General features: G+C 40.2%; 2 long non-coding RNA genes across 2 annotated transcripts; one reads left to right on the forward strand and one right to left on the reverse strand.

Annotated features, from left to right (window-relative positions):
- Window positions 1-19,911: 19,911 nt before the first annotated feature.
- LOC129510554 (uncharacterized) lies at window positions 19,912-46,880 on the forward strand. The gene is made up of 4 exons (XR_008664614.1): window positions 19,912-19,994; window positions 21,446-21,562; window positions 24,477-24,590; window positions 45,844-46,880. It is a non-coding gene; the product is annotated as an uncharacterized LOC129510554 (long non-coding RNA).
- Window positions 46,881-46,921: 41 nt separating this feature from the next.
- LOC129510553 (uncharacterized) lies at window positions 46,922-106,755 on the reverse strand. The gene is made up of 5 exons (XR_008664613.1): window positions 106,698-106,755; window positions 99,916-100,000; window positions 82,101-82,222; window positions 71,839-71,915; window positions 46,922-47,116 (listed from the first exon to the last, which is right to left on the reverse strand). It is a non-coding gene; the product is annotated as an uncharacterized LOC129510553 (long non-coding RNA).
- Window positions 106,756-144,179: the final 37,424 nt, after the last annotated feature.

The raw sequence follows: 144,179 nt of genomic DNA on the forward strand, positions 1-144,179 counted from the left end.
GCTTCCTGCAGGGAGCCTGATGTGGGACTCAACCCTTGGACCAGGATCACACCCTGAGCCAAAGGCAGACTCACCACTGAGCCATCCAGGCATCCCCATTATTAAGGTTTAAAAAAAAAATTCCTAAAATGTTCTTTTGGATACAGTGGTAAGTCATTTTCCAACAACTGTGCTCCTCTGAGTTTTGAGTGTTCTTTAGTTTACAGTAACTTTCATAAGCCCTATGTTGTTTTCACATTACACTTTTTTCCCCACCCAAATTTAATGGACTTTCTGGAATTGATGCTTTTGGATTTCCTGATGGAGCACAGTTAATAGTATAGAGCTTCTAAGCTATTCCCAGCATCTATTAGGCCTTCCTAAACATAGATACATAGATTAATTATTAGACTTGGGAGGTGAGGGCTCTACCAGTTAAAGTGCTTTGGTTGCAAATAATACAAAGCCTAACTTCAATTAACTTAAACAATAATTGGAAATTTCAAAGATAGGGCAGGTTTTGGATGTAGTAAGATCATAGCTTTAGACCTATTTTCTGTCTTTCTTTCCAGCACTTCCCACTCTTCTGTAACCACTTTATCTTCAGTTGGATTTTGTTTGTGACTTTGTTTTATACACTTCACATACCAAAAAGCTCCGAATTTTTTTTCTCAAAACTATAAAACTGAAGTCCCAGGCTGCACTTATTTTGAATAAGTTGTATATTCATGCCCTTTGCTACAGGGGCTGTCAAATTTCATCCTTTACATGGTGTTGAGTGGGCTCTGTATCCCCCAAATCTGTGTACATAATGAGAAATATCCCTAAAGAGGAAGAGAGGCTGGATATTGAATATCACCTCCCTTCTCTCCCACAATGCTCACTACAAGGAAGTTATTTACACCTGAACCTCTACTACTCTGAGCCAATGAAATACATGTTCTTCCAGCCACTGTTTCTATATTCAGCATCTTATTTGGGGAAACTATTCTCTAAGAATGCAATGGTGAATTATAATTCATCAGGCAGGCAGAGACCCCTGGTTTCATGTAATATATCATGGATATGACTCTAATTGTTTTCCTTAATCCAACTCAATCAATCTTACAGCTAGAGAAAAAATTCATCCCATATTCTAACAAGAAAATATCTGTTAGGGTCCATTTCAATTTTGTTCTGAACTTTACAGAAGCTGAGTTAAGTACTAGCCATTTCAATAGCAGATGCTTAAATTTCACAAAATGTTATTTTATATCCAACTCTTCTATTTATCTATAGTTAATTATTCCATAAGTAATTTGAGAAACACATTTAATAATATAGTTTTAAAATATTCACCATGAATGTGAATCAGCTCCTGGATAGATAAAAGTGTATGTTAAAAAAATCAAGACTATGTAATACAAACCAAAAAGAATGACCGGATTAGTTGCCTTTACTGTTAGTGGTGGTAATTTAATTTCCTCTAATTTAGTCTCAAATTTTGCTCTGAGCTTCCCAAAACCAAAGGGAATATGGTAGCATAGTCAGTTACATCATTCTCAAATGTCAAAATATACTAGTTCTTTAAAAGAATTAAATCTCTTCATGGCATTAGTTAAATGAGCATATAGGGAGTTCTGAGCACTGTAGTAAAATGTCTTCCTTGTAAATATTTCATAGGAAATACAACTATAAGATTCTTATAACTGTTTCTTATGGTATATTTATACACACTGAAATAATTGAAAAACTATAATTAAAAGAAATTTGATGGAGACTCTGTGAGGGGCCAAATAAAATGTTTCAAGTATATGGCAGTCTTATGATTTAATTTGACCCTAAGACAAAGTTTTAAGTATCTTGATAAATGCTTAGACTGTAAATCCTTCAAATAATCTGTTTATTTCTTCACTTATGCTTTTGATAGTGTTTCATAGTCTTTCATTCAATTCTTTCAACAACCTGAGATAATGTTCTTATTCTCTCTAAATTACATTTGAGGAAGTGGAAGCTCAGAGGAGGGAAATGCTTTGTTGAAGGTCAGCCAGTAAATGACTTGGAAGGAACTCAAACACAGGTGTTCTGATTCCAGATTAACAAAATGCATTTGTTAAGTACCTGTTGTGTGCTAGGCAGTGCTCTTGGGGCTGAGGATAGATAGTTGAATAAAATGTAATCCCTGTTCTCAAAGAGCTGGTAGGAAAAACAGATAAAGACGTAATTTTCTATAACTTGGCCAACACTATGCTTTCACTCTACTGGTGTAATACCAGTAGTTGTGAAGTAGTTTGGGAATATAAGATTATTGGATAAGAATAAATATTTCTGATGTCTCTTCCAGATCATGTTCTATATTATATGACAAACTTTTAGATAAAAATGCTGCAAGTGTTGAGAGAAACATAGATAAAAAAGACTGGAGAAATAATCACTTCATGGGGTTGCTGAGCCTCTTTTGGAAAAATCCGAAGGAGGAGGGAAAGATATTCCATTTATTCCCAGGATTATAATAACTATTCTTGGCCATACTGTGGAACAGCACTTGGTGACAAAATGTGATTCTGATGAAGAAAAACTTCAAAAGTAGGTGGGAATATCTTGGCCCAAATACTTCAAATCCATATTGGTGCTGGTGGCAATTTTACATAAAATATCAAAGTCATGGGTGCCCTACCCTGGAAATGGTTCAGTGGAGACTAGATGACTATCTGCAAGAAAATCCAGCCAGTTTGACCTAGCATCAGTTGTTTTCACTCATGGTTTGTAACAAAATCATTTTTCAAATCAAATTTCACATGAAATTGAATATAGATACACCTTGAGGATATTGCAGGTTTGGTTCCAGACCACCACAATAAAGCAAGTCAAATGAATTTTTTTTGGTTTCCCAGTGCATATAAAGGTTATGTTTACACTATATGGTAGTTTATTAGTGAGCAACAGCATTATGTCTAAAGAAACAATGTATATACCTTAATTTAAAAAGACTATTGCTAAAAAATGCTAGCCATCATTTAAACTTTCAGCAACTCATGATCTTTTTGCTGGTGGAGGGTCTTGCCTTGATGTTGATGGCTCCTGACTGATCAGGATGATGGTGGTTGAAGTTGAGGGGGTTATGGCAATTTCTTAATATAAGACAACAATGAAGTTTGCCACACCAATGGACTCCCTTTCATGAGCAATTTTTCTATAGCATGAGATGCTATTTGATAACATTTTGTCCACAGTAGAACTTCTTTCAAAATTGGAGTCAATCCTCCCAAGTCCTGTCATCGCTTTATCAACTAAGTTTATGTGATATTCCACATTCTTTGTTGTCATTTCAACAATCTTCCCAGCACCTTCACCAGGAATAGATTCCGTGTCAAGAAACCACTGCCTTTGCTCAATCACAAGAAGCAACTCCTCCTCTGTTAAAACTCTATCAAATATAATAATAACAGAAGAGTTTGAAATATTGAGAGAATTACCAAAATGTGACAAAGAGACATGAAGTGAGCAAATGAATTTGGGAAAAAAAATGGACCTGCTTGATGCAGGGTTGCCATAAAATTTTAATTTGTAAAAACTGCAGTATCTGCAAAGCACAATAAAGCAAAGCACAATGAAATGAGGTATGCTTGTATATAAAACAGATCAAAGTGGAACAACTGTGGTTGACTAAATCCAGGGTGGGGTACAGGAGGCCCACCCACCCTGGCCCCAGGACCTCCTCACTGACTATGTCTCCAGGTGATCACTGAAACACCATTTGAAAACCCGTCCTGTCAATTCAAAGGGTCACTGCTCCCAGGACTCTACAGAATAAGAGACACTGGTTGTTTTAGCTCACATGGCTACTGAAGAGCATGCTGTTAGCAGCCTTTTGGGAAGTACTAATAATCTACATTTTTTGTTCTTTTCTAGTTGGTCACCTCAGTGGTCCAAGTGTAGACAAAGCAGGCAGACTCTGAGAGCTAGGATTAAAAAGAAAATAAAAAACAGCTCACAGAAATGACCCCTCCCAAGAAAAGACCCAGCAATCTTCCAGCTACAGTAGCAGTAATCCCAAACCCACTACAGCATCTAATTGAAATATTGATTCTTCGGTTAGGTCTCTAACTTAAAATTCCAGAGCAGAGAGCTCCCCACCACACAGACACCCCCTTCACCGAATCACATCACAGAGCACATAGTGTTTCCTTAACATTAAGCTTCCCCAGGCTTTCATTTCAATTAGTCATAAAAAAAGATCAAGAAGGAAAGTATTGTCGGAAAGATTCCAGTCAGTGTTTTATTGCCTGAAACAGTTCTGAGGATTAACCATTTCATATCAGGAAGAGAATTCTGCAGAAAGAGCAGTGCTTTCTCCTTACAGAGAGGAAGCTATGGATAAAGCAAAGAATACAAAATCTACTTTCTTCTAAGTGTCTTATTCAACATGTTTTCATTAAACAGTCCCATTTATGGCACTAAAATTTTTCTGAACAAGCATGCAATATATGCCAAAAAATTATCGCAAATCCAACTTTTGCTATCCTTGTATTTCCATTTAGGTTCTAAGAGCAACAAAATCCCTTGACATTATTATCTCCCCTGAATACTAATTATGTCACTACAACTGTGTGTCTGCTAATCTTCCAGAAATAATGTGAGAATTACAGGGATGCAACAGGAATAGAATGGAATTAGAAACATATTTTGTGAATTTGTCAAAACTACTAGCTTTCTAAGATTGGTAAAGTGCGCATTCAAAAAATTTTTTTCAAAAAAGGACAAATTCCCACAATGAAGGTAAATGATGATTCTTAATACTACACTTGGAGCACAGACCACTAGCTAGAGCAAGGCCAGCAGTCTGTGGGTTCTTTTATTCTCACAAGAAACTTAGTTCACGGTACCTAGGATTTTCATCCCAGAGCACCAGCTTCAACTCTAGATAAAGACCTGTTTTTAATCACGCGTAATGGGTCAGGTTCCCAGGAGAATAACAATGAAGGTGAAACCTCTCCAGCAGGGAGGAGAATAAACTTGCTCTGGGGATGGGGACCTAATCCTTCCCTCTGAAGGAAGGAATATGTTTATTATAGCACACTGTCTGCCACCTCTTCAGTCTCAAGTAGTTCTTGAATGTATGAATGACGCTCAGCTCATCCTGGGCTAAAAACAAGAGAATCATAAGCTGTTGTGCGTAAGTTACCTTTACCATTAGCTCCTGCAGCCCTATTGTGCAGATCTACAAACCAAGGCCCCCAAAAAGTGATGGGTTTACCAAGGGTACATTCATGGTCACATAAGGCATATATATATTTTCAAATCTCTGATCAAGGCCCTTTCCTCTACTGTAGATGACAAAGGTCTAGTTTTAGAGATGTCTCAGGGCATCTCCTTCCCCCAGCTTGGGCCACTGTGGGGTCCAGACACACATCACCTCTCTCTGGACACCAGCTGCAGACTCTGCTGGTCTTGGGGATTCCAGTGTAGTCCACTCAGATGTCTCCACAAGTACTCTGAGATTTTTTAGCCATGCTCAAGAAGCCTTCTTCTCTATCCCATCTGTGAAACCCACTTGGCCTCTTTGCTGTACAGCACCACTGAAACCACCCATAGGTGAGAGTACGCTTGTGCATACATACACACACTCACACTTAGGCATGCACACATGAACCCGGCTGGTTCACTCATGTGTGACCTTAGTTTTGTGGTCTGCCTCGGCTGGATTCTTCTTCCCATCCCTCTGACTGGTTCTGTTCCATGCCATTGCTGCCTCCCACTTCTGCTCCCGTTCCTTCCACATTCCACACCCAGGCTTGGGTTAGGAACCCTACTCTCAGATCTCATGTTCCCCAGGTATCTGTGATGTCTGCACTAAACTCAGACATGTTACCTAAAACCCTTACATGGGTTTCCGAGATTCAGCTGTACCCGGTTTCTCCCAGTCATTTAACCAATGAACATGCAGGCATCATGTGAAAACTATGTGTGTTAACTTATAAATGTTAACACAAATAAGTGGAGTGTTTAAGACAACCTATGTGCATTTCTAGATATCAATAACTGTATTTCTTTTTTAACTTAGTGAATTATTTTGAATACAGTAGTCCTGTGCTCTTTCTGATCTTCTCCTAGCAGAACAGAAATTTCATAATTCTGCTTCTACCTTTTAAAACCCACTGTTAGTTATGGACAACTATGTGTTTTTCCTTAAGGAGTTCTATCACTGAACTCACAAAACATTGTATCTGACAAGAATGAAATTCCTAATTTTGTTTGCAATGAAATATATGAATAAATAAATAGAACACATTAATATTGTATTAATAGCTACGAGTGTCTTCTAGAATGGCATGTGCCAAGTGCAGCTGGTTGTATTGTAAGTATCTTTTTATATGTCTGTTTCCCACACTTGATTCCAGGCTAATTGTCTGATTCAGATTGTGTGGCCAGAGCCCAGCATTGTATCTGGCACATGATAAAACTCAAAACTTTTGGAATGGAACATTTTTGTTGTCCTAAGCTCTCTGTGAAAGCTTGGCTAAGTGGATATTTCCCCATGAATTACTTTTCCTTATATTCCTATCAAAAGTCAGTCTACACTTAAATCCAATACACAGTATGTTGCCAAAAAAGTTTGTCCCCTATAATTTTGCCTCATTGCCTACATCTGCCCTCTAATACCAAAACAGAATAACCCTGATCTCTCTTCCAGATATTTGAAGATTGCGATTACTTCGCTGAATCTGTATGTCTCCAGGCTAATATTTCCCTGTTCTTCAATCATTTTCAGACACTATCATTAGGGCTTAACTCTTATAAGCACACTCTGCAGGTGGTCAATCTCCCACTTAAGTTTGCCTCCCAGGACTGCACACAGCATTGCCTGGAATGTCTGGCCAGACCACAGTTTAGGGAGGTTGTCACCTCCTATGATTTTCATGGCCTACCTCTGTTAATGAGGCCCAAATGGATCAGCTTTTCTTTTTTTTTTTTTAAGATTTTTATTTATTTATTCATGAGAGACACAGTGAGAGAGACAGCGACCTAGGCAGAGGGAGAAGCAGGCTTCCCCTAGGGAGCCTGATGCAGGACTCCATCCCAGGACCCTGGGATCACTACTAGAGCTGAAGGCAGACACTCAACCACTGAGCCACCCAAGTATCCCTGAATCAGCTTTTCTAATGGCAACTAAACTGTAATCATGATACCTCCACAGCCACTCTTTTCCAATATCCTATCTGAAGAAGAAACATTCCTCCTACTAATAAAAGCAATCCCTCTCCCTTGAACTTTTAACCCTATCTCATTCTGCCTTTCCAAAGATTTTATACCATCACCTACAAGCCCTGTTACTTTCTATGCAATCTCTTTCTGCCTAAATTCCCTTCCTACTAGCTTTAAATATTCTCGGTCTCTCATCACACACACACACACACACACACACACACACACACACTTTTCAATATTGTGTTTCCATCCTCATCATTTCTCCCAAATTCCCCTACCAAGGTCACATATGACTTTCATTTTGCCAAATCCAAAGGACAGTATTAGCCTTCCCTTTTTAATTCTTTACTTCATTTGACTTTGACTACTTGACAACTCTTTCTTAAAATACTCTGCTTAGCCTCCATGAGTTTGTCTTTCTGGTTTTCCTTCCATTTCCCTTTGTGGCTCCTGTTTCTTGGCTCATCCTTCAAGTGTCTGTGTTCCCTAAGCTTTATCTTTAGCCTCTTCTCTTACCACCTCTCCCTAGAAAATGGCATCACCTTCCATTTCAACCACCATCTAAAATCTGATGTCTCCCAAATTCTGTCTCTATTCCAGATCTTTCTCCTAACTATGGACTTAAAGAAAAAAAAAAAGAAAGAAAAAGAAAGGGTATGCCCCCTACTTAACGTTTGTGCACGGACATTTCTTGAGTCCCTTCAACCCAATACCAGCAAACTCAACTGTCTCTGGTATTGTCTCCTCCTCTTGTCCTTCTTTGTTCTGTAAAAGTCAAGATCAACCACCCTGTGTTCTCCAAGGGGCCTACAGGTGAGATGGGGTATAGACAAGTATAATTTGGTGAACAGGCCTAAGTCAGGTACAACAAGGCAATGATTTTACTTGTGCGTCACTGAAATCAACCGCTGCTACTTAGACCTTCCGTCTTTGCCCTTCCTCAGAGCACATTTTGAGCACCCTGAGCATCTTTTGCATCATTTTCAATTACAAGAGCAATCACACTGAGCTGTGACTCACTTTCAAGTTCAGTCTTTTTGAAATTGAAATCACAACTTCCATATCTTACCCAATTTAAACCTTTTACCCCACTCCCCTTCTCTTCTCCCTAACTGGCTGAAGGTCAGGCCTGACCCATGGACCAGGGATCTATGTCAAGGCAGGGAGACAGTATGGTCTCTGTCTCTAATGGTCCCTCCTCTGTGACTTCTGTGTTTCACCCCCTTCATCTGGGAGAAGTGCCCTTAAACCAGAGTATCTATGGCCATTAACAAAACTCACTGGGCCTCACTTTTCATCACAGAAAGTGAGACTGTTGCAGGAAATGACCTTGAGGAGCCCGTTCATATTTAATATTGCAAGATTCTCAGATTTCCTTTCTCTGAGACAAATATCAATTCATTAGTCCACAGGGCCCTGATTATTCTGGAATTCCTAAATGTCTTGTTTATCTACAAACTCATAAGAGAACCGTGGATCCTTTAGGCATATTTTTAAGTAAGACCAAAACATGAAGAGACTGTGGCTCCAGCCCTGGATTTCCAAACAGTAACATCAGTGAACTGTCTTGTTAACATTCTCATCTCTTACACCATTGCTGAGGCTAGTGCAGCATTTTTCATTCCATGTCACAAGTGGATCACATATATTTCTCTGAAATCATGATCATACTTCAGGAAGGTAGGTTTGCAGCTTTACAATGTCCTTGGCAGTAATTGCTTCATTTACCCCTGAAATGGTGACCCATAGTCTCATCGAAACATTTTTTTTTTCAAATTGCTTGACTGTCATGTAATAGTTTGGCTGTTTTGAAACCATCCTTAATCTTATAATATATTTATGCTGTGGGATTTCAAATATGAGAGTGATGTCATTGATCAAGCTTTTGTCGGCAGTGGTAGGGTTTCAAATAAGACTCTTGATAACTAAGTGTTTTCTCTAATACCTTAAATTTCAATCTCCTGTGTGAAAAACATATTTCATTCAAGGTGACAGCAATCACAAATTATAAATTTTTGTGTGTGTGTGAGAAAGACTTATCTTAAGGTAATTTTACCAGAAATAATGCATGGCCATAACTTAAAAGGGTAAATACTGGTCCCCTACACCACCCCCTTGATAAAATCAAGACTCCCAGTGGTAACATTTTTCAAGTCTTTTAGATATTTCTTCTGGTATCTGATTCAATATTTCTAAATAACATCCTTATGGCAGTCATTCTTGGTATTCAACTTCAGACATTATCTTTTGGTTTCTGAGTTAGAATATAGGTTTGGATACTGTGACAGAAACTAAGATGGCATTGCCTTAAAATAGAAGCTTATTTTTCTCCTCTAAATGGCAGACCATCAAGTCAGAAAGACCCTTATTCACCTGATCCAAGACGGCTTGTCACCATGACCACATTTCATCCAATAGTACCAGGGAGAAGGGAGTGGAAAGAACGTGATCCTTCCCCTTAAGGGCACAACCCAGAAAATGTACATATCAATCCCATTTATATCCCGCTGTCCAGAATTTGATATCATGGCTCTCACACAGGAGGTTGGAAACTCTGGGCGTTAGGCAGCCACACTATCAGCTTAAATTTTCTTACTATGGAAGAAAAAACTTATATTGATAGGCAACTATCAGTTTCTCCCACTGTTTCCTATTTTGCAAGAAGGGTATTTTATCCTTGTAAATAATGCACACATCCACATCAACACATGTGTTCCATCCTCATCCTCCCAACATAACTGTTATATCATAATTTTGGTTAAGTCAGTATGTGCTGTTTATGAAATATTATTTACAACTGAATCATATAATAATTTCCTCTCTTGTACGTCAGAGAATGAGATATCTTAGCAATATCTCTTCTTGTATTGGTTAACTGTTTCCTCAATACGACTCAATTGCCTTAAAGATAATAATGAATTCCATGGATCTGGAGGTTCAATTCATAGTGTCACTGTTTATAATAGAAAAAACTGGGAAAATACCATTCAGCAAAGAAATGAACAACTGTGTTATTCTCACTCAATTGAATAGTATAGAGCAGTAAATAGGGATGGAATGCAGCTACATACAACAACAATGTGTTTTCTTGGAAATAATAAGGTTGAATTTGTTTTCAAAATGCAATGTCAGAAGAAAGTTTAATATTCTTAAATAGCCCTAACAAATTTGTTTAACAAAATGTGTTTAACAAATTTAGCTTATTTTAAAATTTTTCTATAGTTATTGCAAGTACAGACTTTTTAAAAGTTACATAATAAACACAAAATTCAGAATAGAGATTCCCTCTTAGGAGGAAATGAGGGAGGATGAAATAAAGGAGAAGCACAGATTTATGGTTAATGCTTAAACCAAATGTTTGGTCACAGGGATGTGGTCTTCATTATATTATTCTGTTTTATAGCTTGCATATGTTATATGTATCAAATATTGTAAATAGATTACAAAAAGACACAATAAAGATAGAAATAAAGTACTAAAAAATAACAGCAAGTAAGGTCAGAGGCAGGTTACCAGAATTAAGATATTTCTAGGATCCTCGAAATGTTCAGGACAAGTTGGATTCACTTTGGGCTCTAAATTAGATAAACACGTTAAAATAGTGTGGGTAACAAGAATAGAAGAAACAAAGGGAGGGACTTTTTAAAAAGATTTTATTTATTTATTCATGAGAGACATAGAGAGAGAGGGAGGCAGAGATACAGGCAGAGAGAGAAGCAGGCTCCATGCAGGGAGCCCGATGCGGGACTAGATCCCAGGACTCCAGGATCATGCCCTAGGCTGAAGGCAGACGCTCAACGCTGAGCCACCCAGGCATCCCAGTGAGGGATTTTCAAACCAAGAGTCAGGAAAGAAAAAAAACATAAAAGTAGCAGAACAGATTAAAAAATATCAAATAAGGTAGAAATTCAATCAAATACATCAGCATTCACAATGAATATAAGTGACTATATTAATCAATAAAAGATACAGACCACTAGGTAAAAATAAAAACAAACAAAAAATTAGCTGAATGCTGGGTATGAGCACACTAAAATAGAACACAAGTTCAAAGTAAATGGGTAGAAAACTATACACTGGGAATATATTAAATGAAAAAAGTTGTTTCCATGATGTCAGAGGAAAAAAATAGACTTTACGGCCAAAAACATTACAGTTAAAGAAGTTATATAATAACTATAAATGACTATGATCTAATAATATGGCCTCAAAATATACCAACAAAAAACAATCTATGATACAGGGTGAATCTGCCTCCACCTAACCTCCAGGAAGATATACGTTCAATCCTAGACCTATTTACCTGAGCTCCACCTCCGCCCCTGCTTCACGGACCACAGGCCCCCTTGTTCTGCTCTTTCTTGCACCCTCAGGCTCCAGGTTTCCACACAGCCAGCTTCCAGCTTCCGGCAGATTGGCCAATGGGAATGCATTTCTCTCTACCAAATGTCATTTCCATGGCAACAGCAGCATCTGCACCCTGGTCCAGATCCCACTTGCTTATCCTGCCCAGGGTTCCAGTCATCTAGCCTCCCTTTTTGTTCCTGCTATTGCCAGCCTCTAAATTTTTCCTCACTGCCTCTTCTTTGGCTTTCAGCTCTTACATGAAGATAACTGAGTATATGCCTACAATTTCTCTTGTTTCAAATACTGAGTGTTCCCTGTTTTCATGGTTGGCCCTGTCATTAGTATTCTATTATTCCCAGAGCAAATTGCCACAAATTAAGTGGCTTAAAACAACACATTTATTATCTCATGGTTGTATGGGTCAAAAGTCCAGCGGGCTTGGCTGGTTTCTCTGCTCTGAGTTGCACAAGACTGAAATCCAGGTGTCAGTGGGGTTCCATTCCTTTTTCTTTTTCTCCAGCCTTATTGAGACATAATTAACATATACACTGTGTAAGTTTGAGGTGTACAAGGTGATGATCTGATATATAAATGATTACCACAAAAAAGGTTAGTTAACACACCCGTCACTTCATGTAATTACAGTTTTTCTGTAGTGAAAAATATACAATTTCCTCTCCTAGCAACTTTCAAGTATACAATACAGTATTGTTAATTATAGTCATCAAGATGTATATTAGATCCCCAGAACTTATTCATCTTATAAGTGGAAGTTCATGCCCTTTGACCAATATCTTCCCATTTCCCCCGCCCACCCATCCTCCATCCCCAGACCCTGGTAAACCACCACTCCACTTGCTGTTTCTATGGGTTTAGCTTGTTTTTTTTCCCTTAAGATTCCACAAATAAGTGAGAGCATGGAGTAATTATCTTTCTCTATCAGACTTATTTCATTTAGCACAATGCTTTCAAGGTCCATACATGTTGTTGTGTAATATCCCATTGTATGTGTGTGTGTGTGTGTGTGTGTATATACACACAATATATATATACAATATATGTATATATTATATACATATATACAATATATATAATATATGTATATATTATATACACATCCACATATATACACACACATATATGTATACACACATATATCACATTTTCTTTTTTTTTTTTTTTACATTTTCTTTATCTCTTCACCTGTTAATGGACTCTTAGGTTGTTTCCATGTATTGGCTATTGCAAATATTGTTGAAATAAACATTGGAGTACAGATACCTCTTTAAGGTAGTGATTTCATCTCTTTCAAATATATACCCAGAAGTGGGATTGCTGGATTATACGGTAGCTCTATTTTCAATTTTTTGAGGAATCTCCATATTGTTTTCCACAGTGGTTATACCAATATACATTCCCACTAACAGTGTATGAGGGTTCCCTTTCCTCCACATCCTTGAGAACACTTATCTCTTATCCTCTTTTTTAAAAAATATTTTTATTTATTTATTCATAGAGACACACACACACACAGAGAGAGAGAGAGAGAGAGAGAGAGAGAGAGGCAGAGACACAGGCAGAGGGATAAGCAGGCTCCAATGCAGGGAACCCGATGTGGGACTTGATCCCAGGTCTCCAGGATCACACCCCAGGCTGCAGGTGGCACTAAACCGCTGCACCACCAGGGCTGCCTCTTATCCTTTTTATAATACTTATTCTAACAGGTGTGAGGGGATATTTAGTTGTGGTTTCGATTTGCATTTCCCTAATGATTAGTGATGTTGAGCATCTTTTCATGTACCTGTTGGTCATTTGCAGATCTTCTTTGGGAAAATGTCTAGTCAGGTCCTCTGCCCATAAATTGGATTATTTGTTTTACTTCAGATTATTTGGTTTTTGCCATTGAATGGGCCTACCTTGGATTTCCAGTCTTATGTTGAACAGGAATGGTGAGAGTGAAGACTCTTGTCTTATTCTTGATTCTAAAGGAAAAGCTTTTATCTTTCTACCATTGAAAACGATGTTAGCTGTGGGTTGTTCACATAAGGCTTTACTATGTTGAGGTATGTTGCTTTTATACCAAATTTGTTGAGAGTTTTTATCATAAAATGGTGTTGAATTTTGCCAAATCCTTCGTCTGAACCCATTGAGAGAATCTCATGATTTTTATCCTTCATCCTATAAGTGTGTGTGTCACATCAATTGATTTGCATATGTTGAACCATCCCTGCAAATGATACAAGGGATGAATCCCATTGTCATGGTGTATGGTCCTTTTAATGTATTCTTGAACTCAGTTTGCTGGTATTATGCTGAGAATTTTTGCATCTGCATTCATCAGGAACATTGGCTTGTTGTTTTCTTTTCTTGTAGTGTCCTTATCTGACTTTGGGATTCGAGTGAGCTGGCCTTGTAAAATGAGTTTGGAAGTATTCCTTCCTCTTCAATTTTTTGGAAGAGTTTGAGAAGGGTTGGCATTATTTCTTCTTTAAATAGTTGGTGGAATTCACCAGTGAAACCATCTGGTCCTGGGCTTTTCTTTGTTGGAAGGGTTTTGATTACTACTTTAATCTCCTCTGAAAGCATGGATAACCATGTCTCCTGCCAGGTCCCCTGAGAAGATTGGACTAGTCTCTGACCATGGCAGGAGGGACTAGAGTCAAGTTTAGGGTCTTTTCAGGCCCTTTGGGCGGCACAGATAAGTGCTAGCAGGCCTGCCCATGGACTGCAGCTGTAAGAGGGATGGAGTCAAGTATAGGCCTCCTTCAGAATCTCTGCGGGTACAGATAAGAGTGATCCCTGCTTGTACCACTAGGGCTGGGATTTGTGGAAGCCCAGTTATAGGTCCCTTTCAGAAATTCACCTGACTGAGTTTAATAGCTTTACCTCCAGGGGTTTCTGCACTATGACAAAGAGGGGCTGGAAGTGGTTTATGGGTCACTTCAGAGATCACAGCCGGGATGAAGGTTTGTATGTCTATCACCCAGCACATGGGTAGGCATGGTCTCTCCCTTGGCAAATGGTACTGGTGACAAAACCAAAGCCAAACCAAATGGGGCTTGCAGCCGAGTCCTCAGGGGTATGGAGCTATTTCTGGGTTTATAGCCCAGACCACAGTCAGTGAATTAGTCACCTGGGTAAAGCCTACCTTCCCAAACTGGCTTTTCTTAGTCTTGGACTGCATTGGGGTTTTACAGTCTCTTATATGCATCCCAAAGCTCCCACAAAGGCACTTTTGTCCATGGACAGAGGCCAAATTACTCTTGTTAAGGGGAGATACCTATAAGGAATGTCTCACATGGTCATCTTGCTGACCTACATTCCCTTCTGGAGGTAAAGAGGGAATCTGTGTCTGATGACATTCAGCTTCTTGGCAGAATTTAATTTTGTACACTTGTACAACTGAGGTTTCCATTTCCTGGCTGGCTGTCATCCAGGGTCTGCTCTCAACTTCTGCAGGCTACCTGCATTCCTTGGCCCATGGCCTCCTCTTCCATCTTTAAGGCCAACAACAGTGGGTCTGGTCCTCATCAAGTCGTATCTTTCCTATCTCTCCTGTCTCCTGATGTTTTGCCAGTTCTCTCTCACTGACTGTTTTGCCTTGTTCCTCTAATCATAAAGGCCTGTGTGACTATATTTCGGCCGCCTGAATAATTCAGAACAATCTTTTGATTTCAGGGTCAGCTGATTAGCAACCTTCATTTCAACTACAAAGTTCCTTTGCCATGTACCATCATAACATTCACAGACCAATTACCAGGGAATAAGAATCACGGTTCCTACCTGGGTAAGACCAGCTTGACTCCTAAGAGATGATTCCTGACATGACCGGGTACAAAGGGGAAAGTTACTCTGAAGGAGTGGGCTCAGGTCTTGCACTGTTTCCTGAGCCTTCTGGAAGCCCCAGGGTGGTGGTTCAAGGCCCTCCAAAAATTCAGCACAGAGGTTAACCTAACTGGTTAGGACTTCATGCCTCTTTCTTTCTCTCCACTACATTTTACAGATAGGAAATAAACGCTCAGAGAACCCAAGTCATTGCTCAAGGTCACAAACTCAGTTCATGGCAGCGCAATGGAAATATCTGTTATTCACTCATTTGTCCACTCAATAACTCTTGCTAGCCTTTACCCAGCTAAGTGGATCAGGGAAGCTCATATGAAATAAACTTTGTCCATCTACCTCTCAGAGATTTTTGTTTGTTTTCTAGAATATAAACACAGTAAACATGTTTGCCTGCTTGATGCTGGTTCAGTAAAGTTTCCTACACATTTTTACATAGAAATTTGATATTCTCTGTGAACATCTGCTTCAGCTCAAAGGCAGCTGTCAGAGTGATAGGACCCGATTCAAGCCTAAGCTGTGTGTCCTTAGGGAATTCCCTTAGTGAGAGTATTTACCTGATTGAGCTGTTGTGAGCAGGGTTGAGTTGTACCTGCAAGCAACTGGGAACTAGCATATAGCAAGTGCTTAGCAAGTGATAGCTGTGATCAGCATCATTATCATTCAGCCTCCTTGATCCTTGGTTTTACTGGTTATGAAGTTGGTACAATAATAAGCAACTCATGGGGTAATAAAATGAGGAAGTATCAATATAACACATGTGACACAAAATTTGTACAAACTATGTCCCATTCCTCCTTCCCTAAGAACCTCACTAAATGGGCTGATTAATTTTGTGGCTTACACCTTCAATAAAACACTTTAGAGAGGGTCTGTGTTGGAGAGGAGATGCAGCAGGTGCTAGGATTTCGGGGTTTCTTAGAGGATATGAAATTACCCTCCTGTGTGACTTTAGGCAAGGGGGTTGGCTTTTATGATCCTATTTCCTCATCCATGAAGAACAGAACTCTAGAAAATAGTCTTCACCCTTTACTTTAGTTTTAAATTAACCAGAGAGTTAAGCCAATCTCTGGGAACGTAATCTTCCAAAATGCACTAGGCTTGCAAATCTCTTCAAGATGCAGTTTAAGGGGTCAGTCTCACTGCTCACTTCATTTTCTTTTTGCTGATGTGGCTGGTCTCTCTGGGGAGATCTTGGACAAAGCAAAGGATGACACAAGAAACCTGAAGCCAGGTGAGACCCAATGAGACACCTAAATAAATAAGAGGAAGCCAGACCTGAGATAGCTAGGTAACGTCTTATCCAGAACAGCAGCCTTGAAGGAAGCAGCAAACTCAGGCTGCTGAAAGAAGCAGTGTGAAGAGAAAACCATGACAGATGGAGAAGGTAGTAAAAAGTGGTTCTTATGAGCATTCTCCACTGCCCAGTGATGCAGCACCCACCCCTGGGGCTTGGTATCCCTATGTGAGGCCCTGGCAGTCCTCCATGTTGAGAGAGGCCATGGAGCTATCTGCCCCATGGGAAGAGGCCAAGAACAGTACAAGGGGATCTGGGAAGAAAAGACTCCAACCTGACCCAGAACCAAGTACAGAGCCAAGGCCAGGCCTGGGCAGTGGTAGTAAATTATTGATCAATGAAAAGCCTGCACCCCCAAAACAGGGCTGTATCCTTACCCACCTCAGAGAGGGTTCTTTTGGTTTTGCTACAAACAGAGACCCTGTTAAGCTACCTCAAAAATATAAAACATTTGTTGTCAGGACATACATTCAACAAAAGAAACTAGATCACAAAAGAGGCCAATTTTTTATCTCAAATTCAAGGCACCACCAATGCTGGGACTTTGCTGTTTATTCTTTCCTTCTATTTATGTCTTCTTGTTCATCTTTGATAAACTCGTCTGCTTTCTGTATTTTCCAAGTGACATTCCAAAAGCAGAAAATTTGGCTAGGGTCACTGATTACCATTGCCCTGACGTTTCAGGCCGATCTTCATTATGACTCAATGGTCAACCTATGAGTTGGCTGCCCTCAAGTCACATATTTACTACCAATCTAGTAAGTAGCAACTCTTTATTCAAGAAACTATGTAGGGGTCATTTGTCATGGGTGGGACTGACATCCTTCAAAGGTGGTGGTAAATAACAGGCACCATGGTGAACATGTATAGTGAACATCCATGTGACAAACAGTAATTAAGAGACTATAGTGGGCTAGTACCTACTCAGTCCTGGACTCCCAGGAAGTCCTCATTTCTCTCCCTCAGGGTCCAATCCATGGCAGCATCTACAAAGACAGAGATGCCACCCAGCATTCCACAAGGACTTGATATCTTGGCCTGATGCATGACAAGAAGGGAACTGAAAGAGGAAGTAAAGAGCAGGACCTAGAGAGATAGAAGGTTCTAAGGAAATGCAGTTCCATGAATTGCTCTGGATGGATTTTTGCCAGAGTTCTGGGTTGTCCTTGATGTACTCACTGCTATCACAACCTGTGCACCCAAATGCATTCTTTCCTGTTCTTGTTCTAGCTGATGTTACCCAAAACCACGCTCATATCTATAGATTCATTAGCTGGGAATCATACAGACCTGGAGTCTATCTCTGGCTGTGTGTCCTTGAGCCAGTCATTGAGCCTTTCTGGGCCTCAATGTCCTCATCTACAAAATTACACTAAGAAAATCTTCTGTATACATTCATTCTACATGGACCACTGTGTTTGGGAACAGTCTTTCTATTGCTATTGGCATGTGATTGACAGTGTCGACTCTTAAAAGCAGTTATCATTCCTTCTGAGATAGGAAATGGATGGGGACTTGGAAAGAAAGGAGGGACTTCTGAGGCATTGATTCCAGAGCAGAAGTATGAAGGTAGAAGGGGAATAGCATCAGGGTCCCTGAGGTCACAGGCTCCAGAGCCAGTTTCTTACACAGCCATCCTGGGGATTGGCTGATGCCCGGAGGGGAAACAACCAAGAGTTATGAGAGTCCAGGCCAGCGTTGACTCAGGGAATCCTTGGCTGATGCAGCTTTGAGGGGGGCAGAAAGGTCCTTTTTCATACACTATGGGAGGACCTTGTCCAGCATTCTGTTACATTGCTGGGAACTCAGGAACCCAGACACAACACTCTGGGGAAAGATTCCCCTTTCCTCTTAGATACCCTATCACCAGATGGAATCACCTGATGCCCAGAGCAGCATAGGTAATTCAGGATGAGAGGCATGACACCTACAGGGCACACATTTGAGCATAAATCTGTTTTCAAGAACAAGGCCATGTGACAGCTACAAAAGCAATGACAGGAAAAAACAGAGGCCAAGAATGGGTTTACATGATTGCCAAGTTTCCACTCCAAGAACCATTTTGGAGCAGGATGGAATCTTTTGGATTACATAAACCCTAAAGTTCTTTGATAATTCAGGATAGGAAAGGAGAGGGTATTGGCCATTCTGCTAATCTGGATAGACGGGTGCTGTAGAGAGTTTTATTTTATTTTATTTTATTATTTTTTAAAGATTTATTTTTTTAATTTTATATATTCATGAGAGAGAGAGAGAGAGAAAGAAAGACAGAGACACAGGCAGAGGGAGAAGCAGGCCCCATGCAGGAACCCTGGCGTGGACTTGATCCTGGGTCTCCAGGATCACGCCTTGGGCTGAAGGCGGCGCTAAACCACTGAGCCACCTGGGTCTGCCCTGTAGAGAGTTTTAATCTGAAAAATCAAAGTGATATAACCCTTATGCAGCACCCCCACCCCATTGGGAAAGAAGGTCATTGTCTTATAATTCTGAGGAAGCTATAAGGACATAGGGCTGGAAGGGATGGATGGTCCTATGGGCTTTGTACACAGTTCTCCAGGGGTTGGCAGTCTACTTGGGGACTTTTACCATATCAGGTCCCCTTAGGGAGTGCCTGATTATCCTGTTTCACTTGGGCTGGGCTGTGATCACTCTAATGTGGACTAACCCAGGTGTCTTCATACTGCCAAAGAATCTAGAGACCGCATGGTTCTATGGCTGCCTGTGGGAATTTGAAGTTCATCTGCAGCTTTGCCAATCACAAGATGCAATAGAGCATTCTTGGAGCAGTGGGGCTGAGTAGAGCTGTGAAGGAAAGATGGTTTCCATTCAGTCTGGATGCTAGTAATTTTTCCTACCTGTGCTAGTCTTACCTTGGTACCTACTCCCTCACTTGTTAGATATCTGAAGGTTCATCTTCCTCAAATCCTTTGCCCAAACTTAAGATATATGTGACAATATTTATCTATAAGAAGGAAAATCATAATGAAATTAGAGCTCAAGTTTTGCTATGCATGCAGCTGTGCTATTAATTTTGGCATTTCAGCTTTATTCGTGAACCACTTAACACCCCACACAGCAGGATGTTTTGGGTGCCTATAATAACATTCATATAAGGAAAACAATTTAAATATCAGCCTAATTCATATAGATTAACTTAGTTCAAGTATAATTTAGTTTTTTTTTTTAAATTTGTGTTACAGAGTTATTATTTTCTTGGTAAAATAAATGTTTCTTCTTACTCTTCCCTAGCTGCGGAGGGAAATAGACAAGATATGGTCATCTGGAGCTTCCATTGCCATCAATGAAAAATTCTAGAAGCTATTATTTAATGAACTAGTTTCAAGTGAGTGGGTTATTGACTAAAGGAGGAATTGCCTTTGGGGAGAGATTTTAGAATGTAAAGAGTTTAAATCTGAACTGGGAACATGAGTGAGAAAAACATGACTCTAGCTTGTTGAACACGTTAGTGTTAGGTTGAGGTCAGTATGTCATTTGTGACCCTACTGAACAAAGGATATGAGGAAAAAAGAACTAGCATTCATTTTTATCTATTATGTGCCAGGTATTGCACATGGTATTTTGAATACATTATTTTTCTGAGATTATGTTTAAAGCTAAACTCTATGTTGCCTCACTTATTCTATTAAGCATAATAATAGGATTGGCATTATAGAATGGTAAGGTAACATATGTGGCCAACCTTTGGTGAGATGTTCATCTTCAGTCTAATCGATTATGGATCAGAATACATAACTATGGCAGAAGCCCATTGGTAGAGACACCACTGTGGGCAGAGGGACTGGAATGAAGGCATTTCTAGAAGAAAGAAAATTGTGGTGAGCTCACAAAGGCTCCAAAAGGTGCCTTCTAGAGTAAATCTGGACATGGCTCTCTCTAGTCCTTAGTTTCTTCCTCTGTAAAATTGGGGTAATAATAGGATCTTCTTAGGATCACTGTGAGGATGAAGTGAGAAATATAAAATATTTTAGATAATGATTATGTATAACCGACTCTTTCCAGTCACACTTAAACCAGCTAACTTTTGCACTTTCTTCAGTTTCTACCTGAGCCATCACTTCTTTTAAAAAATCTCTCTTAACTCCCAGATTCTAGATTAGTTTCCCCAATAGGTGCATTCCCATTTGGGCCTTGTCATTACACAACATGATGCTTATCACACTCTACTATAATTGTTTGTTCAATTATCCACCTTATGATGAGTATCTGAGCACTGTAAGGGGAAGGAATAAGTCTTACCCACTATTTTATCCCCATCACCCAGAACAGTGCTTAGTTGACACTATGAACTTGATGAATAATTGTTTAATAAGTTGAACTCTTTTTTTTAATATATTTTATTTATTCATGAGAGACACAGACTGAGAGAGAGACAGAGGCAGAGACACAGGCAGAGGGAGAAGCAGGCTCCATGCAGGGAGCCCGATGTGGGACTTGATCCAGGGACTCCAGGATCACACCCTGGACCGAAGGCAGGCGCTAAACTGCTGAGCCACCCAGGGATCCCCCAATAAGTTGAACTCTTAGCATCATTATCTTACCAACTTGTTATCATCATTTTATAAATAAGGAAAATGAATCTTGAAAAAGTTAAGTAACTTACTATAGTTTACATCTTGAGTAAATGGGAGGGAGAAGGATTTGCACCCAGGGGTCATGAATCCAAAGAACGTGCTTTCTCTACTGTGTCATGAGCATTTCTTTCTATGTGCTGAGTGTAACACTATATATTTCCATATTATCTCATTTGGACTCTACAACAATCTTTTGATGCAGATGTATCAGTTTGCCATATGAAGAAACTATCTTGAAAAGTTACGTGCCCAAGGTTGTGTTTCACAACTGAGATCCAGTCTTCCCTACCCTGAGAAATCATCTGTGATCATGAGTTAGGTAGGTATCCGACAATCCCCAACAGCCAGATCGGTAAACCCCAATAGTCAGATCCAACATGAAAGATCACCAGGCCTAAATGTATCAAACTTCTCCTCCTGAAATGTTCTGACAGGCTTTGTTGAGCTCTGGATTTTGCCTTGCTTTCCTGTCTCCCAGCAGCAGCACTGTGCTATTCCAGTGAGCTATTTATAGACCACCTGAACTATGTTTCAGTATAGTTCACATGTGTCTGTTGCAAAGTATTGTGGGAGTAATTCCTGTTTCAGTGGCCAGAGAAAATGCAGGGGGCAAAGGAAAATAAAATAGCTGGAAAAAAAAATACACTGCTTAGGGTGTGTGAAATCTTCATAGATGCATTTTTCTCTTTCCTCTTTTTAACATTTCTACCTAGTAACTGAATGTTTATTAAAACACTTGGCAAAGAGAATACCCTATTTAAATAACGCTCTTTAGATGATATGCTATTTTATAAGTATTGCACAAGCTTCTTTCCAAACTGCTTCTTTTCATGGTTAAAGGAAGGAAGATGCAGCACCATAGTTTGAAAAACAATAAAGAGCTAGGAAGCATTTCCTTAGCAGTCGGTTCCTATTATGCCAGCTGTCTTCTCTTCAGCTAGTAAGAAGCAATTGGAAGTTGTAAAATAATTATCCGTAAACAATAATAACCATACTATTGTACATCAAAAACATCATTGGTTAAGAATGAAATAGTGGGATGCCTGGGTGGCTCAGTCAGTTAAGTATCCAACTCTTGGTTTTGGCTTAGGTCATGATCTTGCAGTTGTGGGATCCAGCCCTACACCAGGGTTGGTGCTCAGGGTAAAGTCCGCTTCAGGTTCTGTCTCCATCTCCATCTGCCCCTCCTCCTGCTCTTTTTCTCTCCCTCTCAAATAAATAAAATCTTTTAAAAAAAGTAATGAAATAATGACTCCAGCTCATCAATGCTGATCTAGTATAAAAGGCTAAACTAAAATCTAAACCATCATTTCTCTAGCATCATAAAGAAAAAAATAAAAAAGAAACCACAAAATCCTGCTTTCAAATTGTCCCTTAAGAAGAAAACAGCCAAAAAAAAAAAAAAAAGAAGAAAACAGCCAAGACACACACCAAGCTCTCCGAATGACATTGCTCACTGACATCAATGCAGAGGAAAAGATTCCAAAACAGGGTCACGGAGACCTGGGGTCTTGGTCAGTTCAGGCTACTATGACAAATACCACTGACTGGGGGCTTAAACAGCAGGCATGGCTTTCTCGAAGTTCTGGAGGCTGGCTGGAAGCGTGAGATCAGGGTGCCAGCATGAGCGGGTTCTGGTGAAGGCTCTCTTCCTGGTTTGCCATCCTACTCACAAGGCACAGAGAGTAATCCTGTTTCTTCTGTCTCTCCTTATAAGAGCATTAATCCCATTCATAAGGGCTCCATCCTCACCACCTAATTAACTCCAAAAAGCCCTGCTTCCAAATATCATCCCACTGGAGACTAGGCTTCATTGTGTGAATTGTGGAGGGACACAAAAACTCAGTCCATAGCAGCTGAGATCTAGAACCATCTTGGACACCAACTTGTTCTGTCACATCTGTCTCTGGGCTGCATCCTCACCCATAGATGACTTTTTCCTTCTCTTAGAGAGTGCTGAAGTTCTGAAAGTAGAAACAGAACTATAAACACTGAGGAATAAAGGACAAGGGGGAGTCTCCAGGGCAAATGGGACTTAAGGTGAGTGGAAAGTCATGCCCCTGGGAAGAAGGACCAGCACGTTAGGACTGCACCTACAAAGAGATCTCCTTCTAGAGCACCAAAAAGTAGTAACAGAAGTGTCAAAAGAGATTCAAAGAGACCAAAAGGGTCAGGAGGAGAGTTCGGAGAAAATCAAAGAACCCCTTGGCTTCCTCTCCTAATTTACCCTCTACAAAGGCTGCACATACATTTTTCTATCACCCAATAAGATTATGTCACTTCCCTGTGCAGAATCTTTCAGTGGCCACCTATTGGCCTCAATATTAAAACAAAACAAAACAAGAAAACCTACTACATTTCTTACGTGTAATTCCCTTTTTTAAAAAGATTTTAATTATTTATTTATGAGAGAGAGAGAGAGGCAGAGGAAGAAGCAGGCTCCATGCAGGGAGCCTGACGTGGGACTCGATCCCAGGTCTCCAGGATCATGCCCTGGGCTGAAGGCAGTGCTAAACCACTGAGCCACCCAGGTTGCCCTCTTACATATAATTCCTTACCTTTGATTTTAAAATCCAATAATCTCTGAAATCCAGAGTCTCCTCCTACATATTTGGGAGCGAAAGTTGGTCTAAACTAACATAAGATTCTTTATCTTCTTTCTTTCTTAAGTGTGACTATTCAGCATCAGAAATACTAATGGGATTATCACAGGGCACTACCTCAGGCTCTGCTGGGAGATATATGATACACACAGTACAATTACTGTATTATATCCTAAAATCTGAAAAATATAATTCTAGAAGTACAGCTTCTAGGTTTCTGGATCACAGATGTGGATACCTATTTTCTGATCAAGATAAACATAGTCCCCAATGGCTAAGGTCTTGCCAACTCACCCTCTACAACCTCACCCATCTATCTCCCCCAGGATGTATTCCAGACATTTTGAGTCTTCATCATTGCCCTGTGCTACAGTTTTGCACCTCACTATGGCTTTATATAAACCTTCCCCATGGCACAGAGGATCTTTAACTCACCTCTCATCTAGAAAAATACTCTGCACCTTGCAAAGCTCATTCCAAAGGCTCCTTCTGTAAAGCCATCCCCAGCCTGCCCTAGTCCCTGACTCTTCTGTGTCCTGGATAGACTGAACAACCAACTAGCTCTTCTGTGTACTTAACTATATGCACATTATAGAATGGACCATGTTGATTGTGACCATCTGTTTACAGGTCCAATGTTCCTCCTCTGGGCTGTAGACCCTTGAAGGGTAGGAGATCCCTTACTGATCTCTCACCTAACACCTGGAAGAGCTCCTGGAACTAGGAAATGCCTGGCAATTTGAGGTAAGCACTCAGTAAAAAGCAATCCACCAGTCTAACACACTATGGAAAGATGCATCAAGGTCATTCTGATACAGGACAAATAAAGAGGCTGAGAAGCAAAGGCAGAGCTCTCTAACTTCCTTCCCAGAGCACAGGACTCCTCATTCTCCTGGCATGTATGCAAATTAGATCATTCCTCAGGAGCTGGGATAGAAAATATTCAACTACTTTTGTGGCCACAGTTCTGAAATACAAATATAGCCAGGGTAAGCAATAATCACCAGAACAACGATATTGGCCTAGGGTGTCAAGGCTTGCAAAGGACTTTTATTTACATTTTCTCATTTGAGTAAATGCTCACAATAACTCTACTGTATAGTAGATGCCATTATTGTACCCAATTAATAGATGAGGAAATGAAGACTCAGGAAGAATAAGCACTAGCAGTAAAGGCACAAAAGTTAATTGAAAATAAGTTGGGGTTAAAAGTAGATTTATGGGGAAAACAATCAAATTTGAAGGAGAGAGTATTGGTCAAGGCCATAGGCAAAAAAAAGGGGGGGGGGACTTAAATGTCAGAAAATAGTGCCATACTGATGGCAGGAAAGGGGGGTATGGTTCTATGCATAGAAGGGTCTAGAGCTTTGATACTAAGAAAGAGAAAATAAGACCACCTGGCTGGCTCAGTTGGTACAGCATGTGACTCTTGATCTTAGGGTCATGAGTTTAAGCCCCAGGGTTGGTATGGGGCCTTCTTTAAAAATTAAAAAAGAAGAAGATGAAGAAGAAAGAGAAAATGGTATAATTGCATTAGAAGTGGCATTAGAAAAAAAAAAAAAAACCTGGTTGAGGGCTCCATGGCACCACAAAGCTAAAGTTGATGAGACTTATGATTTCCTTTAGATTAAAAGCAATATTATCACTATCATAGAAAATATAGAAAAACCAGAAAAAATGGAAAAAGAGGGACATTCTTTAAAACCAGTCTAAAGTTTCATCATACAAAGTTGTCTTTCCAGTTATTTATAATACAAATTTTTATTTTAAGGGATTTTTAAGAAGACGGATGTTATCTGTTAACTTTCCCCTCATCAATGAATGAGAATAATTATTTTCCTGCACTCTTGTCAACATTGGATATTTTTATTTCATTTAAAATACCAGATAATTTAGTGGGGAATCTCTGAAAGGGGAAAATAAGCCTTCCCTATTATTTTCATTTGCATTTATTTGGTTAGTTGGGAAAGGTAAAAAAAAGTTTCTAGTCATTTATCAATATACTTCATATTTGTATTTTGCCTATTTATATCTTTTCTCCATGTATTTACTGGGATTCTGGTATTTGTGTAATTGAATCTATATGAGTTTTATATTTATTAAAAGAAGTTACTCTTTGTCAAACTTCCTACAATACCATCTCTAGTTTTGTTGATTGCTTTTTAATCTTGGTTATTTTTTTTGATGTATAAAAGTTTTAAATTTTGATGTAGTCATATCTATCAATCACATCCTTAGTGATTTATTCCATCAATTCTAAGCTTGGGAAACTCTCCCCCTCAGGAGGTTTGATAAATATTCGCATCTATTTTCTTCCAGATTTTCTAACAGTTAAGGTTTTAAAATATTTAACTCTTTAATCCATCTGGAATTTATTTTGATGTTCCTAGTGAGGTAAGAAATGTTCAAAATTCTTCTAAAAAATAATAAAACACTTAACGCCTCACATGTTCAGCTGATATTAGCATAAACCTTGAAGGCCAAGTAGTACCAGCTTCAAAGGCTGCAAATTTCTTAATAGAGTTTAGGATTTTCCCCCCTTAATAGCACAGTGTACAAAATACACACACTTGCCAGTCATTGCTCCAAGTGAGTTTATCAGCAAGCTGCACACCCAACATATGGTCTCTTTTTCATTATTAAGAAAAGTAAGTAATAAATAGGAACTGGGGCTCCCACCAATCATTAGCAAATCCTCCAAAGAAAATTAAGCACATATTGGAGTCTTGTCCCCAATGGACTTGTGCAATCTCTCCGACTGAATCATTTCACCAAAGAAAACTTTCCTTCCTTCCAATCACAGCCTCTAGTTAAAGTACATGGTGACTCATTCCAAAGAGCACATGCAGAAGAAACCAGAATACACGCGTTTGATTTCTCTCCATACTGGGGAAACATTCCTGTCTCTCCCTGCCTTCCAGCCCAAAGGCAGCCACGTCTGGAGCTGCACTGAAAAAGATTTGTGGCTTATTGTCCTGATGGATGCCAGAGTAATGGAATGGCTCTGTACTTTGTCCTGGAAAGGCAGGCCAACAAGGCATTGTGCTATTGACGGCTTGCATTATAATGGAGAAATATTAAGGGGATATTTCAATAGTCACCCAGAGAAGAAGCAATGATTATAAGCATGCCACAGTCTGCTTCCAAGGAGAGTAGAAGGGACATAACAAAAAGGGCAGGACAGGGGTGGAAATGTTCAGGGAGATTAAAAAAAAAAAAAAGTCCACTCAGAGAATACAGGTTAATGCAAACCCAGTTTGCTAGCTTGGTTCTCTAGAGAAGGGCAGTAACGATTCCTGGTATGTGAACTCCACAATTACAGCATTATTAATTTATGCAGCTCTGTAGACCACACATGGGACTTCATGGTAATTAAGTTACAGATAAAGTCAGGTTAGTTTCCTTCTGAATATAAACAGTTGTGTTCTGTTTTACACACACACAAGGAAAAACTGGTGGATTTTTAACCAAAGAATAGTGTCTAGTAAACATATATTGATCCTGAAACTGTCAGTAATTCAATGTCTTTAAAACCAAACCAAACAAAAAGGCCACCTAGCAATAGATTTAGCAGAGCAGTAGAATAGTGGAGAATTTGCCAGTAAACCACTCAATGATAGTGAGTAGGGAGATTGGAGGCAAGTGACTTGATGAGTCCCTCCTATGAGACCTACATTAGCAATGTGCAAAGGCTGGAGCAGACACTGGAGACAAGGATAAAATCCATTATCATGGTCACCTGGAATGATCAGAAATGGATTAAACCAAGACATAACCCTTAAAAAGTGGCATACACTGAACCTAGCAATTTTACTTCTAGGAATTCATTCTTAGTATATAATCATTGTGATGACTAAATTTTGGGATGTCAACTTGACTGGACACAGGGTGCCCAGATATTTGGTAAAACATTATTTCTGGGTGTGCCTGTGAGGGTGCTTCTGGATGAGATTAACATTTGAATTTGTAGACTTAAGTAAAGTAGACTGTTTTCCTCAGTGTGGGTGGGCCTTTCCCAATCAGTCGAAGGCCTGGATAGAATTAAAGCCTAAGTAAGAAAGAATTCTTTCTCTCTGTCTGTCTTTGAGATGGGACATCAGTCTCCACCTACCTTCAGACTCAGACTCAGACTAGAACAACTTCGGGTCTCCTGGTTCTCAGGCCTTTAGACTTAGATTGGAACTATATCATTTGCTCTCTTAGGTCTTCAACTTCTATAATTACATTAGGAAATTTCTAATTTTCTAAATTTCTCCTGCTCATTCTGTTTCTTTAGAGAATCAAGACTAATGCAATCATGGATGTGTGCAGAGATCTTGCTATGAAGATGTTCATCATAGTACTGTTTATAATAGCAAAAAAATTTTTTTAAATTTACAATTGACCCATCTTTTCATTAGACATTTTACTGTGAACAAGTCTCCATTCTATAGATATATATCTGTGGACCTTTATCTTGAATGACTACAGAGTCTTCCATTGACTAATACATCATAGTGAGTTTAATCAATATATGCAAGAATTTTAAAATGATGTTACAGGGCAGCCCAGGTGGCTCAGTGGTTTAGCGCTGCCTTCAGCCTAGGGCCTGATCCTGGAGACTCGGGATTGAGTCCCACGTTGGGCTCTCTGCAGGGAGCCTGCTTCTCCTTCTGCCTGCGTCTCTGGGTCTCTCTCTCTCTCTCTCTCGAATTGATAAAATCTTTTAAAAAATTTTTAAAAAAATTAAAATGCTGTTACATAAGCCCTTTATTAGGTTCCCTAAATTGAAAAGAGTGTATAATTGAAAAGACTCCATAAATATTGTCTGTTTCATTTTTATTTTCTGCTTACTGAATCTCTTAGGAGTACCCTCTTCAGCAGTTCCAACAAAACTCTTACTCTTATTTGTTTTATTATCAATAAAATGCTTACTCATATGATATTTTTATTGTATCTAGACTGTCACTTAAATGATCTACTTTTATGTCAGATTCTCAAATTCATATCCCTGAGTAACTCATATATCACATATATGTGCCAGGTACATTTCTCAAGGTTGTAAAAAATATATACAAAAGAAAAGCATGTAGATGAAATTGGTACACCTCAAGAAAATGTTAAGACACTGTGTCAGTTAGTTACCTACTGCCTCATAACAAATTACCCTAAAATGTAGTGACTTAATGCAACAAACTTTTATTATCTCATAATTTCTTGTGGGTCAGGAATCAGCCATGGCTCAGCAAGGTCCTCTGGCCCTGATCTCTTACAAGGCTGCAATCAAGGTGTGGACCAGGTCTATACTCGTCTTAAAAACTCAAATGAGATGTCAATCCATTTTTAAACTCATTCATATGGTTGTTGACAAGATTTAGGTCCTCATTAGTTCTGGCTCTGAGTCCTCCTCTCATCCTTGTTTGACTGGAGGGGCAGTTCAGAGCAAGGCAGCTCGATTTACCATACTGAGAAAGTGGGCGTGAGAGGAAGCACACATAAGACAGAAGTCATAGTTCTTCATAGGTAGTGTTGCCGTATTAGCAAATAAAAATATGTGACACTCAAAGCATTTATGGCTTTAAATGTGCACATTAGGTTACAGGAATGATCTCAGAACTAGAAAAAGAAGAACAAACTAAATCCAAAGCTAGGAGAAGGAAAAAAATAATAAGGATTAGAGCAGAAATCAGTGGAATAGAGAATAGAAAAACAAAAAAGAAAGTCAACAGAACCAATAGTTGGTTCTTTAAAAAGATTAGCAAAATTGTCAAAACTTTAGCTAGATTAACTAAGAAAAATAGAGAGGAGACTCAAACCAGAAGTGAAAGAGGGGACCTTCCAACAAATTTTATAGAAATAAAAAATTTTAAGACAATATCATGAACAATTGTGTACCAACAATTTTGATAATCCAGATGAAATTGACAAAGTCCTAGAAACACACAACATACCAGGCTGAATCGTGAAGAAATAGAAAATCTGAACAGACTTATAACTAGTAAGGAAATTGAATTAGTAACCAAATACCTTCCAATAAAGAAAAGCCCAGGACCAGATGGCTTCACTGGTGAATTCTAGCCAAACATTTGAAGAAAAATTAACACCAATCCTCCTCAAACTCTCCAAAAAAAATTGAAGAGGAGGAACACCTCCAGACTCACTCTATAAGGCCAACATTACCCTGATACCAAAGCCAAAAATAATATAAGAAGAAAAAAAACTATAGACCAATATCCCTTATGAATATTAATGCAAAATTGCTCAACAAAATACTAGCAAATATAATTCAACAGGCGTTCAAAGGATTATACACCATGGCCAAATGGGATTTATTCCTGGAATGCAAGAATGGTTCAATGTATAAAAATCAATAAATGTAATACACCACATTAACAGTAAAAGGGGGAGGAAAAGAACCACACCATCATCTCAATTGAAAAACATACAGAGAAAACATTTAAGAAAATTCAACACTCTTTCATGATAAAAAAGAAAAACACTCAATTAACTAGGTACAGAAGGAAACTACCTCAACATTATAAAAGCCATATATGAAAACCCATGGCTAATATCACATTCAGTGGTAAAAACTTGTCCTCCAAAATCAGGAACAAGATAGGGAAGACTATTTTTTTTAATGATTTTATTTATTTATTCATGAGAGAGAGAGAGAGAGAGGGAGAGAGAGAGGCAGAGACATAGGCAGAGAGAGAAGCAGGCTCCTTCTGGGGAGCCTGATGTGGGACTTGATCCCAGGACCTCAGGATCACAACCTGAGCCAAAGGTAGACATTCAGCCATTGAGCCACCCAGGTGCCCCAGGGAAGACTATTTTGCCACTTCTATTCAACATAGTACTGGAAGTCCTGTTAGGCAAGAAAAAGAAATAAAAGACATTCATATTGGAAAGGAAAAAGTAAAATAGCCTCTGTTTGCAGATGACACAATCATTAACATAGAGAACCCTAGAGATGTCACAAAAAATTGCTGAACACGAAGTCAACACACACAAATTAGTTTTGTTTCTATCCACTAACAATGGACAACCTGGAAAGGAAATTAGAAAAACAATTTCATTTACAATAGCATCAAAAAGAATAAAATTCCTAGGAATAAAATTAACCAATAGATCATCCAGTTAAAATTAAATTTTGGATAAACATTGAATAATTTTTAGCTCAAGCGTATCCCAAATATTGCATGGGAAATACTTACACTAAAAAATTGGTCAGTGTTTATCTGAAATTCAAATTTCTTCTATAAAAGGCAAAATGTATAAAACCCTATTTTCATGTATAATTAAGAATGAATTATTAGTAACTATAAGTTATTTAAGGGTTACAAAGACTTGTTTTTTATGAACTAGAAATGGCAACAGTTTTAATGTACTGAAAACTTGAATTTATTACTCTACCATGCCATCTGGGTACAAAACTTAAAAGTTCTTTTAGAGAATTTTCTTTCTCTGAAAGAACTTATGTAAATAATTGAAATTCCTGTAATTTAAAAGGACCAACTGTCTTCATCCATGGCGTATCAGCATTGTCTTAAATTGGTTATGGCTTTCAGTTCCTACTATCACTGACAGTTAAAATGATAAATTACTGTAAGTTTAGGAATTCTAATATAGTTTGTTATGGACTCTGGTAAACCCCAGATTGTATAGCAATACACATATCTCAAATATATTTGAGGACAGATGGGGATAGAGGAATTGAATGAAGGTGACCAAAAAGTACAAACTTCCATTACAAGATAAGTAAGTACTGGGAATATAATGTACAACACTATGACTATAGTTAACACTGCCGTATGGCATATTTGAAGGTTGCTAAGAGAGCAAATCCTTAAAGTTCTCATCACAAGAAAAAATACATGTTTTCCTTTTTTAAAAAAATCTATATGGGGTGATGGACGTTAACTAAGCTTATCATGGTAATTAATTCATGATATATGTAAGTTAAATCATTATCTATATGGTTTAAACTTATAAAAGGCCATATGTCAATTATATCTCAATGAAACTGAAAGGGGGATAAAACATCCTAAGATTCTCGCTTCCAGGAACTAAATGTTGGCACATAGTAATGCTCAGATATTTGTTGATGTGTTGAATAAATGTACTAAGTGCTTTATGCATATTTTCACATTTAGTCAAATAACATTTATAAGTAAGCACACTGAGGTTACAAGGGTCAAGTTATTTTCCCACAGTTACATACTAGGACTGCAGCCTCCAAGTCTCCAATGCCAGAGACCCAACTAGCTCTTCACCACATACTACACGGCCTTGTTTTCATGAGAGCAAATGCTAAAGGCAATGGCTATGTAATCTAACACTCACCCTTCTGTTGGTATGTATTCCTAGAGTGTAATCTCTGTTGTCATAGATTTTTTTTAAATTAAAAGGTAGGATTAAATGGAGTAGAGGGTTTCTTAGCCTTCCTAAGAAGACTATGCTGCATAAGAACCATACATTTAGTGGCCCAGGTGCCTTTGTGTATCTTGGAATCATTTCATCATTCCATAAGCAGGTATGTATTAAATATTTAATATTTGTTAATGTTAACATTAACATGTTGTAAATTAATATTTGTTAATTAACAAATATTAATATTTGTTATATGTTGGCATTATGCTAGTGATTGAGGAATAGGACCAGAAATGTTACCTTCAACTGACCATACATCTGGTTTTTGGGGACAGTCTGTGTTATAGTTATTACCCCCAGGATAGTTGTTTATAGCACCATTCATTTCATTATCTCAAAAAGTTTGGATGATAAGTTATATGGTCACCTCACCTGTGATAGAACATCAAGAAGCTTTCAAACTTGCTAGTAAGAGAAGAAAAATAAACATGGAAAAAAATTCACTAATCCCTTTTTGTCTAGAAGAAGGCATCTTCTAGAGTGGCTCCCAATGGTCCCTGTCTCTTGGCACTGAGGTTCTTGGTAATCTCCTCCCTTTGAGTGTGGCTGGACCTAGTGACTTTCTTAAAAAAAAAAAAAAAAAAAAAAAAAAAGAATGGAATTCAGAATGAGTTATGAAAATTGTAGAAAATGTGGTTTTTAGGGATCAGTTTACAGCCAATTAGGCCAATCATTTCTCCTCACCATAGAGACATCAATGCAAACAATATAATTAAGAATAAACAATTTCCGGGATCCCTGGGTGGCGCAGCGGTTTGGCGCCTGCCTTTGGCCCAGGGCGCGATCCTGGAGACCCGGGATCGAATCCCACGTCAGGCTCCCGGTGCATGGAGCCTGCTTCTCCCTCTGCCTGTGTCTCTGCCTCTCTCTGTCTCTCTCTCTCTCTCTGTGACTATAATAAATAAATAAGTAAAAATTATTAAAAAAAAGAATAAACAATTTCCAGGCTTATGTAGAAGCACAACAAATATGCAGTTTGTGACAACAACAAAAATATATTAATTTTCTATTGCTGCTATAACAAATCACCACAAACTTCGTGGTTTGAAAGAACACAAATTTATCACTTTAAGGTCAGAAGTCTAGAATAGTTTATTTACTCTACTACAGTCAAGGTGCTGGCAAACCTACATTTTCTTTCTGGAGATTCTAGGAGTTAATCCATTTCTGTGCTTTCCAGCTTCTAAAGGCCACCTGCATTCCTTGGTTCATGGCCCCTTTCTCCACCTTCAAAGCCAACAATGGCCAATTCAGTCCTTCCCATCATGTATCACTCTGAGCTCTTCTGTCTCCCTCTTCTACTTTTAAGGATCTGATTACATTGAATCCACTCAGATAACCCAGGATAATCTTAAGGTCAGCTCATTAGCAAATTTAATTGCATCCAACACCTTAATTCCCTTCTGTCTTATAACCTAGCATATCTTCAGGTTCTAAGGATTATAACTTGAACATTTGGGAGGCGGGGCATTATTTAGCCTACCACAACTGTGTTTCTGAAGTACTTTTTGGGGAACATCAGTACAGTGAGATAGTACATGACAAAAGAGTTCATGGGGAAATAAATATATTTGGGAAATGCAACATACTATAGCTTGGTCTAGAAACAACACAAAGAAATTTTACAGTGAAGAGACCTGGCCAGTGAACTGGAATACACAACCCACTTTTTTTTTTTTCATGGTAATAGATAACACTCAAGTGTTATACCTCTGAACTGGTACAAGATTTTTGAATTCTGGCCTCTGCTTGCCACTAGCTCACTGTGTGATCCTGACCCAGCCCCATACTCCCTCTGCTAAAGGCGGAGAGGGCATGGTTCAGATGTTCTGCTTTGATATTCTATGTTTTCTTTATAAAATGACCAAAAAGTTTCCTTCCAAACCTGAGATTCTATGAACCACTTCAGCAAATATTTATTGAACGTTACTCTGCAGGTAGGAACTGAGTTCCATTCTGGGGACAAAAAGGTAGAAAAATGAGGCCCTCTTCTCAAGGAGATAACTCTTTAGTAAGGAACACAGGCATAAAACCAAAAATCTATATGGATCTTATTTAATTTACAATGGGATTATATCCTGATAAACCTATTGTAAGTTGAAAATATCGTTAGTTGAAATGCATTTACTACACTTACCTTACTGAACATTATAATTTAGCCTAGCCTACCCTAAGCATGCTCAGATCACTTACATTACCTATAGGTGGACAAAGTTATTTAACACAAAGCCTCTTTGATAACAAAATGTTGAATATCTCATGTAATTTATTTTTTATTTTTTTTAATGATTTTATTTATTTATTCATAGAGACATAGAGAGAAAGAGAGAGAGAGAGAGAGAGAGAGAGAGAGAGGCAGAGACACAGGTAGAGGGAGAAGCAGGCCCCATGCAGGGAACCCAATGTGGGACTCAATCCCGGGTCTCCAGGATCACACCCCGGGCTGCAGGCAGCGCTAAACCGCTGTGCCACCAGGGCTGTCCTATCTCATGTAATTTATTAAATACTGTACTGAAAGTGAAAACCAGAGTGGTTGTATGGATACAGAATGGCTGTCAGTGTATTTGTTGTTGGCTCTCATGATCGTGTGGCTGACTGAGAACTGAGGCTTGCTACTACTGTCTAGCATCACAAGAGAGTATGTACTGCACGTCATAGCCCAGAAAACCAAAATTCAAAACCTGAAGTATGGTTTCTACTGTATATTGCTTTCACACCATAAGTTTAAAAATTATAAGTCAGATCATGATAAGTTGGGAACATCTGCAAAATGCATGATGGGTGCCCCAACAGAAGTAAATACAGAACACAGAGGCATCATGGAAAATGGATGCTAAATTATTATATTGGAGATGGTGGGAGGTGATGGAATTTGCATTTAAAGGACAGCAAGTGTTCACTTGGGATGGGAAGAAGTCATGAGAGATTCTAAATAAGAGAGTTATTACTAAAATTCAGAAAGTATATTTGCAATATGTTTTCAGTTGATTCAGTTGGATCATTCAAGCCAAATGACTGGACTCAGATCCATAAGAAATGATCCTTTTCCATAATTAACAGTTACTGGTCAATTTTTGCCTGACCATATCACAGAGGGCACTACTTCCTGACATCATCAAGGCCCTTTGGGAAACAAATGTAGAAAGAATTGTCCCATTCCAGGAAGAGCCTAGCCTTTCTTTGGCACTAAGGAAATAACAGATGTGATTTATTCAGGCTAAAAAATTTGCTCTAAATTATAGACCTTCCTTTGAATGTCTTAAGGGCTTTCTCATGTTTATTTTCAACAAGGGTGTATTATGTTCTCTCTGAGTCTTTTTGTCAATAGCGTGACAAAGAGAGTATGAGTGTTTGTAAATTACCTTTGCCTCTTGCACGACTGAAAAAAAAAGTCATGCAGGTTGGATATCTGTGCCATTAACAAGGATATGGGAGCACATTCATCGCTTTAATTTGGACACATTCTTTTTTACCAGCTCCATTTACAGTTGTGGGATTTTAATGGAAGGCCACCCATGTTTGGTTGTTATTGCCATTGTTTCTAAGAACAGTGGAAAGGAATCAAAAGGGCAATAAGAAAATGTGTTCTTGTATAGAAAACTCAGCAAAATAAATAAACCAATGAACATTACAATGGGAACACTTACCCAAAGAGTTAGACCTCAAAAGAAGACCTCATATATCTCCATGGAGATGGGGATAAAAATAAAACATGAGGGAGCTAACGATTCTCAAACTGCTGCTTTGCGCCAAGTGTTGTGTTAGACACTTTCTTTATTTCATCCCCAAGGCAATTCTTTGCAGTAGGACTAACTCCTGTAAATCTATCCCTAGCAAGATTATCACACAAGTCTGTAAATGCAAATAGGTTCAAACCACCATTAACGCTCTCAATGTAAACCTCGCAGACCACCTGCATCCCTTCTACAGGATCTCTAGGATGCTGGAGTGCTCCACCTAAGCTCACAGTCACCCTTCTAAAGCTCTGGACACTCCCTCCATGAGGCCTGTTGCCTATGAAAACCCTTGAAGTTGGCACCTCACCTCAGCTCCCTTCTACTGGCTCTCTCTGGAAGAAAACTGATATTCCTAACAAGCATCTCTCTCTGTGGGGCTTCCAAAATCATCAGCTCTTAACATTGCAAAGAAAAAGGGGGCCTTGTTTTCTGTTATCCTCACTACACCGTGGCCATACTGAGTTCCATGCAGAGTGTGGGAAAGATCTATGGAGGTCCACCCCCTCGCTTTGACTCCTGGGCATGTAGGTGAACCTTCAGAGCCACAATCCAAAGACTCCCTTCAAATTCTGACCGCTTCTACCTCCAGATTATACATAGCCTTGAGGCTAAGTTTAAAAACAGTCATCTGACACAGACTCCTTATAAATCTCACATCTCCCTCTCCACCCTCAGGCATCTGTAAAACCCTCTGCTCTCATTCCCCTTGGGCCAAAATCCTTCCTGCCAAATGATTCTTAGCATGACAGAACCATGAATTCATCAGATACCTCTGATGATAGATATCAAAGATATCTCTGAGTTCCAACTTTTGCTCCCATGGGATTCTAGCTATAGACAAATGAAGCAACTGAGCTTTAAAAAGGCTAATAAATTGACCCAGTGATAAAGGTTGGAACTGGAACCCCAGGTTTGCCTAACTCCAAGCCACATCATTTCAGACAATGCACTAACACAGTTTATGTGACACTCCTGCAAAAACTCTTTGGTTTCATCAAAGTTTTATTTTACTTCTAATGGTCAGGATACATCTCAGGTTTAATCTAGGCTCTCTATTTAAGATTTGGAGGTTTAAAGCCCAGATACTTCAGGAATAAGTGTTCTCACTGATTTCTTGCTTGCACGTCATCAATTAAGTGGAGGCATCCACCAAATTGATGTCCTATATATGTGCCATTTTAGAGAGGTTTTTGTTTTACCCTCTGGTTGTTTCATGGAAACTCTGAAAGGTTGGATTTCACATCATCATGGACCACAGACCCAAGCCCTGGTAGTCTATAAATATTCACATCTTTTGGAGCTTTGGGTCAGAGCAAGATGCTTGTAACTCACAAAGAAAAGACAAAAAGCCCCCAGCTCACAGCAAAGATGGCAGAAACAAGCTGATTTAGTCTGTGTCTCCTAAGAATGTGTCTCCTAAGAATCAATTTGTAATTGATATGTCAGAAGTTAACAGTTCAACTTGAAGAAGAAAGTTGTTCTGGGGAGGACAATTCTTTATCATCTACATGAGCCTTGCTGATAATATATACTTTCAAGATATTCTAGAGGCACTGCGTTGCCTGTTTCCAAGTGAGTTTCTTTGGTTTTCAAGAGAAAAGGAAATTTTTCTGATTTTATGAACTAGGCTTCCCTTTGTTTCCTTGGAAGCCACAGCTTATTGGAAAGGGAATCCTGAATCCAGCAATCCTGAGAAATACTCTTCAAATCCAAGTTAAAGCCAATTAAGTTAAATCCTGGTATAAGACTTAATGCAAGAAGCCAAAGATCCCAACCTTGGGGATCCAGACCACGCTTTGTTAAAATGAGCTCTCAGAAAACACCTTTTTTTTTTTTTTTGAAAACACCTTTTTATAGAAGAATGTTAACTAATAGTTAAAAAAGGAAATACTATTTGTCAGCTGCCAATGAAATCATTGATAAGGGCAAGGATTATCAATGATACTAAGACACATAGGTGAAAGATTGATGGGGAATTATATATTGACCTGATAACAAAGTTTTATTCACAGCCTACATGGTTGTCACAAAGGCAATGTAACTTGACAGGGGTGAAGCCAACCTTCCACCACCTCACTTGTCTCCCAAGGTTATTAAGTGTACAAGACATGGTATCATCCATGACACATTCTTACCAAAATGTTTACCTTGGATCTACTCAATATTCAGATCTAATGTTCAGTCTATTCAAGAGGTATAGCAGAACAAGAAAGCTAACACCGTGAGGAAGCAATCAGACAATTCAGAAAGAGAAACTTTCAACATGACAATGAGCCCCAGTTTCTTGAAACTCTTCCACAAGTCAATGTCATGAGAGAAAAAAATAGAGGGGGACCTTACTAGATTAAAAAATATTTTAAAAACATAAAAAACAAATGTGATATAGGGATGTTGATGGGATCCTCCTTTAAACAAGTCAGCTGTAATAGGCAATTATGGAAATCTGAGCATGAACTAGCTATTTAATGATTTGAGGAAATTATTATTAATTGTATTAGGTGTGAAAATTGCATGACTTTTATGTAGAAAAATGACCTTTACTTTTTAGAGATGTATGCTAAAGTATTTGTGGCTGAAATGAAATTATATCTATAATTTTCTTTAAATTTCAGCACAACCATATACATATGACCAATGTTGTGGGTATATGTGGAAAAGGTAAACAATTCTTAAATCTACATAATGGGGTCAGCCCCAGTGGCTTAGTGGTTTAGCGCTTCCTTCAGCCCAGGGCGTGATTCTGGGGACCTGGGATAGAGTCCCACGTTGGGCTCTCTGCATGGAGCCTGCTTCTGTCTCTGCTAGTGTCTCTGCCTCTCTCTCTCTCTCTGTCTCTAATAATAATAATTTAAAAAATCTACATAATGGGTTTATGAGAGTTCATTATATTTCTCTCTACTGTTTGACTTGTCAAAAGTTGTTTTTTGTTTTTTGTTTGTTTGATTTTAAAGTAAGATCTAGACCCCAGGTGGGGCTTGAACTCAGGAGCACTTAGAAGGGCTTTGGGCTCTGGAAGAGAGGCATTGGAGTTCCAATGAGACTCTCCACCTGTGGTCACTTTGAAAGTTCAATGGACACATATTAGAAGGTAGAGGAGAAACAGTAGAGTGTCCTTCAAACTGAAAAGGCACTGTGAGACCCAGAAAAATGAAACAGATGATACCATACTACTTACACAGTTTCATTTAAGGTAAGTTACTGTCTGAGAAATGGGGCAGGTGATGATCCAGTCATTCTCCACAAAGTCAGGAACTTAGTCCACAGATTCCATAGAGCAAGGGGACATACAGAGGTCATTTTGGTGAGGTCAAATGGTTTAAAATGTAACAGATCTCATGGCACCATCTGTATGCCACAGCAAGGGAGGGAAGAAATTATGTTATCTCTATTATCTAAACAAGTTTAGGGAAGATCAGAATGAACCTTCCTGCATTCAGGTCAAGGCATACATTACTTCCAATGGGCCTGGAACATGTAGCCCCAAGGGAGGTCATTGCTCCGGCATGAAGAAGATAGAAAGCCAAAGATAGAGTCAGTGTTGCCTGCATTCCTACATCAAGGAATCCTGGAATCCTGCTGCTCTGAGAGCCTCCAGTACCAAGCAAGCCCATATCCCATTCATTTTAAAAAGGAAGAAATGAGCACCAAAGAGATAAAGTGACTTTCCCAAATCACACAGCTAACAGATGGGTGATCTAGGAACAAAAATCAGATTTCCCAACATCTCCTCAAGTGCATTTCCACTGTACCCAGCACTCAACGGCCCTGTAGCCTCTGAGGCTTTGGGTCAAGGTAGGGAGTGGGGCCAGACCTCTAGAAGCACTGCCCTCAGACTCACCTAGACTCACTCAACGTAGGGTCGGAGTGCAAGCACTTGCTAAGATAGTGTATAACAGTGTAAAAGGAAGCACACAGCACATGAGAATGCTCACCCACCAGATAAGGAAGAGCAACTCTGAAAGCCCGCCTGGGATTTCTTCCTCCTAATGAGAGAGTGAAACACAGGCTCTGAGGTCAGACACAGCAAAATTCAGCCCTCCTTCCAGGACACTCACTTGAGTTCCCCACTGCCAGCTTCTTCATCTATAAAATGGAAACAGTAATACAAAGGGGGACCTGGAAAAAAAAGGGGGGGGGACCTGGACAATAGCCAAATTGTGGAAGGAGCCATGATGTCCTTCAACAGATGAATGGATAAAGAAGATGTGATACACACACACAATGGACTATTACTCAGCCATCAGAAAGGACTAATACCCACCATTTGCTTCGATGTGGATGGAACTGAAGGGTATTTATGCTGGCTGAAGTAAGTCAATTGGAGGACAATCATCATATGGTTTCACTCATATGGGGAATATAAGAAATAGTGAAAGGGATTATAAGGAAAATGAGGGGAACTGAGTGCGAAAAATTAGAGAGGGAGACAAACCATGAGAGACTCCAAACTCTGGGAAACAAACAAAGGGTTGCGGAAGGGGAGGTGGGCAGGGGGTGGGGGTAACTGGGTGATGGACACTAAGGAGGGCACTTGATGGGATGAGCACTGAGTGTTATACTATATGTTGGCAAATCGAACTTCAATAAAAACAAATTAAAAATAAAAAAAGTGGGACCTGGGAAAAGAAACTGCCTATTACAGAGGATGGCACGTAGTAGATGTTAAATAAATGCCATTTCCATCTCCTTGCCTTTCCCTTAACCAAACAAAGATGATCAGTGTAATGAAAAAAAGATGCAGCATTGTGTACCTTACTCCTAGGGTGATCATTTCAAAATTTCTGCTGTCCTGCTGTGGAAATTTTCTCACATTTTCTTTGCCTAGAGAAACATTTGGATATCAAAATATAGACCTATATTATTATTATTAGCTCAGGAAACAAAAAAAAAAAAAGAAGATCTTCATTCTGTGGCTGCAATAAAGGTTTCCTTCTCTAGCGATAATCAACTCTGCATAATTAAAATCGCTCAGACTGCTGAACTAATTTTCAGACGGAGGTTTCTTCCTGTAGCAACACTTACAAGCAAAGTTTCTACTGTGAATGAATTTAATCGTGAGTCTAATTACAATTTTAATGAATATCTCCAGCCCTGCATGTAAACTTGCTCTCCAAGGCTTTGCTATCTCTGAGAGTATTTTAAGGTCTTTTCATTTTTAATATAAAGGAATGTGTTGGCAAAACGAACATGTAGAAAAGAAATATTCTTTATGGTTTAGTTTGGTTTTGTTTTGATGATCAAGTGAGAAAATGTAAAATGTCTACTGTTTTAAAGAGACTTTTCAGCATGGGTATTTCACCTTTAGTCTTTGTGTGAAGTGTTCTCTTTACTTAAGGATGGAGAGAGCAGTTTGCAACACTTGCCTTCTGTTTGCGATTTGGCATGTATTATCTCATTTTGTGAATGTCCAGAAAATTAGAGTTCCAGCTTACCTTGGAGCTTCATCTATTCTGGAAATTCAGGACATTTTATAAAGAAGTAGAAAAGAGGAGGGAACGTAAAAAAAAAAAAAAAGGAATTTCTTTCCTTAAAAATACATTGTAAAGGGGGCACCTGGGTATGTCAGTCGATTAAGTGGCTGCCTTTGGCTCAGGTCATGATCCTGGGGTCCTTGGATCAAGCCCCATGTCAGGCTCCATGCTCAACAAGGAGCCTGCTTCTCCCTCTGCTTGCTGCTCCCCCTGCTTATGTGCTCTTTCTCTCTCTTTCTTTCTCTCTCTCTCTGTCAAATGGAAGAATAAAGTCTTTAAAATACATATATTGAAAAAGATATAAAACAGCTAAACTAAGTCACTCAAGTAATCAAAAATACCTTTCTAAGAAAAAAATGAATAAACAAACAAAACTCTACTTGATTAAAGCCAGCATTTTTTATAATAGGGACAAACTGGAAACCACATAATATCCAACAACAGACCATCAGTGAAATAAATCATGTGTTTGAAGACTATTTAGGAACATGATTTTTTTTCTCTTTTTTAACTTTTTATTACACAAACAATGCATATTCATTTAAGAAAAATCATCAACTATAGGTAATTTAAAATACTTTTTTTAAATGGCACCTACAATATCACAACCTAAAATTAAATATTGTTAAAACAGATATTTATATGAGTATATACTGTAGTAATATATATATATATACTCTATAAAATACATACACATATGTACGCATAGGTACATCTACACTACACAAAAATGGTCTCATAGTGCATTTACTGCTCTGTAACCTGCTTTTATCATTTAACAGCATATTGTAAACAACTTTCCATGTCAATAATTATGTTTATGCAGCATCAAACAAACTGCAAGAGCAGAACCGCAAGCCCCCCCAAGCCCTCCAGACCACCAGATTATATTCCTGTTTCTATCCCTTCTTGAGGCCAAGTGGTTTGGAGCCTATCCTTTGCTTTCTTGTCCCCTCTGCCTAGAAGCCCCATCCCCTGCCCTTTTGTCTTCATCCCTTAGGCTGGTGGAATGCCTCTTCTTTGCGTTGCCATAGAACTGGGGACTTAGGGACACCTGGGTGTCTCAGGGGTTGAGCATCTGCTTTTGGCTCAGGGAGTGATCCCATGGTCCCAGGATCGAGTCCCACATTGGGCTCCCTGCATTTTAAAAAGTAAAGGAGTCAAGAAATGTAGCACTGTGTACACTAAGCTTTCCATAGCAATTGGTATTAATCATCATATCATATGTAAATAGAGACATAAAAGTACTTGCTCAGGACTTGGAAGTGGAACAGTCTACTACTGCTGATGTACATCAGGCTCCTGTAGTACATTTATGTAGTTTCTTTATTATATAGACAAATTTAACCTCATGAGTAGTCTGTTATGTATGTATTTTTTATTCCCAATTGATGAAGAAAATGCTCACCCAAAAATTCACACAGCCTTTACATAGTGCAATAAGAATTAGAATCTAGGTTTTTCTGGCTCCAAATTTGACATCAGAAGACTTCAGTTCAAGTTCAGACTCTATCAGTTACTAGTTTTATAGCAATAATATCTGACACTTCTACTGCACTTTCTGCATGCCAAGACCTGTCCCAGGAATAGTTAAAACTCATTTAGTTATCATCATAAGGCTTTGAGAAAGGTACTATCATATCCATCACCCCATTCTATAGATGAGGAAACTGAGAGACAGAGTTCAGTCACTTGAACAAAGTCACCCAATAAATAGGAAGTAGAGAGACTTGAATCTACTATGTAGTTCCAAAGTCCATTAATTGTATTATTATTTATTAATCTGTGCCCTAGAACTTGTGTAAGATCCTTGTTCTATCTATCTGAACTTTAGGTTCCTCATCTCCAATATGAAAATTATATAATGTACTATTAGGGATTTTTATGAAGATTAAATAACATTATACAGATGAAAGGTATTTGTTTGTTTGTTAAACATGCAGTACCTTAAAATGAAGGTTTCTATATGGAAACATTTTTGTATTTTGAGCAACAACTTAAGCTCATAAAATGAATAAAGGATCACTCCCTGAGACTCCCTCTGTCTACGTCTCTGCCTTTTTCTCTGTTTCTCTCATGAATAAATAAAATCTTTTTAAAAAAATAAAAATAAATTTAAAAAAAGAACTGGGGACTTACATCTAGTAGACTCTTGTTCAGTCAGCTCAGGACTCTTGAGTTCATGAGAAAACTAGCCCAGGACCCTGGAGAGAGAAATAGAACAGAGACTATGGGGAAAGAAAGGAAGGAACCGACCTTCATGGTAACTAGAAAGTCCAAGTGCTGATGTTTTCACCTGCGTTATCTTTTCATCTTCCCACCAATTCTATGAGTTTCTATGAGCAGCTCTGTCCTTATCACTGTGGAAACCAAATAAAGGTTTAAAGGGTAAAGGAATAAACCCAAATCACTTTGTAACCTCACTGTAACCTCTCTGCCACCCGCAGAGAGAGCACTGTAATTTGCAACACTGAACCCCCACCTCTGATACCACCAGGAGCTCTGCCCTGCAGCCACTGGATTCTGGATACAGCTGTGCCATCCTCACAGCATGGATTCTCTGGGACCCCACCTTTGGGTATCACTAGCTTCTAGACTGACTGGCAGTCTGCAGATAGATTTTTGTTCATGTGAATAAACCAAAGCTATAAAGGAGTCTGGGGAAGAGACTTTGGGTTTCTACCTTAGGAGGAATGGACTCTACAGAGTGGAATTCCTCACCAGATGAAGAGTGAGTGTTCAAGGGTGTTATATGTACAAAAAGAGTAGGTAATGTTTACCGTTGTAGGAAAATTCCTAAATAACTCATCTTCCAGAAAAGACTCCTTTGTGGGGAAGCCTGAGTGGCTCAGTGGTTGAGCATCTGCCTTTGCTTCAGGGCGTCATCTTGGGGTCCAGGGATCGAGTCCCACATAAGGCTCTCTGCAGGGAGGCCTACTTCTCCCTCTGCCTATGTCTCTGCCTCTCTCTGTGTTGCTCATGAATAAATAAATAAAATCTTTAAAAAAAATAAAAATAATTTAAAATAGGACTGTTTTGTGTATTTTCAAGACAAGTGTTAATTCTATGTTACAAGTGAAGATGGCTGAACCTCGAAAGGTTTATGATCTCTGAACTGCCTACATCCTTAAATTTGGGAAGTTTTATTCTAGAAAATCAAGGCTTTTAATTTTAAGCTCTAACCACCTCTCTTGTGGACTTGAAGCATATCTAAATCCCGCCCACTAGCTTCTCTGTTTAACATGATTGTGTGCTGTTGAGAGAAACAGTCTTTTCCAAATCCTCCCACTCCTTCCTCCTAGTGTTTATCTTCATCCTGACTTTCCCTCGCCACGCCCCAAATAGCCACATGCGAGGGATCATTCTAGAATACACGTGAGGAGTGCAGACCGCACTAAAGTATGGCAAGGACATGGGAAGTTCCTTCTTTTATTTTTTTTTAAAAGATTTTATTTATTTATTCATGAGAGGCACACACACACACACACACAGAGAGAGAGAGACAGAGACACAGGCAGAGGGAGAAGCAGGCTCCATGCAGGGAACCCGATGTGGGACTCGATCCTGGGACTCCAGGATCACGCCCTGAGCCGAAGGCAGGCACTAAACCACTGAGCCACCCAGGGATCCTCAGGAAATTCCTTCTTAGACATATCTGTCCTTCCAGGACCCTAAAAATTCACAAGAATGGAAAAATAGCTGGGGATTCAAACCAGGTCTAGCTGGGTACGTGCTATAGTATGAGGGGGAAAAAACAGAACAGAAATGAACATGCACAATGGCAAAAACACTTTCAAAAAGAACTTCCATTTTATTAAATCAGTTTGCTGCTCTCTTAAAATCATAAATTCTAGGAAGAAGCCAGTAAGTTGTTTCTGGATGAGATTTTGATTCTTTTAAGGGTGAATGTGAGCATAATAAAATAGAGAAAAGAATAAATTAAGCTTTCCAAATCTAGTAAAGCTGGGGAAAGCGAAAAACACAGCAAAAATGCAGAATGATTTGACCCCAGTCAATAATGTAGAAAATTTAGATGGGATTAAAAAGTATATACAAGATAAAAAGTACCAAACATCACTAATGTCACAATTTTCCAAGTGACCAAGATCCTATTTTATGTATAATTTTTAAAAGTCCACAACTGTCATGTATATGGACAATGAGAGAAGCCCAGCCATGGCTAAAAAGAGGTGAGGGGTTTCATGGAGAAACTGAACAGAGACCAATCATAAGGTCCAGATGGCATAAATCCTTAGGTCTTAAAAAAAAATTAGATAATAAACCTATTGAACTGTTGCCATTTTCTTTATAAGTCAAATAGCAGTACAATCCCTAAATGCCTTTCATATGAAGGATTTTTGTTTTGTTTTTCTTTTCCAGTCTTTTAATACAGGTTGAAGAAAATTTTTCCCGAATGAGATACAGTACTTGCCAATAACCAGCATCCATCCGAGATCCAAATCCAGAAAAATTATACAACTTAACATGCAGTCAGGGTAAAGCTTCGAAAAGTGATAATGAGATTCCTCCAAGTTGGACCCGTTTCCAGGTTCTCAGGGAAGGCTGCTTTACCATGCGGTGCATCGTTGGCTCACACGGAAGAGTGTACACAGGACAACATTGGCTGGAAAGAACCGGGCTTGGTATCAGGAGATGTGGGGTCAGTCCACTCTCCCCATCCACGAGCAGGGCGAGATTAACCTCTCTGTATTTGTCATCCTGAACTAGCCCGGAAAATGAGGCCTATTGCGCCACTCACATGGAATCTGAAAGTTATAAAATGCCATCAAAACACAAGCTAATGTTATCATTTTTTGTCTGTTACTATTCTGAGAAAAATCCTAAGATTCTGGGAGTAATGAAAATGATTTTTCCCCATGCCAGGCAATCTAAAACTTATGCTGGAAAAAATATGTTTTGAAAGTATAAAAGATAATACCGATTACATTAATGGTAAATTTAAGACATCATAGTGGAGAAAACTATCATTGATTATTTGCTGTGTGCCTGACCCTATGCTTAGAGCTTTATGTACATTACCTGCGTTTTCATCCAATGAAGTGGAGTGATAGCCCAGCCCCATCCTTGCAAAGGGAGTCTCTCTGAGACTGAGTTGCATATCTAAGATCGCATCAGGGGGTGGGTGGAACAGGTAGGGCCCCCCCCCAGGGTGTCTGCATCCAGAAACTGCCCATTTCAGTGATTCCAGGCCCTGGCACAAAAGACAGAAAGATAAACAATGCCAACAGAAGGCAGTGACAACAGGAGAAGCCCTTATACTGATCATGGAAGTGGAAAGTCAGTTAAAACAGAGAATCAGAAAAATGATCCCATATAAACTTTAAATACTTTAATTTAAAATACATAAATATGAATTGTTTAATAAAGTCAATGTTTGAAAGTTGCTTAGAAAAGGAAACACAGCTTTTGGAACATATCTTTGAAGCACTTACATTTTTTACACGTCATATTGTAGTTGACTACGGATTCAGTTCAACCAAGTCCTCCCGGGGGCCCTTTGCCTTCTGAAGGATGAGAAGATCAGGCCTCTAGATTTGATATCACACATCCTTTTCCATCTTCTTCGTTCATTTTTTGATTTGTCTGTGTTTGTCATAGCCTGAAGGCCTTCTTCCCTGATGCTAAGTTTCAACTGCAATAAATAGGAATCATTAGTTCATTGTTACATATCATCTCTCTGTAAATCACTGGAACCGCCAATTTGTCTGGGATCGGTTACTAAACCACGTTCTTAATTATTCTCTTGTAGTTCAGAATTTTTCCAATATTGTCAACCTCAGGCAACATTTTTCTCTTCTCTGAGATTTAGTAAATGTTGAACTGGGAATTTCACTCCCCATTAAATGCAACATTGAAAAAAAAAGAAAAAATCTCCTTTAATGTTAGCAATTTTTAATGATTATATGTAACCTCCAGTCTTGTCTCTTATTTCTTCTAAAATGAAACTCCAATATTATTTTTTAAAATATTTTATAGCCCCTTGATCCCTAACTTGGAACAAAGAAATGTATTCTGTTATAATAACCTGGCATTTATTTAAATCTCTTTCTTTACTGTATTCATAACCAAAACATTAAGAAGCAGTATTTTATACCATAGACCTCCAAAGTTTTTGCCAGTAATACAAGGCAAGAGAAATTTGACCATAGTTAGAAAATTTATATTCCATATACGCACATGCCACACTCATACACACATAGAGGAAAACAAATGTTCATGAAATACCTTTACAACATATAATGCACACTGATATTTTCTATTCTACTTTATTCTATCTCATTTTATTTTTCTAAATCTTTTTTCCAGTAAATTTTATGACCCCTCCCCCAAGAATCAGGACCTACAATTTAGAAAACATTGCTAAAGAATTGGCTTTCCAGATGTCTGTTTTTTTCAAGTGTTTCCTCACAGAATGTATAAATAAATTTATGGGGAAAAAATCAATTTATAGAATAATTCTGGGTCTGTCTACACTGATTTTTGTGAAGAGTATCCATCTCAAAAAGCAAATAATTTATATGTCTTAAATATTGGAGATTTTTACTTTTTGACAATAAAAAAATCAGAATTTGGAATTTCAGCAGTATTGCCACAGGCAGCTGCTGAGAATCTTTACTTGGATTTTGTATATACTGGTAGCACTTGCTTCACCTTTTCCATCATGGTTTCTCGAAAATATCTTATCAGTTAGAACTGTTTCAATTCTATTGGACAATTATTCCCTAAGAAAACTTTCCCCATTGATAAGTGACTTTAGCTCCTCTCTAAATTTTCAAGCAGCAGATTGATCCGTAGGTAATTTGTGTCCCCCAGGGCTCAATGCTGGGTAGCATGGCTTTTTCCTATGTATAAGTCATCCATCAATTGCTGTAAAGCTTTCAGTGCAGCCAATCTTTTGGTATGGGTCCAAGGCCTTTTCTGTAACTATTGGTCCATGAATTGGCATTCTGTGTATTCTTTCTTGCATATATCAACTATGATTAGTTTTGTTTTTTTCAAAGTAGAACAAAAATTTAAACACACTTGGAGAGCCTTATGATTACAGAACATTTCTAAATGCTACAGTGCTCCCTTGAACATTTTTTAAGATTTAAAAAAACTTCTTAGTAATCTCCACACCCAACATGGGACTCAAATCCACAATCCCGAGATCAAGAGTCACATGCTCTACTGACTGAGCCAGCCAGGCACCACTGCTCCCCCCTAAACTTTAACAGTTAATTTACCACATCTCATTTGACTCTATAGTTCCTTTTTTTTTTTAAGATTTTATTTATTTATTCATGAGAGACACAGAGAGAGAGAGACAGACAGAGGCAGAGACACAGGCAGAGGGAGAAGAAGGCTCCATTCAGGGAGCCTGACGTGGGACTCGATCCTGGGTCTCCAGGATCAGGCCCTGGGCTGAAGGCAGCGCTAAACTATTGAGCCACCCGGGCTGCCCATAACCAATTCTTGATAAGCATACAATTCATGTAGAAGCATTAGTACACATAGACTACAGCAAGAGGTCTACTAGCAATGAGCATTCAGAGTGCAGTTTACAGAAGAAATGGAAAGCATTGAGAAATCCAAGAGTAGGTAAAGGGGATGTGGGTTAAGAGGGCTCCTCTGCCCCACAGTAGAGATAGGAACAAAGCCCTATGGGAAGAGGTCACAAAGGTCCCAGGACAAAAATTAAAGTGTTGCAACTTAACTTAGGAGGTGCAAGCCCAGGGTGGTAAGGGCTAGGGGAGAAGGGGGGATGAAATAAGGAAAGATACTGGGCAGCACAATGCAATAGAGCAGCTACCACTAAGCAATATGCCAGAGACATAGCTGGCAACTCAAGAGGCATGTTTACTCACCAAGCAAGACTTCTCTGGAAATTTTGCAGAGAAACTACACCTCTGAACAACCCAAGAAAGGGCAAAAGGAGTTGAAATTTATTGACCCTGCTCCTTTCTCTAATTGTTGGCTTTCTTTACTGTAGGTCACCCCACAGTGAGTTGTTTCCTCTGTACATCAGGTGCATCTCCCAGGCCCTCAGCATCTAATCAAGCACCTGGATCCCATACCCAAACAGTAGGACTTTATAGTCTCAGTCGCAAAAGTCTGAAAGGGGAGGGGTACAGCATGTGATGCATGAAGGTGATGCAAGTTCAGAGCTTCAGCTCAGACTCCAACCACTCAGGGATCTCAAGGATACCAGGGAAGGAGGAGATGACATTACCCAGAAAGTGTGCAGCTGCAAGAGAAAGATGGAGGTGCTTGAGAGAATTTGAGAAAGCACACAAGGTTCATGAGCAACACAGAAAGCTTGAGAGAAAACTTTACATTTTAAAGGACAGAGAATCAGAGTAAGGACATTCCTGGAAGAAGGAATGGTACATTTTAAAGGATCCAATGGGAGGAAATAGTGTGACTTTTTTAATGGAGTGCAAAGAGTAACATGTGGCTGGCATATGGGGGCATACCAGAGTATGAGAGCAGAGAAAACTCAGCATGTTGGATGATGGCAGCCCCACTACACTACTGATTTACAGACAATTTACAGTCAACTGAAACCCCCTACATCGTTATCTTTTTCCCACATCCGGGCCCAATGAGCACCCAGGCATCCTGATTCCTAGTTCTCATCCACTACACTACATGCCCACTAGCGAATATCCTCCCCATGAGAGCAGCGCTCAGGGAGAAGATGGAATACAGATAAGGCTTAGAGAAAATAAAACTGTTCATTTCTCCCAAATAATGCAGCCTACATATTTCACAGAATTAATGTTGACAGAATCCACAGAGTTTAGGGAAAAGCAAGAGCCAGAGCTCACATGATTTCTTCCAGCCATTTCAGAGCTCGCAATTTCTCTGCCATTGGTAACCTACCGTGGAGAATTCATTTCATGCCTGTCTACTCTGGTAAAACTTTGGAATGAATTGAATTGTTACAAAAAGGTGAAAATTAGGAATGCCAAGAGTCATTTGATGCAGCTAATTAGCAGTCATCATCTCTACAGTTTTGCATGTGCTCCTGACTTTCTTTACCTGTAAACTTAGTTTCTGAAGTTGTGTCTGATCAAAGAATTGTGAGAAACCCCTTTGCCTGTTGTCAAGGAAAGGTCTTATCTCTCTACACTGGAGCATTAGAGAAAAATATTCACTTTCAAGTGATCTTTCTGTTATTAGAATTATTTTGATCAAAATAAAAACCTGTAAGCTAGATTTTAGTTCAACTACACATGCTGGGTGTGAGGGATGGAGAAATGAAAGAAATGGACCTGCTCTTCCAGTGGTTTCCACTGCATTAATGTTCCTCTATTTTACTACAATAAAAAAAGTTGGGGGGAAAAAAGTCCAAGTTCCTCATGTAAGTTGGCAATGTCCTACCTCTCTGACCTTGTCTCTACATATATTGCTATCACTCAACACACCACCTTAGTGGTCAGCTCTCATTTCTTTGAAACCATCATGCCTGGTTCCACCTCTGGGCCTCTGCATTTGTGGTCCCCACTGCCTAGAATGCTCTTTTCCTTGCCCCTCTCCACCCCCCAGCTCTTTCCAAAACTTGGCTCCTTCATGACAGTCATATATTAGCTTGAAAGTCACCTTCTCAACAAGTCTTCCTCTGACTCACATATATCAGTTGGGATATTTTCAGTAACAAAGAAGACCTAGGAGAAATAGTGAAAACAAAGCTTGGTAACTCACACACACAATATATAGCACGAAGGAAGGACTGTTCTGAGGTTGGATAAATCAGTGGCTTTGAGACTCCATCAAAGACCGAGGTCCTTTCCAACTTTCCACTCTGCACCTTCAGCAGGCCAGCAATGTTTCCTTTGGGGTCACAGATTCCATATATCATGAAGACAGGATGGTGTTTAGTGAACAAAATACAATTTCTTTCCATGCAGTTCTTATCAGCAAGAAAAACCTCTGTCAGGGGCCCCCCAACAGCCAACTCTCTGACCCCACTGGCCAAGGCCTAGCTTTACTCACACTAATCACCGGCAGGAAGGAAGAGACAATCACAATTGACATTGGAAGGGATCATACTGCTAAGAAGACCAGAGGTTAAGCGCCCAGAAAAAAATCAAAGTTGTGCCAGCAAGTACAAGGAGGGAGGCAGGTTGGAGCAGAAATAGCTCCAATTAAAAGACAACCAGCAAAAAAATAAAAAATAAAAACAAATAAAAGACAATCAGCAGTGACTACAATATCCAATCTCACATGGTCCCAGGCACACATTCTCTAACACAACTGACCTTTTCATCTCCGTATAGAACTGAGTTTAACCTCATATTACTCTTGTTCACTTGTTTGTTTATTGTCTGATGCACCCATGCAAATGTAAGCTCCAGGAGGGCAAGAGCCTTGACCATTGATTGCCTCACCAGTCTACTCCTGGCACCAGAACAGTGCCCAACAGGTAGTGTCACACAGAGAATATTTTTGAATTAATGTATGCATGAATGTCCACATACATGTCCATTTGCCTTTATACCCTTTGTGGTAGTTTGATATTCTATTTCACAAGCAGAAACATCCACCAAGACTAAAGCACTTCAATACCTATAACTTCAGGAGGCAGACACTGAACTCATATAAATTGTATTTCCTGATTTCAACAAACTTTCACAGAACTCAAAACAGAATGCAATACTTTTCTCTTAAGTTTTGCCCCTTCTCCAGGATTCTCTGATTCCATGATACCACATCCCATCCAGAAGCCCAAGGAAGAATCTAGGGTGTCTTACGCATTCCTCCTTCTCCCTTACTCACCCCTACATCCAATAGTCAAGTCCTGAGGAACTTGAAAATCCATCCCCTCCTCTCAATTCTCACTGTCACTGTTTTAGTTAGGTCATGTTAAATAAACTCTAATATCCTTGCCAACTTAACTTTCTATGATACTTTGACTCATTTCCTTATTTTCCAAGGCTCAGCATTAAATAAACACAACTATCAGAAAAGGATTGAGTTCATTATTATTTTGAATTACCATAATATCAAGAACATACATTTCTGTTTTTTCCATCTTCACTAAGATTACATTTGAGAGGACAGGGAGGAAGAAAAGACAATTTAAGCTATTATTTTAAATGGCCATTTCTTAGCAGTGGAAGAAAAACTAGAACATAACTCAGAGGTTTTAGCTTGATACTCAGCCAATTGTGCAGAGTCCAATCCTGTAAAAAATCCATCAATATATAAAATAAATGAAACAAAGATAGTCCAACATCTTTTATGATTTTGGGATGTTAGCCATGAAGAATTTTTTGCTTTCAAACACATATCATAATTATTGAGATGATGTTAAAGAAAATTTATGGACAACATGTGATAACTCCTTTGGTCTTCCAATCAGAAAATTCCATCTATCCTCTGAATTCCCAGAACACTTGATATGGTACATTCATTCTCATCCTCTCTAGTATGTGTTAAATTATTTCTGACTTTATTATATCGCCTTTACTCACCTGTGAGCTCATTGAAAGCAAAGCCTAAGTGTATTAGGGAGTCTTAACTCATTGGGGTCACATACATGAAATAATCAGTCTCTTTTCCAATCACTGCTTTCAGCCATACTCTGTTGAAACCCTCTCTTCCATCCCTTGATGACACTTGGGTATAATACATAACTTCGTGGTTACTTTTAGTAATTAAAAGTCCTCTCTATTTTAAAACTTCAATTTCATCTTAGATACAAAGATACTCTCTTCTGTCTTGTGGGCTGGACATGTGGTTTGAGAGAATTTGACGGTGAGGGTGTTCCATCTAATTTTTCACTTCCTTTTCTCCCTCAAGATAGACTTTTAGCTCTTCCATTATTGAAAATAGGGAAGAAATGGGGGGAACAGGGAAAGAACAAATTATTCCTTACTCAACTAAATTTGTTGAATTATCTCATTATATTTGTTGCTTTCAACCATAGATGCCCGTTATATGGTGGGCATCTATGTGCTGACTCTCCTGAGTGCCTCCCTCCTGGGCCCCATGAAGTCTTCCCTTTTGCAAAGCACAGATCTCTTCTGTGGGAAACCTGGATTGCCTCTCGAGTCTCCCACTCAGCTCCCACTGTTGTTGCAGTCTCCCTACTGGTAAATGGCCTGCGTTGGTCAATCCCAGCTTATTGTGCAACATTCTCTCAACCTCCAGGAAAATCACAACTTGGGGCACGCAAAATGATGAGAGCACTGATTACCTGGTTGCCAGCCTCTCTTGAACTTTGCCAACTCATTCCCATTCCTTTTTCTTCTGCTCAAGAGTCAAACCCATAACCCAAGAATAGGGATAACTAAGGACCAAGATTACCATCACCACTTCTTGTGGCTGGCCCCAATCTTACAAGCCTATCACTTGACTTTGAGGGGTGAGGGGTGGAGTAGTCACTTCTCACTTGAACACTCTCCATCAGCAAAACTTATAGGCTCTCTCCCTTCTTCCTCCCCATCCTTTCCTCTGTAATCTGAGTGAGGAAACAAGGAGTGATTTTGGTAAGATCTGTCTTGCCGACCATGAGGAATGCTAGCAGCTCTCTTTAGGTAAAGAGAACCACTGTATCTTTGCCTTCTATTCTGGACTCTAGGTGGTTCTTCTGTAGCCACAGGAAGAAGTCCTGCTCAACATCCTCTCCCACATATAATTCTTTTACTGCTGCATAACAGATTGCCATAAACTCTGCAGCTTAAAACAGCATACATCCACCATTTCACGGTTGCCATGTGTCAGGAGTCCAGGCATTTTATCTTGGACCTCCACTCAGATTCTCAGAAGGGTATAATCAAGGCATCAGCTGAGATCCATTTGTATCTGGAGGCTTGACTGGTGAAGAATCTCTTTACAAACCTACTCGGGTTGTTACCAAAATTCATTTCCTTGCAAGTGTATGCCTCGGGTTCATGTTTTCTCACTTTCTATCATCCAGAGGCCAGTCTCAGCTTCTGGAGGCCACCCTCAGTTCCTTGCTATACAAACTCTCTACAGATCCTCCCACAAACTGCAGATTACTTCTTCAAAGCTAGCAGAAGTATCTTCCACTCCAGTCTGCTCAGAGTCTTACATAACATAACACAATGATGGGAGAGACTACAACATCACCTTTACCATATTCTGTTGTCTGATGAAGTCACAGGTGCCACCGACGCTCTGGGGGAGGGGATATACAAGGGTATGACTCACTGAGGGCCACCTTAAGGCATATCCACTGCACACAGATTTCTCTCCTTCCTTCAGTATGTAGACAGCCTGATATGTGCAAATCACACCATGATGAGTGAGACGAAAATGATTAAGGCAAACTTCTGTCCTCAAGAAGGTCATATACAAGTGGAAGACAGTTCCATGAATGGCTAAATTGTAGCTTGTAATAAGTGCCTGCGTATAGTTATATATAAAGCACCTGCTGGAGCCAGGAGCCCTACTTTTACAGCATGAAGAGGGGAAAAGTTCATGGAGGAGGTACTGTTTGCATAGGCTTTTGAAAGAGGAGGGGGAGGAGGTGGAGGAGGACCCACAACATTTAGCACAGTACTTTACTTGTATTGGGCATTCATCAAATATGTGTTGAATAAAAAGCTAACAAATGTGAACAAAGAACTAATTTTCCAAATGAACAGAGTAAAGACTTAGGGAAACACCTGACATCACAGCAATTCCAACATAAAAATTTGTGTGAGGTTGATGTCAAAGGTCCAACTGGCCACATACTGCACAGGCCTTAAGAACTTGAAAGCCTTCAAAAGTCATTCTCCTCATTCTGTGCCTGTGAAGCAGCCTAGGTGGCCAGAGGGTACAGAGCAGAGGGCCATGGACAGGTGAGTGGAAGGGTAGGGCTCAGGGCAAGGGGCTAGCAGAACACTCATCAGAGAAGGGAAGAGGACAGAGCTATCCAGGACTGCACCTAGACAGGTGATTCGAGACCAGTGAAATGTAGATAGTCATCCACTTTCAAAAGTTGTGTTTTCAGACAACCTGTTATGTTCATATAGCACATGCTGATACCCAAGTTACTTGATTCACCCAAAAAAGACTTCCCTCCATAAGCTGACAAATGAACACTTTGAACTATTTAATAGTAGTATTTGCCAAACTCCTTTCTGACAATGTCACCATCTTGGGCTATACAGTAGTGTTTAATGCATAAATATGAATACAATATTGCAAAGATCTTTAAACAGGTTCTGGGGAGCCCACAGAGGAGCTTCTGAGATCCTGTGTACCTTTCCCATTTTCAGTTGGGATTGTTCCATTTCTGTATGCTTTATAGACTGAGATCCTGGGAAGACTTTATTTGAAGAGAATAAAGTTTAATAATGAGAGAATAAAGTTTAAATAAATGTTTGTTTGCTTGTTTTTTTTCCAAAACCACTGTTTTGTTATACTTTGTCCCGTTTTTTTTTAAAAAAATAAAAATGGGCAATTGGAAAAATGTCTTGAGCCAAGTGATAGAAAACATAAGCCTCATAAACACATTACAATCAAAATTAAGATGGAAATCTTTAAGCATATCCAAAGCAGCAGAGCTTCATTTCAATTCAATGTTTAATGAACGTAGCATTGGCCAACCAGACATGTGATTAATTGTGAAGGGAAAGAAGTGAAAGATTAACGTACAAAATATCATTAATAATGTATTGTTGAAGATTGTGACTAAAACTGAAGATATAATTAGGGATTTTATGGTATTTCAAGCTCTCTGGAATGAGGCTCTCACTATGACATGAGTGTCTGCATCTTTCGCACATTTGAGGTTAGCACATACATGTTTTTAACAATGTGTATGTGTGTACAAACCAGAAGACTATCTGCAAAACCAAAAGTGTTTTCATTAAATAAACTCAGGAGTTAATGGCTGCCTCCAAGCAATCCATCTTGAATATATTATTCTCAGCATCTACAACATACAACATATTCTTTCCTTTGGTTTTAGGTTTACTTTCAATCCATCTCATAAGTTTAAGTTTCAATCCAAATCTGCTTTCTTTTATTCTTAATTCTGGCCTTTGCTTTCACTAAGAATTCTAATCATTTTAACAAACCAAGAAAAAAAGCTTGAAAAAATTATGGCAAATATTTCTAACATTGGTCTTTCTTTCCTTTCCTTCCTGCTTCATTTCAAATTATTCAAAGTTTAGAGAACTTCTGATCACCACAATAAGAAGCCAGTAACAATGCAGGTTCTTGTTATAAGGAAATAAATCTAATGGACATCCACTTTGCCTTGGCAGTGACAAAAACAAATATTGAGACAAATAGAATCACAGTACAAAGGAATGATTTCCCCCTTCAAATATTACAAGAAGGAAAAATTTAAGAAACCTTAATGGGCAAATATTTTGATGGGCAGCATCTTAAAACCTACTTTTCCAGATTTCCACTGTCTTCCTAGTTACTGTCTTGCATTTCTTTGCTTTTTGAGTCCTTTCAACAAATAACCTGTCTCTCTGCAAATACTCAATACAAGAAACAAATATAAAATACCTATTATGGGCATTACACCATCCTAGGTGCTATGGAAGATCCAGAGTTGAGCCTATCTGAGAGTTTATATTGTAGCAGGGGAGCTAATTCATGGAATCTAAAAATATATAAAAATACACAAATGCTTAACAGAGAAAAAGATGAGGTTTTTTGGAGAAGGTAGCATTTGAGCTGGTTTTGAAATATTGGTAAGATTTAGACTTGCAAAGATGAAGGCATCCCTAGAAAGGGAACTCATGAATAAACATGCCAAAATGATAAAGCACAAAATAGTTCAGAAAATGAAACCCAGAACTTGGGCTTTGCAAACTAAAAGACTCAGTTTCAAATCCTAGCTGATTAAGCCAGTTCAAACATCTTCTTGGAAGGCACAAAGGACCCTCTTCTCTGGGATGTGGAAACTTGATGTTGAGATGCAGACATTACTTGGGTACATTGAGGTACATTATCTCCCACACTGCCCCATTCTTTCCTTCCTATCTTGTGCTATGTTTATACTTTGTTACTCAGACACATAAAGCCACCTGCCCAAAGGCATCCATGTTTCAGAGCCTGGGTTAAAATTTAAATCTCTATCATTTCAAAGCCTCTGCTCAGCTAAGATCAAGCTGCCCACATCCCCTTGCCTCCCCCACTAGAATCTGTCTCCTCTAGTTTTAACCATCCTGGGAGCCCAGCATACACGCATCCCACCCACACCTTGCTAGGCAACCAGCAGCACTGGGGAAAAAAAAGAGAAGCACAAGCTTGATTCCACCAGTTGACCTTTGTTCTTATTACCTCTTGGCACCATTTTCAGCTACAAACAAATAAGTAGCCGCTACATGCATTGCCTGAGTCTAAACTTGTCACATGTGTCAATTTATAATAACATGGAAAATGCCAACTGAACAGATCATTCAACATCCTGGGCCCAGTAAAATAAGAAAAGGAAAAAAAATTAAATATCATGATAACCCACTTTACTATGATACATCAAGATATAGTCAATGTCCAATTGGGAAATATCTTCCCAGCCATGATGGGGAAGAGAACGTGAACACTCCCTTGTCAGAGAGTAAGGAGCTACTCCATAGTGAGAGAAGTCACCTTCTAAGAATATGTGTGAAGCCACAAAGGCAACCTTTCCTAGGCATCATTAACATGGCATCTTAGCTCGGGCTGCTGTAACAAATTACCAGACTGTCTGGCTTAAACAACAAACATTTATTTCTCACAGCTGTTGAGATGGAGAAGTCCAAGATCAGGCTGTTGGCAGATCCAGTGTCTGATGACAGGCCACTCCCTGGTTTGCAGATGGCCATATTCTCAAGCAGCCTCACACAGCAGAGACAGTGAGACCATGAAGACACCACTCTCATGATCTAGTACCTTCCAAAGATCTCACCTCTTAATACTTCTCATTGAGAGTTAGGATTTGAACATGTGAATTTGGAGGGGACGCACACATTTAGTCTATAACACGTGGTCTTTACAATCACTCTATAAAGAAGGCTATTTTTATCTTGCTTACTTGTGAGGACTCTCAGCTCAAAGATGTTAAGTAATGTGTCTAAAGTGGTATCACAAATTAGTCACCAAACAAGAAGCAGAAATTCAAACTTGGCTCTGTTGGCTCTAATTCCTAACCTCTTGTCCCTGTATGGACATATGTCCCAGTGCCAAGTCCTTCAGAATGCATCCCACAGTTTCTCCCCATCAGACTTCTCCTTTCCAAACTCTGCTCTTGTTCTACCCTAAACTCTCTCTAATTCACCAAGATTTGAGTGCTCATAATGTGCTAAGTACCATTCCAAATGACTTACAAGCACAGTGCTACTTAAATTTCACAACAGCCTGATCTGAAGTGGGTAGAGGCAGTCCTCATAATGGCCATTCTGACTGGTTATAAGTTGCATCCATCCTGACTGGTCAATGCCATGCCAACCAGTGGCTAAATGCTTATAACACTCCTGGAATACACACTATAATTATGCTTGCCTATGAGATAGGAAAAGTGAAGCTGAGAGAGGTAAGTTGACACAGCCAAGGTCACATGGTTGGGAAGGGGTATCAGTAAGATTCAAATCCAGGACATTTTGGTGGCAAAGCCTATACCCACACCTCGCTCCACACTTCTCTGAGGCCTCTGCCTATTCCAAAGGGGCGTGGATTCAATAGCTCATCTACCTGTCATTTACCAACCCTGTGACCTCAGATGAACAGGTAAGCTTATATTTCCTTAATCTACAAAATGGGGCTACAACACCACACTCAAATATTTGTCATGAGGTCTACATCTAAACAACTATGGTCGTGAGCATGGCTGGCTTGTGGCAGTCACCGAATTATTATTAATATTGTTGTTCTTATTACTTGTTAATGTTATTTTTAAGAAGACCCCTTCAAAATGAATTAAAGATTCTTTACAACATATTTACATCACTGTTCCTCTAAATTTCTCATCCTGGGCCCCCATCAACAATCACATAAATAGGAAATGTGTTTCCATTCTCCATGCTCCTGATCATGCTAGTCTCAGTCTGCCTTTCCCATTTCTCCATCTATTTAAAAAATTTCTGATAAATGTCCAGCTCAGCATCAATGCCACCTTTCAAAAGAAGCCTTCTCTAATTCCTTCACCAGAATTAATCATCTTAAATCACCAGTGCACATTGCTTTTACCTCTAATGAACAATTTCTTCTGTCTTTTTTTTTCCTCATTTACTCTTCATTCATTCATCTTCCTAAGGGTCAGAACCTCTTTCATTCAATGTCTGCATCTCCCATAGTATCTAATTAAATATGTAGAGAGAGGAAAGGAAGAGAAGTGGTGAGCAGAGATGGTCCAGAGATGAGCCCAATGGAGGGTAAGATGGGACAGACACTGGGTGGAGCCCAGGGAAGATCTCTAGTTGCCCAGAGCAATTGTGTCACCAACATCTTGGGTGTCATACATCAGAAAAAACCTTCTGGGTTCTAGTCGGACCCTTATTAGGTAGGTGATTTTAATCAAGTCAGTTTATCTCTCTGGGCCTCTGTATCCTTGTTTGTAAAATGGACTAAGTCTCAAGGGGCTCTTCCAACACTGAATTCCATGCATCCGTGCCTCACCTCCAGATACTCTACCATTACCCCTAAGCTTGTGATGATCACACTGTGGTGTCACTGCCTGACTCCTCATGAAACTCTGAGCTCCTGCAAGAGATGTACCATGCAATGGATCTTGTTAGCTACTGTTTCCCTTGCACTCAGTGCTGGACCCAGCATTATTTTGCTGAATGAATGAATTAATGAATGACCTAAAAGACTGAAGAGTTCCAACAACCCCAGAGCAGAATTGTGTAGCAATGACTTTATGGCTTCTGGTGACAGAGTTGGGTGTGAACAGGCTGCCCCATGTGTCCCAGTTTGCTGGAACAGTCCAGTGTTTGCCTATTGTCCCAGTGAAATGATTATAGCATCCCCTTTCTCCTTACAAGAGTCCCCACTGGATGGTAAATGCAATGGTCACCCAGGAATGAGGGAACCCAGTGCTCTCTGTACTGACCATGCACCAGATGCCTTAATCAATCATTCTCCATGTATGTTCTTTGTTATTCTATCTCAGAATGCTTAATATGGATGTAATTATCCCCACTGTCCAGATAAAAAAAATTGAGGCTTAGTAAATCAATATAAATGGCTAAAAACTTCAACACCACTAATAAATAGAAGCTGGATTCACATCCTAGACTGTCTGGATCCAAAGTCTTGCACTTTCTACACCACCATATGGTTGAATCATGGGGAAGAGCAGAAAATGGGAAAGGTCATGGTTCTCTAGACTCAGGATGAGGTTTCTCCCACTCTTGCCTCTTTTGTTACAATCCCTCCATTCTTTTCTTTAATATTTTTATTTATTTATTCATGAGAGACACCGAGAGGGAGGCGGAGACCTAGGCAGAGGGAGAAATTGGCTTCCTGCGGAGAGCCTGATGCGGGACTCAATCCCAGGACCCCAGGATCACACCCTGAGCCAAAGGCAGACGCTCAACTCTTGAGCCACCCAGGCATCCCATTCCCTCTATTCTTAATTTTTTTGCTGGATCCTGTCCACTCCCAAATCCCAGGATGGCTGCAGGTTTCAATTTTGGTGGGGTGGGCACATCTCTTACCTTTCCATCACTCTTTTCCTGCTGCCTCCTGAGACTAAAGTTGTAAAAGAGAACTGTGCTCTGTAACTCAGAAAGAAGAAACCACAAAGTTTTTGAGCACAGCACATGGCAAGAGTCGATCTTCACAGTGCAAGGGAGGATGTGTGTAAAGCAAGCAGACTCAGAGGCAGTATAGCACTGGGGCTTCTCCCCAGACACCGTTGCAATAGAGCAGGAATGTGGGCTTTGTGAGTTTGCTTGTCTGGGTTTGAGTCCTGATCAGCCACTTCTGCCTTTTTTTTTTTTTCTACTTCTGCCTTTTTGATGTTGGGCTAAATAGGTAGTCCCTTGCAGCCTTGATTTCTTCATCTGTAACAGCCCATTGCTGGTGGTTGTCAGGAGAAGACCTCTTCTTACCAGCCACTGGTAGAGAGGGACCATATAGTTAGAGCTCAGAGTCTTAGGGTATTCCCTTTCTATAGATTCCCCAGGCAAATAAGTCCTCTGTGCTCTCCCTAGCCTCCAATGCATCCCCTGGCTGGAACCCAAGGAATCTTGAATCTCTCTCCCTCCAATGTCTCTACCATCTCTCCCAGCCATCCTCTCACTCAGAGTTCATGGCAACGGCCTTCTGCTTTGCCCTTCTCCCTTTCCCTCCACCAATTTATTCTCCACTCTGATTCCAGATGGATTTCTTTTAAAGTGCAAATCTATTCATATCACTTGCCTACTTAAAATTCTCCAGTCGTTTCCTCTTGCCCTCAGAAGCAGTTCAAACTCCTTGGAGAGAATTACACAGCCGGGGTGCCCTCACCCCATCATTTCCTGCTCTCTAGCCAGAGTGAATGTCTCTTGGTTCCATTAAGGGGCCACACTCACTCTTGCCTCGGGGTTCTCATGATGCTTTTCTCTGTTCCTGGAATGTTCTTCTCTCCCCTGCCCATCCTCCACCCCACTCACTCACTCACTCCTCATCTGATTAACTCTTTCAGACCATTTAAATCTTAGCCTGAAACTCATTTGGAAGATGAACCTTTCCTCACCTGACGTGCCAACCAAGGTCACCCAGTTACAGGTGTCAAAGCAACCTCGTAAAATTCAGGCCACTTGGAAGAACTCATTCAGGGGCTCTTTTCACCTCCACACTGGATCCCCATGGGAGAGGGAACGGCATCTGACTGGCATCCTGCTGCATCCCTGCACAACGGGGAATCAGAAGCAAGGTAGAAATCCCATTTATTCATCTACTCACTCACTCACTCACTCACTCACTCACTTACTCACTCATTCATTCATCAGTTCTTTCCATTGTGGTAGAGTGGGCATTTCTCTCCTCTTTCTATCACCTTCTCTCTGGTACTGTCTATAAGAAAGGACTGTGCTTTGTAATGCAGAGAGAATAAAGGCTCACAGATTCTTTAAGAGTATCAGCCAGCAGGAATACGCTTTCTCACAGTACAAGAGGTTAAATGTCCTTGAGTCCCTCAAGCCAGGCCTTGGTGAGGACCTCTTTTTCTTTCCCCTTCTCTAATGGCAGCATATGAAACCCTTGCTCTGCCCCATGCCCTTTCCCAGCAGTGGGACCATGTGAAGCAGGGAATGACACAAATATAAGGCAAGATAATGGGAGAAAGGAGCATTGGATGAAGATGGCCAAGGGCTCATGTAAAGAAAGAGGGGGAAAGGAAGAAGTTCTGGGTAGGTCCTAAGAGAACCCAGCTAAATCCTCCAGCTAGAAGCGGACTAGAGAAGCCACCAGAACCTCTACCACCTTGTGGATTCTGGATGGTTTGATACCTATGTATTGTTTAGGCCTGCAATGAAAGACTGATTAAATGTTTGCTAAAATTCCCTATATATGCTTGTAAATGGCTGATCAGGTTGTATGTAGTCTTCCTTTGGCAAACAGTAATGGTTATCCATGAGAATCCACATATCCCTTCTTCCATAGGAATGGAATTAAAGATGGGGTAATGTAGGTTATGCTTACATTTCCCAGGCTCCCTTACAGCTTAGTTACGCATGCTAAGTGTACAACTATTGGATATGAATGGCTTGTGGAACTTCTGCATCATTGTCAAGCCACTGGCCCTGAAGAGCTTCTATTTCCTTTCCTATGATCAGTATCACAGAGCGATCACACAATGAGGACAAAGCCTTAAGAAATGCACAGTAATAACATGAAAAAAGGAACCTGGGTCCATGAATGGCTCCATGAAGCAGAGCAGCCCACCAGCCTCAGTTGCTCACCTCAGGGATGTTTCATTAGAGTACAATAAACTAATCTTCCTTAAATCATAGTATTTAGGGTATCTTTGTTACAGCAGGTTAGCCATTATCCTAATTAACAGAGTTTGGGTTTGTTGGTTTGTTTTTTTTTCCCCATGTTAATATGTACAGTTGGGTTTTCAATGATTGGATATATGAAACAACAAGGAACTTCCTTTGTGTGTTTTCTCTTAATACCATATAGCAATTCTAATACCCCCTTTGGACTTATTTAACCAGGCAAAGCCACACATGTTGAATATTACACACATTGAATTTAAATGAGTTTTGAGACTTCTATGAAAATATATGCAAACATTATATCTATATATATATATTTGTTATAGCACAGTTGATACGCAAATGGCATTCAAGGTGTAGCCCAAAATCTGCCTCCTCCAAGATGTCTTCCCTGAACTCTCTCTACAGCATTAAGCAGTCTGTCTTTGCTCAGCCCTGCCATGCCATTAGTCTCCATAACTGTCACCCACTCGCCTGGAGTGGCATCTGTATACAACTTCTCTTCTCTGCCAGGTTGTAAACTGTTACAACTTTACTTTGTCTCTTTACTTATTGACTTATTGAGGACTTATTATGTGCCAGGGACTGTGCTAGGTGCTAAGGTCAAAACAATAGATGACACACGTGCCTATTCTCAGAGTCTGGTGGAGAGAGAAAGATATGGGTAAGAAATGACAATATAGAGAAAGTGCTACCACAGTGACATGAACAGAGTAGTTTGAAGACAAAGAAGACAAGGAACAACTAACCACGGGGAAGATTTGGAAGTCTTCATGGAAAAGAGGATTATTTAAATAGTTTGTAGTATCTCATCCAAACATCCACCACATTTTTTTTGGTATATCAACCAGTAATAATCACAAAATAACACCAACACATTACTTTTATATATATTATTCCATTTGATTTCAGTATATGTACTGCCGAAGCGAGCACTTATTATTCCATTTGATCCACACAACTAGCTCAGGAAGATGGGTGTTAACATTGTTCTATTTTTTTTTTAATTTTATTGGTGTTCAATTTACCAACATACAGAATAACACCCAGTGCTCATCCCGTCAAGTGTCCCCCTCAGTGCCCGTCACCCATTCACCCCCACCCCCCGCCCTCCTCCCCCTCCACCACCCTTAGTTCATTTCCCAGAGTTAGAAGTCTTTATGTTTTGTCTCCCTTTCTGATATTTCTCACACATTTCTTCTCCCTTCCCTTATATTCCCTTTCACTATTATTCATATTCCCCAAATGAATGAGAACATACACTGTTTGTCCTTCTCCGGTTACTGTGGCCAAGTTCAAAAAGGGTGTTGCCTGAGTTCTTCTCTGGGATTTTGATGGAATCTTGTCTCACATTTAGATCTTTCATCTATTTTGAGTTTATCTTTGTGTATGGTGCAAGAGAGTGGTCCAGTTTCATTCTTCTGCATGTGGATGTCCAATTTTCCCAGCACCATTTATTGAAGAGGCTGTCTTTCTTCCAGTGGATCGTCTTTCCTCCTTTATCGTATATTAGTTGACCATAAAGTTCAGGGTCCACTTCTGGGTTCTCTATTCTGTTCCATTGATCTATGTGTCTGTTTTTGTGCCAGTACCACACTGTCTTGATGACCACAGCTTTGTAGTACAACCTGAAATCTGGCATTGTGATGCCCCCAGATATGGTTTTCTTTTTTAAAATTCCCCTGGCTGTTCGGGGTCTTTTCTGATTCCACACAAATCTTAAAATAACTTGTTCTAAGTCTCTGAAGAAAGTCCATGGTATTTTGATAGGGATTGCATTATACGTGTAAATTGCCCTGGGTAGCATTGACATTTTCACAATATTAATTCTGCCAATCCATGAGCATGGAATATTTTTCCATCTCTTTGTGTCTTCCTCAATTTCTTTCAGAAGTGTTCTATAGTTTTTAGGGTATATTTTGAGAACCATTTGAATGGTAAATGGTTCTCCAACCTTTTATTTTCAGGTTGTAGGTGTCCTTCTGTCTAAAATGAGTCTCTTGTAGACAGCAAATAGATGGGTCCTGCTTTTTTATCCAGTCTGAAACCCTGCGCCTTTTGATGGGGTCATTAAGCCCATTCACGTTCAGAGTTACTATTGACAGATATGAGTTTAGTGTCATCATGATATCTATTTAGTCCTTGTTTTTGTGGATTGTTCCACTGAACTTCTTCTTAAAGGGGAATTTTAAGAGTCCCCCTTAAAATTTCTTGCAGAGCTGGTTTGGAGGTCACATATTCTTTCAGTTCCTGCCTGTCTTGGAAGCTCTTTATCTCTCCTTCCATTTTGAATGAGAGCCTTGCTGGATAGAGTATTCTCGGTTGCATGTTTTTCTCATTTAGGACCCTGAATATATCCTGCCAGCCCTTTCTGGCCTGCCACGTCTCTGTGGAGAGGTCTGCTGTTACCCTAATATTCCTCCCCATGAAAGTCAGGGACTTCTTGTCTCTTGCTGCTTTAAGGATCTTCTCTTTATCTTTGGAATTTGCAAGCTTCACTATTAAATGTCGAGGTGTTGAACGGTTTTTATTGATTTTAGGGGGGATCTCTCTATTTCCTGGATCTGAATGCCTGTTTCCCTTCCCAGATTGGGAAAGTTTTCAGCTAGGATTTGTTCAAATACATATTCTGGCCCTCTGTCCCTTTCGGCGCCCTCGGGAACCCCAATTAAATGTAGGTTTTTCTTCCTTAGAGTGTCATTTATTTCCCTTAATCTGTCTTCATGGTTCTTTAATTGTTTATCTCTTTTTTCCTCAGTTTCCCTCTTTGCCATTAACTTGTCTTCTATGTCACTCACTCGTTCTTCCACCTCGTTAACCCTCGTCGTTAGGACTTCTAGTTTGGATTGCATCTCATTCAATTGATTTTTAATTTCTGCCTGATTGGATCTAAATTCTGCAGTCATGAAGTCTCGTGAGGCCTTAATGCTTTTTTCTAGAGCCACCAGTAGCTGTATAATGGTGCTTCTGAATTGGCTTTCTGACATTGAAGTGTAATCCAGATTTTGTAACTCTGTGGGAGAGAGGACTGTTTCTGATTCTTTCTTTTGAGGTGAGGTTTTCCTTCTAGTCATTTTGCTCAGTGCAGAGTGGCCAAAAACAAGTTGTATTGGAACACGGGGGAGTATCACTGGTCCGTCTAGCTGGTCTTCTGGGGGAGGGGCCTGTTGCGCTGATTTTCAGGTGTTAGCACTTTGGGGAGCTGCTCTGCCCCTGCCTGCTGCGGGGCTCAGTGGGCGTTGTTTACCCCGTCGGGCCCCAGGAGGAACAGCCGCAGTGGCTATGGCAACTCTGGAAGCCTGGATTCAGCCTCCGCAGTCACCACGGGGCTCTCCGTCTCCGCAGGACCTGGAGGCTCCGGGGCGGGGCCGCTGATCTGCTCAGCTCGGGGCAGGAGCGTCCTCGCTGTCCTGGGCCCTCCCGGCCTCTGCCTGTCCCGGGGGAGGCCGGATCCTGGGCTGTGTCCCGGCGCCCTGTGCTCCGGGGCCTGCGCTGGTGGATTCGCGCTCCCGCCCCGCAGCTCCCTCCCTGGAGCCGCCGCCCGAGCCCCTCCGAGCTGCTCCGGGTCCGCCGTGCGCTGCAGCCCTTAGGGAGCTCGGCGCACTCTCCCTGGGCTCGCAGGTGTCTGTTAGTGTCCCCGGGAGCCCGAGGGCATCCCCGCCCTCCTGGGTCCTGCTCTAACTCCCTGCGAGCCCCTTTCCGCCCGGGAAGGTTGGTGCAGCTCCTGCTCCTCCGGGACGGGGCTCTCCTGTCCTGGGGACACTCGCCCCGGCCTCAGCCCGGCTCCTCGCGGGGCCCCTCCCCCTCGGAGGCCTTTTGTTCCTTTATTTCTTTTTCCCCGTCTTCCTACCTTGATAGAAGCGCGAACTCTTCTCCCTGTAGCGTTCCAGCTGGTCTCTCTTTACATCTCAAGCCGAATTCGTAGATTTTCAGGATGGTTTGAAGGTTATCTAGGTAATTTGGTGGGGACAGGTGATTTGGGGACCCTGCTCTTCCGCCATCTTGCCTCTCCTCCCTGTTCTATTTTTATAGATGGGAAAAATTGAGCTTTCTAAAGTTTGGCCCTCTCAGGTCACTAAGTGAGTAAATGGATCTAAGTGAAAGTCTTTGAATTCAAAAGCATACGAATTTTCCACTCTTAGCTTAGCTTCTTGGGGATTGGCCATTCATGCCAATGGTTTATCTGGCTTTGATTTGTCATCTCTCTGAAATGCTGCCTTCTACCTCTACCCCTAACCTCCATACAGTACAGTTTCAGAGGAGAGATGCCTTATATCCCCCCAATGACTGACCTAAGTTCCCACAACATCAGAGCACTAGAGCCTACTTATCTGAGAGAGAGAATCAGACAATGTATTTTAAGAACTAATGACTCCACCATTAAACTGTTAGGGTTTTAAATTTCCTGCTATAATTCTCCCAAAGTGTATCCTATTAGAACAATGAAGATATGACTAGAAGTAGTGTTAAATAGGCAAGAACCAAAAATACATATGAATCAAAAATGGATGGATCCAAAGGAAGCCAAATACGTTCCAAGGGCAGCATATTTACCTACTTTCAAAAAGCAAATAAAAGTCAGCTACAATTTAGAACAAATAAGCAATGGTATAATCCTTAACCTTGTTAACAGGGCGAGGGTAGGGGGAGGCAAGCTCAAGCTAAGATGACATAGGATATTTCACTAGTTTAAAAAAAATGGATGAAGTATGTTACAAATTTGAGATTAACCATTTAATTACAAATGCATTTAAAAATAAAATTTTGTGCATAAAAATAAATATTTCTCAGAGTTTACCAAGATGTTAATAGTAGATATAGTTAGGTAACGGTCATTTTTCTCTATTCCCTGAAGCTTCAATGTGCACACACCAAGAGGGAGAGGTTGGGGGAGATCAAGAAAGAGAAGGAGGTATTTAAGTATCCTAAGCAACATTAAGGAGGAAAAGATAGAACAAAAAACATACAAGCTATTTAAAGACCAGAGAATATCATTGGAAAACAAGTCCTTAATCTTTGTGCTGAGATTAAGGCTGTCTGGTGAATCCTATGGAGCCCTTCTCAGAATAATGTTCTTTAATATATATTAAAAAATGCATGAACTTATAAAAGAAGCACCTTATATTGAAATATAGTTAACAAAATATTTAAAAACATAAATTTGAGATTAAGTAATGTATGTGCTTCTTTATTGATGCCTGAAATAAATGGTGGGCCTAATAAGAAGTAATAGTAAATAAGTATAATGAATAATAAGTATAAATGATATTTCAGGATATCTGCCACAATTACAACCGAATATCAAAATATTTCTAAAGACAATGTCACAAGTGTTGCTTGATAGTAATCTGGTGTGTTATTCCCACTCATCACTGAAAGACATCCTAAAAATCAGTTAGCAATAAATGAAAATAATGGTGCAGTCCTTTTCCATCCATGCTCATGAACTAAGATTAGAACCTCTGTTTCAGAAACATTATAGAAAGACCATATTTCAGGATAATGCCATTTTATCTAGAGAGGAGAATTAACATAGTTAAGTGCCTACTATGTACCATAGTCTACAACATAAAACATCATGTTCACTATAAACCACTTTTCCCTTTACCCTCCCCAGAGGACATTGAGAGTGATGATAGGATAAGGTTGGGAAAAGAGGCTCCTCTGTTAAATTGGGGCAATATTTAATAACATTAAATAACAGCCCAAACAGTCATCATCTGTCAAGGTTAAATTCTACTAAGTAACTCACTTCTAAATTGCTGTGGTCCACCACCATGAGAGCCCAAAAGTTGCGAACAAGAATTCCAAGCTTATGATCTTTCTTCTAACTCTAAATGTTTATGTTTTAAAAGGCAGAGACATGGAACAGATGCCTAGCACACAAACAGAGGGTGGAGACAAGGGCAGCTGCTCCCTCCAAACCCACAGTGGGAAGGGCAGCAAGGCTGCTGTATAGAACCGGGAGGGAGGGAGGAAGGTGGTGCCCTTAGATCTGAGAAGTGGGTGAGGAACATCTGACCTCTCACTGTTATATTCTCCAGGAGATGCTCTAGGTAGAAAAGAAAGATCCCAAATTCAGCAGATGTTACTGAGCATTGACCTTCTGCCCAGCAACGATCCACCAGAGAGTACAGGATCTCATCTCTATCCCCAGGGATATCCCCTGCGCTGCAGAAAGTCATACGTACAACCGGCTTTTACAATGGACTTGGCCTGAGGCCCTGTGGCTAGATTCTGGTTTCTGTTATTTGGGCCTCTTCCTTAGGTCATATTAAGATATTTAAATAAGAGACCATCTTGTGAAATGTCTTCAGTCTAAAAGCAAATGTTTAAATTGTGAGATCAGAGTAAACCAAAGACCCAAGAAACTAAATCAAATATGCAAATTCAACTTAAATATAGCAAAGAAAGCAACTGGTTCTGGAGGGTCATGTGGACAAATAGAGTCCAGTTGTCTATCTAATTGCTTTACTTATTTACTTATTTACAGGGCCATCTTGATGTATGACAGGCCTTACTGAAGAATCTGTGTATCTGTAGGTGAACTTAGCACAGGAAATGGCATATAGTAGGGAGTTCAACAAATATTTGCTGAATCCAAATTGATTTTCCTAAGAGCCAGACTCCTCTCCTTCTTCCCCAGCTGTAATATATCTTGCGGGTTTTTTAAACTCCCTGTGCAGGCAGGCTTAGCCTGAGGCTACAGAGAGAACAAGGTCAAGGTTAATTAGGAACAGCCAAAATTCCCATAATGACAGGATTCAGGACTTCTAAGGACAAGTCCTCAGAGTTCATGTACTCCAAAGTTCCTATTCCAATAAAGAGGGAATAGGAGCCTCCCAGGACACCCAAGCAGTTGTCCACTGGCTTGGAGTGGGGGTGGAGGATTTAATCATTGAAGACATCCAGGGTTTTTTTTGGATATTTGACTTTCATTTTAAAGTGTGGCATATTTACCTGAATTTTCACATAAGAGAAAATTGGGAAACAACCCTGCAACTGCAGTTTCTTTGAAAACAAGGTGAGTTCTTTCTCTTAGCTCTGCAAGCCCTTCTCCCACTGGTTTGGCAGCAAAAGAGCACACAGACAGTGACAGTAATAATCACTTGGGCAATTGGCAGTAAGTTTCCCCCTAAAATGGCTGGGACACCAGCTGCAGAGACTAGAGATGCAGATCCTATCCAGCCAAGATTCCTAGTGGATCAATAGCATTGTTAGTAGGAATCCCCTGAAGGAAGCTGCCCACTGCAATACTGGAATTTCATGTCTCACATGATCCCATGCACTTCTAAAGAAGTTAGATCCAGAGGGCAAAAGGCCAGGGAAAAAGAGGGGCCAGCCCCGTCTGGGCAGGAAGGAGAGTGAGACCAAGGAGCAAGCTCTGTCTGTGGGAGTGACTAGCAGCAGCCAGGCCATGCACAGACTCTCAGGGATTAACCTACAGAGAAGTCAGACCCTGCCACCAACAGGACCTCTGCAGACATTAGCTCTGACCCTACAATAACAATAGCTCCCACATACAGCAGTCACCCCTTATGTGAAGAGGATGCATTCCAGGATCCCTAGGGATGCCTGAAATTATGGATAGCATTAAACCCTATGTATAAACTATGATTTTTCCTTCACATACTGATTTATGTTAATGTTTAATTTATAATAAGGAACAATAAGACATTAACAATGACTAATAATAAAATAGAATAATTATAATAATATATTGTAATAAAATTTATATGAATGCAGTCTCTTTCAAAATACCATATTGCATCTAACCCTTTTTGTCTTCTCATGATGATTATGAGATGACAAAATGCCCACATGATGAGATGAAGTGAAGTGAATGACGTAGGCATGTGATGTGGCATTAGGCAAGTTCCCAGGCCATGCTCCAGACCCAGTAAGTGGGAATCTGGGCAGGGGTGCAGCAGTCTGTGTTGTAACCCGTGTGGGTTAGATGCTGCCCTAGTTGGTGGAGATACCCCTTAGGCTACTGCTACTGCGGCCCCAGAGAGTGCTGAAGGGACCCAAAAGTGGCACTCGTAGTCCTTGTTACAGGAGGATGTGAGAAGCATGAAGAGGCCAGAGGAGCAAGTCATGGTGACACAAGAAGTGAGCACACAGGAAGCACAAGAAAACTCATAGCCTCCTGGGTGCCTACACTAGTTGGAATGAGGTGCTGCTAGCTGAGAGAGAAAACACAGGAGGTAGGGGAGGAGGAAAAGCAGGCTTGTGTGAGGGACCTCCCCATTCCTTCTTCTCCCCCCTGCCCCCACTGCCCCAGCTCCCCAGGCCTTTTTGCAGTGTCATCCTTGGAGTTCTACATGAGCATGGGGAACATAGAGACAGGACCAAGTGTCCGGGTCTCTAGTCATCCCAGGAAGGCTGCACTTAGTGGACCCTCGGGAGATAAATGGGTCCTAGAGACAAACATTTGGGAATCACCAGGAGTGCAGTGGTTACAAGACCAAGCTCTGGAGCCACCTACTTGGACTCACAATTTCCGTGTGCTGTGTTTACTAGCCATGCGACCACGGCCCAACTTCTCAGCTTCCACTGCCTCACCTGTAAAATAGGAATGGCAAGAACAGAATGCATGTTTTAGGCTTGCTCTGAGGACAAAAGGAGTGAGAAAATGCAAAGCTTTTAGAACAGTTCCTGCATGGTAGTATTAGCATCAACTATTAGCTGCTATTAACATTTTTATTATCCCTGAACGTGGAGAAATTTGAAAGGATCAATCCGGTCCTCTGAGATGGAAGGACTAATGGGCTCCTTTACTCCTTCTACTTTAGCAGCGTTAACTCCAGTGCTGCCCTCTGGGGCCCTGTGCTGCCCTCCTTCTTCCAGCCTAGGCCTCTTCCTTCCCTGGCCCCCATCACCCACCCCATCGTTGTCTTCTCAGGTGGAATCAGTTGCAACCACATTGGCTGTCAGGACATTTTCAGTGGGTGGCTGGGCTTGAAGACCAATCTCGCGGAGGAGAAAAAGATCTTGAATCCACATACGTGTTGATCACTTACTGGGCACAAGAGCCTGGGAGGCAGAGCCTGGGCTCTAGGAGCCGCCTGGCTGGGGTGAAAGGCGCTGGTGTACAGACACCATATCAGCACCGAGTGATGAGAGCCAGGAGCAGGGTACAGAGAGCCCCAAGAGACTCAAGGGAGAAAGCGTTATCTCTGACTAGAACCCTCCCCCTCAACCCACTTAACAATTTGTGTTCTCACTCTGGAATTATCAAAGCATAAGAAATCTGCTATTGGAAAAGGAAATGCCGAGATAGCACAGACTCCTTTTTCTGAAACGTCCCATCTTTTCTAATCTCAGTTTCCTAAGCGGGGCCCGCTGGCAGGAGGACGAAAAGCACAATCCCAACACTGACAGGCAGTTCTCCTAGAGCATGATGGGAAACAGAAAATAGCCCACAAACAAAGCAACGTGGGGCAGAACCAGAGCCGATGCCTCCGGCGGCTTGGACTGATTGCACTCCTGGTTTCAACCGTGATCAGTTGGATGGATGGATGGACGAAAATAGAATCCCAGAATGGGTTCTGGGAGCTAAACAGAAAGAAGAAGGCCCAGAGGCACAGACAGAAGTCCCCCAGAGATACAGAGGTTGTGGGGGAGAGGAGGAGAAACAGTGAGAGGAAGAGAAAAAAGACCCCAAATGGGAAAACTGCCAAGGAGGAAGGGCCTAGGAGAGTGACGAATGATGGAGAGAGCTCATAACCTCCTTTTCAGCTGGTCTGAGGGAGCAGAGAAATTGGATCACGAAAACTGGTAGGAGAAGCTAGGAGAAGGCCGGGAGAAGACAGTGTGTCTGATGACCCAGCCTGAGGCTTGGAATTAGGTGATGATTCTTCCCAACACAGCGCAGAGGTGAGTGACCCTCTGATTAGGAAAGACTGTGTTCTATCATCCCTGCAGGGCAAAGGCTTTATATTTTTTCTTTTTTCCAACCCAGAAAAAAAAAGGATCCTCTCCCCCCACAGGTCCCATTCGCAGAGACCTGTCTGGGCAGACCAGAGTCTTCAATAGCATCTCATACCAGCACAGCCCCTTTGCGGAGGAGGAATATTCAAACACCTTATTGGTGAAACAAATACCAAAGCCCAAAAGAACTGCCAGCCAGAAAAATGGAGGGAAATCGCTTCCTTCTACACCCAACCTACAAGCAAAGTCTTTTCCAAATTGGGAGTTCTTTTGACGTTGGGTTTTTTTGGTCTTTTTGTTTGTTTGTTTCTGTTTAGAGTTTAATGTATAAGTTGGCTGTTTCATTTTAGGGGAAACATATGCTCCTATTTTAATATAGAGTAGCTAGTGATTATGTCCTCAGACCATCAGAAGGGACTCCCTTCCTCATTCTATTCATCTTAAAGGATAAAGTTTATTTTTTTATTTAAAAAGTAACAAATACACACTGTAGGAAAAAAAAAGAAAAGAAAAAAGGAACTAACCCAAATCCCACAACTCACAGAAAATTACTTATACCTTATTATAATTCTTCCCAGTTCTTCTGTCCCTATATATGTACTCTTCCATTTTTAAATGTCTTTCCTGAAAAATTACTCATAGTACAGCTACTTGGAATTCTTTTTAAAAGGATGTAGTGGATCTATGCTATTCTTGGCTGCCCAACATCTGTGTTGCCTTCCTCTGATAATTGTGTCCATATCATCTTTTGGGTATTACTTTTCCATTGACTATACCTGGTGGGAATGTCACTTGGAGTGTCCTGCAATCCCCTAACCATGGGGAGGGAATGTGATTAGATGCTGTCTTGTTGAAATTTGAACTTTGAATAAAGTGACCCCTGAAATGCAAATGGTTGAAATGCAGTATCCCAGTGCAATTTCCAAATACCACTGTTTTGTTATTCTTGCCACTTCTACACCCCAACTTCCTCCAGAAGTGCTTTCATTCCTGATCCTGCTTCTCCAAACTTCTAGTCAATTCCATATATCCCCTCATGTCCTTGAAGTAAATTTTCTTTATGCTTCAGGCAAGAAGAGTTCATTTCTATTGTCTGTAACCAAAGTGTCCTCTATGAAAATGGGCCCAAAAGGAGCATAGGGACCAAGATACCACAAGAAAAAAAATCTGCCAACTGCTTTGCTACCACTTAACAAGCATTGTCATCCTCCCAGTTTACCACATTGCTGTTACCCGAGTTCCTTTGATTTAGTAGTCACAGAGCCAATCACTTCTGCCAGGATGCTGATGTAGTAGACTGGTTGCCCTAAAGACCTTGATTTTTCACACCTACATGTAAACATGCTCCTGGCAATGTGACATTTTAGCACTTTGTCTAAGGAGGTAGACTTTGCTTCCCCATGCTTGAACCTAGGCTGGCCTTGAGACTTACTTTGGCCAATGAAATGCTGCAGAAATGAAGATGAGCCCATTCTGGGCCCCAAGGCCTTGGGTGCTTCTACTCACTCTCTTAAATTCCAGCCTGCTTTACAAGAATAAGGCTGGAATTGTCTGCTCGACTGGAAAGCTACATGAACCAGACAAGACATATCCTGATGCCATGCTAAACCAAACAACGCCTGACTAATAAGCTTCCTGTGACTGCAGACCCAAGAAGTGAGTCCAACCAAGATCAGCTAAGCCCCTCCCAGAGCCATAGAAACGCAGGTGGCCTGTAGACTTGTGAGCAAAATAAAATGCAATATAACTGTGTTTTTAAAAAAGAGAAAGAAAAGAAAATAGTGAGGGTTGTTATATTATCTGAACAAAATAATAAGGGAATGTGTCATGAAAAATATCATTTAGTTACTTGTGCGACAAAATACCATCAGTTGAAACTCTCTCAGAAATGCCATAAAAAAAAAAAAGATTGTCCTTTAACTAACATCTCAATTGATTTAACAATGTTGATAAGAACACAAGTCCAAAGAGCCTGATTTAAATCCTCATTCTGGGGATACCTGGGTGGCTCAGTTGGTTAAACATCTGACTCTTGGTTTTGGCTCAGGTCATGATCTCAGGGTCTTGAGATCAAGCCCCATGTTAGGCTTTCATTCAGCACGGAGTCTGCTTCAGATTCTCTCCCTCTCCCTCCCCCCTCTGCCTTTGCCCTTCCCCTGCTCTCTCTCTCTCTTCCTAAAGTAAATAAATATATACAAATCTTTGTAAAAAATAAAGTAAAATAAATCTTCATTCTGTCACATACTAACCATGTGACACTGAGCAAGTATGTTTTTTCTACTATAAAGACATGAAAGTAATAGGACCAACCTTGAAGGTTAGATGACATGTAAAGGGTTTAAACAGAAATCAGTCAGTATAACGTTAGCCATTATAAATATTATTCTTCTGTGGCAGTTTGCTGTTCAGAGTCAGGAAGCTTGAAAAAAAATCACAGTTCTTTTATTTCTTTCACTCACTTTGATTATCTTTGCATTCTAGTGGGAATAGTAGATTTCACTTAATGTATTACTGATATACTTGGGCTTGATTCTACATATTATTTCTTTTCTATTTTTTGAGTTCTGGCTACTTTTCTGGATATATTAAATACTCAATTTCCTTCTTTATTAAATATATTTTATATATACAATTTATAACATATTCTTTAAGTATATATAATTTGCATACATAATTTATAATATATATCTTATGCATATAATTTATAATATACCTATTATATATTATATATTATAATTATATATATAATAAATTATATAAAGAATGGTTTATATAATTCTTTCAGTGGTTACTCTAAAGACTACCACACACATCCTTAACTAATTAAAGTCTAGTTAAATGAACATTTCACCATTGGACAATGCCAGGACGTAGACCCCCCCTTTTTTTTAAAGATTATATTTATTTATTCATGAGAGATACAGAGAGAGAGAGAGAGAGGCAGAGACACAGGCAGAGGGAGAAGCAGAGGGAGAAGCAGGCTCCATGCAGGAACCTCGATGTGGGACTTGATCCCAGGACTCCAGGATCATGCCCTGGGCTGAAGGCAGGTGCTAAACTGCCGAGCCACCCAGGGATTCCCAACGTAGACACCTTGACTTTGGTTTCTGTCCCTTGCCCTTCCTCCCCACCTTACGTTCAGTTGCTGGTGTATATTTGAGACTCTTGGTAGTATTATTCTCCTCCAGGGAAGATTCATGTTGGCTTCTGTCAGGAACCTACGCTGAAAATCCAACCAGAGATTTCAGAGATTCAGCTGGGCTTCAGTCTTTATGAGGGATGGTTTTTTCCAGTTCTTTTCCACTCCTAGTAAGGGTTTCTTACTGGGACTTCCCAACCTCAGCATTATTGACATTTTAGACCAGATCATTCTTTGTTGTGGGAGCTGACCATGCAGTCTACTCACTAGAAGCTAGTAGTATTCTCACAGTTGTGACAACCAGCAATGTTTCCAGACATCTGGTGTCCCCTGAAGAAGAAAAGTTACCCCCATTGAGAACCATTTCCTAGAACGTAGCCCTTTAGGATCTCCACCAAAAGTCCCCAGTCCCTGAGACTGCCAAAGCCCACTCACTTCTCTGCCCCTTTGCTGTTCCTTCAGGATGAGGGAGAAAGCTGTTCTCAACAGGGAGCTCACCTCTCCTGGCCCTCCTATCACAGAGCTTGGACCCACAGGTTCCCCCTCCCTATGAACTTCTCCAGGACCTTCTTATAGGTATTTGTTTGCTTTTCTAGTTCTCAGTCCAAACATCAGTCTGAAATGACCTAGTTCATCATTGTAGAACTGAAGAATTACAATTGCTTGGAAGCAAAATCTTAAATAACTTCAGTTGAATATAGGTACACAGAACTGAATGTTTTCTGCAAAGTTCTTTAATACAGGATACAAAGAGGGAACACAATACAAATGATAATAGACCTGTTCTTAGAGGAGTTTGAGGCTGGATAATTCTTTGCTGCAGAGCACAGTTCTGTGCATTATGGGATGGTCAGCAGCACCCTTGGCCTCTGGTACAAATAATAGAAGTACCTGTCCTTAGAAGAGTTTAGTTTCTGTTTGGAATAACAGTACATGCACATTTCAGAAGCTAACATAAAAAGACTGCAGTTGAGCTACAGAGTACATTCACATCTTCTACCCCCAAAAAGCATGTAGAAGAAAACTGGGGAAGGATATGTTTATTACAAATTCAATTCAATTCCCTACATTTTACCAGCCATATGACCTTAGCCAAGTAGAAGTTCAGGGCCTTCTACAAAATGAGGCTGTGGGATTAGATGATCCATCACTGCAGTCACGTCCAGCCCTGACAGAGGAGAAGTCTATTAGATACCAGGTTTGCGACCATTCAGAACATCAAAAACAGCCAAAGGGATGTAGCATGTTTATGATAAATCAATCATATCTGATCGATCTATTCCCATTTCAAATGTGGTTCCTAATTTAGAAAGTATAGAAAACTCGTCAGACCTGGACTTTCTGGTTTCCAGATACATCGGAAAAGATATATCAAAATGTCCTTCTGGAGAAGTGTGGCCTGGTGAAGACACAGAGTGGATAGTTTGTAACTAGGAGACCCAAGGATTCCAATTGGCACATGGCTGTAGGTCTCCAAAGGTGGCTTCTGATACTGCAACCCCAAGAAACGGCATCCTCTTCAGGTCTGTTGCTGCTCTGTATCAATGATTTGGATGACAATCAAGAAAGCATTTCATCAAGTGTATGGATGTTTGAAAGATGGAATTCACAGACAAGGTAAAGTCAAAATCAGGTTCTTCTTAGTCCTTCAATGGCCACCTTCCTCCTACAGATGAAGCATCCCTGCAGATTTCTTCTTCCTTCCTTCCTGTCTGCTTCTGAGTCAGCTCACCCCAAAGCCTGTGTCATTATTGCCCATACCACCTGGACCCTCTGACTTACAGAATTCCACTCTGCATTTACTCCTCAGGGTGTCCCTAACACAAGACAATTGTGTGGAGCAGATTTTTACTGACATTTTTGAGAGTAGCAGAAGATATTTGGAGCATAGAGCAGAAAACAACTTCAAATTAGAAGTCAGATACCAAACCCTAGAAATATACAGTTTGTGGCTCCTCCCTGTGTGTCAGCAGCCAGCAGCATCTCTTGGTTTCCTCCACTGGCCCTACTTGAGGTTCCTGGGCCCCTGACAACTTCTTGTCTTGTCTGCAATTTGATACTAAAAAAATCTGTCGTGTTTTACCATATAAGTGTATTCCAGTGTCTACTGATCTCATCCTTACCCATCCAATGGCAACTCCTAGGGTGGGTGGGAGATGGTAGGAGGGGGTTTGCTTTCTTCAACTGAAAGGCCTACCAAAGCATTTTCCTTTCTACCCAAGAGATAAATTTTGCCTTTAACATATGGTAGAATTTAAAAGTTCTCTGACACCAGGATTCTATGATCCTGGGGTTTTGCTTGATTTTTCTTCAAATGACTAAATGCTTAGGGAACAATGCGCACTCACCACCCCCACAGTCAAGGACGGGAGGGTTAAGGTTCATAGGTTGTGTGGATCAAAGTTTCCTAGAATACAATGACGACTGTCACGCATTTGCAAATCTCCTTTCTTTGTGCATTTGTACAAACCCAAATGTGCGCTCATCCCCATTCAATAAACAGAAGCTTAAAATCCAGTAGAAGCATGAAGCAGTGACAGAGGATGAAAGAGAGTAAAAATGATTTGGAGGAAAAAAAAAATACAAGCACTGATCTACAGCCCAAGGAAATGAAATGTCCACGCCAGAAAAAAGAGTGGACTAAATGAGATTCAGGATCTGAGTCCCAAAATACCACCCTCTCTTTTCCCTCCCTGTTTGGTGCTGGTGGGGAGCAGCGTGCTGCCAGCAGATATTTGCATGCTCTAAGTGTTCCGCTGGGGAAGTGGGAGATATCAAGACAGATGGCTCTAGTAAGTGTGGGCGAGTCTGACGTCAAGTTTATGAGCCAAATGGCGTTTTCCTGAGTTCCCCTCTCCAAATCCCATCCATAACCGACCCACTAATTCAAGCCATGCCCTGCCTTTGAAGCCTCCCCTGTGCCCCCCATCAGAGTCAGTTTTCTTTCCTCTAATAGTAATAAATGACTCTTGGAGGTTAAGCATGAGCTGCCAGAGGAGACACTGGGACTTCAACAAATGTAACTCTGTGAAGGCCACTAGGGGATCTTCTCTCTGTAGCCCACCAGCCCGGCATTCCTCCACTTACTCAGTGAGCACTTATCAATACCTACTATGTTCCAGGCACTGTGTTTTGTACTAGAGAAACCAGCATCATTCCAGAGAAGAAAGATAATAAATGCATAAATAACATTGAAGAGTCTGGCTCCTGGTTTAAAAAGTATGTGTGATTTTTCAGGACCAGCCACAGGCAACTCCAAAGGCCCTACCTGGCGGCCTCATGGAGGACAGCTGCCCTCCTCACACCTGCCTGGGGACAGCCAGTGCAGTGCAGCCTCTGAAGGAGATGTAGTCAAGGACTCTGGCCCCTCTGGTCACACTCTATGTATTTGCTTTCCTAGCCAAGCACTTTCATTCCTAGGTCTCTTTATCCAAGATCCTCAGGTACCTCTGCCAAACCAAACTCATGGGAAAGGAAAGGGAAAACCTTGAAGACAAGTTTTTTCACTCTGGGTACCCAGTAGTTTACCATTCCCTCCCCCCACCCCTCCCCCTCTCCTCTCCCTGTCCCTACAGTCCCTCCCCCTCCCTCCACCAGCATCCATAAAATTGCAGGAACCTTTTGTTAAGGGCTCCCTCTAGGACCAGACAACCCCCATGCCAATGGTAACCCACATGACCTCCACCAGGATGCCATTCCATGGGGGGAAATGGGATATGGGGAGGCAGCATTTGCTCTGGCTTAGCCTCTTGTGGACCCCATCACCTTCCCCAAAAGGCTTCCCTTTTGCTTAAACTTTGGTTCTTTATCCTTTAATTAGCTACTCCTATACCTGGCAGCTCAGCACTCTCTCCTTAGGCTGAGCTCCTGATAAAAATAAATAATTACATAAAACGTAATAAAATATCAGGTGGAATTTGGGATGTTTTCTCAAAGCCTCAAACAGAGAATAAGTGATAAAGAAAACCCACTCGACTCCCCCAGCAAATTCTAATGAAGGTATAAAGGTATAGACTTACCATTCAGGATTGTCTAAGAGGCAGCTAAAACCAGTCTTTGGTCCTATGACCCATAGTCCACCTGTTTCTCCCAAATTGCACAGATGAGGGAAACCTAGAGGTTAAGGAGTAAAGCTGCAGGTAGGTGGTAAGAAGGCTTTCTGGTCCCCAGTGCTGCCATGGCATGAGAGCAGAACATGATGACAGTAGGGGAGCTCTCATGTATCCTGGTGCACAAAGATCAGAGAAAAAGTGCAAAAGGAGAAGCCGGCTGCCTTGGGAGTGACCTGGCCCTCTGGAGTGCCACAGGACAAGGTGCCTAATGCTTCTGGTGGGCAGAGTGGGCTGAACAGTCTTGAGAGGACTTCCCAGTGGAGTGCCACCACCCTAGCAGATAGAGGTGGTGTGAGGTAAAGCTCTGAGAAGGAATGGAAGGAACAGTGATTCCCAGGAGGGAAGCCAGAGGGTACCCCCACCCTGGGATGAGAATGGCAGGAAGGAGACCACCAGTGGGGGCTTGTGTCAAGGAAGAAACAGCAATTGCTTATCTACATTGACAGTGGACACTTGACCATCAAAGAACTGCAAACCACACCAGCTACCTAAAAAGACTTTATTGTGCCTCTTATTCCACTCTCAGTCTGGCTGAAATGCCAGTGGAAGTCCAGCAGGCAGTAGATAGAAGAAGGTGGAAAATAGATCAGACCACAAACCTCTATTTCCTCTGGTCCCTGGGCAGTGGGATACTGGTCAACAGGACCTTATGTCAAGCTTGAAACTAAAAGCATGGAAAATACCTTAAACTGACAAGGAACTGAAGTTTTCACATTACATTGGACTGGACTAACTCATCTAAAAACAAGGCGATCTTAATACTCAAATTTTACCACAAAAGCCACAGGATTTGCTTGTAATATCATCCTTGGCAAATCCTTCCCAAGCAGGTTTGAAGCTGTGGTAGGTGAAAAATAAAGTTATTTCCTCATCTTATCTTACCAAATATAGCTTGTTCCAATGCCAGTTAGAGAAGCAAAAAAAGAAGCTGAGAGAGAGAGATAAACAGGGATGAAATCTGCTTTAGAAATTGCCACCTGTGAAGGCTGAGAAGGCAACGGGTGGCAGAGGAGACATCTCAGTGAAAATGGGGAGGGAGCATCCCAGGCCAAGGGAAGGTCAGGTGCAAAAGGGAGAAGAGAGGAAGCAGTGAAACAGAGCAGAAGCAGGGCAGAGCCTAGAGCTGACGTTGGAGTCACACTATGCAAGGTGACATGGTCCACCGTAGAGTTTGGTTCAACTCCCAAGGCATGGTCCAATGTACATGTTAAGATGACTTTTGCTGCTGTTTGAAGATCGAGAGCAGAAGTGAAAGTGCAGGCCCATTAGAAAGACATAACGCACTTCTTAGAAAAGGCCCAATAAATTCTCAGTGGTTGATTTTCTCAAGTTTACAGACTCTGGAAAATCAGAAAAGACTGGTGGCCATGGATACTTCATGTGTGACCAAAGCAATCCATTGGAATTTAACAGCAAAAACAATAGAACAGAGAAGACAACATTCTCATGAAGAACTGGCCTGCGTGCTGAGGGCTATGTAACATGTTCCATCCACATATTTCCTCCCTTACTGACCAGGAAGCTCAGAGCTAAAATTTCATGTTCCAGTAATAATAATTCTCTCACCTCTTCTCCCTTTCTATATATACAGTTTCTCATCTCTTCTTTGACATGATTTCAGCGTGAGAAGGCACCTTTTGGTTCTTCTTGAGCCACCTCAGATTCGACTTAAGGATTTTTTACACAACCTGTCACAAAGAAAAGAATGAGATTTTTTTCTTTTAGCAGTTTAGAAAACAGGCCAAAAAAAATATAACGTCAATTATTAAAAAGTGTTTTGATTCTTTTTCTCACCGACAGTTACACTGAGCAATCCACCTCCTGCCTGACCCTTTAGTACAGCCAACCCATACAGACCTACTGCCAGGCCATGAAGATAAGCAGCAACCAGCTCCCAGTGTTTGAGGCCATTTCTCTGGAAGCCCCATCTGCTCTCCCACATTCCCACCGAACTGAAATAGCGACTCTGCATCTAGTACTTATTCTGTGCCAGGCACCATGCTAAGCACTTTACATCTATCATAATAACCCATCATCCAGCAATCTCTTTAAGATAAGAATTATTATTATATATCCCTATTTTATAGCTGAAGAAACTGAAGCATGGAGATATTCAGTAACAAATCTAAGGTCAATCAGATGTCAGTGGTGTCACCAATGTTTCCACTCTAAATCTATCGCCTTTGTGCTAAACTTTTAGGTTTTAGACCTTCACCTTGACTCGCTCTACACCCCCACCCCCTGCCCACCAGATGGGATGTCTGCCTATGTCCTCTCTAGCCCATGGGCCTTGTCTGTCTGCCTCAAGCACTAGCTTGACCCTTTGCCTCACGACCCACCATTGTCTCCCATGGGAGATCTCAGGCCTGGCTCAGGCCCTAAATGACCACTGTTTCCAAGTAGGAGTTAATGGGATCAAAACAAACAGAAATGTGCTTATAATAGTTTATGGGAACAGGTTGTGTGCAGTACCTCTCTATTATGCATTTAATGACATCACGTTGCTAGTTTGAAATAGCCACAATGGGAGTATTTACACCACAGAAATTGGCAAACACCACAAATCAGGGCTTTGCTGAAGGGAAAGCCACATTTACCAGTACACCACTTGGGACAGACAATAGTGATAATAACAAAACCATCTCTTAGTCTTTTTTTTATAGCTCTTGATATACAAATCATTCTTAATTCCAGGACCCCATCAAAAGAAGTTCAGCTGAAATTATACATGTAGGAGCCAGTTCTCCTTGCCCAGAATGCAAATATCCTTCCTCAACCTGTGCTGATTTCCTTGCTACATTAAGAGAAACAGGCTAGGAAACCTTTTCATGCTTTTTTACATTCTGTTGAGCTTGCAGTCTTGCTTAAAAGAGGGAGCCAATCTCAGGTGCTGAACCTCAAATTGCTTATTGGAACAGCTGCTGCTTTCAGCTGAGTAAGCAGGACATTCAAGGGTGGTGTTTTCTGGCTATGATGCTCAGCCAGTTAAAAATTAGTGTTAGAGATAGAAAATAGAAACAAAAGAACCATCCAGTGGTTTGATAGGACTTAAAGCCAGAAGCCTCGTTTATACTTTTAAACACAGTGTAGGGTGAAGGAAAGGATGTGAACACTAACATAAGAAACACCTGCATCTGTGCCTTGGCTCCTCCACCTACTACATGTCCCGATAAGACAAATCAGTAGAAGAGAAAGAAAAGGTGTAATAACTATAAGGGAGCAATCTCAGGTCTGAAGAAGAAAAGACTCCACTAAGACAAGAAACTAAGTGATGGTTTTAGTACAACACTCACTCACTTGTATATTCAATATTCACTGGGCACCTACTATGTGCCCTGAGATATACTAGATATAGTTGTGACCAACAGAGACCCAGCTCCTGCCCTCATGGAGCTTACAATGAAGTGGTGAATAGAAACACTGAATGTGTAGAACAAAATGGGGTAATGTGTCTTTGTTATGATAAAGAAAGTAAATGAGCCATGGGGACATAACAGGGAGGAATTGTGACTGACCCTGGCCAGGCACCAGAATATAAAGTCCTGCTTATAGGGTGAAAAAGCAAACTAGAGAGAACCCAGAACAGAGAGGTTGACAGCATGCCTGGAACTCATCACTCTTGCAAGGGTCTTGTGAGTGCATTGGAATGAGCTAGGTACTATAGGTTTGGAAGTCAGAGACCCAGGTTCAAATCTGATTCAATTACTGACAAGCAAGTTACTTAATGTCTGTGAGCTCAGTACCTTCATCATGTATAGGGACAGTAATGCTTACCTTCTAGGCTTACTATTTGAATTAAATTAGCGTGGGGAATAGAACTCAGCATGGTGCATGGCCTATGGCAGGTGCTCAAGAAATGATAGCTATATATAAAGATTAATCAATGAGAATTGTATTTTAAAAAATAAGGATCTCTTAAACTGCACACACAGGCCACTTGGTGAGTAAGTGCCAAAATATCTATCAGCAAAAGGATTTAATGAGGCTTAGCAGTCCTGTCCTGTGCAGTAACTTGAGAGTTTGCACAGCAAGAGGCTTCAAAAGTGCTTGCATTAAACACACCCAGAGTAGTCAGCATCTGTTTTCAGTAGCAGCAGGAACATGTACTATCCTTTGCAACCTACCTTGTCTTGTTTTACCCAAAATGTAGTTTCTACCTGCAGTGACTCTATTCCCAGATTTTCCCAGGTGAGTTTCCAATTTCACTGTTTCCAATAAATAGCAATCAGACAAATGGGATTTCATTTGTGTACCTTTGCAAATCTTTCTCTTAAGCAAATTCATGAATTGGAAAAAAAAATCTTTGTCTAATAATATGTGCCAACTTGATATTAGGGGAAAATATGGTCATTATAGAGACTTTTATAAATCTGAAAGTTTGAGTTGCAACAGATCAAATTGATTGCTACCAATTGCTTCCTTGACATACACTACCTTGTTTTTCTTTTCTCTTGTGATGTATGTACATTTTAAAGTCTGCAATACTTTTATTTGCTGTATATGTGGTGGGGATGACAGGCTGCAATGTGTTGTCTCCTTTGAACCTTTGCTCACCTTTAACATAAATTATCGAAGAAGGCAACAAAATGCAAGTTGACTGGTCTCCCCATTTTAATTTAGTAAGACAGGTCATAATGGCTTTGTTCTTTGGCCAGACATGCCAGGAGGCTGTTTTCACATATTAATGTGACATAACTTGGAGGGTCATAATAACTATGACAAGATAAAGGGAATTGGTTAAAACTTAATTAAAACCACATGGATAACAAGTAGAACACTGTATGTTTAGTGACATGAATTCTTTGTTCCTTGATTGGCAAAAAAAAAAAAAAAAAAAAAGAAGATGCTTTGCAGCAAGCACAAGGGCTCCCAGTCAATAAAGAGCATTTCACTCTGGTCTGAAATGATCAGATCAAAATCGGAATCAAGAGGAAATGAAATTGGTGATTCTGATACCTGTCATCACCCTTCCAGCCATCCAGGACAGAGTAAGAGGACAGGAGTTGAGTTCCTATCAATTCGGAGATTGGAAGCACTAAGTCAGTGGTTACGACATTTAATTGTGCTTATTAAAAAGCTGATTCTTGGGATCTAATCCCAGGCATTCTGATTTGATGAGTGTGGCGTGGCAAGCCTGAAATGTTCATTTTTAGCTAGCACATTTTAATGTGCTAATAAAAACATGGAACAGAATAGAGAATCCAGAAATGGACCCTGAACTTTATGGTCAACTAATATTCGACAAAGGAGGAAAGACGATCCACTGGAAGAAAGACAGTCTCTTCAATAAATGGTGCTGGGAAAACTGGACATCCACATGCAGAAGAATGAAACTAGACCACTCTCTTGCACCATACACAAAGATAAACTCAAAATGGATGAAAGATTTAAATGTGAGACAAGACTCCATCAAAATCCTAGAGGAGAACACAGGCAACACCCTTTTTGAACTTGGCCACAGTAACTTCTTGCAAGATACATCCACGAAAACAAAAGAAACAAAAGCAAAAATGAACTATTGGGACTTCATCAAGATAAGAAGCTTTTGCACAGCAAAGGATACAGTCAACAAAACTCAAAGACAACCTACAGAATGGGAGAAGATATTTGCAAATAACATATCAGATAAAGGGCTAGTTTCCAAAATCTATAAAGAACTTATTAAACTCAACACCAAAGAAACAAACAATCCAATCATGAAATGGGCAAAAGACATGAAGAGAAATCTCACAGAGGAAGACATAGACATGGCCAACATGCACATGAGAAAATGCTCTGCATCACTTGCCATCAGGGAAATACAAATCAAAACCACAATGAGATACCACCTCACACCAGTGAGAATGGGGAAAATTAATAAGGCAGGAAACAACAAATGTTGGAGAGGATGTGGAGAAAAGGGAACCCTCTTACACTGTTGGTGGGAATGTGAACTGGTGCAGCCACTCTGGAAAACTGTGTGGAGGTTCCTCAAATAATTAAAAATAGACCTGCCCTACGACCCAGCAATTGCACTGTTAGGGATTTACCCCGAAGATTCAGATGCAATGAAACGCCGGGGCACCTGCACCCCGATGTTTCTAGCAGCCATGTCCACAATAGCCAAACTGTGGAAGGAGCCTTGGTGCCCATCGAAAGATGAATGGGTAAAGAAGATGTGGTTTATGTATACAATGGAATATTACTCAGCCATTAGAAACAACAAATACCCACCATTTGCTTCAACGTGGATGGAACTGGAGGGTATTATGCTGAGTGAAGTAAGTCAATCAGAGAAGGACAAACAGTGTATGTTCTCACTCATTTGGGGAATATGAATAATAGTGAAGGGGAATATAAGGGAAGGGAGAAGAAATGTGTGGGAGATATCAGAAAGGGACACAGAACATAAAGACTCCTAACTCTGGGAAACGAACTAGGGGTGGTGGAAGGGGAGGAGGGCGGGGGGTGGGGGTGAATGGGTGACGGGCACGGAGGGGGACACTTGACGGGATGAGCACTGGGTGTTATTCTGTATGTTGGTAAATTGAACACCAATAAAAATTAATTTATAATAAAAAAAAAATAAATAAAAAAAAATAAAATAAAAAAAAAAACATATTTGGTTACAAAAGACAACATGGGGAGATACTTGGAGAGTGTGTAAGTACATGACCTTCATTAAACTTTGACCCCGTGGTTTACCTCCATGTGGATGAGCCTTGCCTGAAATAGTGATCACTATCATGGTTGCAAAATGATGATTTTCTATTTTTTTATCGGTTGGTATAGATTGCTTCTTTCTTCTATATCTATGAGTTGGGATATATTATTTCTTCCTTGTCCTTTCTACATTTATTTATTGGGATTTTACTGTAAGGAAGAATATTTCCGTTGATTATTGATACTGACTTTATTCAATAGGTAACCAATTCATTACAATCATTGGCTTTTAATATTTCATCCCATATTTGACTGGAGGTAGCCCTCCAAGTTGGCTCCTGAAACCTTTTAAGCATGTCCTTACTTTCTAGGCAACAATGTGTTTCAGGCTTGTCGGGATCTTCCCAGTCCAGACCTAGAATCAGACACTTCTCTAAGGAGCCTTCATTCTTCTAGGTGAGGGACGGTAGCTGAAAATAAACTGCTGCATTAAGAGGGACACAGCATCATTGCTGTGGCACTCCTGCCAAAAATGCGTATCCTAAATCAAATCACAAGGAAACATCAGACAAACTAAAATTGGTGTGAATTCCACCAAACAAGGCCACATGAAGAATTTTCAGTAGAACAGGTAAAATTAGAATTAAGACCTTAGATTTAATAACAAATAATATTGTACTAAGTTTCCTGATTTTGAGAGAGACAGAATGATAAAATAAATGTTGTAATGCTGCGTGTGGTGAAGGATATATAGAAATTTCTGTACTATTCTGGCAACTTTTCTGTTTAATTTATTTCCAAATATAAGGTCTAAAAAAAGTCCATGTGGCATTAGGACAAGTTTCCTAAGGTGTGCTACTGTCCGGGTATATGAATGATGATTTACTCATGCAAACTAAGTCAACTATATACTTTTTTAAATATGTTTTTTAAATATATGTAATAAGCATATCTAACCTATGAATCCACAGATATTAGTACTTAGTTGAGGCTAAGCTTAAAGGAGTTGATTTAAAGAAAAATACTCAGTAAGTAACATACTGTGCAGCTATGGCAAAAATTGTGAATATTGAATACAAATGTTTGAAGTTAGTGAAACATGAGTCTATTGAAACAAGCACCTAAATCAGGATCCCAATGTTCATCTAGACATGGCTTCATATGTCTCAAGCAAATCTTGTCTTTGTCTACAAAATGGGGATAAGAGTATATGTCCACGCTGTTGTCTGTGATGGTTACAAAAGAACTAGCTAGCACAGGGGATTTACTCAAGGAAAATCACTGAATGCCCACAGAGCTAACCTGAGAGTGCCCTTCCCTCCTCTATTATAACACTCCCAGTACACTCACCAGTGAGCCAGCCAACAAGGGAATGTCCCTCTTCCTGGCCTCCTTCTTCTTCCCATATGGGCCTTTCCATCCTCCGTATCACTTCCCACAATTGCAGGGGCAGAACATAAATTCAAACCTCTAAGCATAGCTGTTTTGATAATCACGGTCATAACTAGGTCTTGTCCACTTGACTGACATTCTTCATCTCCATTACTGGAATAATGGAAATCTCCGTTTCTGGAATAATCCTGAGCCCTCTGGACCCTTCAGCACATGAGGTATGGTGTTTTGAGGCAATAATCATGATACAAATGCTTACCTTTACTATTTGATTTTTTAATTTTTATAAGCTCTCTGTCATGTTTAGGTGTGTACAAAACATATAAAAAGGTAAAAATGGTATTTCATTTGCTGTTTATCGACATTTGAGAACACAGAAAAATCAGTGTAGAAAGGTATAACGTAGGTCAGAAAAACCTAGAATATGAATCCTGCCTCCTCTACTTTTCAACCTTGTATGTTAAACAAGTTGCTTAAGCTTTCCAAGCATCTGTTTCTTCACAGTCCAAAACTGGAGTAGCAAAACCTTCTTCATCAGTTAGCTTTTTAAATTAAACATGATATTGATGTAGGGTTGTGATTTTCAAACTTAAATGTGTATGCATATTACTTTGAGATTCTTGTTAAAATGCAGCTTCTGATTCTGTAGGTCCTGAGATGCAGCATTTCTTTTTTTTTTTAATTTTTTTTATATTTATGATAGTCACATGGGGGGGGCGTGCAGAGACACAGGCAGAGGGAGAAGCAGGCTCCATGCACCGGGAGCCCGATGTGGGATTCGATCCCAGATCTCCAGGATCGCGCCCTGGGCCAAAGGCAGGCGCCAAACCGCTGCGCAACCCAGGGATCCCAGATGCAGCATTTCTCAAAAGCTCCCCAGTGATGGTGCTGCTGCTGGTCCATGGACCACACTCAAGAGTAACAAGGACTTAGGACACTGAAGAGAATGGCTAACTCAAAGCACATTCCATGCAAGTTTCTCTTTCTTATACCTTACCACTTACTCATTTTTTAAAGAAGTTGTTAAGAAAAGCCAATCAAAAGAGGACCAAAAAATAGTCTAAGAAATTCACAGCTCTCCACTAGAGGTTGATTAGGGTCACAAGAAGATATATTTAAACCTAATTAAGATAAAGGATTCCTCATTAGGCTGAGAGAAACTCTAAGAGTAAAAGCTCTGAGGACACATTGACTTCTGTCAGATTCCTGTCAGAAAATATTCCTTCAAGGAAGCACACTGACAGCCTTCAAGATTGATAGTCCTGACTATAAGTCTGAAGGCATTTTTTTAATATGATAAAACTCAGGAAATCATAATAATGCCTTTATACTGATCAATTGTTTTAAACTTCACAAACCCCTTTGGATGTATTACTGCATCCCAGTCATCACTTCTTAAAACTTTTACCAAATTTGAAGTTGTGCAGTTCTTCAGCATAGGAGCCATGCCTTCTTCATGTTTATATCCCCAATAATTGGCAAAGGTTTGGCATCTAGCAGGCATTTGACAAATATTTATTAGAAAAGAGCTTTTCCCTTGGTCCTCAAATACATAATATTGTGTTTCATAATATTGTGAATCTAAATGTCCATCAATTATGATAGACTACTATTTTATGTATCTCTAAGAAAAAAAATGCCACTGGAAGCTTATGTGCTCTTAATTGGAAGATTCCTCGCAATTTCAGAGATGTTAAAATATGGGGGGAACAGCCACCTCAGAATCAAGAAACTGCAGTAGCTTTGCACTCCTATGGAGCTGCCCACACAGTGCAGACAGAAAATGGTTAATAGCAAAACATTAGGGCTGCTGAAGATAACCTGAGGGAAGAGGGGAGACAAATAGGGACAGGGAGATGTTTCTCTATAACAGAGAATGTATCACAGATTCTGTAACTTGGGGGCAGGAAGGAATCTTTTCAGATAGTAATCAAGTTGGCACCATCTTTCCTCAAGAAAAGTGTTGGTGGACTTCTGGCTTTACCAGAAAAAGCATGGACCAAGTGAATGGTAGAACCTACAAGACAATGCTCAAAGGCTGCCATGTTGTGGTTTATAAAAAAATATACATTGTCATTCAGATGGCCAAAATATATTTCTCATATATATTTAGCCTTTGTCCACAGTTCCACAGCTTCACAGCTCCCAAAGCCCTAGGAATTTCCTAAGGCTTCCTAAAAATGTCTCTTGTTGTATTAATAAGGTGACTTTTGGACCTCACCATGGTTTCCAGGGGAGCCAACCCTGTGATTAGAGGGTTGGAACTTCAGTGTTGGCCCCCACCACTCCCCCCTGACCTCTACTGGAGATGGCCCAGAGGTTGAATCAATTGCCAATGACCACTGATTTAATCATTGGTGAGTATGTAACAAAGCCTCCAATAAAACCCCAAGAGGACAGGTCCATAGAGCTTCCATGTTGGGAAGACATGGAGATGTGAGGAGAGTAGTATATTCAGAGAAGACACAGAAGCTTCACAGCCTTTCCCCATACCCTGCCTTATGCATCCCTTTCATCTATTACTGCATTATATCCTTCTATAATAAACCAGTGATTTATTTATTTTTAAGATTTTACTTTATTCATGAGAGACACAGAGAGAGAGGCAGAGACACAGGGAGAGGAAGATGAAGGCTCCATGCAGGGAGCCCGATACGGGACTTGATCTCAGGACTCCAGGATCACACCTTGGGCTGAAGGCAGGCGTTAAACTGCTGAGCCACACAGGAATCCCCTAAACCAGTGATTTAGTAAGTAAAATGTTTCAGTGAGTCCTGTGAGCTTCTCTAGCAAATTAATTGAACCTGAGTAATGGGTCATAGGAACTTCTGATTTACAGACAGTCAACAGAAGGAGAGTTAACAACCTGGGCTTGCAACAAGTGTTTGAATCCAAAAAGGAAGTCACGGGAAGCTCTAATCTGTAGCAAGTTGGTCAGAAGCACAGGTAAGAACCTGGACTTACAATTGGCATCTGAAATTGGTAAAGGGCTGGAGGCAGTCTTATAGGACTGAACCCTTAACATGTGGAATCTGATGCTATCTCTGGGTGGATAATATCAGAATTGAGTTGAGTTGTAGGACACTCTGCCAGTGTTGAAGAAGTGCTTGGTATTGTGTGGGAAGGCCCCCTATGCACATTCACATGTGGAAAGTGGGTCCAGGAACCTAATTCAGAGGTGACTGGCCCTTTAACAGAAAGTATCCTGAAAAACAAGAAAGAAGAGGAGGAGGCCAAGGAGGAGAAGGAGAGGAGGAAAGGGGAAGGGAAGAGATGTCATTATTGTCTCATCACACAAATCTGTAGAGTAACTATCAGAGGAACCCAGAACTATAGAATTCCAGTGAGTGAGGATGTTTGGAGCCACTGCAGAGAAAGAGATGAAGACTTCTCAACCACTGGTATAAAAACTTTGATTCAGAGTAGACTCCTTTCTGCTATTGATCAAAGGAACCATTTCTTGTGTGGTCAGAAGAGACTCTCTCAACAGGTGAGCATGTTGAATGCCAGGCTCTAGGGTCCAGGAGGACAAGTGAAGCAATCCAAATGACCCCTGAATGAGGTTATCCCTACCTGGGTGAGTGCCATGTTGCCATAACTCGGAGTAATGGCAACACCCCATGCCATTCTGCAGATATGTTTATTGAAGTTGAAAGGACATTTGTTGAGGTTCCCTCTCAAGTAATGACCTTGGGCAAGTTATTCTGTGCTTCAGTTTCCTCATCTATACTTTGACATGAGGATGAAATAAGTTAATTCATGAGAAGCTTTGGAACAGTGTCTGACATAAGATAATCACTCAATAAATGTCAGTTATTTTTGCTATTATTATCTGATATATAATTGCTCATAGACTGACACATGACATGACTTAATGTTGGATTAGTGACCATGCAACAGGTTTCACAGGCCTCCAGGGTTCCCAAAAACAACAAAAATGTTAGACTTGCCCAAGTGACAGAGGAATGAAAAAAGCCGTAACTGGGATCCCTGGGTGGTGCAGTGGTTTAGCGCCTGCCTTTGGCCCAGGGCGCGATCCTGGAGACACGGGATCGAATCCCACGTTGGGCTCCCGGTGCATGGAGCCTGCTTCTCCCTCTGCCTGTGTCTCTGCCTCTCTCTCTCTCTCTCTCTATCATAAATAAAAATTTAAAAAAAATTAAAAAAGAAAAAAGCCGTAACTGTTAGAAAGAGTCCAACTGCAGAAAATGAGGAGCATGGCCTTCTAAGAATCATGACCATGCCACTTCTCATGAAGGAATCTTGCAGCTACAATAGCTCAGAGACCAAGCTGATGGTGGCCCAACCTACCCCTCCGCAGCTCCATGTCTCCTTTTGGGATGCAGATCATGTGCTGTGTAATCTGTCTTGTGCACAAAAACATTAACCTCTGGAATCAAATGTGTCTGTTAATAAACCAACATGCCGCTCACACCCATCAGCCCCCTTGCAGCGTGCCCCCTCTGGAGCCACACTGTAGGCACATCTCATTTGTCAGCTGGTTCAACTGCTTAGGCATGACATAATTTGGAAATGTGAAAGATCCCAAATTATCTTATCCTGAGGTGACAAATCAAGTACAGTGCCCACAAGCCCAGACATTTTACATGCCAAATAAACAAAACGCCACAGAAGTGAGAGTATCAATCTCCTAACAGTTTAGGAAAAACAAGTTTATTTCTTATCTGAAAGATTAATGAACCAGACTGGAACCTCACCTCTAATTGTGGCTGAACAGAAATTAGGTGCTGTTTTTAATCTATTTTGCAATAACATAACAATGTCATGTCACAAAAGTTCATAAAGAAAGCGTCTACACTTATCTTTGGAATTAAAGTATCCAGTGACTAGCCATTAATGTAAAATTTTTACATTTCATCACATACACTGTTGGGTTTTTTTTTTAATTCAGTGTAGACAAACTAATAAAATATCTTCTTACTAAATAAGACTTTGTTTTTCTGCTACAGACACAACTGTAAAGAATATATATTTATATAGCATATTACTGGTATATTTTAAAAAGCTATTGATACTATATTTCTTTCTGACACTTTGCTGAACATATTTGTCTCTACGTTTATTTCTTCTACTTGATCCAACCCTGCTTCTGGGTCTGAGCTGGGACACAAATGCTTGAAAAGCTGGAAAAGGGAGAGCAGGCGATGGCAGAAGGGGAAAGAGGACAGAGGACTGACTACCTTTAGGACAGATAACTACCAGAGCAGACAGTGTGCTTTTGGAGACTCAATCACAAAGTGCAGCACCTTTTCTATCTTAAAATTTGATTAAAAAAAATAGTTGTATACTTAATGAAACTCCACATGGTTAAAAATAATCATACTCAGTGTACTTTTTTCCACATGGAATGTATAGTGTTTTTCCTTATAACTCCATGTTTCATCAACAAGATTCTGCGTAACTACAAGGAAGAGATTCATCCTGAGGAAAAATCAATTTTATTAGAGAAGCAAGGGACTGTAATGTATACAGGAGAGGCAAAGGCAACATTTCCCACTAAATCTCCGACTGGGGAGTTCGGCTAGAACCTTGGGCCACAACTACACTACAGATTTGGGCAATGGAATTTGGATAAAAGTTCAAATTGGATTGTTCATATTATATTCATGTGTAAACTGATTTGAAAGGAAAATTATAATGAACCAATGCTGAAGTTCAGCCAACAGTCTAGGTGATGAATTGTTCTCACTTAACAGCCCAAGAAATTCTAAACTAGGCACATCCAGATGAAATAACCTTTTAGCCTGTGTGTGTTTGCATGTGTGTGTGTGTGTTTGTGTGTGTTTTTCAACTGAGATACTGTCTAATGTCTAAATTATCCAAGCCATGCATAGTCAATGCTCGGCAAATATTGAGATATGTTATATGTAAAATGGGCTTTTTACTAAGAATTATATGATCAAATAACTACAGGAAATCCTCATTTAAGAGAGAAGTAAAAAAACTAGGGAGGCAGGAAGAGCCCAAACACATTATTTCCTCTTTGTGACCATCTTACTTCTTATACCAAAGAAAGTTACAAGTGCATGGAAACTGCACACAAAGATTTCTGATTGCTACCTGAAACCCATGTTGGGGGGTGTAGCTAGCTGGACCACTCCAGTCAAGCCTTTCTTAAGTCTTACGCTTGTTGAGGGGGGGGACACAAGTCTGATTCTGCTTCTGAGAGCAGAGGAGAGACCTGAAATATGCCCAGTGACTAAAAAGACCTAGAGAAATCCACAGAGTGAGCATCTTTCTTTCTTCTCACCAATAAGATCAAACCAAGAGTGTCTTAATCCCTCACCAATAAGGAATTGTATTTAAGATCTACATAAAGGCACTGGGATAAGTGCTTTCCTAAAAGAATAAGAAGACATCATGCAGCTTAATGGGGAAGGAAGATCTGGAAACAAGTAATTAAGTATACTGAGGGCTATAATCAGATAAATGGAAAGTGCTATGTGACATGAAAAAGAGATCCAAACCCCAATACAGAAGTCATGGAAGGCTCCATGAAAAGGTATCATTAGACTTGGGTTATGAATGACTAGAAGGAAGTGGAGAGGCAGGGAAAGGGCTTTCTGGCATAATAAAACAACATCATGAAGGCACTGAGACATTGCAGTGCAGAATGGGCACTCCATGTCTCTGAACAGCAAGCTGTGTGAGTGCAAATAAAAGATGAAACCAGAAAAGTAGAAGAGGACAGGTTCCTGAGGTCTTATTTACCATGCTAAGAAGTATAGAGTTATTGTGGGATGAAGTGGAAAGCCAATGGAAATTTTACATAAGGGGAACAATAAAATGAGACTGGATTGCTGAGGGCCTAGGCAGAGGATGAGAGAAAGGGAAAAACATTTATTGAAATTTTGTAATTTTCCAAGTAGGGGATGATGCTGGCCTGATTTGAAATATTAACAGCATGAAGAAACAGGAATAAATCAGAAGTGTCTTTCTGATTTTGTGGGACATATTGCCCAATTAAATAGGAAAAATAAAGAAGAAGCGAAGAAAGGGATGATGTCAAGATTTTGATCTTGAACAGTTAGGTGGAAATTGACATCATTAATCAAGAAGAATCAGATTTGGACAGATTGAGTTTGAGATGCCAAAGGGAAGTCAAATACTGACACCCAGTAGAGAGTGGGAAATATCAATCTGTTAGAAAATTTTATTTGCAGTCTTTATAACTTAATTCCTGAAATGTTTAGAAAGCTTGACAAGTATTCAGAGAGTGAAAAACATAATCTATGTCCTCTTGGAGCTTCTAGTTCTAGAACAAGTGTAGCAAAAAGAAAATAGTGTCAAACATGGTAGATATCAATCCATCTATATCAATATTCACTTTAAACATGAATGGTCTAAATATATCAATTAAAAGGCAGGGATTATAAGATTGGTTTAAAAAACCCAACTTTATGTTGTCTACAAGAAATCCATTTTAAATATAAAGACACAGGTTAAAAGTAAAAGGGTGCAGAAAGGCATACCATGCTAACATTAATTAAAAGAAAATTATCACAGTTAATTTCACACAAAAATGTCCCCATACACTGCAAAATGTATCCTAAGGGGTAAAATCACCTTTGGCTTAAACCACCAACATCTCCTGCCAGACCAACTTCAATAACTCTTTAATGGGTTCCATTATATTTACTCTTGGCCTCTAAGAGTCCATTCTACACTGCAACCAGAATGATCTTTTCAGATCCAAGTCTCATATCACCCTGCTGCTTAAAATGTTCAAGGACTTCCCCTTATTTTTAGGGCAAAATTCCAAAGTCCAAATTTGCCTTAAACTACCAATACAAATATCAAATCATTATGTTGTATGCCTAAAACGAATATAATGTTGAATGGCAATTATACTTCAATAAAAATAAATACATTTTTTAAAGTTTGGGGTACACTGAAATTCTAGGAAGTATATATGGCAACTAGTCCCCAAAACTTCAAAGAAAGGAAATTAACTGCTCTTATGAAACAGGGAAATGAATTTTGTCATTGCTCTAGAGAGAACAATGTGAGTGAATGGAGGAGCAATGATTTAATGGTAAGCACTGACCAGGGACAGACCATGAGAGAGACCCTGATCACAGGTGTCCAAACAAACCCTAGAGAACAGATCATAGTTTGCAGTCTACCTGTCCCCAGGAATCTTGGCTTTTAGATAATATATTTTTGAGAACTTTCCCCCAGAACTAACAAAAGACTTGGATTTCATGTCTGGATTGACATGTAATAAAAGAAGTTATGTGAAAAGAAGCAGGAAGGAGGCGGCAGACAGTCAGAATATCTCCCATTTTAACCCTGGTTTCCAAGGGACAAGGTCAAAGAAAAGCCTGTTCACATCTGGGTTGAAAAACAAAACAAAACAAAACAAAAATGCCTGAAAACAAACCTTTAGCTTTCTCTCTCTGTCTCTCTCTCTCTCTCTGTCTCTCTCTCTCCACACACACACACACACACACACACACGATTGTCTCTTTTAGAATAAATTTCCAAAACTGAAATTATTGGATAAAAGGTTAAACATATATTTAAGGTGAAATTATTTCTAGCAATCTATACTCCCACTTTTTCAATAGAAAAATTCTAAAGAATAAAGCAGCAACATCCTTAGAAATGACTGTCTTGGATTACAGATTCCAGTTCCTTCCAATTAAAAATCATCTCTCTTATATTCTTTGAAACTACATACACCATGGGTCCTTAATAAATGACTGTGGAATTAAATTCCTAGCACTCTGGTGCTTAAAACTAGCTATTTTTATATGGACTTCCCCCTCTGTATTTCTAAGAAGGCTGCAATATGTCTTGATTTTTTAGATCATAAGTCCCCATCCCCTGACTTATAAATATCTCAAGCCTTCAAAATCATGTTGTGTATTTTACAAGAATCTTGATTGTGTGAAATTTCCAATTCTGTTAAAATCTTGTTTTTTAAAGGATCTTAACATACCTACTCCTAACTAGCATAATAAATTCACTAATGATTAACTAAATTCTTTCAAAACTAAACTTTCTAAAATTCAAGTAAGATTTTGCTTATGTTTAGTTTTTTTAAATGCATAATTGTTTTAAGCCTATATTTCTTTTTTTAACCTACTTTGATCTTCCTTTTTTACTATATGTTATTAAAAATCTAGCCAATATCAAAATTAACCATATGGTTAACAAAAGCAAAAAAAAAAAAAAGGCAAAAAAGAAAGAAAAGAAAAAAAGATTAGAACAATAATTTCAGAATTTGTCAAGGACCCATTTTTTTTTTACTCTGTTGACCCAAGTTAGAAAAAGAAATCGGCAACTCTAAAACAAACAAACAAAAAAGTAACCTGAAATAACTCACTAAATAGCCTTCTAGTTATACTTTATTAATACTAGAATGTTTTTTTTAACCAAAATTATTCTTATATTGCAATTGATCACTTGGCCTAATACATTTGTGGTTGGGTTAGAGTCTGACCATATAATATTTTCAAGGGCATAACAATGCCATCTTTATAATATCCTACAGTTACGTCCTCACAAAGATTTTGTGTATAAGAAGGTTTATTGTGGTATTGTTTACAATACCAAAAGACAGGAAACCACATAAATCTTCAGTGTTAGGGGGGTAGTTAAATAAATTGCAGCCAATAAAAAAAAATGAGATATAACTATATGTGCCAATACACAATTAATTCTAAGATATATTTTAAGTGAATAAGGCAAACTGCAGAACTTTATATATACTGTGTGTTTTGTATGTTTAGAATATTTCTATTGGACTATTCATAATAATAAGGAACTCATAATAATTGCTGCTTCTGGGGAAGGCAGGTGGGATGTGGTTTTGAGATGGAAAAAACTTTTTCACTGAAATGTTTTCATTTTTTACCATGAACATATATTAGTTTTTAGTGAAATGTAGACAATAAAATGGAGGGGAGGAGGAACTTTGGGGCTTTATTTCATGAAAACAATCAAAATCCTATGAATTTTGACTAATGGTAATCAATTCAAATTGCCAATTAGCTGCTAATTTATCTCTAACTCTCTCAGCAGGATTTCGACCTCTCACCAGAGATTACTAAGAGTTTCAATCACATGCCAAGCAATCATTTACTCAGTCATTCACTCACTGAATCATTCCATCCTTCTAACTAGGCCTGTGCCCTGCCAGGCCATCCCAGGGTATTGGTAGGAAACCAGCAGTAAGCAAGGGCAAAGACAGATCCTGACCTCACTGAATTCATGGTCTAGCAGAAAAGACCAATGTTCAATCAAAATAACTGGAGAAATGTGGATGAGCTCTGGGGAACACTTAGAGGGGCTTATACCAATCTAGGGATCAGGGAAGACCCCTAAGGAAGGCACATTTAAGCTGATACCTTTAAAATATGCAGAAGTTAAACAGGTGACCAGGGAGAGAAAGGCTGTTCTAAGAAGAGATAGGCAGATGGTCGTTAGGAAGACACAGCTTGGGGATGAGCGAAAGCTCTGCTTGGAGAGATTGAAAGACGTCTAGAGCAGATGAAATGTCAAAGGAAGGGGCCAGGAGGGGTGCAGCTGCAGAGACCATCAGGGAGCAGGTCTTGGGGACTTGAGCCTTACTCTGATGACAAGGAAAAGCACAGCAAGATTTTAAATGACTGCATTAGTTTCCCAGGACCGCCCTAACCAATTACCACAAATTGAGTGGCTTAAGAAAACAGAAATGTAGTTCTGGAGACCAGAAGTCTGAAATCCAGGCGTCCACAGGGCCATGCTCCCTCTGAATGCTCCAAGGGAGGTTCCATCTGGGCCTCTTCCTAACTTCCAGTGGTTGCCAGCAACCTTTGGTGTTTCTTGGCTGGTAGACAGGTCACTCCAATCTCTGCTTCTGTTATTACATGGCATTCTCCTCTTTGTGTCTCTTTGTGTCTGCATCCCTGTGTTCAAATGCCCATGTCCCTCTTCTTATAAGGACATTGGTCATGTTGGATTTAGAGTCCATCCTGATTCAGAATGACTTTATCTTAACTTGATCACATCTGCAAAGACTCTATTTCCAAATAAGGTCACATTCACAGATTCCATGTGGACATGAGTTTGGGGAGGATCCTATTCAACCCAGAGCAGCAAGAAAATGATAAAAATCTGATTTACATTTTAGAACTATCCTGAAGGTGTTTGGGGAAAGAATAGGGAGTGAGCAAGACTGGGAAGACAGAGATTAATGTCATATACATCTTTATTATTTTTGAAACATGAGGTTTATTTGGGGGTCCTACTGCATGTCAGACATTGAGCTAAGAGCTGTTTCCATATCTCATTCAGTCCTCACAGAGCCCTGTGAAGGAAGTCAGAGAGGGGACTTTACCTGTCCATGGTCACACAGCAGAGCTTCAGATCCAGATTCTGCAGACTCTGGAACCCATAAGCTTTTCATCACCCCAGGCTCAAACCTGAAGACAAAATGAAGGCAATGAGAATCCTTTGACAGGGACTTCTAGGAGGAAGAAACTGTTGGCCCACCAACACGGTTCTGTTTGCAAGCACACTTCATATTCCTTATGCAAAGCCAGGGCAAAAGGTGAACAGCTAACATGTCCTGAAGAGCACTCATGTTGTAACGCAAAGGAATCTGACGGTTCCAATCACGCAGCGCCGTGTCCAGTGATTCAGCACTAGGTCAGAAATGTTCTTTTAGGAAAAGACCTAAGTAAAATTCGTGCTTCACAAACACGAGACCATATTAAAATAAGCCTGCTTTTTATAAGATGAAGAAACTTGAAGCCATTATCTGAAAACTCAGAGGACAGAAATGAATTCAGAGGAAAAAGAGGTTAATTGGTGGGAATTGTTCAGACTGATAGCTGATATTGATCAGAAATACTGACGGCTGGATCCTCTCCCTCTTCCTGGCTTTGCCGCCATAGCCCACAATTTTAAAGGTGGATTGAAATTTTAAGAGACAATGAAGACCAAGGTTATTCTGGCTTGAGCTCAGTATTCTTCCGAGGGGCTGGCGGGCATTGGGGGCGGAGGGGGGAGCGGTGATGAGTATTCTGGGTGTAGGTTACAGCTTTCATCACCTATCACAATTTTGTAATCTCAAAATCTGACCAGAGCACCTAACTTTCAATTTTCTCATTTTGTTCCATGTCTTTTCCCTGCAATATTAAAAGGGAAAAGGAGGGAGGGCCGTGGGGAGGGGGGAAAGAAAGGAAAAAAACAGAAAGAAGAAAGTAAATATGAATTCCAAAAAGGAGAGGAAAACAATGGTCCAATGGACTATTCTGAGATTTATTGTTGGTTAAAAAAATAATAAAAACAAAAACTTTAAATCAAGCTTATTTTTAAAAAATTGGTCCCTAAAAATAAAGAATAAATGTGTTCAAAAGCAATTAATAAGCAATTTTTATCTAGGAAGTGAGCGATTTCTGTGCAGAGGGGGGAAAAAGGCTCCAGGCTTTGCCTCATCTCCTAGAAGCATCCCATATTCTTAGATGTGACGTTGCCTTGGTAACCACAACTTGGTGACCTCGTTATTTCAACCTAATCCTGCTTTGAAATTATAGTTGCTCCACCCTTTTGCCTGGCTAGCCTGATAACATAATCATTGTAAATGAGGATGGGAAAAAAACAGCAGGATACAGTCCCTCTGGTGACACAGGACCAGTCTCACCTTATCATGGAAATAGACGAACAATTAAACGGCATGAATCTAAAACCCTAAAAGTGGATTTTCTTATTTTTTATATGGTCTGTTATGCTTATTTTCAAAACCTACTGGTTGATTCAATGGAGCAGGGTATCTTGATATTACTATATGAAAATGGAAATTTCCTACTTGTGTTAAAAGAAAAAAATTAAGGACAGCTAAACTGTCAAAGGTGAAGTTCTTAATTATGCATTTGTTTTGCCCAACAGCCAAGTAGAAACAGGAATCAATGTAATTCTGTAACAAATAGAATGGCAGCACCCAGGTTTGTTCACCCAGCCTAACTTCCAATGGTTAAAGCCCCACAATCAGTTGTCCTCTTGAATTCAGATTCCCTTTAAAACAAAGGGGTCTTAGGAGGCTACCTTGCTTAAATTCTGCATGCAGCAAGTGTAAATATAGTTTAAAGGAAATGTAATTAACTCATTTGTTTCAGTTTGGCGCTTTGAGATCTCTGTTCTGCTGGAAAGGAGCTGCAAATTCCATTCTCTTTCTCATTCATTAACTCCCTGTTTTATTCTTTGCATTCCAAAATGGCTAGAGTACAGAAGCACTGGGTTCAGATCTCAATAAAAGATTCATGCTGCATGCAGTTCATATATTGAGGGGAGCTGTGCGACCTTATGTCTTAGGCTCCTAAGTCTCCCTAAACTTCCCTCCAGGAGAATCTCCCTGAGTGCCCCCAGCTTGACTGCTGTCTTTCCAAAGAGATCCTCATTATGGTACTTGGGGGAGTGAGGAGAGTTGTGTGACTTGGATATTGCATTCCGCCACAATTCTCTTGGTGGCAATGATCCCACTTTCTCTGTCTCTCCACTTTGTGTTTCCCAAAGAACACTTTAATACCAGTGAATGTGCTGTCGGTCTCACTGTTGGGTGTCAGTGATGGCTCACAGGTGAGGGGCACGTTGCCGGTCAGGGCCATTATTCAGAAGCCTGGGCTACATCTGGGTATGCCCAGGGCATAACGCTTTCCACGTTGGTATCCCTCCTTTCTGCAAAAAGATAGCCACTACCACCACTTATTTCTTACAACTATCACCATTATTGTGATATTTTAACAGCATAAGGAAAGTTGTAGTTTCTTAAAGAAACTATGCCATATAAATTAAAGTTTTACAGTCAGAATGATATTATCAAATCTCTTTAGAGAAGTAAGTTGGAAGAGTCTGCATATGACTTAAAACTATCTTTTCTTTTTCTGAGACATGAATCAGAAGTAGCATTTTTATAAAGTGTGAGTTCAAACTATACTTTGTTGGGGCCACTGGACGCCCATTCTCCTTTTGTTAACTCTAGCCACAAGGATTAAAAATAATAACAATTAATATTTAGGAAGTTCTCACACTGTCAGCCCCATTTTACAGAGAAGAAACAGAGACACCAACAGCTAGGGGACTTGCACAGTATCCCAGAGCCAGCAGTGTAAGTGGCAGAGCCAAGTTCAGGTGTTCTCAGCTACTCTGCTATTCTGCCTCAATGGAACCTAACTGTAGAACCAGAACCAAGGAATGCACTCCATGGGTAGACACATCAAAACTCCCTAAGAAGAAATTTCTAAATAGTTCAAGCTGTCCAAAAACAAAATAGGCAGTCTCGACAACAAAGGAAACTTAAAATTTAAAATCTACAACCAAATATCCTTGGCCTCTCAGAACAGATCCAAGTGTAAATATTACATCCTTCTGCTCTCTAAGTATTCATCATATGGGGTACTTTTGGCCTGCTTGGATGGTGGGAAATTCTTAAATGAGAGAGAGAGAAAAAGAGAAATTCATTGGCAGATCAAGCATCTGTGCACGAATAAGCAAAGAAGAGGACTAAAATTATGAAAATCAAGGTAAAATGAGGGTAAGGGACTGATAATAGACAAGTTTTAGATCTAGACTGAGAATTGAGAGAAATTAGCCAGTTACCATGATGCTTAAAGATGATAGGTCCTGAAAAAGTAGAAAGATAGGAGGTGCCTAATGGCTCAGTCAGTTAAGCGTCCAACTCTTGATCTCAGCTCAGGTCTTGACTCTCAGACTCGTGAGTTCAAGCCCCACGTTGGGCTCCATGCTGGGCATGCTGGGTAGCTCAGCAGTTGAGAGTCTGCCTTTGGCTCAGGGAGCGATCCTGGGCCCAGGGATCGAGTCCTATATCAGGCTCCCTGTAGGATCCTGCTTCTCCCTCTATCTATGTTGCTGCCTCTCTCTCTGTGTCTCTCATGAATAAATAAATAAAATCTTAAAAAAAAAAAAGAAAGAAAGAAAGAAAAGGATGACAGCAATGGCTAGGGTAGAGAAGGCAATCTATGAAGAGAAGATACAGCATTGGCAGGGCCTGGAAAGTGAGGATCCTGGTTCATTTCTCACAGCTCTTCCTTCCACTCTGTACCCAGTGGACTTGTGAATAACCAAATCATCACACCTGTCCCACATCTCCTTCCCTCTACCTGGAAACCCCTTCATCTCCTCCATCTCTCATCTCTTCCTTCCTCCTTCAGCTTAGCTATCTCTTATCTGTGCTTTGGGTCTCTTCTCAATTGTTACTTCCTGTAGAAACCCTTTTTGGACTCTCCCCATTCCACACACACTAAGTCTTTATTTTCCTTTTCTTCTCCAAATATCCTGTCCTTTCTCTACCCCTATATTGTCATTGTCCTTGCCCTGTCTTCCCTACCACCACCATCATGCCATAAACCTGTAAACCCTGTGAAAGTAAGAACCATGATGTTTATACAGAGCCTGGCACACTTAGTAGACACTCCAAAAATTCATTCATTCATTTATTTACTCAACAAGTATTTAGTGAATATACATTCAATGGCAGACCATGGGGTAGAACAGTCAACAAAACAGATAAGTTCCTCACCTTCATTCTTGGAGGAGGAAAGCTTTTTTTTCATCAAGTAAATAAAAACAAACAAGATGGTTATAGATAATTATAAACAGGGCAGCCCTGGTGGCTCAGTGGGTTTGGCGCCACCTTCAGTCCGGGGTGTGATCCCGGAGACCCGGGATCGAGTCCCACATCAGGCTCCCTGCATGGAGCCTGCTTCTCCCTCTGCCTGTGTCTCTGCATCTCTCTCTGTGTGTGTCTCTATGAATAAATAAATAAAATGTTAAAAAAAAAGATAATTATAAACAGTATGAAAAATTAACAGAATGATGACATAAAAGAGGAAAATCTTCTGTTAGACCTACTTCATTGGATCCTTGGAGAATCTATCACCTGCAACCTGAAGCCATGTTCCTTTTTCCATGGGGCATCCACTGAGGGCTTACTAAGGCATCAGACAGAGGGGCCCTCAGGGAGATTTCAGGTCAATGAAGGGAACTAACAAGTAAACCAGGATCCAGTCACGGTTACTAGGGCAGTGACAAAAATATTTACATGGGGCCATGAAATAATCGAGATTAAGTACATTGAAGATTGGGGGAAAGTACTCTGGGTCTGGAAGGGCTTCTGGTGAAGATGGCATTGAACCTGGTGATTCGGAGCACTGAGATTCCTGAGACCAAACTGCCTATTTTTTAATCCACCCGTACCACACATCCAAGCTGTGTGACTTGGATGAGTCACTTAATCTCTCTGTGCCTCAGTTTCCTCATCTGTAAAATGAGGGTAATGGCAATACCTTAGAGTATCATTGTGAGAATGAAATCAGTTAGTATATGTAAACTATTTAGAACAGGATAAGCACATGTGTTGACCACTATTACCATTTTCCAGGACGTAAGAGTTAGCTCAATGAAGAAGAAGATGTCAAGAAAGCATTCCAGGAAGAATGAAAGAATGACTCTAGGATGCCAAGTCAGTGATCAACAGGCTCTGCCTCTGTCCCTGAGTGATCATGAGGGAGAATTCACTGGGCCTAGAATATGGGTTAAGTACAGACCCAGGAGAAACAGAGGAAGTGGTTTCTGTCCTTGAAGACATTATATTCAACAAGACTAAACACAAAAGCAAAAAATTAAGAAGGAGCCAAGATAACATATAACCAGTGATAACTAACAAGAAAAAATGTCAATCATATATCTGTGTGTTTATAATATTCCAGGCACTGGGCTAATAAACACTTCACATGCTATTCTTGCTCAAATTCAGCTTACAAACATAGGTCACATGACAAAAGCTCCGGGAGATTTAAAGAAAGAAGAGATGTACCAAAAGGCCTCGTGAGGACAATAAAGCTTGAGTCAGGCATTGAACAAAGGAAAGAGTATGAATAGAGAGATGGAGGAATTAGAAACTAGGTCAGGCAGTCTGATGGAAATAAAACAGGTGCCACAAATATGAGCCACATGTATAATTTTTAATTTTTTAACAGCCACATCTTTTTAAAAATTTTTATTTATTTATTTGTTTCTTTCTTTCTTTATTTTATTTATTTATTTGAGAGAGAGTGAGGGGGGAGCAGAGGGAAAGAACTTCAGGCAGACTCCACACTGAGTGCAGAGCCCAACGTGGGACTTGATCTCAGCACCCAGAGATCATGACGGGAGCTGAAACCTAGAGTCTTACACTTTTTGGACTGAGCCACCCAGCTGCCCCCAACCACATCTTTTAAAAGTAAGAAGAAACAGGTGAAATTAACTTTAAAGAGTATTTAACATTTATTAAATTATTATTTCAACATGTAATCAGTATAAGAAATTACTCACAAACTATTTTAAATTCTCTTTTCTTAGAAGTCTTTTAGGGCAGCCCCGGTGGCGCAGCGGTTTGGCGCCGCCTGCAGCCTGGGGTGTGATCCTGGAGACCTGGAATCGAGTCCTACGTCGGGCCTGCTTCTCCCTCTGCCTGTGTCTCTTCCACCCTCTCTCTGTCTATGAACAAATAAATAAAATCTTTAAAAAAAAAAAAAAAGAAAGAAAAGTCTTTTAAATCTTTACACTTACAGTACTTACCATATGTAAGTAATCATATTGCACATGCTCAGGAGCCACATGTGGCCGATGGCTACCATCTTGGACAGCCCAGTCAGGAGGGAAAAAAGAGCTGCCCTTGACTGAAGTTTCATCAGGCTTCAATCACTTTTTATACACTATTTAACTTTCCCTGCCACCTTCTTGGGAAATGCTATCATTCTCCCCATTTTACAGATGAGGACACTGAGACTCTAAAGAGATTAAGTCAACAGCTCAATAAATGGGATGACCTAGGATTTCAACCCAGCCCCGACGGATTTGAAGCTTGGGCATATTCCTCACCCTGGAACTGGCTTCAGCAAATGCCACTGGGGGCTTAGTGCTAGGAAACAAGATGATGCTGGAGCAAGGAGAAACCACCAAGTCCGGGGGGGGGGGGGGGGGGGGAGAGAAGTGGATAGACTGGCGGGGGGGAGTCTAATTCTGAGCAGCTTCCTCTCCAACCCCCAAAGCCCACACAGCCCTTCTGCGTGCTCCCGGATTTGGAGGAGGGGAGGCAAGCAAGCAAGCAAGCAAACAAACCTTTCCCTTTCCTGTTAAGCAGCACTTGAAGCTCTAGCCCAGCTCCAGAGCAGCGAAGCCACAAGACTTGTATGCAGGAGGCAAGGAAGGGCACCTGTGGTACATAAATATTTAACTTTTGTTGCAGGGAAGTGCAGGATGAGGAAACACTTGGCTGCTTCTCAGCCAGGGGAGCCGGGCTCCCTTACACCCTTTGTGGGCTCCACTTTGTCGTCAATTACTTTTCTAAAACTATTAAGAGAGGAAAGGGGGAAAGTATAAACAGAATTAACAGTAATTTATGATCTGAAAAAAGACAGCAGGAGTTCGAAATCTGTCTCCATTAGGATACTTTCCCGGCGCTCCCCTGGACCCCCAAGCCACGGGATCCTGTAGGAAAAGGATGTTTATACAGCATTCCTGGCAGGAGAGACGCTTTTCCTTGCGCCCAGAGGGCAAGGTTCAGCCAACTTTCCACAGAGGGGTCTGGCTTGTGCTGAGCCTGCTGCCAGGACCCAATCCCGGGTGTGGGCAGACACTGAGCTTTTTAGATTTTTGTTTTATTTTACTTGTTTCTTTTTCAGTGGTCCCTTCTGGATTTCTACAGGGACCTCCAAGCCTGCTCCTCCTCCACCTCAAACATCAGCAAAGCCCACCAGGAGAATTGCCAAAAGAGACAATCGTCAGTTCCTCAGTGAGAATGTTTCCCTGCTTCTGCCTCGGATAACTCCAGAATTTTCGAGACAAAGGTTTATTCCATCATCTAAGACATATTTTATGCCACGCAGTTTCACTTTGTAGGACTAACTTTTCAAGTCAAGGAATTGCAAAGCCTCAATATCTAGCAGCTTGGATTATCGTCCAAAAAGGGAGCCAGTAGAGCTCCAAAATTACTATTTCTTCCTTTTCTTTGTCTTTTCTTTTGGGGTGGGCATCGGGATGCTGTGACCCAACTGGGAATACTGTCTCTGGCACATGCCTGTGGTCCACTCAATATTAATGACACAATCAAGTCTTCAGGTGAATTTTGGAGCTAAAGCAAAAGACAAAAAGAAAATCTCGTAAACCACCCTCAGAATCTGTTAGCTGAAGCTCCACACACTTTAGGCCTTAACCAGCCAGTCCCTTAGATCGCTGGCGACCCCAAGTGGCCAACTTATAATAACAGTTTTTTGGATTTTGTTGGGTTTGGGTATTTTTCCCCCTATGGAAAAGAAACATACTTCAAGGTTTTTTATTCCCAAATCCTTGTAGAATTTAAAAACTGCAGAGCTGGAAGGACCATTAGTGTTACCTGGCCTAACCATCTCATTTTACAGAAAGCACAGATCCAGAGAGGTATAGAGAGATTCCAAAAGTCACACAGCATGTTAGGGTCAAGGGAGGAAGCAGTTAAAAGTGATGGCTTTAAGAGAGTCTATGCAACCAGATTTTAGCTCCTTAATGGAAAAAAGAGAATTTTTCCCCAAGCCATAAAAGAAATATTGTTATTACAGAAGAATCACCGTAATGAGGCTGCATTGTTAACAGATCTGAAGTTTCCTTAGGCACACACTTCTTTTTCCTTCTTCTCTTCCTAGACTGACCAGGGTGTATTAAATTGAATCACACAGCAAGTGTGAGACCAGCATGGGGGAGAGGGGAGATGTCAGCATTTGGCAGATGTGGGTTAGATGCTTATTCCCAAAGCCTGGGCCATGAGTTTGGTTCCCACCTACATGAGCACTGTAGAGGGGGCATTATCATTCTCATTTCAGAAATGAGAAAACCAAAGCTCAGGGAAATTAATTAACTTGCCCAAAATCCGTCAGCTACAAAATTGCAAAAGCAACTTTCTCCATCACTTTAATCTATGTGTGCCTCCGTCCACCAAATGGGATGATAAAATCTGCCTATAGAATCAGAAAATGCTGATATTAAAGAGTCCATAGAAGAGCCTGCTTTTGAACAAAATGAACCCTCTCCCTCTCTAGAGAAAACTAACAAAAATATCTATGAGAAAGTCAATCAAAGAGAACATGGGTGCTGTTGTAAGGAACATCAGGAAATCCCATTCTCCTTAAAACAAAAAACTAGGATCTCCAAGGTTTTGCTTCAGGTCAAATTTCTGTTCTTCCCCACCATGTGACGCCTTTCCCTTGAGGTGCCTCACTTAGTCTCCTCCTGTCATCAGGCAGCTGAACCCCTGGCAGGACACTGCCCTCCTCTTGGCAGCTCTGTCCCAGCCATGGACAGAATTCCCTTTGCTATCAGCTCTGAGCACCATGGAGATGATCTGGAATTTCCCCAGTGCTGTTCCTAAAATTACTGCGAAGGAATAGAAGGTAAAGTAACACAGAGAGTGGGAGAAGCCTAAAATCAGTATGATTTACAGAACATGAAATTCGGACCCAAATCTTACAGACGGGGTTCTCTCTAGAGTTAGCAAATCCTGCTCTGTTCCAGTCAGGATCTCAGTTTTAAAACACTCAGTGTAAATTATTCCAGCCCTCCACAAAAGCAATGTGGCAACATGCTGCAAGGCCTGGGAAAGATTCCTACCCTTTGGCCCAGGAATTCCTCTTCTAGCAATCCACCTGAATGAAATAATGAAACTGTGCAGGAAGGAATATATACACAAAGATGATCATCACTAACTTATGTTCAATTACCAAAAAAAAAAAAGGGAAGCAAATTATACAATAGGATTTATGATGTAACCAGAAGATGGAAAATTATGTAACCATTAAAAAATGATGTTTTCAAAGCATTTTTAATGACACTAAATGTAAAAAGCATTTGAAATAGCATTAAGTGAAAAAAAGCAGAGTGCAAAAGAAGTGCACCAATGTGCACAAGTATGATCAAATACTTAAAACCAAAAAAAGAGAAATGTGAGTGTATAAGGACAAAAAAAAGAAGAAATCTTCACCCATCAGTATGTTCACAGTAGTTATGACTAAGTGGTGAGATTAATGTTGATTTCTTTACTACTTACATTTTGCTTTAGTTTTACAGTGAGGCCGTATTAATGTATAATCTGAAAATTATATATATATATATATATTTAAGATATTGACTCTGTAGCCCAAAAAAGCTGATGGATTTTCTCAGGTTACACCCTCCTGACTTCCACTCTGTCCCCACCGTGTTCCTCCATCTTGGTGCCTTCTCTTCCACCTGCCTCACTTCTGCCTTCCTTTTATTTTTAATTCTCTATTGAAATTCAATTTAGTTAACATATTTTTTTTTTATTAGTTACAGGAGTAGAATTTAGTGATTCATCAGTTGCATATAACACCCAGTGCTCACTACATCAAGTGACAACATGCTTCAAGGTCTGGGAAAGATTCCTACTCTTTGGCCCAAGAATTCCTTTTGCTATCAGCTCTGAGCACCATGGAGACAGTAGTCTCCTTAATCCTTAATGCCCATCACTCAATTACCCCATCCCCCACCGACCTCACTTCCAGCAACGTTCAGTTTGTTTCCTAGAGTTGAGTGTTTCTTATGGTTTGTCTTCCTCTCTATTTTCATCTTATTTCATTTTTCCATTTCTTCCCCTGTATTCATGTTTTGTTTCTTAAGTTCCACATATGCATGAAATCATATTGTATTTGTCTTTCTCTGACTAACTTATTTCACTTAGCATAATACCTTTTAGTCCCATCCATGTCATTGCAAATGGCAAGATTTCACTCTTTTTGATGGCTGAGTGATATTCCATTGTATATATCATACACAAAAATAAACTCAAAGTGGATGAAAGACCTAAATGTGAGACAGGAATTCATCAAAATCCTAGAGAAGAAGATAGGCAGCAACCTCTTTGACCTTGGCTGTAGCAACTTCTTGCTAGGCAAGTCTCCAAAGGCAAGAGAAACCTCTGCCCTCCTTTCTGCTTATATATCCAAGATCCACATTCATGACCTAGCCAATGATTAACTCATCAAGAGGTCCCTCAGAGTCACATTTGTCAAGGTGCTTGATCCTTTTCAATTCCTTCCTATTAAATAGGGCAGTGAAACCCATATTCCCTGCTCATCTTAGAGTGCTTTATTTCCTTCCTCCTAGTTGAAAGGCAGGATCTATGTAAATTTGGAATTTATTCAACTGATATTTATTGAGCGTCCACTATGTGCCAGGCCCTGTTCTAGTAAGATACAAGAGATAAGGTCTTACTCTGAAGGGGCTAGACAGATAATAAATAATCCTACAAATGAGAAGACTGTCAACTCTGATAATGCCATGCTACAAGCATGTGGGCAGCCTCCTGAAATCATTATTCTTCAAACCTGTGATGGCAAAGGCATGGAACAAAATCCAGGATGCATTTTAATGCCAAGACGTTTGGAAAAAACCAACTTCTCCAGGGCTCATGCATTGCCAGTGAATGTTAGAATTGGCCAAGAATTCTCAGAAAGAGAGATGCAGGAGACTTCGAAAGGCAGATGTGTGCACACTGGGCAGTGCCAGCTGACTTCCACTTCCCAGTAATATTCCCTCCATCCCTGGCAAGTGATATGGATTAGGAGAGAGAGAACTCAAAGAGAATTGTGAAGGGATTTTTGAGACTTCAATGTCTCTGCCAAAAAAGGAGACTCCTACTGATGAGCTGTAGGCAGCATGTTGCTTACTTCTCATGTGCATTGTTGTTGCTTACCAAAAGAATGATAAAATCTTTAAAATCACTAGTAGCCATAATGGTTTATCTTTCTTGAGTTTTATCAGTGAATATCTCGGAGTCTAAGGTCCTGGGAACACATCACACGTACAACAGATTTAAGAAAACTGAAAGAGGGTACAATGAGAATCCAAAGAGGAGATGGAACCTCAAATTCATTTCTGCTTTCCCAACATCTCACTGCAACACACATAGACACACACACACATGCACACACACAAACACGCTCACATTCACACCCATCCCCCTTCCCAGATCATCTATGATCATCTAATGATGCCCTGTGAGCATCCATTCAGAACATTTTCTAACTTTTCTGCAACTTACATAACACCTTTTTCTGGACATAAATAGGGATTTCAACTGGGATGAAAGCTGTCACTCAATCTCCAAAAAACTCATCAATCACCAAACAAGAGTGGAAATGGTTTGAACCTGATTGTAACAGAGTTATGCAGGACGTTCTGTTCTGAGGAATCGCTGTTTGAACAGAGAATCAGATGAGCTGAGGTTGTTGTTGGAGGAAGCAAGAGAGCAGATACAAATCAAGGACACAACACACACCCTGTGGCTCTCATGCCCACAGAAAAGTTTGAGAGAAAATTCAAGAAATTGAAAATGGAACTAGCCCCAAATATATCCCAGATGTCCACTTCCAACTCCTAAGAAACAGGAAGGCAAAATAGAACAAAGCAGTTTCCAACTTTCCTAAAAATATTTAAAGTGAAAATGAACCCTTGCAATATGTCGCCCACTAATCTGGCCTCCAGAATTTACTTTCTCTCATTTTTAAAACCAAATAGCAAATAGCATATGCTATTTTATGCATATGCTTGTTCTTTTTTTTAATTTTTATTTATTTATGATAGTCACAGAGAGAGAGAGAGAGAGAGAGAGAGAGGCAGAGACACAGGCAGAGGGAGAAGCAGGCTCCATGCACCGGGAGCCCGACGTGGGATTCGATCCCGGGTCTCCAGGATCGCGCCCTGGGCCAAAGGCAGGCGCCAAACCACTGCGCCACCCAGGGATCCCCCATATGCTTGTTCTTTAAATGTGTGAGCATGTGCCTTGTTTCTCCGACCATATTAATGGGTCTCAGGGGCAAAAGCCATAGCTGGTACTTGCATTGAGTCCATGGCTGCTAACAAGTATTCAATACATATTAATTGATTGGTTGAAATATAAACCTCATTTATTGATTGCAATATATGATCCACAGATACATATCGGTTGTTAATAAAATGCATACAAGCCACCAGATTATATAGAGAAAGGGTTTATGAAGCTATTGCCATCATAATAATGGTAGATAAACATCAAATAAATACCTCTTTACAGTTTACAAAGCACTTTCATAAACTTTATCTCTTAACTCCCAGAACAGCCATGTGAAATAAGTATTGGGGTTAATTCTCCAGTCCCAGCACCTTTCTGAGAGTATAACCAGATGGACTAATTACTCAGTTCATAAAAGAATATGCCCACTCTAACCCCAGGAATCCCGGATCGAGCTGTGTTAGCAGAAACAAACAGCAGCGCACTCTCCTTGCATGTCCTCAAAAAGATACACAGAGTCTGAACAATAGCAGCGATAAACAGCAAAGTAAATTCATCTGGGAAGAGAAAGTACAGACTTTATTTTTCACATTCCTACAGCTATTAATTCACCTTTTGTTCTTGGGATGTTTGGGTTTTATTTTGTGTTTTTAATGTAATTTTTGAATAGCTTAACCCCCTGTCCCACAAATATCTGACACTAAAAACAAAACAAAGCCTAAAATGAGCTAGGGAAAGAAAGCTAGAAAAAATAGTTCATGTATCAACCTATTCCAGCTCAACTTATTTTATTTTGACAACAAATCCAGTTTGAACCAAGGAACTCATTAATAAACCTGTTTTTGTGATGTTTCTAGACCAATTTTTCAATTTTAAAGGCTTTGAAAAGTGAGTTCAGGACTGTACAATCCTCCAAATTTTTCAAACTTTTCACGTTATAAAGTCTGTAATTTACTTTAAAGTACATCAGTATAGGAAGTGTAATGGGTGTGTGTGTGTGTGTGTGTGTGTCTAAATTAGTTTCAATCTACCCCACAGGGTAGGTTAGTTAACATTTGAAGAACCCTTATCAGAAATATACACCCCAGGAGTGTTAATTAACATTTGAAAGATCCTAATTAGAAGTCCCAACTCCAGAAACTCCATGACAATCACTTCAAATATCAAATTCTTAATCTAAAATACAGAGGTCATTCATTTAACATTAAAGAATATTTGAGAAATAATTTCTCACTGTTGAAATAAACAGTGTTAAAACATGCAGATTGGCTCAAAATACTACACAGGTATCTCCACTACAGTATTAATGGAGAATAAAAATGTGAGGAGCCCAACAGTCTACTTCAGTGAGATACTCTGGCTTGGTTTCATTATAATACTATATTGCACTACTTGACAACTGGAAAGCTGGCTAATCCTACCTCTGGTTGGAATATTGCTCCATCTGCCTGCAGTAAGCCTTTCTTGCAAGGTGCCTTTTAGACTGTCAAAGAGTGGAGGGCTAGAGCTTCACCAAGATTACAAGATCAGTCCTATGACTGCAGTGCTCTTGCTTCTCATAAGTCTTCATACAGGCAGCAGGACTCAGTGAAACTTCATGGAAACATATCACCCTGTAGGTAGCAAGGTCATGCGGCAGGGGACCATGGCTCTCACCTACCTACGATCCTTGGAGGCAACCAGTAGCCAATAATCACCAAAACATGACAACACTGACCAGCCAACACCTCAGCTTGAACTAAACACTATCCGGAATTGTTGGGAGCATAATAATATTATGCTTCTCTACTGCATCATAGAACATGGGGGAAGGTACTTCATCCTCTCTTTCTGTAAGGGGAAGTTTTGGGGAAGTCATTTGCCATTCTCTCTCTCTCTCTCTCTCTCTCTCTCTCTCTCTCTCTCTCTCTTTCTCTCTCACTCTCATACACATACACACACACACACATATATACACACATATACACGCATACACCATGCAGATCTCAAGATTCAGACTCAGGTCTAAGCTATGTTCTCCAACCCATCTTTCACTGGGTGATGAAAGATGGGTGCTTGGGAGCTTCCATGAGCACCCCTTAATAAAACAGTTCTGTGTTTGTCATTGGTTATTGATCCCAATGTGTATATTCCACTGGTCAGAAACTCTGAGAAGAGGGGACATGTGTGGCACCCTGAACCCCTACCAGGATACTCTGCACCTACCAAAATCATTTTTTCTAACAATATCTGATAATATGGTAAAATACTTACAACATAATTATAAGTGAAAAAAGCTTGGTTCTCGAGAAGATATGTAGTATGGTTTCAGTTTTGTTTTATGTATAGAAAGAAAACATCCCCCAAATGCGTTATCTGCTTATCTCAGAGATGACACCACTGAAGATTTCTATTTTTAATCTTTATGCTTTCAAACTGCTTTACAATGAACAAAAACATTTATATCCTGTTAAAAAAAAATGTCACTGTAACAATTTAAATATTTGCTTCTACCAGGGCAGGCTCAGCACCAGTGATGTTCAATAGGAATATAATGCAAGCCACATATGTAATTTTAAATTTTCTAGCAGCCATTTTTTAGAAATACAAAGAAACAGGTAAAATTAATTTTACTAATACATTTTATTTAACCCAATGTACCAAAATATTATCATTGGAATGTGAACTCAATAGAAAATAGTATTCACGAGGTATTTTATATTCTCTCCTTTATTCTAAGTCTTCAAACAAAATGTAGGGTGTATTTTACACTTAGACTACCAGCCTTATTTCAGACTGGCCACATTTCAAAGCCTTAATAGCCATACATGACTAGTGGCTCCTGAAATGGATAGCACGGCTCAGTATGCTAGCAACAGAAAAAATAATATCAAAAACACAATGCCAAGATAGTACAGGTCTCCCTAGTGTGCTTTAGACCTTGACATTCTCATGTAGTATAGTTTAAAGTTGGGTTGTAAAGGCCTCTGTTTACAAAGTGAATATTCGCCCTTTATTCATCTATTGCTCACTGAGCCATCATCCTTGGTCAGGCACCTGGCCAGAGATGATAAGGTAAAGGAAAGGGAGTCTGGCCCTTTGGCAGCCCACTGTCCAGTGGGAGAGAGTAGCCATAAATAGACTGTTACAATAGCACACTGTAGGTGTGATGATTATACATCCCATGTGGTGACTAGCACACAGATGATGACAATGGCATTGACAGAGCACAGCTTCCTGCTGGAGGGGACAGTTGAGCTGGTCCTAAAGATGAATGGAGATCATTGGCAGAGGTAGTAGAATGAGCAAAAGCATATACGTGCAAAGGGGAAGGCCTCTCTCCCAGGGTAGGGTGAGTCAGGGGTGCCTGGATTACAGGCTGTATCAGAAGAGGCATGGGGCATTGGGAGTAGAAAGAAGGCAGAGGTCATGGAGTGGAGCACAAACACAAGAGATAGAATTAGGTTCATGACTAGAAAGACCACTTTGGATGCTATATGGAGGGGGTACTGAAGCCAAAGCAGGTGGTATGTGAGGGATGGTTAGGAGGAGAGAACCATGCCCATGGGAGAGCTGGACCACCTTAGCCATAGGGAGTGGAGACAAGTGAACAGAGATAAAAATCAACAAAACTTAGCAAGTGACGAGAGATGGGGTAGATGGGAGAAGGTTCGAGTGAAGATTTACTCCTACTGTCCAAGTTTGGCTCAGTGGGTAGACAGTCATGACTGTAAACAATGGCAGCCATGCTGTTTGTATATGGAAGATTCCATCATCACTGGAGACCAGCAACCCCAGCCTCCATGCTGATCCAACCTGAGAATTACCCTTGAGCTTGAATCTCTTCTCCATAACCATCCCAGCAGCCACCAGGGGCCAGTGCCCCCAGGACTGGGGTCACCCTGACCCCTTGCTTTGACTTGGAGAGCTTCTGGGGCCTCAACCACCTCTCCAGCCCCTGCGCTGGTGCTCTGTCCTGTCCAGACAGAACCACAACTGCCCATCTGCCTTCTTAAAGCTTCTCTCCTACCAGGAAAGGGGGTGTCATCTCTAGTCATTCCTCTTAAATATCTGTTTGTTTGTTTTTTTTCAAAATTAAAGTCAGATTGACTAGAAGAAGTAACTTTAGCAAACCAAACATTCCTATTTTCCTTCTAATGCCAAAAACATATTTCTAGCAAATATAATCTCTTATACTAAGTATAAATGTCCACCATATGTCAAAAAATATTAGGAATATTATCCACATTTTTAGAGTACTCTGTAGTTTCCAAGGCACTTTATAGGGAAACATAAAGTTTCCCATTTGCTCTCAAAGCAAGGTCCCTGCCCCTGCTAGTGACATGCCAGGCTCTTCTGACCTGACCCTGTCCCTCCCTCGTTGCCCCCTCTCACCACCCCCATCTCAGGCCCTGTTTTACAATCAGACCCACAGCTCCTGGACTGTGTCATGCTCTTTCTCTCACCTCTATCTGCACCTCTGAATGTGCTAGACCTTCTACCTGGAAAGCTTTCTCCCTCCTCATTCACCTTGTTCATCTCTTTTTCTGCCTTCACTTCCTCCAGGAACTTTTAAGCCCAGCCCAGCCCCACCCTACACTGAGATAGGTGCCCTTTCTCTTGGGCTCCCTTAGCAACTTGTACACACTTCCCTTAGGCCCTGCCACACTAGATTCAAGGGGCTTGCCTGCATCCCTGCCTGATGTCTACCCATTAAATTGTGAGTGATGCATGGACCCCTCTTGTGCCTTATTTATCTTTTTAAAATCCTCTCCCAGAGTCTGGCACATGTACTGAATGGCTGAACAGTAACTTATTCTTACTTTTGGTAACCAAGTATAGTAGGCTAAATAGTGGTCCCAAAAAGAGATGTCCAAGTGCTAACCCTTACCTCTGTGAATGTGACTTTATTTGGAAATGGGATCTTTGCAGATGTAATTAAGGACCTCTAGATAAGCTCATCTTGGACTTGGGTGAACCCTAAATCCACTGGTGTCTTTATGAGAAGAGGAGAGGACACACAGAGATATGCAGAGAGGAGAGGCCATGTAATGACAGAGCAGAGATTGGAGTGATGTGTCTAAAAACCAAGGAACACCAAAGGTGGCTGGGAACTCCCAAAGGATAGGAAGAGACAAAGAGGGATCCTCCCTCAGACCCTTCAGAGGGAGCAGAGTCAACGCTTTGATTTTGGACTTTCGAGACGTCCAGAATTGTGAGAGAATTAACTTCTGTTGTATTAAGCTACCACATTTATGGTAATTAGTTACAGCAGCACTAGAAAACTAATAAAGGGATTACTGTGACATGGAATATGAACAAATGTATGATGACTATATGCTTGAGCAAAAAAAAAAAAAATCGCCTGCTTCAATTTTGGAAATTCCCGTAAATGTCTAATTTGTTTCATTTTCTCTACACCCCCACCCCGACTGGGTACACCATCCATGAAGCTAAAGCAAACATCCTCCCAGAAATAAACAAGTTTGTTTTCTTGATTTCATTGCTCTGTTTCTCTTACTTTCCTTCTACTCTGTCACACCCCACTCCCCGCCTTGGACTGTGGTGGACTCTGTGACCTTGCGCAGCCCCTGCACCTGTGACAGCTCTTACCCCTAGTCTTTAGTCACTGGCTCTGCTTCCCAACATCAGATACTGCTGGCTCCTCCTGCTGGCCACAGGCCTCTCTCAGGGCGAGTTCCTGAAAGCCTCGAGATCACTCCGCCCAACCCTGACGTTCCCACTCTATCCGGAATGTGTTCCACACAGCAAGGATTCCAGAGCACAGAATCTGTGCATGTGTAATGAGCAAACACATTTCCCACATCTTCTATGCACAATCAATATAGTGATAATAGCAGTAATTGCTAATTTAGAGCAGCATTAATTAAAGGAGGCGGACCTTTGCTTGTCTACCTATAACACCTTTTCAGGTCCAAAATCTTATATGTTATCTTTAAGGATGTTGTTGGTCTTCGAGGCATTTTCTTATATACTCATTCAACCAAAACTTGAGTTATCTGAATAAATATAAAGGTGTGCTGGCCTCCACAAAGTTATCTTTTGTATACATGATTTGAAAAAGTCAGTATCTAATTCCCCCATACTCCTACTCTTTAACTCAGCCAATCCCCAAGCCCCCCTCCCCAAAAGGGTAGATTTAAACAATGCAGTGAAGTCAAACTAAATGAAGAATTCCATATTCCTGGATCACTGCAGGAGCTTTTTATCACTAGGAACATGTCTATGTGAAAATAAAGTGCATTCCAAGAAGCAATCTTGATAGTTCTGCCCCATGATGCAGGAAAGGCACTGCTGAGAACTCCAGGGTTTATTTTTATAATTTTGACACAATTCAGTAATTTTCCAGAAGGTCAGAGAGCATGAAGCAGATGGTTGGTTTCCTCTGGTTCGCAATAGTAACGTCCTTCCTGGCCAGTCCCCGTGCCTGGTTCAGAGTCCTGTTATCTTCCCTCTTGCTATTTCTGAAGCCTCCTGCCTGGCTGTCTCTCTTGCCCCTTCCCACAACCTCCCAATCCATCTCCCCAACTACAAGAGCATCTTCCCAGAGTTTGTATTTAAACATTTCATGACCTGTTTAAAACGTTCTTGTCACCATTGCCTTGAGAATAAAATTTGAACTGCCTGGCAGGGCACCCAGGAGTCCCCCGACCCACCCTCAACCATCCAGGCTCACACTTCCTATGACAGGAGATGCACCTGAGCTCAAACCACATTGAAGTGATTTGAATTTCCAGATCAACTCTCTCAATGCCAATTTACAGCATTTTATAAATTAAGGTATTACTTTGTTGTTTTTAGGCATGTTGGGCTCTATTTCATTCACTTTGGAACACTTCAGATTTGATTATAATTTAAAATATTTACTTACCTTAATTTGCTCTATTTTTATTAATTTTTAAATTCTGAAAAGACCAAAAAATAATAAGCTCTCAAAAGTAAGCAAAAGCATTAATAATAACAGCAACAAAAACAGGTGTGTTAATGATATCATGCTTGTGTCATAGAATGTCCCTGTTCTCAGGAGACCCCTGCCCAAATATTAGGCTTAGCTGTCACAGTGACTGCAACTTTTCCCCCAAATGATTCAGTGAAAGAAAAAAATGTGAACATAAGAGGGTGAAAATTTTTTTTAAATAAAAAGTTGGAAAGAATGGGAAAAAGGGACACTCGTCACTGGATAAACGTATCCTGCAGGAGCTGGCTTTGGGGGAAGCAGTCACTGCCAGTTGGCCCTATCAGGTCCCTGCCCTGTCCTGCACCTAGTCTTTCCTTCTCTGTGGATCCACCATTTACTCAGGGTGCTCCTCAGAGCAGCTCCGACAAGCCAAGTTCACATGCATGCACGACAAAGAATCAGGCTTCACAGCCAAGAATGTTCACAGCCCTGAAATGAGAGAAGGTGTGGAAATGAAAATCTAGAGTGAAGCCTGAGTGAAGGTATTTTTATAGCCACTTCACCTCAGACCATCCGTCCTTCTACTTTGTTTCACCCCATTTTTACCTGTCACACACCCCCAAATAACATCTTTTCTTAGTTGTCAAACCTCAACACATCATAATTCAAAACACTTTCCATCTGAAATAGGCCTTTCTAAAGCATTTCAAATTCCATGATATCTTTCTTATTGCATTATCAATGTATATACCACCTTCCATGCCTTCAGAAATAATATCTGCCTTCAAACTCTTTTTTTTAAAGATTTATTTATTTATTTATTTATTTATTTATTTATTTATTTATGAGAGAGAGAGAGAGAGAGAGAGAGAGAGAGGCAGAGACACAGGAGGAGGAAGAAGCAGGCTCCATGCCGGGACCCCGACACGGGACTCCAGGATCACGCCCTGGGCCAAAGGCAGGTGCTAAACCGCAGAGCCACCCAGGGATCCCCCTGCCTTCAAACTCTTAAACAACTTTTTGTAATGGACATCTTGGAAAACTGGATCATAATCTGGATTCCTACTTAAACCCTTCTTGTTCCCACCTTCCAGTTCATCTTCCAACATTTAGAGAAGGCAGAGAGGAGTGGAAACCACAGTCCTTGCAGGCAGAGCATACTATGTGTCTGTGAGAGAGGAAAAATAATTTCCCCTCTACCCTTCTAGGTTCTTGGCTGAGAACCCCTGTAATAAAAGACAGATTAACAGGAGAAATACAAACAGAAATTTAATAAAATATATACTTCCTGTATACCTGGGAGAGATCCAGGAAAACTGGAGTGGCTCTAGCCACCATTTTAAATATCATCTGTAACTAAACACAAACTGGGGAGTCAGTTATGAGAGGTTACCAGGAAAAGCAGAGCAAACATCCTTGCCTTCTCCATTGATTAAAGTTCCTAGAGACTTGGTCATCTTTCTCTTCCCAGTACAAAGAGAAAGACATCTTTAAAAATGGAGATTTTTCTTATACATGTAGATGTATCTTACAAAAGGATAACTTCTCAGTTTCCAGAGCTTCTCCTGTGTCTACTATTTTTAAAAAATAATCATCCTTGGGGTACCCAGGTGGCTCAGTAGGTTAAGCATCTGTCTTCAGCTCAGGTCATGATTTCAGGGTCTTGGGATCAAGCCCCACGTCAGGTTCCCTGCTCAGTGGGGAGTCTGCTTCTCCCTCTCCTTCTGCCTCTCCTATTGCTTTTGCTCTCTCACTCTCTCTCTCTTAAATAAATAAATAAATAAAATCTTTTAAAAAATCAACCTAAAATAATCCTTATTCCAAAAAGCATATTTTGGGGTAACAAATTCTGACTCCCTTTATGACCTTTATAAGTATCTGTCACCTGTCAAAACTTCAGATTCTTCAATTCCAATTAAATAACATCAATTGTATCAGTCTCAAAAGGCTGTTCTGACTATTCAGGGATGTAATATATGTTGACTCTGCAGCCCAGTGCATATCGTATCTGTAGACACTCAAAGCATACCAGTTCCCAAGGTGCCTAGGTAGCTCAGTCAGTTAAGCGTCCAACTCTTGATTTCAGATCAGGTCTTGATCTCAGGATTGTGAGTTCGAGCCCCACATTGGGCTCCAAGCTATGCATGGAGCCTACTTAAAAAAAAAAAAAAAAAAAAAAGATACCATTTTCCTTCCCTCTTCTAACAATAATAAAAGCTGATATTTACTGAGCACTTACTACATTTTATGTGTAGTAACTTGCTAGTTCTCACACTAACCTCATGAAATAGGTCTTATTTTACAGAGGAAGCTTGGGGATGGGGAGGGAGGAATTGTTAAAAATAGCAAAGCCAGACACCAAAAAGCTACAGGTTTGAGAAACAGCTGAGGTGACTCTTTTGCCACAGAAGAATGGTCAACAATTACACTAAAATTATTTTCAGGGGGTAGGGAGATTGACAAAATGGGTGAAGGGGAAATTATGGAATGAATAAGTCATAGAGATAAAAGGCATAGCATAGGGAACATAGTCTATGCTACAGAACTAGCATTGTGCAGTGACAGATGATAGCTACACTTGAAGTGAGCGCAGCATAATATATAGACTTGTACACCTGAGACTAATATAACATTGTGTGTTAACTATATTTCAACCCCATATACTACCTGAGTGGTTCAGTCAGTTAAATATCCAACTCTTGATTTCTACTCAGGCCATCATCTTAGGGTGTGAGTTCAAGCGCCACATTGGGCTCCATGCTGGGCATGGAGTCTACTTAAAATTTAAATACATAAATACATAAATACATAAATACATAAATACATAAATAAATAAATAAATAAATAAATAAAATGTAGTATATACACAATGGACTATTACTCAGCCATAATAGAGAATGAAATCTTGACATTTGCAACAAAATGGATTAATCTAGAGGGTATTATGCTAGGTGAAATAAGTCAGATGGAGAAAGACAAATAGTGTACGATTTCACTGTATATATGGAATCTAAAAAACAAAACAAATGAAGAAACAGAACAAAATAGAAATAAATATAGAGAACAATCTGGTGGTTACCAGAGGAAAAGAGGGGTGAGAGGATGGGCGAAATAGGGTGAGGGAGTTTAAAAGTACAAACTTCCAACTATAAAATAAATAAGACACTGGGATACACTACACAACATAGTTAATTACATTTAACAACTTTATATGGGAAGCGATGATAGCTAGTGTCAACACAAAATGAACAATTCTTTTAGAATCTCTAAAAGTAAGGAGTGTTTTATTCAAACCCAAGTTAGGACAGGGGCCAAGGAAATACACTCTTCACAGGAAATAAATTACTCAGGAGAATGAACAGTTTTTACAGTATTACATACTTTTTTACACCTTGTGAAAGCTCAAAAGATTATAGATGAGCATATAGGCAGGAACCACAAGTTTAACATCAGCAAATGCAGGGAGTAGGAGCATTGATGGATATCTTAAGGACAAGATGGTCCTCCTTTAGGCTACTCATTTACAAAGCAGGTGTAAAATGTGTCCTTGGTGGGCTGTAAATGAGGCTTTTGGTTTAAACAATGTTAATATACAGTCACATTGACTTAGAAAAAAATCTAAAATGCCTCCCCCTGTATCTCAGGCCTTTAGAGATTTTTTTCCTCTCATCATTAGATTTATTGTGGTATCATTTTGTAATGTATATAAATGTTGAATCACATTTGTTGTACACCCAAAAACCAATTATTATTGTTTGCCAGGATGCCTGGATGGTTCAGTCAGTTAGGCATCTGCCTTAGACTCAGGTCATGATCCCAGGGTCCTGGGATTGAGTCCATGTTGGGCTCCCTGCTCAATGGGGAGTTTGTTTCTCCTTATCCCTCTGCCCCTCCCTCTACTTGTGCTCCATCTGTCTCTCTCTCAAATAAATAAATTAGATCTTTTAAAAATTTGTCTATTACACATCAATAAAAAGAAGTCATTCCACTTTTTTTTTTAAAGTAAATGTGAAAGGTGAAACAAAAACGTTTTCAAATAATAAGTAAATTTCAAAAGGTTTGATACAGGTACCATGAGGTCAGAGAAGTAACAACAGGGGAGATGTCCAAAGCATTGGGCTCCTGTCCCTGTCCTGACTCTTAATTACTAGTCTTGTTTTTGTTTATAAAGATTTTATTTATTTATTCATGAGAGACACAGAGAGAGGCAAAGGCAGAGGGAGAAGCAGACTCTCCAGGAGGAGCACTCAACCACTGAGCCACCCAGGTGTCCCTAATTACTAGTCTTGTGACTGTGATGGGAAAATCCTCCAAAGACCCACACAGGGGTATAAGTCCATGTGGTTTCCCTTCTCCTAGGCACAGAAGAACTTGCTAGACAGGTACTATTGATCTTGAAAGCAGGGAATGCTAAGGTTTTTGTGTCCTCCCCTAAAAGAAAGGCTGCACATCTGCAGTGAGAGAGGAAAGCAAATAACATCTGTGAGTTTCTTGGCTAAAAAGCCCCTTTGTTTAGAAATCTGGCCTGCCCTGGGGCCCCACGGGGTAAACAACCCCCGCTGAGCCCGGCAGCAGGCAGGGGCAGAGCAGCTCCCCCAAGTGCTAACACCTGAAAAGCAGCACAGCAGGCCCCTCCCCAGAAGACCAGCTGGACGGACCAGTGATACTCCCCCGTGTTCCAATACAACTTGTTTTTGGCCACTCTGCACTGAGCAAAATGACTAGAAGGAAAACCTCACCTCAAAAGAAAGAATCAGAAACAGCCCTCTCTCCCACAGAGTTACAAAATCTGGATTACACTTCAATGTCAGAAAGCCAATTCAGAAGCACCATTATACAGCTACTGGTGGCTCTAGAAAAAAGCATTAAGGCCTCACGAGACTTCATGACTGCAGAATTTAGATCCAATCAGGCAGAAATTAAAAATCAATTGAATGAGATGCAATCCAAACTAGAAGTCCTAACAACGAGGGTTAATGAGGTGGAAGAACGAGTGAGTGACATAGAAGACAAGTTAATGGCAAAGAGGGAAACTGAGGAAAAAAGAGACAATCAATTAAGGGACCATGAAGACAGGTTAAGGCAAATAAATGACAGTCTAAGGAAGAAAAACCTACGCTTAATTGGGGTTCCCGAGGGCGCCGAAAGGGCCAGAGGGCCAGAATATGTATTTGAACAAATCCTAGCTGAAAACTTTCCTAATCTGGGAAGGGAAACAGGCATTCAGATCCAGGAAATAGAGAGATCCCCCCTAAAATCAATAAAAACCGTTCAACACCTCGACATCTAATAGTGAAGCTTGCAAATTCCAAAGATAAAGAGAAGATCCTTAAAGCAGCAAGAGACAAGAAGTCCCTGACTTTCATGGGGAGGAATATTAGGGTAACAGCAGACCTCTCCACAGAGACGTGGCAGGCCAGAAAGGGCTGGCAGGATATATTCAGGGTCCTAAATGAGAAGAACATGCAACCAAGAATACTTTATTCAGCAAGGCTCTCATTCAAAATGGAAGGAGAGATAAAGAGCTTCCAAGACAGGCAGGAACTGAAAGAATATGTGACCTCCAAACCAGCTCTGCAAGAAATTTTAAGGGGGACTCTTAAAATTCCCCTTTAAGAAGAAGTTCAGTGGAACAATCCACAAAAACAAGGACTAAATAGATATCATGATGACACTAAACTCATATCTGTCAATAGTAACTCTGAACGTGAATGGGCTTAATGACCCCATCAAAAGGCGCAGGGTTTCAGACTGGATAAAAAAGCAGGACCCATCTATTTGCTGTCTACAAGAGACTCATTTTAGACAGAAGGACACCTACAACCTGAAAATAAAAGGTTGGAGAACCATTTACCATTCAAATGGTTCTCAAAATATACCCTAAAAACTACAGAACACTTCTGAAAGAAATTGAGGAAGACACAAAGAGATGGAAAAATATTCCATGCTCATGGATTGGCAGAATTAATATTGTGAAAATGTCAATGTTACCCAGGGCAATTTACACGTTTAATGCAATCCCTATCAAAATACCATGGACTTTCTTCAGAGACTTAGAACAAATTATTTTAAGATTTGTGTGGAATCAGAAAAGACCCCAAACAGCCAGGGGAATTTTAAAAAAGAAAACCATATCTGGGGACATCACAATGCCAGATTTCAGGTTGTACTACAAAGCTGTGGTCATCAAGACAGTGTGGTACTGGCACAAAAACAGACACATAGATCAATGGAACAGAATAGAGAACCCAGAAGTGGACCCTGAACTTTATGGTCAACTAATATACGATAAAGGAGGAAAGACGATCCACTGGAAGAAAGACAGCCTCTTCAATAAATGGTGCTGGGAAAATTGGACATCCACATGCAGAAGAATGAAACTGGACCACTCTCTTGCACTATACACAAAGATAAACTCAAAATAGATGAAAGATCTAAATGTGAGACAAGATTCCATCAAAATCCCAGAGGAGAACTCAGGCAACACCCTTTTTGAACTTGGCCACAGTAACCGGAGAAGGACAAACAGTGTATGTTCTCATTCATTTGGGGAATATGAATAATAGTGAAAGGGAATATAAGGGAAGGGAGAAGAAATGTGTGGGAGATATCAGAAAGGGAGACAGAACATAAAGACTTCTAACTCTGGGAAATGAACTAGGGGTGGTGGAGGGGGAGGAGGGCGGGGGGTGGGGGTGAATGGGTGATGGGCACTGAGGGGTACACTTGACGGGATGAGCACTGGGTGTTATTCTGTATGTTGGTAAATTGAACACCAATAAAAATTAATTTATAAAATTAAAAAAAAAAAGAAATCTGGCCTGCTTACATATATCCTCAAAAAGGCAAAATGTAAGTTCCAATCAGATGTCAACATGGGCTCACAATTTATGATCCTAGGGAAACATTTTAAAGGGAGCTGTGTATCCCCTACTCTTCTTTCAGGGCCAGTCCCTCCAAGGCCTTGGCTCCAGGCTTCAGGCAAGATCCCACGGATGTTCCCCTCTCCAGTCACGATCCTCAACCCGTGCATTGAGCAGCACTGGGGCTCAGAAACATTTAACATGGGAAAATTACAACCCACCCCCAGCAAAAGGTTATAACTAAATATTATAGCCTGGGATTGTATGCATAAAGCTCTTTGCCTTGCTTTTGCCTCCTGGCAATCAAAAGAATTAATCAGGGTCTAGTGCAGAGAAGACAGATTTGCACTAGATTTGGCAGCCCTGGAATACTGATTTTTTTTTTTGAATACTGATTTTAATTGAGTTGAGTCCCTTAAGTTCATCAAAACTTGAGTTTCTTATCCAAACACACGACAATAGCAAAATCTATCTTGACTATTTCAAGGGGCATTGTGAAGATTAAATTTAGAAGACAACTCAGCATCATGATTAAGAGTTCAGGTTCAGGAGCCAGACTGACTGGATTCAAACCCTAACTCTGTCACCTACTAGGTATGTGACCTTATTTAAAACAGGGCAAAACAAAGATCCGATGTCAGAAGGTTCTGGTGAAGATTAAGTTGGTTAATATATGTAAAGTATTTGAAATGGTGTTTGCCATATAGTTAATGTTTATATAAGTCGTAGTTATTATGTGAAAGCACTGGAAAAGACAAAGCTGTCATCCAAAGACACTGGTGAACAGTTTAATGAGCCTTATTCATACGCTTTGTTTTCTAAAAACGGGGTCTGGAAATCTATTTTCAGAGCACTTCAAAATACCCCTTACCCAAGTCAGTCACTAAGTCAGAACCATGGCACTTCCCTTCTTTCCATCACCCCCAGGCATCAGAAAGGGTTACCACTTCCTGAGGATGGTGGTCACTGGAACCATGTGTTATAACGGAATAGCATTTTCCAGCATAGAAACCACTGGATGAGTGTTAACCCTTCAACGATCACAACCAATTCACAGCTCTTCGTTCTCTACCTCTCTTAAGGGTGAACATAAAAAATATCTAGCCCATAAAAAACCACATGCCAGTGATAAAATTTAAAAAAAATTCTTGCAATTTTTGAAAAGTCACTATAAAATACACACTCCCAAGCTCTCATTGAATCAGTTCCTGGAACTCAATGTCTAATCAATCTATAAATTGTGACCTGCATCAAGTCAATGACTTAAACTTCAAAACACACGAATAGACACAAGTCATATGCATGCAATAGTGTAGTATGGGAAGATACTGATTAGCAACAGTGCTCAACTGGAGCACGTAGGACCATAGCACCTATAGGTCATTTCAATTTTACCACGTAGCACATGACCTACTGCACAAGTCCGGGTGCCCCACAAACATTTGTTAGATTTGGTGCTTCCTAACACCTCCACAGACATTGTAGCTTTTAAAACGGAAACTACCACCCACAATAGACATTTTAATTTACACTTGCTCATTTCACTGTAAGTAAAACTGAAGTTCCTGTTAGTTCCAGGATTTGTCCAAAATTGTAACAAGCCTTCTAAATGACACATATAGAACCCATGCCTGCATCTCTCGATTCGAGGCTTATGTTTGTAATGCTGTTGTATAAATGCATAAAATTCAGAGATAGGATTTGTTTAGGTTGGAATGTCACCTCCACACCTACCTAAAAGACCTTGCCATGATACATGCAGTTATAGCAAAAATATGTATTTACACTTTGACCAAATTTTGGCAATATACCAGAAAGTTGAAAATCAGCCAGCAGCAGGCCAGCTGAGGACCTCTGTCACAATCGGGAGATGTGTCAAGAAAGGGAGAAGGTGGGTGGGTTCCAGCAAGAATAAATGCAATAAAAGCAAAAAAGCTTGTAAGGGCTTCTCTTCCTCACCTTCTCAAAATCCTCCCTTCACCCGGGGCTTCCTCTAAATGCTATGGAGTTTCTTTTCCTTCCTTCAGTTCATGCTGACTCTTCATTTCCTCTCCTCCCACTCACTGCAATCTGCTTTCCCCAGCACCACTTAGAAGATTGTTCTCTCTCATACTAAAGAGTTGTGCCCTTAATTTATGAACAACAGAATATAACCACTCTCCTTCCCTTTTGTTGTTTCAATCAAATCATTAATTCGTATTCATTATAAGATGACTGGGAAAAATAGATAAGAAAAATTAAAGTGATTAAGCCTCTAAATCACCCAGAATTCCATAATAAAGAGATAACTACTGTTAACATTTTCGTGTATATCCTTCCAGATGCTTCCCAGCACACCAACACATATATCCATATATAATTTTATAAAACAACACCATAACTATTTTAAAGTCTATTTGGTTCTTTTACTTAACAGGATATGCACAACATTTCAGGCTAACAGCTAAAAGCACATAAACATCATCATGACTTTAGCACAAACTTATTTAATAAATATTCTTCATTGCTAAATGTTTAGGTGGTTCCTAAATTTTTGATATATCAGCAACACTTTATAGAAACATTCTTGAAAGCATACCTTTGGGCACCTGCTTTATTATTTCTTCAGGATAAATGCTGATGAATATCTGATGATCTCATTTATTGCTGAGTCTTTTAATGGCTTGATTTTCAGGATAAATTTTCATTTTTAGAATAAATTTCAAACGCATTAATGGAGCCCATTCTTTCTTATCTGCCTCCCTCACCTTCCATTTCCCACATCTACCACTGGGACTCTGCTGCTTTTTGTCCCTCCATGCCTTTCTTCCACTTCTTCTACCCTTTCTTTCTTCTTTCTCCAGTTTCAATATCACCTTCTTTTGAAAGTCTTCCATCACCCTGCTCTTTCACCAGTACAATTAAAATTATACTACTACCACTAACGATAATAATTATTACAATCACATTCATGGAGTACCTACTTTCTGCCAGGCAATATTCTAAGCATATTACGTAGATATGTCATCTCATCCTTTCAACTTATCTACGAGGCAGCTACTGATACCTCAATTTTATAGGTTAATAAATGGAGACTTAGATCTGTTATAATTTTTGAATCTATGTGTACTTACACAAAGTTTTAAACTAAATAAATATATGTGTATGCGTGAGGTCTAACTAAAAGTATAACTTCTGCTATCTGTTCCAAAGAATAAATTATTTTTCAAAAACACTTTAAAACTGATACCATTACTCAGTGGAAAGAACTCTAAGATGCAATTAAAAAGAACTCTGTAATTTAAGGTGAAGCTATTTGGGCAAAAAAAAATTAGAAATGAAGATGAATTATGAGTATTCTAGATTAAAACTCAAGCCTCCAGAATCCGGTAAACACTTCAATTGCCTTTACACATCAATAAGAATTGGGAAAAATTCAACCTACATGCACCATTTTAGTTTAAGTATTGTGCCATTTCGGCAGGTAGTTAACATCCTATAATAAAAATCAATGTTATTACTTTATTTTATCCAGTTAGTCAAAAGGAAAATTGGAATCCCTACTCATAAGAAAACAAAACCAACACCACATTATAGTTGTTAAGCATTTATATAAGCACATTACATTTCTAAAGCATTCAACAAGTAATTAGTTGAACCTAGAATTAGATTTGTTTTTATGGTCAGAATGTGGATGTAAACCTACTATTGGATAAGCTATTCAACTATTAAACCTTGACCAAAAAAAAAATTTATTGCTAATTGTTTCAACTGCAATAAAATTAAAACAACTTTTTTCTTTCCAATCAGCCTGTATGACTTTCGCTACTTCACTTAGTTCCTAACAAAGGTAAAATAATAAACACTCAGCAAGAGGTTGGCCACATTTGTCTGAAGAGAGAGGGGCCCCTTGAGTTGTGGGGCTCTGTGCTGGATGCTAGAAGACAAGAGGGGCACAGTTGACCTCCCCGGAGCAGCTATTTTTCTAAGGATGTGAGGAGATCATCATTATGGTTATTCTAAAACAAGCACAGTTACACTAGGAATCAAACAAAATTGCATGATTTTTTGAAATAAATAACTGTTATCTACTGAAATGCCTTCTTTTTTTACTTTATAACTTGTATGCGTTTTGAATTTCACACCATTTTCAGGTGTTACTTCTCAGAAAAATGAACATGGCAAAATGAGTTAGGAAAACCAGAAAAGCTGTTCTGGGCACCCCTGAATTTGTGGAGAATTCCTATGTGCTCACATGTGCACAATTGCAAAGATTACCTTTTTCCAAATATGTGTATCTCTCTCTCTCTCTCTCTCTCTCTCTCTCTCTCTCTCTCTCTCTTTCAACACTTGTAATACTTCCATAAAGTTTCTGCAGGGGCACCTGGGTGGCTCAGTCAGTGGAGCAGCTAGTTGGCTCTTGATTTCAACTCCAGTCATGATCTCAGTCCTGGAATAATCCCACACCGGCCTCTGCAGGGAGTCTGCTTGAGGAGTTTCTCTCTCCCTCTCCCTCTGTGCCTTCCCCTTCCTTGTTCACTCTCTCTCAAATAAAAAAATAAATCTTCAAAAAAACAGTTTCCACATAGAAACCCTAGTAGCCAAAATAAGTAGACTCGTCTACTCTTTATCTCACCCCTCCACTCCAAACTCCAGAGGGGTCACTGGAGACATTAAAAATTTTTTACATCTTGGTGGGGTTTTAAAAATTAATTTAAGTTTAAAATTTAATTAAAATTTTATTTATAAATTTTATTAAAATAAAAATTTAACTTTTTCTTCACAATTTTAATTCACTTGAAGAGATAATAGTTCAAAATTCAAAAGGAATAAAAATGTCCCCTTCCACCTCCCAAATTACAGAATCTCCCTCCCTGAAGGTAACAACCATCCTTCCAGAGGTCTTAAATCAGACTCTACCCTCATCACACTAGGCTGGAAAGAATTTTAATCTAAGTCCTGTTAAAGGATAAATTTTTTAAAAGGTACGACCATGACTTTCATACAAATATAAAATGAATGTGTGTCAAAAATTTTATATGAGTCATTAAATAATGAGAGAAGCAGAAAGGTGTTGGAGGAATCCAAAGAAACACCACCTATTAGGCAAGTAAGGCATGCCGACGTGATTTGCAAATGGACACAAAATGAATCTGTCCATATAACAATAAGCAACTGCATCCCACCAGACATGATGAATCTGCATTTCTATAGACAATAATCCTTTCTCTAGCATCAGTTTTCTGCAACTTAGAGTTGTAAAATAGGTCAGAGACCATGAAAGATGGAGATAAGCAGGAAGGATGTGTTTACACAGAACACTCAGTCATCTTTGCCCATTTTGAACTTTCACAGCTTTTTCTAGCAGTCACATAGATGGGACCCTTACCCTCTCTGCTACATTCTACTTACCCCTGATATATGTGAAGGTGCCAATATCTGTCTCACAACAGAGGATTCAGGAAGACTTCTCCCATCTTTGGTCTACACTGGTCACGGCTGATGGGTTCAATGTCTTTGTCATGGTTCTGTGAAGGGAGGGGCCTTCCCTTGCTTCCTTAATACTTTATTTTGGGCTCTCCAGAAGCAGGCTCTGAGATAAGGACTTGAGAGCAGGTAGTTTAGTTGGGAGATGTAGGCATCGCTGGTATGAGAGGGAGGAGGTGGGGCCGGGAAGGAAAGACAGTAATTAAATGATGGACAATTGCAGCTTAATCCTATGGGGAAATTATGGAAAATGTTGCAAAATACACTCTTCAAAGTTATCCTAAGTAGCGAGTGAGCTGAGGCATTTATACTTCAGCTCACTGGAGTCACTGGAAAAGGGCTCCTCCTGGAGGTATTAATTCCCTGACACTTTTGGCTGATTCTGATGGATAGCAGAGCAGACTTCCAAGACTTTAGAGGAACACCTATGGCAAAGAGATGCACATACTGGAAGTTGGAAGTCCACAGCAACACGCCAAAAGGATGGGGTCTAAAGATGAAGGCAGAGCACCAAGAGCATCTGCTTCACCCACCAGGTTTGGATGTGAGATCCTTGGCTGGACCTGGAAGCTCTGTAACCTAATGCCTAAACTTTGTTGCCCCTCCTGGCATCCTTCGTCTGGGGTCCTATCACCTCTAAGGACTGTGAAGACATACGTCCTTACTGTTTCCAAAACCACCGGTCCCTGTTCCTTTTGAGTTCTGGGTCTACTTCTTTCTTCTTGGAAATTTGGCCTCCCTGTTCCCAAAGGCGATCACTTCTCTCCCTAATTCCTGGTGAGATCACTGAAAACCAAATCCAAAATAATATGCTTCCTTCAATCAACTTCAAAGCACATTTCCCTGGAAGAGAAAGTGAAGTAGTGAAGTCTCAAGCACCTTCTTGAAACAGAAAGAGAAAACAAGGAGAACAAAACATAAGCTCATGTCTCCAACTTTATCCTGCCACATAGGTACTCTGCTCCAAGCTGTTCAACCAAGAAGAAATAGTAAAAAGTGGGGCATCCTCTTTCAGTCTACTGTGATCTGATGGTTTCTGCTAAGGAGTATTTTCCCTATTTGCTTCCAGAATGCCTCAGAGAATAACAGAATGAGAATTCAGCTAAGCTGAGGGCTGCTCTAGTCTCAATGATAACCCACTCCCAAGTGTTTGGAGGGTAGGTCATTTCTCAGGTCATCCTTTCTTCCCCACTCCTAAGTCAGAGCTCTAGGGCATATTTCTCCTTAACTCAGGACTGAGAAGTGACAGGTACAGTTCCTTTCTTCTCTGCACGTTTCACTGTCTCATTAAAGTTACTGTACTTTTCCTTAGTCTACCATGAGAAAAGAAACTAACCATTTTTTTTAGAGCCTAGAAAACATAAGCAGCTTTGCCCACATAATCTCCCTTAAAATTCACCAAACCCCTGCCTCATAGGAAGAATTCTAAGATGAGAACATTAAGGTTCAGAGAGGTTAAGAACTTTCCTTAAGTTTACAAAGCTACAGTTGAAACTACAGTTCAAGTCTACTGGTCTGACATTTTCCACTATACTGTGATAGGTATTTCTTTATTAGATCCTAACTGGCTTTCACATCTTTCAAGGCCAAAAGTTTACATGAGGATGAAAACAATAGCATTTTCCCTCAATTTTTTTCAAATCCTAGAAGGGAATATTTGAACTCTTTTCAATTATCATGGTGACAAATAGAAAATAAAGCTGAAAAAATTCATTACATCAGTTAGTGGACATCGAAGCCAAAGCCCCTTAATCCAGTTAACAAAGCTCTGCCAAGTAGTTCACATTTTAACTTAACAATCTGGGTAAGAAAAAAAAAATCTTGGTAAGAACAGGGTCTCCAATGACTCTCATCAAGCAGCACAATGGTTCCTTCCTACACAATATTTCATCTTTTTCTTTTTATGCTTATGGGCAGGATTGGCTGTAGTGAAAAGATAGGACACTTTGCTAACAGACCTACCTGATGATGAGCAGTGTGATTCTGAACAAGCCATTCATTCATTCAGCACATCTTACTGAGCACCTACTAAATAGGCTCTACTGGGCAACTGGCTCTGACCTACATTAACTAAGAGATAATAAATGTGCGCTGCTCTAAGCAAGTTTGCAGATATTTGTTACATGGCAATAGGGAACTAAATACAAAGCACAAGAACAGGGTGCTCCAAGAGAGCCCTGGAAGACATGACTTGAGACTAAGTGGTGACAATGGGCTTCTCTGAGGGATCATATGTAAGCAGAGACCTGAAAGATAAGCAGAAACCACTCAGCAATAGTGGAGAATAGGATTATAATTCCCTTAACCTTAGCTATGCCTCATTTTCCTCAGATGGAAAATGAGTATTTTCTTTAAGTAGTGTCTACTTCATACAGTTAGTTGTTCTGAAGATTATATGCAACAATATGTATGCAATGTTTTGCATAGCCTGTGGTGCAAATAATAAGCCCAGTTAAAATGATGGTTGGCTGGGATGTTAGTACCACCAGTATTTTATGAATAAAGTACTACTACCAAATGGCACATAAAGGTCGAAAAATATAAGAATAAGCATTTCCTGCCCATACATTCTATTCCTTTTAATCCTCTTTTGGCTGGTCTTCCCTTTCCCCGGCCAGGCCCTAGGCCTTCTCATACAGGCAGGAGGAAAAGGCTGAGTGAGTCCTCTTGCTAAACATTTTGCAGATACATTTGTTTCTCTGTTGCAAATCACTGTGGCATTACTGGCTGGCTGTCTTATCAGCAAATAGCAAATAATTCCACACTTAGCTCTGGCAGCCCTGCTTTTTGATTCAGTTCACTCCCACTTACCTAATTAAAATGCACCTCCCAAAGGCAGGGATTGTGATATATCCCTCTTTATGCTCCAATACCACACAAAGTACTAAAATGGCTGTCCCATCCCCACCACTGCCTCCTCTTATCCCCACCCCCTAACACACCAATGTCTTATAGACCAGTTCCTAAACACTCTCCAAATTCCAGCTCTGAAGTCACAGCCCCTGTGAAATTATCTTTCCCCTCCCCAGGTGCCAGAATTAATAATCTTTCTTCTGTGTTCTTTGAACCTTCCATTGCACTGATTAGACTGTATTATAACTTATCCATTGGTGTCTCCTTCACTAGTTGCTTCTTGAACTCTAGCAGCACTTTAAAAGCCTACTGTGGGCCAGAAGCTGGAAATACAGTAAAGAATTCAACACAGACCCTGCCTGGAGGGGAGGCAGGTAGTAAACAAGGGGTTTGAACATAATATGGTAAATGTGCGGGCAGGCCGGGTGGGTGAGTGGTTTAGTACCAGCTTCCTCCCAGGGCGTGATCCTGGAGACCTGGAATCGAGTCCCACGTCAGGCTCCCTGTATGGAGCCTGCTTCTCCCTGTGTCTCTGCCTCTCTCTCTCTCTCTCTCTGTGTGTGTGTGTGTGTCTCTCATGAATAAATAAATAAAATCTTAAAAAATAAATAAACAAATAAATCTATCCGTGCCTCTCCACCTCCACCACCCCAAATCCAAGCCATCAAAATCTCTCACTGTTCTACCTCAGTCATTTCTCCCTGCTGCCATGCTTCCTGACCTCTCTCTTGCCCCTACTCCAGCCAACATGAGCAGGCAACTATTACCCTCAGAACTGCCAGAATAATCCTTTCAAAACACAGTGTAGGTCATGTCATTCACCCACTTAAACTTTCCAATGGATTCCTATTGCATTTAGGAAAAAAGTATCTTAGTCTAGAAGTCCTTACATGATCTGATCCCTGCTTGCCTACCTGAATTTTCTCACATTACTTTCCTTCTTGCTCACCAAACTTCATAAACTGGTCTCTGTTGATTTCTTTAAATTTTCCCCTTTAAACATACATAGGTATTTCCCACCTTAGGCTTTTTACATGTAAAAGTCCAGCTGTATCTTCTTTTTTCTCCTCATCATCTTTCAGTGGTCAGTTTATTTTTTTTTTAATTTTTTTTAATTTTTATTTATTTATGATAGTCACACAGAATGAGAGAGAGAGGCAGAGACACAGGCAGAGGGAGAAGCAGGCTCCATGCACCTGGAGCCCGACGTGGGATTCGATCCCGGGTCTCCAGGATCGCGCCCTGGGCCAAAGGCAGGCGCCAAACCGCTGCGCCACCCAGGGATCCCTCAGTGGTCAGTTTAAATGGCACCGTCCCAGAAAGGATGTCCTGGTTACATTGGTAAAACTGGACTGAGATTGACTATTTCACATACTGTTCTGTTTGTTTTTGAGGCACTTATAGCAATCTGAAAAAATCTAGCGTATTTGCTGTTTGTCTATTTATTACCTGAATTCTCCCACTAGAAAAGTAAACACTTATGTCTGTCTTATTCACTCTGTAGTGCAGTGTCAAGCCCAATTTCTGGCATATAGCAAACACACAATAAATATCTGTTGAGTAAATAGATAAAAACCAAGGACAACACTGAAGAGTTTTAAAGTGACATGAAACATCTTACATGTTTCGTCTACATCAGTAACAGTGTAGAGGATGGATTTAAAATAGGAAGAGCTCATGTTTTATTCACCTTTGTATGCCTAAAATCTAGCATGGGACAATCTAGTCTACTATTATTTAATAATAGGATCCCTAAGCAACCTAATTTTATCAAAAATCTTATTAAAACACATTTGTTTTGGTGTGATTGATTAGGAGATGGAGAGTTAGAGATATATAGTACGAAAGATATTTTTCCTATAATAAAATCATAATATTAGTTGCACATGCATTTTATTAAGGCAAAAATAATCAATTAATTTTTTTAGATGAACAAAAACAAATCTAAACATTATCTGCATTCAGCAGATATTTGTACAAATTCTGATGATAATCCTTGAATCCTAAAGTTTGAGTTGGAAGATGATTTAAAGATGGCCTAGTTCAGTCATCTCAAAAATCAGATGTAAGAATAAGCCTAGAGAAATGAAGTGTTCAAGATCAGAACCCAAGCTCCAACCCAGACTTCTAACCCTCTCTCCTGGGCACTGTCCATTCTCCTTCCAGGAGCTGGGAAGTTGATGCTAAGGGCAGAGCTGGCAACATCATGACCCAATGCAACTTATGTCAAAGTTGATAAAAAGTCAGTGGGCTATTTGAATCTAAAAAGTGAGGCTCTTTAGGGATAGCTGGGTGGCTCGGTCGGTTAAGCACCTGACTTCAGCAGAGGTCGTGATCTCAGGGTTCAGGGATCAAGCTTCATTATCAGGGTCCCTCCTCAGTGAGGATTCTGCTTATCCCTCTCCTTTTCCCTTTACCCCTCACCTTGCTTGTGCCCTGTCTCTCAAATAAATAAACAAAATCGTTTTTAAAAAATAAAAATAAAAGATAGATTATGGGGCCCTGATTTTTATCATAGCTCTCTCTCAAGTAAATAAATAAAATATTTTTTAAAAAATGAGGCTCTGATTTTGATGATTTGGTTATTAAAGGAAATTTTTTCGGGGCAGCCCGGGTGGCTCAGCGGTTTAGCACCGCCTTCAGTCCAGGGCTTGCTCCTGGAGACCCAGGATCGAGTCCCACGTCAGGCTCCCTGCCTGGAGCCTGCTTCTCCCTCTGCCTGTGTCTCTGCCTCTCTGTGTGTGTGTGTCTCTCATGAATAAATAAAATCTTTAAAAAATAATAAAAATAAAAAATAAAACTACTACCTCTTTCTTAAAAAAAAAAAAGAAATTTATCTTAATCTCAATAGAAGAAGATATTTCCCAGAAAGAAAAGGGAAGCCACGTCTTGCTTCCCATTGGCAGAGCCCAGTTTGAGATCTTTTATAGTCGGTGACCAGATGTGCATTTAGAGGAACCATCTGTTCCATTTGGGATGCAAAAAAACTGCATAAAAGGGAACTCTCAACCCCAATCTTTCTCTGAATGGGAAAGGAAATAATCAGGTGAACCATAAAACAGAAGTTGAAGAGATAGATAGGTAATTAGATGATAATGCAACAGAAATTGCAATAGACATAGGTGTTTGATAAAGTTGGCAGATGAAACAGGTGTTAAGATTGTGATTCCATGTGTTTCAATTAAAAAATTCTCAGTAACTGAGACTTTGGGGAAAGTTTTACAGTTTGGAAGCTTTTGCCCACAGTCAAGTTCACTCCATAACCACTTCAGTGTATGTGTGTGTGTGTGTGTGTGTGTGTGTGTATGTATATGTATATTCTAGATATCTCTTACTTATTTCTTATTATTGCTTACAGTTTATAGCCTTTGTTGAAATAAAAATTCACCTTATTTTTAGTTACATTTATTCAGGGAAATAAATACCAGAGAAGCTATCTTTGCTATGCATTGGAAAATTGCTTCTGGAAATTTTTCAATGTACCAGCACCCTGCTTAGAGCTTTAAGATGGATTCCCCTATTTCAGTCTTGTTTTTATGCTGATTGACTGGAATGTGGTTTGAATAACTGATTACTCACCACACGGAAAGTTCTTTTACTTCCTGATGAAATTGATCTAGCTATAAATCCAAACCCAAGAATGTCAGCCAAATTTAGCTTTCTTCTTAAAACCCTGGGTCCCACAAACATATCTTGAATCAGGAAGGATTGCAATATTGGAATTATTTTACTGGAGAATTATAAGAATTTTATTCTATTGTTATGGTTGTGTGTAAACAACCATCTATGCATTCTTTCAATAAACATTTACTGGCACCCATTATGTGCTGGGCTAATGCTGAGGATATCAAAATGATTCATTGTCACTATCACAGTTCCTGTCTCCAGAAATCATCATCTCGTGCAGGGGTTGGTGTAATAATAGCTAGACCCTAAGGTGATGCTGCCCATGATTCCCACCTTCTGATATTCGTGAACTTGTATAATCTCCTGCCCAAGTGCAGGCAAAATCTGTGACTTACTTCTAATCAATACAATAGGCAAAGGTGATAGGGTGTCACTGCCTATGATTATTAGGTAACATTGTATAAGACTCCTTCTTGTTGGTTTGATGAAGTACAGAGCCATGTTCAGGAAGCCCACAGAGCAAGAACTACAGCTGATTGTCAGCAAAAAGTCGGGGACCCCAGTCATACAGCCACAGGAAATGAACTCTGCCAACAACCTAAATGAGCTCAGAAGTAGTCAAGGCCCACAGAAAATCACAGCCTGGCCAACATCCTGATTTTAGCCTTTTAAGACTCTGAGCCGAGGACCCAGCTAAGTTGTGCCTGACCTCCTAACCCACAGAAACTGGAATAATAAATGTGCATTGTTTTCAGCTGCTAAGTTTGTAGTGATTTGTTACATAGCAATAGAAAATTAGCACAGTGAACTAGAGCCTGTAGGCCAAATCTGTTCTGCTGCCTGTTTTTGTATGCCCTACAAGCTAAGAATGATTTTTACACTTTTAAGCAGTTTTTAAAAAATCTCAAAAGAAGGATATTTTGTGACGTATGAAAATTATATGAAATTCAAATTTCAGTGTCCATAAATAAAGTTTTATTGGAAAACATCCACACCCATTCATTTATGTATTTTCTAGGGCTGCCTATGCACTACAATGGCACAGTTGAGTAGCTGTGACAGAGCCGATAAACCACAAGGCTATAAAATATTATCTGTCCCTTTTCAGAAAAAAAATGTGCTGGACCTTGATCTAGTGAAAGCGGTGGATGTTTAAACAAATAGATTACAAGCCTACCAGAAAAAGCTCAGAAAAGACATGGGAGCTGGGTCCTAATGTTGAGTAAGAGTTTTCCAGATGGAAAGTAGAGGAAGGATATCACAGAGGAGGGATCAAAAGAGGAAAAATCATGGCAATATGAAAGGGTTCAGTGGTTGGGAAATGATGAGAAACTCCCAAAAGCCTGGAGTCCTGCCCACCATTCTACAACTCCATGGATTTCTGAAGCCCCAGTTGAGTGCCATCAGATCAGACAGCAAGCTTTGGGGAAATTATTGCACAAAATAAGATCCGCAGCTTAATCCATATCTCTAAACTGTTATTGTAGTTTGCCTAGGGCTCTTGGCCAAATTGTGTCACACATGCTCCTGCCCAAATAATTTTGGTGATACAGCTGCATCTCTGCTTCCAAATGCCATAAAATCCACAAATTATTACTTTCCAAATTGGAAGCACTAATATTGTACTGCCGTTCATGTTCTTTTCTATGGTTTAGTTGCCACAGATCCCAGTCTGTTACTGAGTTACTTAAAAGATTGTTTCACCTGGTATTCTCGAGTGCTCTACTCCTATCTTCTCCGAGACTCACATCAGTTCATTTGGACATGCCACTGAAGTTTGAAAAAAAAAAAAAAAAGCCACAAAGGCAGAGCACCATCCGGGAAAGATCAGTGAGCTGGCTACAAGAGACCTCACAGTGTGAGCTTGTCAGGGTCTGGCCTTCAGCTTCTCAATGAGAAGCTCCTCGTTAGCGTTCTATTTCTGCGTGATCAATATCGGCATTATTATTGCCACCATGATACTCTCAGCTTTTATCAAGGGATATAGCGTTATGTGCCTCCAAACCACTGTGTATTCTGGGACTGTGCAGAACAGTTTTTCTGACTCCTTTGTGTTCTTGGGCATGCGGGCACCTCTCCCTTCTATTGCCTGCCTTCTAGTAGCATCCACACTGCCTACTTCCAAACTACTGAGAACTTAAAGAGACAACATAGGTCTTTAAATTGTTGTGTAAAACAAATCTATAGACAAAGAGAGAGCCTACATTGTTCTTCAGTCATTTAAATTACATGAATCGGGGATCCCTGGGTGGCTCAGTGGTTTGGTGCCTGCCTTTGGCCCAGGGTGTGGTCCTGGAGTCCAGGGATCGAGTCCCACATCGGGCTCCTTGCATGGAGCCTGCTTCTCCCTCTGCCTGTGTCTCTGCCTCTCTCTCTCTCTCTCTCTCTCTCTCTCTCTCTCTCTCTCTCTGTTTCTCTCATGAATAAATGAATAAAATCTTTAAAAAATAATAAATTACATGAATTTACTATATTTAATTGGTGTCATATCTTTGGCTGCTCAGAAGTCTTTTTCTACTGCCTGGTCATCAATTGCTTTCCAAGTAGCTAACTTAAAAACGAATTAGAAATCACCACTCTGGGGACACTGGGTGGCTCAGTGGTTGAGCATCTGCCTTTGGTTCAGAACTTGATCCCTGGATCCGGAGATGGAGTCCCATACTGGGCTCCCTGCAAGGAGCCTGCTTCTCCCTCTGCCTATGTCTGTGCCTCTTTCTTTCTGTGTCTCTTGTCAATTAAAAAAAAAAAAGTCTTTAAAAAAAAAAGAAGAAGAAAAAGAATCTCCACTCTGCTCTTGAAACACTAAGGGACAATAGACAATATATGCCAAGGGAAAACAGAACTCTATCATGCAAATTATTTATATTCTCCCAGTACATATCTGTTCATAGATCAACCTATCTACATCACATATTATAGGAATTTCTAATCAACATCCTTTATCTTAGACCTAAGTTTGGGGAATTCAGCAAACTGATGAAACCAGTCAGTATTCCCAATCCGCTAGGACTTTGTGACATTTTTCAGAAGCTCAAGATACTTGCATGTAGCAGCAAGCCACAGGAGAGAATCGTGATTCTCTAGTTGCCAGAATGTCCAAACTCTCCCCCTTCCCATCCCTTCTCCCCTGCCCCCAACACCACACTAAACTAAACTGCCCTAGATCAGGAGACTGGAACTAACAAGATCTCATTAATTAGTTAAATAATATGGATGGGGGGCACCTGAGTAGCTCAGTGATTGAGCATCTGCCTTTGGCTCAGTTCGTGATCCCTGGGCCCTGGGATTGAGTCCCACATCTGGCTCTCCGCAGGGAGAGTGCTTCTCCCTCTGCCTGTGTCTCTGCCTCTCTCTGTGTGTTTCTCATGAATAAATAAAATCTTTAAAATTAATTAATTAACTTATTAATTAAAATATGGTTAGTAGGACAGAAAGGGGGCAGAGAATTCTGTTCATACAAATATAGAAATAGTAGCCAATTGCCCTGATTAGCCTGGAACTGGAGAGGTTCCCAAGATGTGGGAATTTTGATGCTAAATCTGAGAAAGATCCAGGCATACTGGGATAAATTGACTCCATACATTATATCAATTGTGGCTATGATTTTTTAGAATGTATAACTGAACTGAAAAGGAAAAAAGATTATTTTCTAGCAAAAGTAGAAAAGAGAAAAGCACAGTAAGAGGCTCCTGGTGATTCCACTAATCAGAAACGTTCGTCCGTGATAACAGTTACTGCTGTCAGTTTCTTCCAAACCTCGTAGGTCTTTCCCTCCCCTGAATTTCTCCCGTAAGCACATGTCTTGCTCATGCTAGGATACAGATCTCCCTTGCCAGTGATGTCTGCAATTTAAAATACTTCAGCCTAGGGGCGCCTGGGTGGCTCAGTCAGTTTAATGTCCTAATCTTGATTTCAGCTCAGGTCATGATCTCAGGCTCATGAGATTGAGCCCCACATTGGGCTCCATGCTGGGTGTGGACCTGCTTAAGATTCACTCTCTCTCCCTCTCCCTCTGCCACTATCCCCACTCATGTGTGGTCGCTTTCTCTCTCTCTCTCTTTCTCTCTCTCTGATAAATAAATAAATATAAATAAATAAATAAATAAATAAATAAATAAATAAATAAATAAAATACTTCAGCATAGAAAATGTGGTACAACACATGTATTCAGTGAAGATGCACCCCAAGAGCATGCTAACAGGAAGCTCCCACTCCAGAGGAGGCTCCTATATAAGCACTTCTGTTATCACTATCTCAGTTAACACCAGATGCTTTGATAATTAACATAATGAAGGTTAGAAATGAGCTATCACTGGGGAAATTAGTGGTTTGTTAATTATCATCATGGATATTAGAAATGGATTCTCATTAATGAAATTTATGGCATTCAAGAAGATATGTGAGTTGGCTATTTTAGAGACAATCCCAATTATATTACTTGCTAAGGTGCCATAACAAAGTACCACAAAGTACAGTTTTGGAGGCTAGAAATCAGTAATCAAGACATTGGAGGAACTGTGCTCCCTCTAAAGTCCATAAAGAAGAATTCTTCCTTACTTACTTCTAGCTTCTAGTGGATCCTCTCAATCCTTGGTGTTCCTTGGCTTGTAGCTGCATCACTACAGATTCTGCTTCCTTTTTTACATATCCTTCTCCATTGTGTCTTCACATGGCCTTCTCATGAGGACCCCAGTCACTGGGGAGAAACCAGGCCACTCTAATCCAGTATGACCTCAGCTAACTACATCTGTTAAGGCACATTTCCAAATAAGGTTATATTCTAAGTTTCTGAGGAGACATGAGTTTGGGGAGGCAGTATTCAATCCAGTATACTAACCATGGCTGAATAGGGTATAAGACCCTAACAAACCTCTGCTTTTAGAAATGGTAGAGACGTGATTCCTAACAGTGTCTGCCATTGGGTTAGAGAATTTTTTGGTTACCTGATAATAACCAGATGACAATAGAATTTACCTCTGGAATACTGCTGGGTCAGTACCACATGAATTTTTCATCAAAGTGAAGGTCATCACTGAGAAATTCAGAAAGTTGGGAGTCCAGGAGACTTCCAAAACATTGGAATGCATTGTCTTGCCTGGTGGATAATACATGCTTGGTGAATAAATATTCGTAACATGTCAGAATTTGGCCTAACATTTGTTTTCATTATAAGCTGGCAATAAGAATGTAAGAGAATAGTGATCACATCCTCACACACATCAACATTTTCGTGGCTACTGTTATTATTTTATTTATTTATTTATTTATTTATTTATTTATTTATTTATTTATTTTAGACATATATAGAGAGAGGCAGAGACAACACAGGAGGAGGGAGAAGCAGGCTCCATGCCGGGAGCCTGACGTGGGGCTCGATCCCAGGACTCCAGGATCACACCCTGGGCCAAAGGCAGGCGCCAAACAGCTGAGCCACCCAGGGATCCCCTTTTTTTAAACTTATTTATTTATTTATTTATTCATTTATGATAGACATATATAGAGAGAGGCAGAGACAACACAGGAGGAGGGAGAAGCATGTGGCTACTGTTATTAAATAAAAGGAACCAAGAAGCTGTGCATGACCAAGCACTGTAACTCTATGTCCCTCTCTCTTTCCTGTCACAGCCAAACTTCTAGAAAAAGTACTCACTCTTACTTGCAGTTCTATCATTCCCATTGACTCCTCAACCCATTGAAATCTGGCTTCTGCCATCATCAAACCAATGGCCTTCTTCAAGGTCACTCATGTTTTTCAAATTGAAACTCAATAGATGCTTTTCAATTCTTCTCTTAGGAAGTGTCAGCAACATTGTACTCTATTGGGCATTCATTTCTTCATGCAACCTTCTCTTCCCTCAGCTTCCATGACACCATTCCCCTAAATTTCCTACCCCTCAGAATATTGCTCCTTGGTCTCTTTCAAAGGTTCTTCTCCTTCTATCTGCCCCTTTATTGCATGTATTTCTGAGGGTAATAATCTAGACCCACTGCTGTTTTCATTCTACACAGTCTTCCTGGATGAGCTAATATGATCTTCTGGCTTTCATCCACTACTTTAAGCTGATGACTACCAAAC

Source organism: Nyctereutes procyonoides, unplaced genomic scaffold (assembly GCF_905146905.1).
Source record: "Nyctereutes procyonoides isolate TBG_1078 unplaced genomic scaffold, NYPRO_anot_genome, whole genome shotgun sequence".
In the NCBI taxonomy this organism is placed as follows: Eukaryota; Metazoa; Chordata; class Mammalia; order Carnivora; family Canidae; genus Nyctereutes; species Nyctereutes procyonoides.